Raw genomic sequence first — 144,179 nt, 5'->3', positions numbered from 1 at the left:
GGCAACTCACGCCAGTATTCTCACCTGGATAATCCCACGGACAGAGGAGCCTGGTGGGCCACAGTCCACAGGGTCACAGAGAGTCAGACACGACTGAAGCAACTTAGAAGCAACACAATATTACAAAATTAACTGTCCCGCAAAGAAAACTCGATTTCATTGTGGCTCTCATTCTCAGCTACATCTAATCAATAATCCATGCTTATCGATTTTTTCTTTAAAACTTCTTCTTGTGTAATCTCTGTCTTCTACAACCACCTAGTCAAAGCCTTTTTCAAGTTTTGCCTGAATTAGTGTTGGTGGGGGGTAGGGGGCTTCCCTGGTGACTCAGACAGTAAAGAATCCACCTGCAGTGCGGGAGACCTGGGTTCAGTCCCTGGGTTGAGAAGACTCTCTGAAGGAGGGCTTGACAACCCACTCCAGTATTCTCGCCTGGAGAATTCCCATGGACAGGGGAGTTTGGCAGGCTATAGTCCCCGGGGCCGGAAAAAATTGAACATGACTGAGCAACTAAGCACAGCACAGCACCTAGGAAAATCCTGAATTAGTATGATAGCTTTTAAGTCGTGAGTCTGCTTTCTTTCTTTCACAGTTAAATATGTTATTTAAGGCAGTTCTTTTATTCATGTGCTTAAAACAATTTCAGGATGCATCTTTGTCAATAGATGAGGTCTGAACTCTGTTGAGAGTCCATTTTCCTCAGGTCTACCACAGGTTCCTCCCATGAAACAAAGCACTGACTACCTTTCCATATTATCCCTTCAAAGATGTTTCTATAGAAGATGGAAATAACATTTCTTCCCCTGGAGCAAAGTGTAGGCATGCTATTTTCTAATGTAAAATATTCAGGTCCCTTAAACTTAGGAATCCTCTTCTGTAATGAAACATACTACGTGGAAAATGAGTTTGAAAAGGCAAACTTGAGTTAGAAGACATTGAATGCAAATTCTATCCTATAGACCACTGTAATGTGGCTGCACGCTGGAATTACTTTAGGAGTTTTAAACAAGACAAAATCTAGGGCTCATTTCCAGAGATTTTGAGTTTTGCCCTCATTTGGCCCTCTCTGCATCACCCTATGGGAACTAGCACCCAAAATACTGATATTTCTATGAGTAATAGCTGATATTTCTTTGAGTAATATACTAATATTTCTATGAATAATAACTTGTCCTTTATCTCTAACTAAGGAATTTCATGTCTTAGGCCAGCATCCTTGAAACTGTAGCAGACTGAGATTTCAGTTAGCAAATAGAGTAAAGTTTCAGATTCTTCACTGTTCTTGAGAATTAAAGTCATCTAGGGAGACATTTAAAAACACCATGTCTAGTTGCCATCAAATCAATTAACTCAAAATCTCTGGAAATGAGCCCTAGATTCTGTCTTGTTTAAAACTCCTAAAGTAATTCCAGCGTGCAGCCACATTACAGTGATCTATAGGACAGAATTTGCATTCAATGTCTTCTAACTCAAGTTTGCCTTTTCAAACTCATTTTCCAAGTAGAAAATAGGACACCAATAAAAGAGGAGACTAAGCTAGAGAAAGAGAGACATCTTCACAAGGGAAAACTGAAATATGGAAGAAGGGCTAAACAAATACAATGGAGAGATTCTGAGGGCAGAAAGAGAAACACATAAAAAAGAAAGAGATGCACCCAGTATTGTTTGCTGTTAAAGAAGTCATTAGAAAAGGAAGAGATATCTGATGATTACTAGAGCCCAACAACAACTGAAAGAGGAAAACAGAAGTGAAATCTCAGAAAAGAACAAAAGGAATGATTCCCCGAAGGAGGCCAGGATCCTGGAAACTATTAAGAAGTGGTTTCTTAAGCTACAAATACTGACTCCATTGTAAATGTAATTGGGAAACAAACTCTTGAGGACAACAATACTAAATTGTTAAAGAACATAAAAATCCACACAGATTTGAGAGGAGAACATAGGGATTTATCACAGTAAAATATTCCAAGCATTATTAGGTGAGCTTCAGAGTGGTACGGTGCCCTGAAAGCACATGCGAGAACTATGGGTGAAATTACAACTCCGGGGATGGCAAAGCCAAGAAGGAGCACATTAAAGTGGAGTCAGGCAGGACCAAAGCAGACAAAGTCTGAGTTAGATGTTGTTCTGATGAAGAGTAACTCCTGGGTAGGATTAATCAAGCCAAAACATATTGGGGAAGAAATATTTGGCAACCTAGGTTTTGGCAGTCCTGTAATCTCACTACACCGCTGTTAGCAGCTACAAATAATCTGGGTGAATAGGGTAGAAATAAAAAGAAAAAATTGAAAAGAAAAAAAGTGAACAGATCAAGCAAACAGTATTAGAAAAAAGGCAAATAAATGCTTAAGAAATTGATTAAAAATTCAGTTGAGATTCTCTGAAGATGCAACCAAACAGTAGAGATAAGTGAAACTAGAGACAAATATTCTACAACTACAGAAAAAGATTCATGGGAAAATAATGTTACGTGAGATCTGGAACATTTAAATACTAAGTACAGTGTCCTAAAGAATAGGCCCCAAGAGGTACAGGTTTCAGAATTATCAGCAGGGTCTTCAGTTGAGAAATCTATTAAAAGTGATTCTCAGGCAGGTACCAGGCAAATCTTCCCTAGCAACAAGTCTCTGGAATTAGGGAGTTCATATTAAAAGGGAAAAAAAGGTACAGGTCTGAAAATGCCTGCTGACAAGACATCAGATGACTGTAGCTCTGAACAGAGTCCACACTCATTAAGCTCCGGAGTACCAGAAGCATATGACTCAAAAAGAAAATGAAAATTGAAAGAGTTTAAATACTCAGAAGGTAAGGAAAAACACCTCAAATGAGAACTATGGGTCAATGTTGCCACCATAATAGCTTCTAAGCTTGGAGAAAAAAATACAGAGTACATGGATACATGTGTAGGCATGTGTGCTAAGCCGCTCTGTTATGTCCAGCTCTTTGCAACCCCACGGACTATATAGCCTGCCAGGCTCCTCTGTCCATGGGATTCTCCAGGCAAGAGTACAGGTGTGGGTCACCATGCCCTCCTCCAGGGGATCTTCCCAACCCAGGGATCAAACCCGTTTCTCTTAGGTCTCCTGCATTGGCAGATGGGTTCTCTACCACCAGCACCACCTGGGAAGCCCACATGTATACATTCCACTCCCCAATTCTGGCCACGGGACTGTGACAAAATTACAATATTGTCTCTTGCTAGAAGAGATCCTAGGCTTCCATGTTTCCCATTTGAGGATTTGAAAGAACTAAGGGTGGACAGGAACTGCAGGAAGTCCAAACAGAGTAAAATGTAACTTTCTTCTCTCAAATACTACTTAGACTTTGGCAACACTAAGTAAAAGGCCCTGGAGACACACTTTTGCGTGGGATCAAGCTCTAGGAGATGGGAGTTGGCCCATTTTCTAAACTGGGTGAATGAGGGCTTGGTGCTCAGATGATTTTTTATTGTTAACTATTTGAACACTATTTTTAAAGACAAGGATATGGAGACTTAACTCTTACAAACTCTTACATGTTTTTTGGTGAAGGAAATCTAGCCACAGATGCTAAAGAAAACCTGACTCAACCCAGGAACCAGAGAGAGAATAAAAAATTGGGGGAGACTTAAGGTCCTTTGATTTTACACTAACTTCAGCAATATAATTTGACCCAAAACGTTATGTCTCCAGAATCTCCCTGAAAATGTTATACAGAGAAGGCAATTATATTCAATTTGGGGACATCTGTGTTGATAACACTCATTGTAGTTGCCAGAGTATCTTTTATTTATTAATTTTTTTTTTTTTTTTTTACTTTTTAGCTATATTGCACAGCATCCAGAATCTTAGCTTCCCAATCAGAAATCAAACCCACACCCCTAGCAGTGGAAGCATGGAATCTTAACCACCAGGCTGCCAGCAAAATCTCGACCATAGTCTTAATGGTTAAGACATTAAAACTTAATGATTTTAACCCAATGGGTTAAAAACAGCAAAAACAGTAGCTCCATCAGTTCAGTTCAGTTCAGTTCAGTCGCTCAGTCATGTCCGACTCTTTGCGACCCCTTGAATTGCAGCATGCCAGGCCTCCCTGTCCATCATCAACTCCCGGAGTTTATTCAAACTCATGTGCATCGAGTCAGTGATGCCATCCAGCCATCTCATCCTCTGTCGTCCTCTTCTCTTCCTGCCCCCAATCCCTCCCAGCATCAGAGTCTTTTCCAGTGAGTCAACTCTTCGCATGAGGTGGCCAAAGTATGGGAGTTTCAGCCTCAGCATCATTCCTTCCAAAGAAATCCTAGGGCTGATCTCCTTCAGAATGGACTGGTTGGATCTCCTTGCAGTCCAAGGGACTCTCAAGAGTCTTCTCCAACACCACAGTTCAAAAGAATCGATTCTTCGGCGCTCAGCTTTCTTCACAGCCCAACTCTCACATCCATACATGACTACTGGAAAAACCATAGCCTTGACTAGACAGAACTTTGTTGGTAAACTAATGTCTCTGCTTTTGAATACGCTATCTAGGTTGGTCATAACTTTCCTTCCAAGGAGTAAGTGTCTTTTTAATTTCATGGCTGCAGTCATCATCTGCAGTGATTTTGGAGCCCCAAAAAATAAAGTCTGACATTGTTTCCACTGTTTCCCCATCTATTTCCCATGAAGTGATGGGACCAGATGTCATAATCTTCATTTTTTGAATGTTGAGCTTTAAGCCAACTTTTTCACTCTCCTCTTTCACTTTCATCAAGAGGCTTTTTAGTTCCTCTTCACTTTCTGCCATAAGGGTGGTGTCATCTGCATATCTGAGGTTATTGATATTTCTCCCAGCAATCTTCATGGAATGTGGCAAATAGAGAATGGGGAGAACTTAGTATACCCGACTGACACATTTGGGAACAAGAACCAGACAAAGAGAGCTGAGATCCTTCTCCTCCTCGCCTCCTTTTTGGGAACAATTTATTTACAAAGAGTACACATTATCCTCTCTCCTTAACACAACTGAACCATTGCATCTCTGCCCCAGGGGAGGAGGCCTGCCAGAGTCCAGACAGGCCTGTGGGTTGGAAAGTCTGGATATTTACAGGATTCAATATTTATGGGGTTCAGTATTTTTGCTACATACCCAAGATGAGTGTCCTAGCAGCTCTGGCAATAATAAAACATTTAGATTCTCCCTGGCTAGACTTCTTTGTCTGTCCCAACTGAATCAGAGTTAAGAGGAAAGACTCAGATGGAGGCTGCACACTGCTTCCCTCCAACCTCTAGATCTCTCTGATTCTAAATGTTGAACCAGCACCGTAATGCCTCACACCAGACAGGTCTGGTATTCATCTGACCCAAGTAGATATTTCAATGTGACCCTTGAAACAGCATAATCACAGCAGCAATAAGGAAAAGTTACTGTATAAGCATGGATAAGATTTAGTGATAGGTTGGCACCAGTTTATTATAATTATGATTGGATAAAATTGTATAAGCCTCCCAGGTGGTGCTTGGTAGTAAAGAATCCACCAGCAAATACAGGAGACGCAGGTTCAATTCCTGGATTCGGATGATCCCATGGAAGAGGGCATGGCAACCCACTACAGTATTCTTGCCTGGAGAATACCAAGGATAGAGGAGCCTGGCCAGCTGCAGTCTATGGGGTCACAAAGAGTCAGACAAGGCTAAGTAACTAAGCAGTAGCAGCAAAATTGTATAAAGGAGATATGTGATTGTGACCCCTAGAACAGCATAATCATAGCAGCAATAACGAAAAGTTTACTGTGTAAACATGGATGGGTTTAGTGATAGGTTGGTACCAGTTGGACCCAACCAAACTCCTGCCTGGCAACACCACTATCAGCATCAGTAGCACATGACTATGGACAGAGAATGTAAGCTTTCTGATTCAAACCCTTTACTTACATTCATCAAAGAACATAAAAAGGACATCTAAATGCATGGTCCACAAAAACAGAGTAGAATTTCTGTTTCCTGAATTCTCTCACTCCCCCCAAGGTTTCCAGAAACTCTCAGTCACTAAATTCCCAATGTTTTAACCCAGAGATTTTTTTTTTTCCTGCCTCCTCTTGTGTCTGGTTCTTCTTCTCTATCTGGATGCGGGGCTTCCCGCATGCATCAGTGGTAAGGAATCTGCCTGCAAATGCTAGAGACCCAGGTTCAATCCCTGGGTTGGGAAGATCCCCTGGAGGAGGAAATGGCAACCCTGTCCAGTATTCTTGCCTGGGAAATCTCATGGCTAGAGGAGCCTGTAGGGCTCTAGTCCATGGGATAGCAAGAGTCAGGCATGACTGAGTGACTAAACAACATCTGATGCTCCTGAAATTTTTCAACAGACTTTGACATCCTGAAGGATGTCATCTTAAATGTCCATGACTTTTCTCCTTAAGAATCAGCCCACCGATTTTATCCTTTCCATTTCTGCTCCTGTTCTCATTACTTGGCCTCACAAACAACCTAAAATCCTTACTGGAAATGCCAGGATCTCTTCGACAAGTGGTTGAGGGGAAGAGGCTAAGTGAACAAGGCAGAATCCTCTTCAGGGGAAATTAAAGAGGTATAACTGAAAACACAATTTTTCTGCTGCTGCTTAGTCACTCAGTCGTGTCCAGCTCTTTGCAACCCTATGGACTGTAGCCCACCAGGCTCCTCTGTCCATGGGAGACAGAAGTAAGAATACTGGAGTGGGTTGCTATGTCCTCCTCTAGGTGGTCTTCTCAACTCAGGGATCGAACCCATGTCTCTTGCATCTCCTGCATTAGCAAGCAGATTCTTTACTACTAGCACCACCTGGGAAACTTATACAATTTTATCCAATCATAATTGCAATAACAAACATAATTAAGATTTATTATAGGCAAGGGCCACTATTACATGGACTATTTCTCTTGATGTACCAGTTCTTTGAGACAGTTGCTAATACTATTTGTTTTTGAGAGAAGGGTACTCAGTCTTAAGGGTACTAAGGATATGAAGGTTTGGGCATTAAGCACCGCCCAGGGTCATGAAGCTAAAAACAAAAGAAGCCAAAACTGTAAGCTGGGTCTGCTGACCTGGGGACCCTTAACCTTCTCACATCTTGCATAATCCCTGACAGCTTTTCTCTTCTCTTCCCATTACCTTCCCCATGAATTCCAATTTTTTTTCAACATTTTCAGTGCAAAATAACAGGATTCTGAAAGTGTTTGGAGCAACACATGGTATATGAAAGCACGGACATGGTGCCAGCACGTTGTCTGCCCTGGAGTAATATTTGCTCATTAGATTTATAATGTGTGTGTCAGTTGCTCAGTCATGTCCAACTCTTTGTGACCCCATGGGCTATAACCTCCCAGGCTCCTCTGTCCATGGATTTCCCCAGGCAAGAATACTGGAGTGGAGCGCCATTCCCTTCTTCAGAGGATCTTCCAAACCCAGGGATGGAACTCTGATCTCCTGCATTGCAGGCAGACTTTAACATCTGAGCCACCAGGGAAGTCTTTGACTTAAAATATTTAAAGCAAAAGCAAATACCTCCATCCAGTTCTTAAACGCCAAACTCCAGTTTTCTTTCTACTATAAAGTACATCATTTCCCAATCCTTCTATCCCAAGGTCATGACATCAATCTGGAGTCCACTCTCACAGAATCTGTTGTTGGTGTTTCCTACTGATTTTTTTTTAAGAATGCGCCTCTTATCAATCTTTTCAGGACCCCCTAGTCATGCCTAGTCTAGACTCCCATCAGTTTAGATCAGGAAGCACCATGGTAGCACCTTAATTGGATTCCTGTTTCTAGTTTCTCAGTTACAATAGATTTGATACATTACATTATCAGCTTTACACCAACACTTCAATGGCTCACCATCGCCTTTAGACTAAATTTTTCATCATTTTGTCACAATCTGGCACCTACATCTCAAACTTAATATCCTACTGACTCCCAGATCAAAGACTCATCTACAAGCTGCCTTGCTTATATTTCCCTGAAGCTATGCTTATATTTCTTTCTCCTAAGTGAAATGCAAATTATTGTTAATAAACAAAAATGGGTATATCCTTACTCACAATTAGAGATACATTAGTTAAAACAATGAAATGCAATTTTAAGCCAGCAGATAGACAAAGACAAAAGTAAAAGGTTGATAACATTCAGTGTTAATAAGGAGGTGAGGAAAAAGGCACTCTAATTCACTGACAACACAAATTACTTCAGTGTTTGGAGGCTATTACTAGCCTCAAAACTTAGGGGCATTCACAAAATGCCCTTAAAGGGCACTCTCTCAAAAACTTAAAAGGCATCTGTTATAATTTTATGAACTTGTGCTATAAATCTAACACAATTAGATTATATGCATATATATATTATATATATATAGGCACACACAAACACACAAAAAGAGGGCATCAGAGGGCAGACACACTGAAACCATACTCACAGAAAACTAGTCAATCTAATCACACTAGAACCACAGCCTTGTCTAACTCAATGAAACTGAGCCATGCCCGCGGGGCAACCCAAGATGGGCGGGTCATGGTGGAGAGGTCTGACAGAATGTGGTCCACTGGAGAAGGGAATGGCAAACCACTTCAGTATTCTTGCCTTGAGAACTCCATGAACAGTAAGAAAAGGCAAAATAATAGGATACTGAAAGAGGAACTCCCCAGGTCAGTAGGTGCCCAACACGCTACTGGAGATCAGTGGAGAAATAACTCCAGAAAGAATGAAGGGATGGAACCAAAGCAAAAACAATACCCAGCTGTGGATGTGACTAGTGATAGAAGCAAGGTCCGATGCTGTAAAGAGCAATATTGCCTAGGAACCTGGAATGTCAGGTCCATGAATAAAGGCAAATTGGAAGTGGTCAAACAAGAGATGGCAAGAGTGACTGTCGACATTCTAGGAATCAGTGAACTAAAATGGACTGGAATGGGTGAATTTAACTCAGATGACCATTACATCTACTACTGTGGGCAGGAATCCCTCAGAAGAAATGGAGTAGCCATCATGGTCAACAAAAGAGTCTGAAATGTAGTACTTAGATGCCATCTCAAAAACGACAGAATGATTTCTGTTCATTTCCAAGGCAAACCATTCAATATCACAGTAATTCAAGTCTATGCCCCAACCAGTAACGCTGAAGAAGCTGAAATTGAATGGTTCTATGAAGACCTACAAGACCTTTTAGAACTAACACCCAAAAAAGATGTCCTTTTCATTATAGGGGACTGGAATGCAAAAGTAGGAAGTCAAGAAACACCTGGAGTAATAGGCAAATTTGGCCTTGTAATGAGGAATGAAGCAGGGCAAAGACTAATAGAGTTTTGCCAAGAAAATGCACTGGTCATAGCAAACACCCTCTTCCAACAACACAAGAAAAGACTCTACACATGGACATCACCAGATGGTCAACACCGAAATCAGATTGATTATATTCTTTGCAGCCAAAGATGGAGAAGCTCTATACAGTCAACAAAAACAGGAGCTGACTGTGGCTCCGATCAGAAATTCCTTATTACCAAATTCAGACTTAAATTGAAGAAAGTAGGGAAAACCGCTAGACCATTCAAGTATGACCTAAATCAAATCCCTTATGATTATACAGTGGAAGTGAGAAATAGATTTAAGGGCCTAGATCTGATAGATAGAGTGCCTGATGAACTATGGAATGAGGTTCATGACATTGTACAGGAGACAAGGATCAAGACCATCCCCATGGAAAAGAAATGCAAAAAAGCAAAATGGCTGTCTGGGGAGGCCTTACAAATAGCTGTGAAAAGAAGAGAGGTGAAAAACAAAAGAGAAAAGGAAAGATCTAAGCATCTGAATGCAGAGTTCCAAAGAATAGCAAGAAGAGATAAGAAAGCCTTTCTCAGCGATCAATGCAAAGAAATAGTGGAAAACAACAGAATGGGAAAAACTAGAGATCTCTTCAAGAAAATTAGAGATACCAAGGGAACATTTCATGCAAAGATGGGCTCAAAAAGGACAGAAATGGTATGGACCTAACAGAAGCAGAAGATATTAAGAAGAGGTGGCAAGAATACACAGAAGAACTGTACAAAAAAGATCTTCATGACCCGGATAATCACGATGGTGTGATCACTCATCTAGAGCCAGACATCCTGGAATGAGAAGTCAAGTGGGCCTTAGAAAGCATCATTACGAACAAAGCTAGTGGAGGTGATGGAATTCCAGTTGAGCTATTTCAAATCCTGAAAGATGATGCTGTGAAAGTGCTATACTACAATATGCCAGCAAATTTGGAAAACTCAGCAGTGGCCACAGGACTGGAAAAGGTCAGTTTTCATTCCAATCCCAAAGAAAGGCAATGCCAAAGAATGCTCAAACTACCGCACAATTGCACTCATCTCACACGCTAGTAAAGTAATGCTCAAAATTCTCCAAGCCAGACTTCAGCAATATGTGAATCTTCAACTTCCTGATGTTCAAGCTGGTTTTAGAAAAGGCAGAGGAACCAGAGATCAAATGCCAACATCTGCTGGATCATGGAAAAAGCAAGAGAGTTCCAGAAAAACATCTATTTCTGCTTTATTGACTATGCCAAAGCCTTTGACTGTGTGGATCACAATAAACTGTGGAAAATTCTGAAAGAGATGGGAATACCAGACCCCCGACCTGCCTCTTGAGAGATCTGTATGCAGGTCAGGAAGCAACAGTTAGAACTGGACATGGAACAACAGACTGGTTCCAAATAGGAAAAGGAGTACGTCAAGGCTGTATATTGTCACCCTGCTTATTTAACTTACATGCAGAGGACATCATGAGAAACGCTGGACTGGAAGAAGCACAAGCTGGAATCAAGATTGCTGGGAGAAATATCAATAACCTCAGATATGCAGATGACACCACCCTTATGGCAGAAAGTGAGGAGGAACTAAAAAGCCTCTTGATGAAAGTAAAAGTGGAGAGCGAAAAAGCTGGCTTAAAGCTCAACATTCAGAAAACGAAGATCATGCCATTTGGTCCCATCACTTCATAGGAAAGATAGGGAAACAGTGTCAGACTTTATTTTTGGGGGGCTCCAAAATCACTGCAGATGGTGATTGCAGCCATGAAATTAAAAGACGCTTACTCCTTGGAAGGAAAGTTATGACCAACCTAGATAGCATATTCAAAAGCAGAGACATTACTTTGCCGACTAAGTTCTGTCTAGTCAAGGCTATAGTTTTTCCTGTGGTCATGTATGGATGTGAGAGTTGGATTGTGAAGAAGGCTGAGTGCCGAAGAATTGATGCGTTTGAACTGTGGTGTTGGAGAAGACTCTTAAGAGTCCCTTGGACTGCAAGGAGATTCAACCAGTCCATTCTGAAGGAGATCAGCCCTGGGATTTCTTTGGAAGGAATGATGCTAAAGCTGAAACTCCAGTACTTTGACCTCCTCATGCGAAGAGTTGACTCATTGGAAAAGACCCTGATGCTGGGAGGGATTGGGGGCAGGAGGAGAAGGAGACGACAGAGGATGAGATGGCTGGATGGCATCACTGACTCTATGGACATGAGTCTGAGTGAACTCCGGGAGTTGGTGACGGACAGGGAGGCCTAGCGTGCTGCGATTCATGGGATCCCAAAGAGTCAGACACGACTGAGTGACTGAACTGAACACAAACACACGAAAGTGAACGTGAAGTCACTCAGTCGTGTCCAACTCTTTGTGACCCCATGGACTGGAGCCTACCAGGCTCCTCTGTCCATGGAATTTTCCAGGCAAGAGTACTGGAGTGGGTTGCCATTTCCTTCTCCAAGGGAATCTTCCTGACCCAGGGATCAAATCCAGGTCTCCTGCATTGCAGGCAGACACTTTACCATCTGAGCCACCTAGGAAGCCTGCACACATACATATATACAAATTTACTTACTATTAAAAATATTACCTAGGAAACAATCCAGAGGTCAAATAACAAATAAGTGACCAGTTAAATGGGGTTTCTCTAGTAGCTCAGCTGGTAAAAAATCTGTCTGCAATGCAGGAGACCCTGGTTCAATTCATGGATTGGAAAGATCCCCTGGAGAAGGGATAGGCTACCCAATGCAGTATTCTTGCCTGGAAAAGTCCATAGACAGAGGAGCCTGGCAGACTACAGTCCATGGGGTCAGAAAGAGTCGGACACAACTAAGCGACTTTCACTTCACTCACCAACTAAATAAACTGTGATGCATCTACACAATGGTACACTGCACTTTTGGAAACTAACAGATACATATAATTGACCTATGTGTGCTAATATGGGAAATTATTTATGATGCATGGTTAAATAAAAAGAAAAAGTTGCTGCAATACCATCAATGAATCCCAAGGGAATTATGCGACATTAAAAAAAAAAATCTCAAAAGTTTAAAACTATCAGTCAATTCAGTTCAGTTCAGTCGCTCAGTCGTGTCTGACTCTTTGCAATCCCATGAATTACAGCATGCCAGGCTTCCCTGTCCATCACCAACTCCCAGAGTTCACTCAGACTCATGTCCATCGAGTCAGTGATGCCATCCAGCCATCTCATCCTCTGTCGTCCCCTTCTCCTCCTGCCTCCAATCCCTCCCAGCATCAAAGTATTTTCCAATGAGTCAACTCTTTGCATGAGGTGGCCAAAGTATTGGAGTTTCAGCTTTAGCATCATTCCTTCCAAAGAAATCCCAGGGCTGATCTCCTTCAGAATGGACTGGTTGGATCTCCTTGCAGCCCACTATATACAACTCTATTTATAGAACATTTATGAAATAACAAAATTATAGAGATGAGCAGGTTAGTGATTGCCAAAGATGAGAGACTGAGGTTGCAAGTGTAACAGGACATGGGAGCCTTGTGGTGACAGAAAGTTCTGTACTATATTTCTGGTGGTAACTGCAGGTAGCTGCATTTGTGATTGAATTGCACTGAAGTACACATCCAAACACACTCACACGTAAATGGTTGCATATATAGCTAGTAAAGTCTGAATAAACTCTGCAGACGGTACCAATATCAATTTTCTGGTTTTGACACTGTACTCCAGATGATAACATCGAGGAGGAGTAAGTGAAGGGTGCATGGGACCTTCATGTACATATCTTTGCCATTTCTTGTGAATATATAATTATGCCAAAATATAAAAATTTTTAATAAATATGCAGGCACTCTTTCTGTGCTCCCAGCTGTGCAAGTCTTACTAGAATGGAAGGCTGAATATTGTTAGTACATTAAGAGAGAGATCATTTTTTGTGTAAAGACCGTTAGAATTGTAGAGCTTACTAATATAATCTTCTAATCTCTTAATAAATATTTTTGTAAACAAAAATAAAAAGAACAAGTTGCAAATAGATGAGTGGTTATATCTCATTGGTGTAAAATATATGAATATTTATGTATAAAAATATCAGGGAATACCCTCAGCTAGGTCTTAACACTGGCTACCTCTAGGCAATGTGTGAGGAAGAGCTGGGAATAAGAAGGGGGAATGTTTTTATGTTATCCACTTCTGTATTATTTAACTTTCTTTTGTATTACCATGTATTTCTTCTATGATCTGCATATCATGAATTTCTTCTATTGATCAGGAGGATAATGGTTAGGAAGAAACTTAAAGGGAAAAGTAAGGGGAAAGAAGGAATTTCTTCCTCTGAACCTTTGTTTATCCCATTTCTTCAAGGCTCAACAGAGGGCCTGAGGTCTCAACAGAACTCTGAACTCCAGAAGTGTTTTAGTTATTGTCTACACTATGGATTTGGGATTTAGAAAAGTCTTGCTGAAAATATTAGACCCTGGAATAGGTAGGTCTCAAGAAATGTTTATCATGGTAATAGTAATACTTCATATTTCCTAAAAATGGATTGCTCGCAAATTACCTGCACCACATTATCTACCATAGAGAGAAGAACAAAGAAGATACTAATTTGAAAAACATGGACCTTACTTAAGTAATGAGTTTTATATTAAGTTTTAGTCTTAAACTTCTGAGTCTATTAGTCATTCAAAAGAAAACAAAATGCAATCTTAAAGAATTATTCAGGTGTAAGACAGAAACATTTTAGGGTTATTTGAACACTGCTGCTTCTTTTAGAAAAACAATGCGGTTTTAAAAATTAAAACCCAGATTAACACCTAAAAAGGGACTCTTGTCTAGCCATACCAATCCACTTACCTTATCGTTTCTTACAAAAGCCTGCCCTGCACTCTTGTGGTAGCTTCTGTCCTATGCAACAAACAGAGGAAAATTAATCCAAACTGTGTAGATCAGGCATTCAGACCTCCTGTATCTTTCACTGATGTTAGGGAAGAGATGGGACTGGCTTAATGTCAGTAGCAGTACACACCTCCAAGAGCTAGTCTGAAGTACCTGAATCTACACCTAGTTTGCATTCTATGTCGATAGTTGTACGCTTAATGATGTCACGTGATAATATTTGGATACTTACCATTCACTTGGAAAAGCTGAAAGAAATGGATAAGATATATTAAATTTTTTTTCATTGAGGGCTAGAAATTAATTTTATAATAATACCAAGAAAAAATGTATATATACCTGCATTTTAGTATACTCCAAACAGTTATTATATACATGCCACTATCTCAAAGATATGACAAAATGTCATCTCAGTTATTAGAGTATATAGATAGAGAAGATTTGGTTTTATTCAGATGCAAGATAAAATCAAGAAAAGCTTTAGGGATTTTCTGTTGATTTTCCAACAACAAAAGAAGCTGTGTTTTGTGCACCATCTAGAGGAAATATGTAAAATTTATAATGAACATAGTATTGGTAATAGAAGCTGAGTGAACAATGTCATCATTGAAATTATACATAGATAATATTTTCATCTACCTGAGATGATTTTCAGGTATTCCTACGGAAATATGACTTCCAATCTTATCGAGATGAAGTAGATGCCAGTTGAAGTCTAGCATACTCATTTTTGCAGTTACTAAAAATGTTTTCTTGAACATAATTTAAACTAATTTCCCTTACATGTGTGTGTGCTCTGTTGCTCAGTCATGTCCAACTCTTTGCAACCCCCTGGACTATAGCTCGCTGGGCTCCTCCGTCCATGGGGTTATTCAGGCAAGAATACTGCAGTAGGTTGCCATTTCCTACTCCAAGGGATCTTCCCACCCCAGGAATCAAACCCACGTCTCTTGCATCTTGCGCACTGGCAGATTCTTTACCCCTGAACCACCTAGGCAAATTCCTAGTTTCCCTTAATAAATTGGAAAGCCGACAGCTAGATTTTCTTCGAACATTAAACCAAAGTCTATTATTTATTTAAAATTAAATGGGAGGGGGGTTCAGGATTGGGAACTCATGTACACCCGTGGCTGAGTCATGTCAATGTATGGCAAAACCAACACCAGTATTGTAAAGCAAACTAAAGTAAAAATAAAAATTAAAAAAAAAAACAAGAAAAAAAAAATTTTAATGTAACAGTTATGTTACCAACAAAAAGTTTAAAATACAAGGAAAAACCTTCCTCTCTTTTATTCTCCATACCAAAAAAGAGAAGGAAAAAGAATTTAATTTCATCACCAAACATTTTTATCAAATATCTTTCTGGGTCTCATAGCCTCTATATAGCAGAATTTGTTAAATTAAAAATTAAATAATAAACTAAACAATAAATTGTCTAATTATAATATTTATATAAATTAATTATATTATATTAATATATTTAATATATATTTAACTAATTAAATATATATTATATATTTTATAAAATAAATTGTTTAATTATAAATTACAATTTTATTATAAATTAAATAATAAATTAAAATTAATTAAAAATTAATGTTACATTACTTTCTATGGGTAAACATTTTAAATATTCAACTGTATCTTTCTGGCATATATTCAACTTATTTTTTAGGAAAAATTAATATTACTTATAAACACAATTTTTTAATGAGAAAATGCTCCTTACTCTTACTACGTTATACTGAAAATACTTTATCAAGACTAAAACTCTGTCTTCATCTCTTCTCACCATATACTCTCTCCCTAATTAGTCTCATTCAAAACTAAAAGTCTCAGTTAGTAGTTATATGCCACCCACTTCAGATTAATATCTGTAATATAGATCTTGGGCTTCCCTGGTGGTTCAGATAATAAAGAATCTCCTGCAATGTGGGAGATCCCAGTTCAATCTCTGGGTCAGGAAAATCCCCTGGAGAAGGAAATATTAACCATTTCAATATTCTTGCCTGGAGATTTCCATGGACAGAGGAGTCTGCAGAGTTGGACACGACTGAGCGACTAACACTTTCACCTTTCCTTTCAATACAGAGCTTATGTAATACATCTACATACTCAAAAACCAACTCGGCGATATTCCCTTGTATAAATGAACAGCATCTTCATCCATTCCACTGTGGATGGCTGCTCCCATGTCCTAGCTACTGAAAATAGTGCTGCGGGGAACACTAGGTGGCATTTGTCTTTTTGAACTATCATGTTCTTTGGATATATGCCTAGGAGTGGATTGTTGGATCACACTAGCTCTATTTTTAGTTCTGTAGGGAACCTCCATCCTGTTCTCCATAGTGACTGTGCAAGAGTTCCCTTTTCTCCACACCCTCCCCAGCATTTATGGTTTGCACATGGCCAGTAGGGACCTGTTGCATAGTGCAGGGAACTCAGCTCAGTGCTCTGTAGTGACCTAGATGGTGGGGAGTGGGCGAGGGGAGGGCCAGGAGGGAGGAGATACACGTACACATGTAGATGATTCACCTTGTTGTACAGCAGACAGTAACACAACACTGTAAAGCAACTATACCCCAATTTAAAAAAAAAAAAAAAAAAAGCCAGCTCAGCGTCTCTCTTTGCATATCTCAAGGACACATCAACTCAACATGTTCGGAACAGCCACATTCTTTCCCGCAAGTCTGCTTCTTTCGCAGCTCCCGTTTATTTAGGCTACGACAACGTGAAACTTGAAAGTCATCCTTAAAAACTGCCTCTTCCCTGCTCTTCACTGCATTGTCCAGACCACTAAATAACTCTCAACTGCTGTCCGTCTCCACTTCTGCAGTCCTAGCTCAGACAACCAACATTCCTGAACTGGGCGACTGTCCTAACATCCGAATTTATCTCCCTTTGTAAATACTTTTGCTTCTTCTAGAACATACTTCCTCCTCCTCCATTTTAATACAATCACCTCATTCTCAGCTATCCTCAGAATTTGACTCAAATTCACTTTCTCAGGGAACCTGCCCTTTAAGATTAGGCCACATCCTGGCTCTTATCTGCCCGCTTTGGCATCCCTACCAGCACAGAAAAACTCTCTGGTTCTGCTTATCATTATAATTTCAGTGCATGGAATAGAGTTAGTAAGCCCTCAATAATATTTCTTCAATGAACAAATAGACAAATGACAAAAGCCATTTTTGTCTTCAGTCAAAAAAAAAAAAGAAAAATCAAGATGAAAGATAAGAGTACCTACATCTATCTCCTCTTTTTCCCAAGACTCAGTAAAAATAACACAGAGGTATACTTAAAAATAACTATACATGAACAATGAAAAAGAGGGTCGAAAGCAGTGCACTCAACAAATGATTGCAACAAATTCTGGGGTGGGGGAGAGCAAATGGTGATGAACTAGTGAGTAACGAAGCAAATGAAGATGCTACAAGTATGCACACACAGTGGGCTGCAGTAGAAAGCTAATCTGCCCAGTGGAATCTAGATGCCTGAGTACACTGTATCAACTACAGTGGAAAGTAGAAGTGAGGCCTGGCCAAAAAAATGAAGCAATTCATTGAAAGTCTTTAGGGAAAACATGTTATGTCCCCACACACCCTCCTCTCTCATCGAATGTCTTTCTCAAAAGGTCCAATGACCTAGCATTCACACTCATCCCAAAGGTGGGTAAAAAAAGAGAGAGAGAAAGAAAGGAAGAAGAGAATAAAAGGAGGAGGGACGAAAGGAAAGGAGAGGGAGGGAGGAAGGGAGGAAAAGAGAAACAATGAACAGGAAGAAGGGAAGTAAGGAGGGTGAGGGAGGGTGAGCAGGCAAGAAAGGAGGGAGTAAAGTAACCACTCCTCTCCATAGAAATTGAATACAATGCTTGAGAAGAAGTAGGGCAGCTTGTGTGGGAGTTGCAACTCTGACATTTGAGTCCCAAATTATAACCTGCAGCTCCCCACCCACACACCTGAAAACAAAGCTTGTCAGGGCAGTAACCGCCTTTGACAAAAACTCACTCAGCTGCTATAAATGGACAAGCAAGAACCACCAAATATCTGAAGGAAAAAAAACCCTATACTATGAATGAGAAAGATCAAAATAAGCAAAAAATGACTCTAGGAAAAACAGAGGCAATTCATCAAGTGGATTTAAAAAAAAAACTTCTTATTACATCCTAAGAAATATTCGATAAGATATCATATCTATTGCATTTTTAACAAATAAAAAACAAGGACAGGATGCTATTAAAACTCCAATAAAAGAAAGCAAATGTATTACAATATATGTCAAGTTAAAATGCAAATACTAAAACTCTCCCAGTGTAGTAGAACTAAAAGACAAAAAATCAAAAAATGTAAAACAAAACATAATTATTCCCGAATGCCCAACATTAGAAAGAACAGAGATCATAGAAGAGATGTGATAATAATAAATACTAACAATCATCCTGGAAGAAATCTCCTACAGCTCAAGTATTTCAGTGAAAGTCTGCAGAATGAAACACCCCATAGTAGGACTTCCTTGGTGCCTCAAATGGTAAAGACTCTTCCTCCAATGCGGAAGACCTGGATTTGATCACTGGGTTGGGAAAATCCCCTGGAGGAGGGCATGGCAATTCACTTCAGTATTCTGATGGAAATCTCCAAGCAGGAGAATTTGGTGGGGGAAAAAAGCCCACAGCATCACAGAAAATATGACGGGCAGTCTCAACAGAATGTAAAATGTAATAAAGGCAAACGATTCAAGGGAAAAAAAATAATCAGCTAGAAACTCTACAAGAAAGAAACAACTGTAAAAGGCAAGCTAAATACAAGACACTTCTTGACTCTTCAGTCAACAATATTTATATTTACACAATCATTAATAACATTGTCTATTGACTTTTCTATTTCAGAATCAACTTATGGACAAAGTAGGAAAATACTGTGGTTATAGAGTACAATGTAAGGGGTGTGAACCTTGAAAAAAAATATAAGTTCAGTATCCAAAAGTGAAGGTGGAAGAGAAAGTAGAAAAACCTAGTGTCCATGTTTACTGAGAGGAGTCAAAAGATACTCAGGATATACCTTGTAGATACTCTATATAGTTAGACAAACAAAAACTCAAGGTAGTGAAAAATCAAACTACCTAAAAAACTAAGACCTTCCCAGGTGGCACTAGGGCGGAACCCGCCCGCCAATGCAGAAGACGTAAGAGATGCAGGTTCAGTCCCTGGGTTGGGAAGATCCCCTGGAGGAGGGCATGGCAACCCACTCCAGTATTCTTGCTTAGGGAATTCCATGGACAGAGGAGCCTGGCAGGCTACATACAGTCCATAGGGTCACAAAGAGTCAGACACAACTGAAGTGACTTAGAATGCATGCACGCAAACTAAACTAAATACAACACAGTAAATTGGGCTTTTTTGAGAAAAATATATTGAGAAGCAGGGGAATGCTGGAAAGCCTGCTAAAAACAAGCTAAATCCTAATGTATCATAGCAAGAAGTCAATAAAGAATAAGATGGATAAATCTAGCAATAGATACATAAGCAGATTTTAGACATATCTTAGAGAAGATGTATTAACTTTGTGAGAGCTAAAACAACCACAAGACCTATTTCCTCATCTGTAAAATAAGAACAATAATAGTACATACTATTGTGAGGTATTTATTGTGAAGATTAAATGAGTTAATACACATAAATCTCTTATCATCCCTTGGTGTCTTCAAGGTATTAGTTCTATAGCTTCCTCAGATACCAAAATCTGTGGATACCCAAGTCCCTTATGTAAAATAATGTGAATTTTGCATATAACCTACCTCATCCTCAAGTACACTTTAACTCAACTCTAGATTACTTAAAATATCTGATACAATGTGAAGGCCATGTGAATAGTTAAATGTGCATAACAAATTCAAATTTTGTTTTTGGAGATTTTTGGAATTTTCTCTGAATATTTTGGATGTAGGATTGACTGAATCCATGGATCTTAACACATGAGTACAGAAAGACAACTGTATTGCCTAATATATTGTAAGCACCACATACAAATGTGTGTATGTATATTTGAGGCCTCTTGATGAGTAATACTGATGAATATGTGGAAGAGAGTCACAGGGCTTTTAATTACTTACCCTTCACATTATTTTAATTCTTTAAAAAAGAATAAGTAGTGCTCTGATAACAGAAAAAGTATTTGTTTATAATAACTTTCAAAATCATGATTTACCATTGATTAAGGTTAATTCCAAAGTTTAAAGGTGCCAAATTTGGGTTTATATGATGAATTTTTAAGCTGTGCTGTAACAGTAGTAACTGCTGCTGCTGCTGCTGCTGCTGCTGCTAAGTCGCTTCAGTCGTGTCCAACTCTGTGCGACCCGATAGACGGCAGCCCAACAGTCTCCCCCATCCCTAGGATTTTCCAGGCCAGAACACTAGAGTGGGTTGCCATTTCCTTCTCCAGTGCATGCAATGAAAAGTGAAAGTGAAGTCTCTCAGTCGTGTCCGACTCTTAGCGACCCCATGCACTGTAGCCCACCAGGCTCCTCCATCCATGGGATTTTGCAGGCAAGAGTACTGGAGTGGGGTGCTAGTGCCTTCTCCATAACAGTAGTAAGGATCTCTATAAAGTCAAATCGAAGTAAGGATCAACGTGAGTGCAACTAACCCAAGTTCTCATCCTTCTATGTATGATCTCCATGTAAAAATGTTTAGTTGCTCTATTCCTGCTTGCTATGTACATGGACTGTTCCTTTCTTTTTCCCCTTCATTTCCTTTCATTCCTCCCCACCCCAAAGCCCACCCCCCGCCCCGCAACCTACCTACCCCTTTTTCTCTTTCATTGTCTTTGTCCTCTCTGTACTGGTGGCCCTGCCTCAGTTTTAGGATGTTAATGGCCTGTCTTATGGTGCTTACTTATTCCTCTTGGGATTATTTAATACTCAGTGGATTGGTGACTGTGGAAATAGTTATTTCAGAAATTAAAATGTATCCATCTCTATAATATAGTTATTGTAATACCTATTATAAATGCGATTTATTCTATATTATAACTCTGGAATGGTTTCTTGGCATCTCAGAAATGACCACACTTTTAAAATTTAAGAAAATAGCCTTTAAAAAGTGCTTAAATAAATTTGAACCACACTCTAAGAGTATTACAAAACTCTGTGAGTCACTGAAATATTCAGAGAAAGCATGTGACTTTAACATCATCTGCTGCAGCTGCTAAGTCACTTCAGTCGTGTCCGACTCTGTGCGACCCCATGGACGGCAGCCCACCAGGCTCCCCCGTCCCTGGGATTCTCCAGGCAAGAACACTGGAGTGGGTTGCCATTTCCTTCTCCAATGCATGAAAGTGAAAAGTGAAAGTGAAGTCGCTCAGTCGTGTCTGACTCTCAGCGACCCCATGGACTGCAGCCTACGAGGCTCCTCCACCCATGGGATTTTCCAGGCAAGAGTACTGGAGTGGGGTGCCATTGCCTTCTCCATTATCTAGACACTTAAAAAAATACCTACAAACAGAACCACTTGCTATGTATTCATGTTTTACCAATAGTTAATATAAAACTGATACTAACCAAGGGGAGAAAAATCTGATCCTAAGGAACACAACTCTCTGAAGCACTATATTCAAAGAGGTAGTTTTTTTTAAGAATGGGCAATTCTAGTGCTGTGATTGTGGAATTTAGGAAATTAATCATATTAAACACCATTTGGAGCTTTTGACAATGATATTCAGCTTTCTTTAACAGACAATTTTTTCTTACAAGAGAAAAACTAACAGGTGCATTTCCAGATCTCAGCAGTAACGCATTGTGAACAGCAGAGGGAGTCGAGGGCACAGGCGAGGCTGCGAGTGTCGGTGAGTGTAGTATCTCACCACCACAGCTGAACCACCCTGGAACTCTTGGCAGGCGTGCATAGGCAAAGCTTCTCACTGTGAGGGCGGATAAAGTATACTGACGGAAATAATCGAGAGATTTCCTTATTCTCAAAAACAGTATGAGAAATGCTAACTACTTTTAATGAAGTGCGTTTTTGCCAAATATTATTTCTTGGTAAAATATAATTAGGAAAATATTTTGTCAATTTTTTTTTTTTAATATTTTGGAAATACCACTTGCAAATTTCTCACCACCTCAATGACAGTCATCGTGTCATCAACCAGTGCAGAGTCTGGAATCCTCATATGAAGTCTTGCAACCCTTGGTGGGAAGTTCAGTTCAGTTCAGTCACAGCCGGGTCTGACTCTTTGCAACCCCATAGACTGCAGGACACGAGGCCTCCCTGTCCATCACCAACTCCCGAAGTTTATTCCAACTCATGACCATTGAGTCAGTGATGCCATCAAACCATCTCATCCTCTGCCTTCCCTTTCTCCTCCTGCCTTCAATCTTTCCCAGCATCAGGGTCTTTTCAAATGAGTCAGTTCTTCTCAGGTGGCCAAAGTATTGGAGATTCAGTTTCAGCATCAGTCCTTCCAATGAATATTCAGGACTGATGTCCTTTAGGATGGACTGGTTGGATCTCCTTGCAGTCCAAGGGACTCTCAAGAGTCTTCTCCAACACCGCAGTTCAAAAGCATCAGTTCTTCAGCTCTCAGCTCTCTTTATAGTCCAACTCTCACATCCATACATGACCACTGGAAAATCCATAGCTTTGACTATGTGGACCTTTGTGGGAAAAGTAATGGCTCTGCTTTTTAATATGCTATTTAAGTTGGTCATAATTTTTCTTTCAAGGAGCAAGCATCTTTTAATTTCATGGCTGCAATCACCATCTGCAGTGATTATGGAGCCCCAAAAAATAAAGTCTGACACTGTTTCCATTCCTTCCCCATCTATTTGCCATAAACTGATGGGACCAGATGCCATGATCTTAGTTTTCTGAATGTTGAGTTTTAAGCCAACATTTTCACTCTCCTCTTTCACTTTCATCAAGAGGCCCTTTAGTTCTTCTTCACTTTCTGCCATAAGGGTGGTGTCATCTGCATATCTGAGGTTATTGATATTTCTACTTGCAATCTTGATTCCAGCTTGTGCTTCATCCGGCCCAGCGTTTCTCATGATGTACTCTGCATAGAAGTTAAATAAGCAGGGTGACAATATACAGCCTTGACGTACTCCTTTCCCAATTTGGAACCAATCTCTTGTTCCATGTCCAGTTCTAACTGTTGCTTCTTGACCTACATAAAAATTTCTCGGGAGGCAGATCAGGCAGTCTGGTATTCCCATCTCTTTCAGAATTTTCCACAGTTTGTTGTGATCCACACAGTCCAAGGCTTTGGCATAGTCAACAAAGCAGAAGTAGATGTTTTTCTGGAACTCTCTTGCTTTTTTGATGATCCAATAGATGTTGGCAATTTGATCTCTGGTTCCTCTGCCTTTTCTAAAACCAGCTTCAACATCTGGAAGTTCACGGTTCACATATTGCTGAAACCTGGCTTGGAGAATTTTGAGCATTACTTTGCTAGCGTGTGAGATGAGTGCCATTGTGCGGTAGCTTGAGCATTCTTTCACATTGCCTTTCTTTGGGTTCGAAAACTGACCTTTTCCAGTCCTGTGGCCACTGCTGAGTTTTCCAAATTTGCTCACATATTGTAGTATAGCACTTTCACAGCATCATCTTTCAGGATTTGAAATAGCTCAACTGGAATTCCATCACCTCCACTAGCTTTGTTCATAGTGGTGCTTCCTAATGCCCACTTGACTTCTCATTCCAGGATGTCTGGCTCTAGATGAGTGATCACACCACTGTGATTATCTGGGTCATTTTTTTAATGTATTCTTACCACCTCTTCTTAATATCTTCTGCTTCTGTTAGGTCCATACCATTTCTGTCCTTTATTAAGCCCATCTTTGCATGAAATGGTCCCTTGGTATCTCTGATTTTCTTGAAGAGATCTCTAGTCTTTCCTATTCTATTGTTTTCTTCTATTTTTTTCCACTGATCGCTGAGGAAGTCTTTCTTATCTCTCCTTGCTTCTTTGGAACTCTGCATTCAAATGGGTATATCTTTCCTTTTCTCCTTTGACTTTCACTTCTCTTCTTTTCACAGCTATTTGTAAGGCCTCCTCTGACAACCATTTTGTCTTTTTGCCTTTCTTTTCCTTGGGGATGGTCTTGATCCCTGTCTCCTGTACAATGTCATAGTTCATCAGGTATTCTGTCTATCAGATCTAATCCCTTGAATCTGTTTCTCACTTCCACTGTATAATCATAAGGGATTTGATTTAGGTCACACCTGAATGGTCTAGTGGTTTTCCCTACTTTCTTCAATTTAAGTCTGAATTTGGCAATAAGGAGTTCATGATCTGAGCCACAGTCAGCTCCCGGTCTTGTTTTTGCTGACTGTATACAGCTTCTCCATCTTTGGCTGAAAAGAATATAATCAATCTGATTTCAGTATTGACCTTCTGGTGATGTCCTTGTGTAGAGTCTTCTCTTGTGCTGTTGGAAGAGGTTGTTTGCTATGATCGGTGTGTTCTCTTAGCAAAACTCTATTAGCCTTTGCCATCTCATTCTGTACTCCAGGCCAAATTTGCCTGTTACTCCAGGTATTTCTTGACTTCCTACTTTTGCATTCCAATCCCCTATAATGAAAAGGACATCTCTTCTGGGTGTTAGCTCTAGAAGGTCTTGTAGGTCTTCATAGAACCATTCAACTTCAGTTTCTTCAGCATTTCTGGTCAGGGCATAGACTTGGATTACCATAATATTGAATGGTTTGCCTTGCAAACAAACAGAGATCACTCATTTTTGAGACTGCATCCAAGTACTGCATTTTGGACTCTTATGTTGACTATGAGGGCTACTTCATTTCTTCTAAGGGATTCTTGCCCACAGTAGTAGATATAATGGTCATCTGAGTTAAATTCACCTATTTCAGTCCATTTTAGTTTACTGATTCTTAAAGTGTTGATGTTCACTCTTGCCATTTCCTGTTTGACCACTTCCAATTTGCCTTGATTCATGAGACCTACATTTCAGGTTCCTGTGCAATATTGCTCTTTACAGCCTCAGACTTTACTTCCATCACCAGTCACATGCACAACTGGGTGTTGTTGTTGCTTTGGCTCCTTCTCTTCATTCTGGAGTTATTTCTCCACTAATCTCCAATAGCATATTGGGCACCTACCAATCTGGGGAGTTCATCTTTCAGTGTCCTATCATTTTGCCTTTTCATCTTGTTCATGGGGTTCTCAAGGAAAGAGTACTGAAGTGGTTTGCCATTCCTTTCTCCAGTGGACCACGTTTTGTCAGAACTCTCCACCATGACCCGTCTGTCTTGGATGGCCCTAACAGGGCATGGCTCATAGTTTCACTGAGTTAATCAAGGCTATAGTCCATGTGATTAGATTGTTTTCTGTGATTGTGGTTTTCAATCTGTCTGCCCTCTGATGGAGAAGGATAAGAGGCTTATGGAAGCTTCCTGATGGGAGAGATTGACTGAGGGGAAAACTGGGTCTTGATCTAATGGGTGGGGCCATGCTCAGTTCAGTTCAGTTGCTCAGTCATGTCTGACTCTTTGTGACCCCATGAATCGCAGCACGCCAGGCCTCCCTGTCCATCACCATCTCCCAGAGTTCACTCAGACTCACATCCATCGAGTCAGTGATGCCATCCAGCCATCTCATCCTCTGTCATCCCCTTCTCCTCCTGCCCCCAATCCCTCCCAGCATCAAAGTTTTTTCCAAAGAGTCAACTCTTCACATGAGGTGGCCAAAGTACTGGAGTTTCAGCTTTAGCATCATTCCTTCCAAAGAAATCCCAGGGCTGATCTCCTTCAGAATGGACTGGTTGGATCTCCTTGCAGTCCAAGGGACTCGCAAGAGTCTTCTCCAACACCACAGTTCAAACGCATCAATTCTTCGGCGCTCAGTCTTCTTCACAATCCAACTCTCACATCCATACATGACCACAGGAAAAACCATAGCCTTGACTAGAAGGGCCTTAGTCGGCAAAGTAATGTCTCTGCTTTTGAATATGCTCTCTAGGTTGATCATAGCTTTCAGTAAATTTTTAATCCAACTTTCTGTTGAAGGGTGGGGCTGTGTTCCCTCCCTGTTATTTGACCTCAGGCCAAACTATGGCGGAGGTAATGAAGACAATGGAGACCTCCTTCAAAAGGTCCCATGCACGCACTGCTACATTCAGTGTCACCAACCCTGCAGCAGACCACCGCCGGCCCACGCCTCTGCCGGAGACTCCTGGACACTCACAGGCAAGTCTGGATCAGTCTCTTGTGGGGTCACTGCTCCTTTCTCCTGGATCCTGGTGCACACCTGGTGCACAGAAGGTTTTGTTTGTGCCCTCCAAGAGTCTGTTTCCCAGTCCTGCGTAAGTTCTGGCAGGTCTATGGTGGGTTAATGGCGACCTCCTCCAAGAGGGCTTATGCCACACCCAAGTCTGCTGCACCCAGAGCCCCTGCCCCTGTAGCAGGCCACTGCTGACCCAAAACTCCACAGGAGATGCTCAAACATAGTTCTGGCTCCGTCTCTGTGGGGTCTCTGGGTCCTGGTGTGCACAAGCTTTGTTTGAGCCCTCTGAGCATTTCTGGCAGGTATGGGGTTTGATTCTAAATGTTATTTGCCCTTCCTACCATCTTGCTGGTGGGAAGTGAAGCCAAATTAAATTATTTAACTCAGGACTTCTATTAAGAAAGACTTGTGAGGGTACAAACTTACTCCCACAATTGAGACATTTTAAAATTCCTGTCCACTTCTCTTTTCTCTACTGTCTCATGTTTTTCTCACATTCTTTTTATATATTTCTTTTCCTTTGTATTTTACTTTTAATTTTTCTTTCGTTTCCACAACTTTTCTCCAAATGAAGCCCATGTGCTCTTTTCTATTTTTATCTTTTCTTCCAGTCACATTTTATTTCAACCTCTGTTTCTTACTGCTCTTTAATTTCTTTTTTATAATTTATTCCTTTTTGCATTCATCATATTCTTCCATCTGTAAGTTTCTTCTTTTATAATTAGCGATCTTTTTTCATAATTAGCAATTATTTAGATTTTTTTTGTTCTTTTCACATTTATTTGACATGCTACCTCTTTCCCACTTTTGTGAAGTGGAAAGAACAAAATCAGCTGCTATAATCACTAATTTACTTTAATTTTTATAAATGCTTAAGGCATGCCTACAGTACGAAAAATAGGTACCAGGCAAGAGGGTTGGGGGTAGCAACAAGGGATGAATGAAGAAAAGAAAAAATAAAAAGACATTATTCATTTCCTCTGTTATTTATAATATAGTAAGAAATAGACACAAATAGGGCTTCCCTGGTGTGGCTCAGTGATTAAATACTCTCCTTTCCCACTGGTGAAGGCATGGGTTTGATGTTTGGTTGTGGAAGTTCCGCATGCCATGATGTGATAAAAAAAAATAGACATAAACAATTATGAAGGCAAAGAAACAGATGCAAATAAATACCAAGGTGGTTTAATATCAGTACTATCAGAAAAATGTAATATCTTTCTGCGGGATATTGAGGATTAACATGAAAACTCTTTCTAAAGACACAACCTTTGTGAAGAATCTTGAGGGATGGAGGAATATGGATGAATGTAAATAGAAAGCAAAGTGGACAATGCTGCTGCTGCTGCTGTCGCTTCAGTCAGGTCCGTCTCTGTGCGACCCCATAGACAGCAGCCCACCAGGCTCTGCCGTCCCTGGGATTCTCCAGGCAAGAACTCTGGAGTGGGTTGCCATTTCCTTCTCCAGTGCATGAAAGTGAAAAGTGAAAGTGAAGTCACTCAGTCTTGTCTGACTCTTCGAGACCCCATGGCTGTGAACAATATCATGAAGTAAAAGAGGGGAAAATGTAATCGTGTTAAAGTATGGGGTTCAGGTGGAAGAATACCAGGGAGGCTGTATGTTTTGTCACACAATGAGGATGGTCCATCTGCAATACTGACAGTAGACTCTGCCTTTCAGTTAACCTCTTCCACTTCTGTAGATTTGGTAGGAAAGACTGAGTATCACAACCACTAATTCTCATCCTTTCTTTGCCTCTTTACCTCTTTGTAAAATGGAATAAATAGTACTTAATTCATGAGGGTTTTTTGAGAATTAAGTGAGTTAATAAAAGTGCTATTCCCAGAGGGTTTCCCTTGTGGCTCAGGGGTAAAGAATACTCCTGCCAATGCTGAAGACTCAGGTACGATCCCTGGGTCAGGAAGATCCCGTGGAGAAGGAAATAGCAACCCACTCCAGTATTCTTGCCTAGAAAATTCCACTGACTAGAAGAACCTGGTGAGCTACAGTCCATGGGGTCACAAAGAAGTCAGATACAACTTAGCAACTAAGCAACAACGGTCCCCAAAACATATTAAGAGCTATCATACTATCTCTTATTGCTGGCGTTTTTGTTATATTAAGGGTTAATTGAGGCCAATTCAAATAGTGCTCTACACTCTTTCCATGAAATTTTTTCTAATCCAACTCATTCTGACTTTAATTTCACTGTGCTGCTAGACAGTGATACCTAGTTAATATTTATTCTCTTAATTATGTATTTTCATTTTGTATCTTCATTGGATCACATATTCTTTTTGGCACATCCCACAAAGTATTGTATACTTGACTGATTTGTCCATGAAACTAATATAATTGAGGATACTTGAGAAACACTGGAAGAAACATCAGCTAAACTGATCAATGTATTCCATGTCTTAGAAGTGAGTAAGTGACTAGTATGACATGTAAGTCTGCACACTTGTTAGTGGAAACTGAAAATTATAAATAAGCTCTGAAGAAATCTGAGAACTGCTCAAATAAATAAATAGCTGTCTCAGGGTTACTTGACAGTATCCGGGAACATTTGTCAGACATTTACTGTTATATATCTATCCACAATGAATTCATTACTTAATTGAAATTTTCACAACAACCTTACGAGATTTTGGGAGTTAGGCTCAGACAGTCACTCTGTCATTAATAATGACAAAGGTGGGGTTCAAATCCATGTCTACCAAAATTCTAATATGTGCTCTTCTATAGCATTTTCCATTAATAGAAGTAAGATGAATTGAAGACATAATTTTTTGGAATAAACATTTATATTACACAGGCAAAATGATTATGGAAATACAAAGGGGGAATAAAAATCAAAAGTCATATGTCTAGAATTATCCAATGAAATTTAGCAAGAATTATCAAATGTAAAAAATTAACTAATATAAAATATTAGAACTCTGTAGTTTTATTATAAAGTCTCAAATCATTACACTGAAATTTTTCAAAGGTGAAATAAATGATTTTTTTAATGGGTGGTGTGGAAAATCTTAGACACATGTTTATTGAGGGAACAAATAATAACAATAAAGTTCTTTGATTTTTAAAGGTCAACCTAAACTTTTTATTGACCCCTTAGTGGATCATTTCTTTGATAACTTGGAGTAGGGTTAATAAAGTGTTTTCTTTTTACACACCAAGTACTGCTTATTCATTAAATCTTTTCAAGCTAATGACAAATATCAGAGAGTAAATTTTAATTTTGTTATTAAGAAATAATTTTCTATTCACCCAGGCTTACAACAATGCCATAATATGTCACCATGAGCCTTTGGTTATTAAAATGAAAATATTAACAGCCATCGACCAGAACACCTGACCTGCCTATTGGGAAATCTGTATGCAGGTCAAGAAGCAACAGTTAGACTGGACATTGAACAACAGACTGGTTCCAAATTGGGAAAGGAGTACATAAAGGCTGTATATTGTCACCCTGGTTATTTCACTTATGTGCAGAGCACATCATGAGAAACGCTGGGCTGGAAGAAGCAAAAGCTGGATTCAAGATTGCCGGGAGAAATATCAATAACCTCAGATATGCAGATGACACCACCCTTATGGCAGAAAGCGAAGAAGAACTAAAGGGCCTCTTGATGAAAGTGAAACAGGAGAGTAAAAAAGTTGGCTTAAAACTCAACATTCAAAACACAAAGATCATGGTATCTGGTCTCATCACTTCATGGCAAATAGATGGGAAAACAGTGGAAACAGTGGCTGACTTTATTTTTTGGTCTCCAAAATCACTGCAGATGGTGACTGCAGCCATGAAATTAAAAGACACTTGCTCCTTGGAAGTTAACACCAACCTAGACAGCATATTAAAAAGCAGACACATTACTTTGCCAACAAAGGTCCACATAGTTAAGGCTATGGTTTTTCCAGTAGTCATGTATGGATGTGACAGTTGGACTATAAAGAAGGCTGAGTGCCAAAGAATTGATGCTTTGAACTGTGGTGTTGGAGAAGACTCTTGAGAGCCCCTTGGACTGCAAGGAGATCCAACCAGTCTATCCTAAAGGACATCAGTCCTGAATATTCACTGGAAAGACTGATGCTGAAGCTGAATCTCCAATACTTTGGCCACCTGAGGCAAAGAACTGACTCATCTGAAAAGACCCTGATGCTGGGAAAGATTGAAGGCAGGAGAAGGGGAAGACAGAGAATGAGATGGTCTGATGGCATCACTGACTCAATGGACATGAGTTGGAATAAACTCCGGGAGTTGATGATGGACAGGGAAGCCTGGCATGCTGCAGTCCATGAGGGGTCAAAGAATTGGACACGACTGAGCGACTGAACCGAACTGATAATGCGTTTATCAGTTTGTCCAATCATTATAAATCAACGAGGTTAGTAAACATTTTGATTAAAGTTGCCTTGATATGATAAGTGGTTGGACTTTTGGCGAGAGCTCAAGTTTTGGTATAGTTGAAGGTCACAGACTTTCTGCAGAAAATAGATTAGCACTCTCAGAAGCAGGGCTTCCAGCAATAACAGTACGCAGGGGAGGAAGAGTGAATAGAAAGAACCAAAGGAGCAGAGGGAGCTGGCTGCAGACCTGATGGGAGTGGATGGCCAGCAGATCCGTCGCAGTGTTCAGTGGGTGGAGGGAACTTCTTCCTTACTGGGGCCAGTACTGTTGCCCAAGAAAGGGAACCCAGGGAGTAGCTGGGCTGCTGTAATGCTCACCTAAGGTATAGCCTGCTAAAACTGCCATAATGAAATATTTATTAATAATAAGATTAATAAATAAAGGTTTAATAATAACCCAACTATCACAAAATAGTTATCTTCAACAATAGAAATTTTTTTCTCATTCTTCTGGAAGCTAGAAGTCCAAGATCAATGTGTTGGCTGTTTCGGTTTCTTCCAAGGCCTCTCTCCTTGGGTTGCAGATGGTCGCCTTCTCATCATGTCCTCGCATGCTTGGGCCTTGGTCAGTGTGTTGTGTGTGTCCTAATCTCCTCTTCTTATAAGGATACCAGTTATACTGGATCAGGGTCCATCCATCTGACCTCACTAATTAGCTCTTTAAGTGCTCTGCCTCCCAACAGTCACTTTCTGATGTCCTAATAATTAGAATTTCAACAGAGAAATCTGGGGAGGCGGGGGACACAATCCAGCCCCTAATACCTAGCAAGATCTGAATCATCTGTCTGGTTGAAGCAAAACTCAAAATGCAGCATCCAGTTTCCTAACTGAGCACTAGGCAAAACAGGAGAATCAAAACATGATTTCATTTGTGTTTGGGGTTTGTTTGTTTTTGCAGATTTTTATATTTTCAGAAAGCATCAAAGCAGTCATCACGGAAAAAGCAGAAATTTATTTTACTTATTATACTAGTCCCATTAATTATCCTCCGAGGGTCTAAGCTGGTCTGAGGCCATCCTAGCTAAGGACTGGAATGGGTAGCCAAGGCAGGGCTCTGGCCTAACATGGGAATTAGAATACAAGTCATAAGACTATCAGTGAATTTCAGTTATAGGGTCCAGAGGAGTAAAAACAGTTGAAAGAGAAGATTGCCACTGTGGACAGGGAAAACCACACACTCACTCCTGGCACAACAGATAGGAGACCTGGGATACCAGGCTTGGTTTGGATTCCTGTAGAGTTCTAGAAGGGTAGATCCTAAGCAAAGTGGTGGAAAGAGATCAGCTTTGAAGTGAAAAAGTTCTGAATCAAAACACTAAATAGGTGTCATACTGATTGTGAATCTGTCAGAATATGATCACACCTCTTTGGGTCTCAAATTCAATAAGTGAAAAAAATAAAAGTGTTAGTCATTCAGCGGTGTTCAACTATTTGTGATTTTGGACTGTAGCCTGCCAAGCTCGTTTGTCCATGGGGTTTTCCAGGCAAGAATACTGGAGTGGGTTGTCATGCCCTCCTCCATGGGCTCCTCCCCATCCGCGGATGAAACCCGGGTTTCCTGCATTGCAGGCAGATTCTTTACCATCTGAACCACCAGGAAAGCCCTCAAATTCAGTAAACATCTCTGTAAACATTAATTCTTTTTTTTTTACTCTTTTTGCATAGCTGAGTTGGACTGGAGGAGATAATTACCAATTTTAAATTTAATCTAGTGAAAAATAAACCAGAATTAAACAGGGCCAGTAGTAACATGGAATGTATCTTCAGCCACCTGTGCTCACAAAATCACATGTAATAAATCTACATTTTCCTGGCTTTGCATTAATATATTATGCAAATATCTAAGAACAAAGGTATCTCCTTTAATTTCTATCTAATAGTCAAAACTTCCCTGAACACCACATATTAGAGTATTCTCTGTCAAGCTTAAACATTTGCTTATTGCCATAGAAACGTGGTGTTGATATTTCTGGTTGCTAGGAGCGTCATAGCATTGCCTACGTATACAATAGCATTCTGTCAGCTTAGATGTGGGGCTTTTTAATCAGCAGGACTTTCTCTTTCTACGCCGGTACAATAATAGGACGTATAGATTTGCCATGCAAATTTTACATGGATATCTGAACTCACTAATCCAGAGAAATAAAAGCACGAGTATTTAATAACTTATGTTTAGGGTTTTGTTTTTTTTTTTGCAGCAGCAGCAGCAGCTTCCAGAGTGAATAAATAGATAAAAGCCTTGAAACAAAGCAGATGCCCACCAGTAACAGAATGGCTGAATATATTGTGCTGCACACATATCACAGATATCACGGAGTCATTAAAAGAAATAAATTACAGCTATGCCAGATGACGAAAGAATTTCCACCCTGTGTTGTCAAGTGAGAAAAGCAAAATGCATAAAACTATGTTTCTATAGCAATGTTCATAGCAACATTATTCACAATAGCCAAAAGGTAGAAGTGTTTAAAATTCGATTACATAACTCATAATATTTTGTAACTTAAAAACATTAATATAACCTTAATTTTAAATCTTTTACATTTACTTAAGAATACATTTTATAAAATATGTTCAAATTTGGATTTTAAATGCAATCATGCTTGGAATACAATTACATTTTTTAATTCTATCATCATTATCGTTAGAACACAGATTATGTAAAAACTTGATAACAACCTAATGATTTTTCTGAAATAAAGGCAAGAAAGAAAGTTCATAGAATAAACACATAATGATTTATGAATTATATATAATTTTATTAGTCATCTAAAACACTTCCTATTCAACAGTCACCAGACAGTAATAATTAAATTTGGTCTTTTGGGTATTTTGCCAACTTAGTGACTTTATAAAACTATAGTTTTACAGTTATCTTTCAAATGTCATTATGAAGCTATATTTTTCAGGGTAGGAAGAATTCTACCTTGGTTTTACAGTTTGTTAATTTGATTTGTGATCTTCAAAGGCTTTAAAATATGTATGTGAGCCTCTCCTTTTCCTTTTGATCTAGGCTACTGGAATATTCTGAACAAGTCTGAAAAGTACCCTGAATACAGGATTTAGAAGAGTCCTAAGGTTAGAGCCCCTACCCAAAGGCAGAGGCTGCTGGCTCACTATACCTTGTTGCCCAGTATAGTTCAAAGCAGAGAGCCTACTGGCTTTCTGTTTCTAATCGACACCTGAAGTTCAGTCATTTCACGAAGGAAAAATCATTTCCACATCCATTTTTCTAATTAACAAAACTTTTGGTGTTGGTTAATTTTTTTTTTTTAATAAAATTAGGATAAAGACTTTGGAGAATGAGCTTTGCTTTATCTTTCAAGTGCTAACTAACCACCCCTGAAGTCTGCATACCCAATTAGTGTAATTCAAATGTTAACTAAGTGCCCTTCAGTTCAGTTCAGTCACTCAGTTGCTTCTGACTCTGCAACTCCATGAATTGCAGCATGCCAAGCCTCCCTGTCCATCACCAACTCCTGGAGTTCACCCAAACTCATGTGCATCGAGTCAGTGATGCCATCCAGCCATCTCATCCTCTGTTGTCCCCTTCTCCTCCTGCCCCCAATCCCTCCCAGCATCAGAGTCTTTTCCAATGAGTCAATGCTTCGCATGAGGTGGCCAGAGTATTGGAGTTTCAGCTTTACCATCAGTCCTTCCAGTGAACATCCAGGACTGATCTCCTTCAGAATGGACTGGTTAGATCTCCTTGCAGTCCAAGGGACTCTCAAGAGTCTTCTCCAACACCATAGTTCAAACTGCCCTTAGGTTGTAAATTACACCAAACTATCATACTATGTTGGAGAAGGAAATGGCAACCCACTTCAGTGTTCTTCCCCGGAGAATCCCAGGGATGGCAGAGCCTGGTGGGCTGCCGTCTATGGGGTCGCACAGAGTCGGACACGACAGCAGTATTTTAAAGTATATTATAGCAAGTGTAACAATCACCAGATATAAGGGATTTCTAGTCATGAATTCTGCCACTAATTAGTAGCTCTTTAATGTGATTCTGCATTCAAACATTACAAAACTTTTCTCTGAAAGGTCAGAAGTCATTCAACTCTATCTTCCGTTCCGTTCTGTTCAGTCGCTCAGTTGTGTCCAACTCTTTGCAACTCCATGGACTGCAGCATGCCAGGCCTCCCTGTCCATCACCACTTCTCGGAGTTTACTCAAACTCCTGTCCATTGAGTAGGTGATGCCATCCAACCATCTCATCCTCTGTCATCCCCTTCTCCTCCTGCCTTCAATCTTTCCCAGCATCAGGGTCTTTTCAAATGAGTCAGTTCTTCGCATCAGCTGGCCAGAGTATTGGAGTTTCAGCTTCAGCATAGTCCTTCCAATGAATATTCAGGACTAATTTCCTTTACGATGGACTGGTTGGATCTCCTTGCTGTCCAAGGGACTCTCAAGAGTCTTCTCCAACACCACAGTTCGAAAGCATCAATTCTTCAGCACTCAGCTTTCTTTATAGTCCAATTCTCACATCCATACATGACCACTGGAAAAACCATAGCCTTGACTAGACAGACCTTTGTTGACAAAGTAATGTGTCTGCTTTTTAATATACTGTCTAGGTTGGTCATAACTTTTCTTCCAAGGAGCAAGTGTCTTTTAATTTCATGGCTGCAGTCACCATCTGCAGTGATTTTGGAGCCCAGAAAAATAAAGTCAGCCACTGTTTCCACCATTTCCCCATCTATTTGCCATGAAATGATGGGGCCAAATGTCATGATCTTAGTTTTCTGAATGTTGAGCTTTAAGCCAACTTTTTCACTCTCCTCTTTCATCAAGAGGCTCTTTAGTTCTTTGCTTTCTGCCATAAGGGTGGTGTCATCTACATATCTGAGATTCTTGATATTTCTCCTGGTAATCTTGATTCCAGTTTGATTCAACTCTATCCTAATTTGATATTTACTGTTCGGAACCTGCACTGTGAGCTCAGAGACTAGAAAGGACATTTCCCTTTCCAGTTCGTCCCTCGATGCTGCTCATAGTACTCAGCTTCAAATTAAACAGATAACAAACATTTGCTACCTCTTCCTACACACCCTTCAGATCACCACACACATCTCTGAGAGTGGCTACCTCCTCACTGAAAACAGATTTCTCCCATTCAGTCTTATGTTCAAGGTATGGGCACATTTCTGTACACAAGCCCTATGTTTGTGCTTAGTCGCTCAGTCGTGTCCAGCTCTTTGCAACCCCATGGACTGCAGCCCTCCAGGCTCCTCTGTCCATGGAGATTCTCCAGCCAAGAATACTGGAGTGGGTTGCCATGCCTTCCTCCAGGGGATCTTCCCAACCCAGGGATTGAAGCCAGAGATCCCACATTGCAGGCGGATTCTTGACCATCTGAGCTACCAGTGAAGCCCAAGGATACTGAAAAGGGTAGCTTATCCCTTCTCCAGGAGATTTTTCCAATCCAGGATTTGAACCAGGGTCTCCTGCATTGCAGGCAGATTCTTTACCAGATGAGCTACTAGGGAAGCCCCCACAAGCCATAAAACCCAACTCATTTAATCGTTGAGGGGGCTCAGATCCCCATCGTCAGATGATTTGAATAAAATGAATAAAACCCCACTGTCTAAAATGAATAAAGTCCCACTATTTATTTGAATAAAACCACACTATATATCTGCCTGCAATGCAGGAGACCTGGGTTCAATCCCTGGGTGGGGAAGATCCCTTGGAGAAGGAAATGGCAACCCACTCCAGGATTCTTGTCTGGAGAATTCCATGGACAGAGGAGCCTGGTGGGCCACAGTCCATGGGGTCACAAGGAGTAGGACATGACTGAGTAACTAACACACACAGTATCTAGAAAGATGAAGTCGAAACACCTTCTATCCTGGCTACCACTTTCACTGGGAGCAAAACCAGTCCCAGGTGAACAGAAACTAGAACATATTTTTTTCTACTGCTTGCAGTCCTTTTATATTCTCTTTCTTATCATCTTTCAGCATGGTTTTGGGCCTCCACCAGGATATTGGCTTGTGGGGTTCATATATTCCTTCTATTTATCAGCTGCCTATTGGGGTTCTGAGGAAAAGTAACTTGCATCCAGAAAGGCTAAGAAATGCATTAAAGTTGCAGATCTTTCATTTCTGCTAGCTGCTATATGGGCTTCCCAGGTAGCGCTACTGGTAAAAGAACCTGCCTGGCAATTCAGGAGATGTCAGAGATGCAGGTTCAATCCTTGGGTGGGGAAGATCCCTGGAGGAGGGCATGGCAACCCATTCCTGTACTCTTGCCTGGACAATTCCATAGACAGAAGAGCCTGGCAGGCTATGGTCCTTAGGATCGCACAGAGTCAGAGCCAACTGAAGTGACTTAGCACACAGCACACACCAGCTGCTATACAAGTCACCTGGTTTAGTTTGATGAGTTCCTGCTTCCTGTAAAACATCGGTAGCTTGAAGAGGCTGGAGTTAAGGTGACCCACCATCCAGGTTTGCCTAGGGGTGAAGTAGTATCTGGGGCATAGGATTTGCAGTACTTAAATGGTCAAGTCCTGGGCAAATCTGGACCAGTTTGTCACTGTTGTTGGTTGGTTAGATTCTATCATAGGTGGCACACAATGGAACTTTCACGTGGAGTGGCACCAGCACAAGGCTGGTACCTACACATCTCCGACTTAAAAAACTCCTCCAGCCAGTCCCTTTTACATTCAAGTTGCAGTTCTAGGAAAAAAAAAAAAAAAGAAGCCTCTTCTTTGACCTTCTTTAAAATTTTAAGAAATTAACTTTCATAATGTGCTGGCCCTGTACTTATTTGAAAACTTATTAAAGGGTCTTTAAGCACTCTTGAGAGTCCCTTGGACTGGAAGGAGATCTAACCAGTCCATTCTAAAGGAGATCAGTCTTGGTTGTACTTTGAAAGGACTGATGCTAAAGCTGAAACTCCAATACTTTGGCCACCTCATGTGAAGAGTTGACTCATTGGAAAAGACTCTGATGCTGGGAGGGATTGGGGGCAGGAGGAGAAGGGGATGACAGAGGATGAGATGGCTGGATGGCATCATGGACTCGATGGACGTGAATTTGAGTGAACTCCGGGAGTTGGTGGACAGGGAGGCTTGGCGTGCTGCGATTCATGGGGTCACAAAGAGTCAGACACGACTGAGCGACTGAACTAAACTGAACTGAAGCACTCTATGCCACTATCACCAAAGGTTTGCTTGTTTCAAAGGCAGATGACCTGAAGCCTGGGACTCTATGACATTCCATTTCGTTCTGACATTTCCAAGATTCTGATATTTACTCCACTAAGTGCTCCTCAATCACATGCCTTTCAGCTGAGCTATCCTTAAGTTCCTCTTCTCTTCATTCTCTTCTCCTAAAAACTGAAAATTTGTACAGACTGAGCCCTACTAATAGGGTGTTTCCTTATTATTGGGTAGAGTATATTTTATGCAAAAGGTATCAGAAACTAAAATTATTCATTAACAAATATTTATTGAGCTGTTCCTATATTACAGCACTGTGTTTACTACTAAGCATATAAGACTGAACATTGTAAGCACAATCTATCAACCTAGCAAGCATTGCTGGGAAAGATATACCATGAAGGTCAAGCTCCTCATGCTATGTGGGCACAGCAGAGGAACAAGTCATCCAAATTTAGGGGTCATGGAAGATTAAAAGGAGGGTTAGCACTCATCTGTTGATGCATTCACTGATTAATCCAACAAATACTTGCTGAGAGTCTTATGTGTACCAGCACTGTGATAGCCATTGTAGATGAGAATGAATGTAATCTTTTAGTCTTTATGTTGGAAATGTTCCTGGCTTAGTATGACAAAAGTACATATAAATAAATACTACAATATGATGTAATCAGGGAGAGTTTGACTGAGAAAGGCAACTTCTCTGTGGAATTGTACTTGACCTTGAAGGTTAGGAATAATAGGGAAGAAGAAGACTCTCCACACAGAGGCAACAGCTCATGGAAATATTGGGTTGGCTAAGAAGTTCATTCGGGTTTTTCCGTAAGATGTTACAGAAAAAATCGGATGAATTTCTTGACCAACCCAATATGTGGAGGCGTGAAAGCACATGATCAGTAAGGTAACTACAAGAACTGGGTGTGGTTAAGGGTAAGATGTTTGTGAAGACTGGTAGATAATGACTGGTATGGTAGGTGGCACCAGATCACAGAAGGTCATTTTATGCCTTCTCAAGGGATTTGGATTTATTCTGAAAATTATAAGAAGCCACGGAACAGTTTTAAGTCAGAAAGTGACCTTTTTAGATTTGTGTCTTAGAAAGAGGAAGGTGGACTAGAGGAAGAAGTAATTTATCTGATTCGCAAAACTACTCTGTGAAGTGAATATATCAGGTATTTTTACTCACATTTTATATATAAGAATCTAAGACTGAGAGGTGTCGAGTAATTTGTTTAGGGCCCATAAGCCATTTCAAAATTGATAAAAAATAATTTCAGACAGGAATGTAGATGGAAGCCTCTATGCAGTTTACCTTTGGCTCCTATCTTGCTTTTCTTGAAAATAATAATTGCAAGCTAGTTCTGGTTGCACTGCTGACTCAAACTAGTTTTCTATAATGAATTAGATATAATTTTTACAATTTGAATCAGACACTTTGAAGCATCAAAGCATATCACAATATGTTTTTCTAATTCCTAGGCAAAGGCCTGGGTCACTCATATTTTCTAATGTTATTCTGCATCTTCTAAATCTTACACTCCAGGTTGCAAGTGAACCACAGGAACTTTCCAACTTCTCTAATTTTTAGTCAACAGGAGGCAATTCACTTTAAGAAAGTGACATTTTAATCCTCTGATATTGTAAACATCTCAAAACTGTTGACACCGGTTGAAATATGTTTCTTCTGCTATCTGTGGGATGTTGTAGGTGTCAAATAATTGTGGTTTGGTTTTCTTCTCTTCTCAGTTTTATTATTTAAGTGAAATTAAGCCAATAATGATTTTCTTTTCCCCTAAATATCTCTAAAGTTTTCAGAGTTTATTAATTACAATAAATATTAAGGATTATGTTCATAGAAAAAGAAAACATATTACTTAAAACTATTCCTGGAAATTCTAGATTTCATTGAGGTGAAGGGTGAATAGCAATAAGTCTGTAATATTAGCAAGGGAAAGTCAGCTTCCTTATTTTTCCTCTATAACACTGGTTCTCAAACTGTGATCCCATGGCCAACACCATGTGCATTACCTGGGAACTTGTTAGAAATACAGATTCTTACCCTGAACCCCAGATCTACTGAGCCGAGCAAGGTGTGGAGTAGAGCAGGGGAACGGACTTTTTTTTCAGACGCCCTCAGTGATTTTGATGCAGGTTAAAGTACAAGGTACATTGGTATAAAAGAAAAAAAGCATGTATGTTTCAGACTATAAAATACATGGTTTCCATTCAAACTCCAGACATTTGATTTTAGACACATTATTTATTTCCTAGTGCTCTCATCACATTATCTGGTTAATAACTTAATCCCACAGCTGGCCTCATGAACATTATAAGTGATACTTGATTATTTGCTCTACTGACAATCTCCCACCTCCAAGTGATTTGGATACATGCTTAAATTTGAGAACCACTGGTCTATAAGTGTAATATATTGGAGGCAGACCAGTTAATGTAATTTGAGAGGCCTGATGTAACATGAAAATGCAGGGTCCTTTGTTCAAAATATAAGAATTTCAAGATGGTGACAGGAGGAGCATTAAATGAAGTATGAGGTCCTATTAAACATAGGCCTACAACTACACAGGTGGAACACCCAAAGAGGAGTCTTTGTGTCTAACCACACCATTTTGTTTTGTTTTCGAATGGAAATGTACAGTGCCATGAAAGAGGGCCTCCGACATTACCTCCTGCGCTGTCAATCTCCACAGACAGACCATGCTGTTTGGCTTCCCATCTTCGCTCAGTGTTGTCTTCTTTTTAGCAGGCCCACTGCATTTGTACTTCAAGACCCAATTTAAGGTCCCCATCCTCTGAGAAGTCTTCCTTTATTTAACTCACTCAACTCTGTCTTTCTAAACTTGTCATTAATGGTTTTATTACAAATATAGCTCTTTTTAAAATGTTAATGATGATCATTGTGTTCCTCTTGTTTCTTACATCAGAATATAAACATCTTGAGTTGTGAGATGGTGTCATCATCATACAATGGAAAGAACATGGGATTTTGAACTCTATAAAGCCTGGGTGTAAATACCCTCTCTTGTTCACTAGCTGTGATACAGGTAAATTTGCTTTTGAGTCTCAGAATCTTCATTGGAAAAATGGGCTAATAAGACCTACTGCACTGGGTTGTTGTGAGGACTAAATGATATATGTAAATCCCTGGGCATATATACGCTGTGCTAAGTTGCTTCAGTCGTGTGCGACTCTTTGCAACCTATGGACACAAGCCTGCCAGGCTCTTCTGTCCATGGGATTCTCCTAGCAAGGATTCTGGAGTGGGCTGCCATTCCCTCCTCGAGGGATCCTAACAACCCAGGGATCGAATCTGCGTCAGTTATGTCTCCTGCGTTGGCAGGCAGATTCTTTACCACTGATGCCACCTAGAAAGTTCTCTTATATAAATGATCATAAAATATTATTTCATTTATTGGATATCTCCCTCCACACATCTGATTTTGTTTTAGCAAACAGATAGTTGCTAAACACAAAAACAAATTTCAATAAATATATGCTTGTTGGAAATTATATGTATTTTTTCTTGTATTAAACTACATGTATCCAGGAAGTAAAACAATTCCACATTGAATTACTTATAAAATGTTATCTCCAACTTGTTTGTACATTCTTATATTCAAATTTTGACTTTTATAAAAAATTTTTAATACTCTGTACAATCCTTTATATTTTCAAAGTATTTTCACACCTATTATGTTATTGATGTTAACTTACAGGGGTGAAAAGAGAGTTTTATTCCCGATGAGAATAAGGGAAAGATTGGAACAGAGTAAGAGATTGCTTAAATTACACACACCATCAGTGTAATTAAATATCCACTGATGTGTCCTTGAAACTGGGTCTACACTCATATGCTGACTCCTTGCCTAATATTTTTTCCACCATACCAAATCTGTAAAGGACATACAGGAACAATTGTTTTAAGAACGTATCTGTAAAGTACCTACAGGAACAATTATTTTAAATGATTAAAAGAGAATAAATGAAGGGCATTTTCACTGGGCATTCTGTGTCTGTTGAATTAAACATGTAAGCTGCCTATTACAGTTCTTGGATCACTGCAGTACATGCGGAGTGTGTTATTTAAATTTCTATTTTTGATAAGCGTATTTTAAAGGAATGGTTTTTTTCCTTGATGAGAATTTAAGGAAAAGGGTCATTATTTTTAAGACAGTTTCAATTTGGGGCCTAGCAAGTCATGCTTGAAAGCTGTTTTTTTCCCCACGTGAATTATTACACTTCCTCCTGCCTGACTAGCGCAGCTTACAACCCTGCCTACCAAACTTATGACTCAAAGGCTCCTAACGACTTTTTGTAGCCTTCCAGCCATAGCCCAAACACCCAAAGATGCTTCCACGTGAAACAACCAAACACAATCTCCCAAGCCCAAGGTCCGCTAAGGCGAGAGCTCCCACATAAAAGGCGAATGAGAGGGCAGCGCCCCCCCTTTGCTCCCACCCCTCCCCGTCTACAGCATCCAATCGCTTTTCTCTGTTGTGCGGTCGGCTCCTGGCATTGGCCGAGAACGGGACCCGCGCGGGACCAGTGCGCACGGGCCGAACTGGAGACTTGTCCGTCACGTGCGGCTGCCCGGCCACCCCGCCTCACAGCGCGCCTGGCTGGGCCGGGGAGGGGGGCGGGGCCCGGGAGCTGCTGCGCCTGCGTTGTGGGCGTTCTCGGGCAGCAGCTGCCGCCGCCGCCGCCTCCGCCGCTACCGCCGCGTTTGGGTGTAGAATCTGGAATTCCTGCGCCTCGTTAACAATGAAGCAGAGTTCGAATGTGCCGGCTTTCCTCAGCAAGCTGTGGACGCTTGTGGAGGAAACGCACACCAACGAGTTTATCACCTGGAGTCAGGTAAGGGTGAGGGCACCGCGGCCTCCGAACCCCCTGACTAACGTCCTCCTCTCTCGCTCTCTCCCGCGGGGCTGTCTCTCGCGGCCTGCGGCTCGACGCCCTCTGCGAGGGCCCGCGGCGCGGGGGCGGCGGGGTGGCGCGGGCCTCGGCGTGCGGCCTCGCGGGGGACCCCGGTATTGTTCGCGCGGGGAGCCGCGGGGGTCCCGGCCGGCGCCGCGGGCTCAGGCCGCGGTGGGGGAGGGGCGGCCCGCGCGGGGCTCCGCGGCCCGGGAGACCCCGTAACGGGCCGACCCGGGCGGCGTTCGGAACCAGCCCGGCGGAGCCAGGGCGGCCCACGAGCCCAGGGCGCGGGAGCCACGTTACTGCACACTCATCCTCCGTCCTCCCGCCCGGCTCGCGGGCTGCGGCTCGCTGGGGGCCGGGCAGCCCGGCCGGGACCTTCGACGCGGGGTTTTTGCGAGGCAGTCTTCACCTCCGCGACCTGATTCTCGTCCCTGAAGACAGACACACAGCCCGCCTCGCATCTGAGATCATTGTGAGGACGGCATTGCTTATCAGTAGGTTTTAAAAATACCGTGTTATAGAAAATGACACATTATTCTTTGACGATTTTGAGCCATTTGTGTAAATGGATTTTTTAATGATTATTTTAATAAAAGTGCGAATGGACAGGTGCTGAGTAACATAGTGAAGAGCAAAAACGAATCACTAAATTTCCCTAAACACTTGCCGGCAGTGTAGTGTATAGATAGATGCCTTGATAATTGGTTTGATCCCAGTTCTGACACTAAACAGGCTTCTTATCTCATCTGGCCCAAGTGGCTGATGAATGGTTTACGTAGTTACTCGGAGACCCCCCTCTAGTTCCACATACTGATTTTGATTAGAATGATTATTACATAAACAGAGCGTTTGCGTTAGAATATTAAGCTATGGAATCATTTTGTGAAGGGGGGTGGAGTTCTCTTATCGTAGATACTCATCTGTTTTGGATATTATCTTGTTTTAGAGGTCTGGAAAAGAGTAAGTGAAAACTGCTTGCACAGTGCCTGACACCTGTTAGGTGTTGAGTAAATGTTGTCTTACCTCTTGCTCCCTTCTTTATTTCTTTCCTCTATTTTCAGTTTTATTATTTACTTTCATATTGACAGAGGGCAGTATATTGAGTTTTGGCTACTCAATATACCATATTCTGCCTTTCATGTTGTCATTTGTTCATTTTCTTTACCTCTCTATAGGACTTAATTTTCCTCAAGGTCAGTATCATGAACTGGATGTTGTATTTAAAACATTTGATGAATTCTGTGCAATTGTAAAAAGAAGGGGTGAAAATAAGGAAGCCAGCCGCCAGTATACACTTAAAAATAAACATATGTCTCATGCTTTTCATCAGTCATAAGGATTAAAAGTTGACAAGGATGGATCAACACGGACTGCTGTTACTCAGCCTTCTGCATGTAAGAGATTGAACTGAGAGTCTGTCCACTCTCGGCTGACTTTATCACACCTATTTGTCTTGGATGTGCCTTGTTTTTATTGCCAAGAAATGGTACCTAAATATATTGGTAATTGGTCTTAATTAAGCCGTATGTCAGTGGCAGGTCTAATAGATTTGCATTAGTCAGAATATTTTAATAATGTTTTTGGAGGGCAGTATCAAATATGTAGAGTTTAATGCTGCTGGTAATCAGTCGCTCAGTCATGTCCAACTGTTTGTGACACCATGGACTGCAGCCCTTCAGGCTCCTCTGTCCATTGGAATTTTCCAGGCAAGAATACTGAATCGGGTTGCCACTTCCTACTCCAGGGGATCTTCCTGATTTGACCCAGAGATCAAATCCATGTCTCCTACATTGGCAGGCAGATTCTTTACCACTACCCCACCTGGGAAGCCCCTGTAGAGTTTCATACTAATCCATAAAAGCATCATTTTGTGAATTCTAAGCCAAATAAACAAGCCACTTAAAAATCATTCTCAGTTTTTCCTTTAAGTTGAAGCTTCTTTTTTAGCTACTCATTTTTTAATACGTGGTGGGACAATTAAAACATAAGTTCAGTGAGGAAAGGGAACAGTATCTGTGCCAAGGGTCACAGTAGGTACTTAATGTTTGATGAAGCAGTGAAATCCATGGACTGTGTAGTGGAAGTGGTAGGAAAGAATAAGGTAGAATGATGCTTGAAGAGAATCTTAAAAGATATCTGATTTAGTCTCATTATATAGATGAGGATTGAGACTTAGGCAGGTTAGATTATTTATCTGTAAATACAAAGCCAACCATTATTGGAGGTAGGGTTCTAATACAGATTTCTGATCTGCCAGATCATTTTCCATCAATAGCACTGCACGTAATACAAGTTGTTAGAATATTTAGTCTTATATCAAAATGTTACTTCCACAAGTTAGTGAACAATTCTGGATTAATGCTGTCTAGGGCTAAGCTTAGGAAAGCTGTCTTACACTCCCACAGATTTTTCCAAAAACACTGTTAACAATGAGGTAAAACTTTAATTGAACAATGATGCTAGATGGAAAAACCAAAATAATTTACTCTCATCTTTCAAAAGTTGCTATTTATGGTTGTTTCTGGTTTCCTTCAAACTTGTTTTGCTGGACTTCTATTGAGGTAATTTAGCATTTATACTATCTGAGTGAAAATCATATTAGGACTTTTTAGAAATAGCAGATGTTTTGGAAACCAGGCTGTCTTTTATGCAATTGTTTTCACTTGTGGAAAATAATTTACTCCTGTAGCTTGAGTATAAGGCAAGAGGAGAAAACTCTTAGCAACTGCAGTTTGAAAAGTTTGGCTTAATATTCCTGAAGACTTACATAGCTTTAATTTTCCTTGACATTTGTAATATAACAAAAATGAAATATCCCCATTCATGTCATTAAAAAAATATAATATTCTCACCAATCAAAATTGTTACAGACTCAGTAGAAATTGTACATCCCCCAAAGTTCCTCATTGATATTTCTTTTTCCTTTCTTTTTTGTTTGTTTTTAAATTTCCTATAACTTCAAAGTTTTATGTAGCTGTTTTGGCTCTGATAGGAAGTCTTTTATTAGAATCAAGGACAGAGATAGTACTGTTGGACAAATTAAAGCTGTTTTAAATGTAACAGAGCCCTAAACAGAAAGCGCAGGTTTAGCTTGGTAGCAACTGGGGAAACTTGATATTCAGGGACAAGAGGTTGTGGAAGCTGAATGGAAGTTCTTGCCATTGATAGTGAGGAGCAGCCTTTACTGTTACTGATACATGATACTCAGTGTGCGTTGAAGTGAAGCAGTATTAGAAGGAAAGAACTGGAGGTAATTGTTTTACCAGGGTTGTTAGCTTTGTCTCAGTTCTTCAGGTTGCTTGACAATACCAAGAAGTGATTTCCGCCAAAGACTTCTTACTCATTTGTTTCCCCTTTTTGGGCCCTAAGGCAGTTTCTATTTCCCTATCCATCTCAAGTCAGCAGAAACAAATCAAGGAAATAGGAGGGAAATGAAGCAAAACTAAAATTTGTCCAGTGTCTCCTACTTGTTTCGGATGAATTTGAACAATAGATCCTTAGATTTACCAATGTTATGGTATTGTTCTGAACTTCCCAGCAAACATTGTATTATTACAGTATTCTCCAGTGAAAACAAGAAAGGCCACAAATATAGCAGAGTAGAGCTTAAATCCACTTTAGATGAGCCTACAGAAAAGTTGACCGATTCATTGGCAAGTGCTTTTTTATTGTGTATGTAAGAGAGAATGGGACTTCCCAGGTGATGCTAGTGGTGAAGAACCCACCTGCCAATGCAGGAGACAAAAGAGACATGGGTTCAATCGCTGGGGTTGGGGAGATCTCCTGGAGAAGGGCATGGCAACCCACTCCAGTATTCTTGCCTGGAGAATCCCATTGTCAGAGGAGCCTGGCAGGCTGAAGCCCATAGGATCACAGAGTCGGACACAACTGAAGCAACTTAGCATGCACGCACGCAAGAGAGAATGAGCTAGAGACTCACAAGGAATGATTGGTAAACATTAAGAAATTATAGACTGGTTGTTTAAAAAATAATACCAATTTCTGTTTTGAAAACTGTTTTAAAATAATGGGGCTGAAGTATTATTATTAAAAGTATTTTGGACATTTTTAACCAAGAGTACCAATCTTAGCTGAAACAGTTATTACTACTCTTTGGAAACTTTAGGTAAGGCCTAAAGAGAGGCTACCATCCTTCTCAGTCTTCTGAGATACTTGTAAAATGTATCGGGAGAGTTCTGTTTTACAGTACTTAAACTTCACAAGTTTAAATAGCCGTAAGGTGGAATTTTTGTGTTCAAAGAGCTTATTTACTAATTTTGAAGTAGAGACTGAAGGAATAACATAAACAGAGACACAGAACAATATGAGTGAGTTAGGGTTGTGTGTGTTTGAGAGAGCGGATATAAACAAGAGGCATTCATTTTTTTCATTTGTTATATATAATCCAAGAGTTGAAATTATAAAAATATAATTTGGTCCACTGTGACCAAAGACTCATCATTCAGTCACTCCCAAGTAGTAGTTGTGAATCTCTTATGACAAGACAGTGTGCCTAGGTAGTAGGAATTCATTCAGTAGTGAAAAAACTAGCAGTCTTTATGGAGCTTACATTTTAATGAAGGACACTGATAATTAAAAAGTAAGCAAATGCAAATAATATAATTTCAGTTAGTGATAAATAACAAAATAAAGCAGCATAAGGAGAGTGTATCAGTTTAATTAGGAGACAGAAGTCACAAGTATTTTGAACAGAGGAAAGTTTAATAGGATTAACTAACTATATCAGGAGAATTAGACTAAAGAAAACTCTAAAGAATATAAGAACAGTAGTTTTAAGAAGCAACCATCACTGGTAGGCTTAAGATCCATCACTGGTAGGCTTAAGATCCAGTGCCCAAGAAAGAGCCTTTCCCCCCAACTTCTGAGACCTTGTTGGAGAGAGACTATCTCCATATGATATCTCACTGAATGGCAGAGAAGTCACTGATACCACACTCGTGGAACTTACCAGAAATCCATCCTTCAGAACTTGTGGGAAATATGCCTTTTAGGGCAGGGGTTGGCAGATTATGGTCTGTGAGCCAACCATCTGTTTTATAAGTAAAGTTTATTTGGAATACAGCCAAGCTCCCTGGATTTACTTACTGACCGTAGTTGCTTTCTTGTTACAGGGGCAGAGTTCTGACTTTATGACCTGTAAGCCTAAAATATTTATTACCTGAACCTTTAAGAATATGCTTATCTGTCTGTGCTCTAGAGTACTGAGGAAAGCTGTTCATGGGGAGATGTCTGGCCAGAACTACTCCAATTTGAAGCTTCCCGAAGGAAAGGGAGTGTTGGGGGAAGCTGGCCTTAGGGTGCTTCTGCCGCCCATGCACTGCAAGAGCTATGTGCTGGAGAACCTACACAGCAGGAACATGCTAAGTTCACACTGGAACCAGGAGGGGAAGCCCCTTCCTCTTATAATATCTGTATAGTATCTTCTATGACAAAGTTTAACATCTTGACAAAAAATAAAGAGACTTAAGACTCAGCTCCATATTTGTAGAGCAGACACTAACGAATGAATTTGGAGCAGTAAGTTCATGACTAACCTGTAAAATGACTGGAATTTATTATATTTTAAATAGAGTGATGAGGAAAGCCTCTTTGGGGAGGTGACATTTGAGCAGAGATCTGAATGATTAGAAAAGATAGGTCAGATAGACAAAAGGGAATGGCAAATGTAAAGACCTTGGGCATGGCATGTTCGTACAATTGCAGAAGGCACATGTGGTTGGATTATCTTTAGATATCATGGAGAGAGAGGTAGGCAGAAGCAGATGTTAAAGGGCCTTAGGGCATGGTAAGGAGATTGGAAACGAGGGAACTAAATAGAAGACATAGTTTTCCTCTATGTATCAAAAATAGTGTGGCTGAGACTAGGATAATAGCAGTGGAGGTGGTGAGAAACTTTTGGATATAATATCTATGTTAAAAGCAAAGTCACAGAACTTACTGATAAATTTGTCTGGAGTTGAGGGATAGAAAAGAATTAGAATGACTCATATATATGGTCTGAGCAAAGGATAGATGATGGTACCATTTGCTGAGATGTGGAAAGATTCAGAGAAGTACAGGTGGGATTCTCTTTGGCCACGTTAACTTTGAGATTACAAATAGATAACTAGTATTACCTTAAGAGAGTTCTGTTTTGCTTGCATTTTACTGACCATACTCGGTCATATGGTCACACCTTATTTCAAAGTAGGTAGGGAACTGCGGTGTTGGAAAGGAGAACATGAATGACTTCTATACTCCAAGACCTTTGAGTGGCAGTGTTGAATAGGTTATTTAGATAATGTAAAACTCTGGCAATTCCAGGTGGAGTTTGGAGGATGCAGGTGGTAAAGCCATGGGACTGGATGAGATCATTTAGCAAGACAAATGAAGATTGAAGGACCTGAAAGATAGGGTATTCCAATATTTAGAGAGTATAAAGACAAAAAAAAAAAAAAACAGCAAAAGAGATGGAGAAGGAATGGTAAGAAAGGAGGAAACACAAGGGGGTGATGTCATATCAGTTAATGGAAGAAAATAGTTTCAAGAAAGAGGTGATCAATGATTTCAAATGCTGAAATGAATAGTGATGTCTCTCTTCTGGTGTATATAGGCAAACATTTCTCTAAGGTAGTTTGAAGAGTGGAATTTATGGAAAATAAGATATGAAATGTTCAACTTCAAGATCAAATTATTTTCCAAAGTTAGATCATCTTGTACTCCTATGAGCCATGCATGAGATTTTCCATTAATTTGTCTCTTCAAAACTTGATATTCTAAGTTTTCTGAATTTTTACCTATCTAGTGAGTATAAAATATTATTTCAGTAAGGTTATATTTCCCTGATAATTAATGTGTTCAAACATCTTTTCATATTTATTGGCATCTGTGTTTCCTGTTGTACGAAATGTTTGACCATTTTTCTATTTGGTGGTTTACCTATTATTATTTGTAGAAATTTCTTGTAATTCTTGTGTATTTTTTGAATGTATGTGTTGCCTGTGCCTTCTCCTGGGTGTGGCTTGTCTTTTTTTTTTCCTTTATTTTGATGAGTATAAGTTCTTAATTTTAGTATGATATATCTGCCTTTTTGTGGTTCACAGTTTTCATTTTTTCAGGATGTTTTTTCTTACCCCAAAGAGAGAGAGATACTTTTCCATCTCTTTTTTTTCCTTCTGAAAGTTTTAAAGGTTTGCATTTTGTACCTAAATCTTTAATTCACCTGGAATTGATTTTTGTTTGATCCATTTCATTGTTTTCCACATAAATATTTAGTAGTTCTAACCCCCTTATTGAATAGTTTCTTCTTCCTCTAGTGATTGTGTTGCTACCTGTCTTACAAGCAAAATTATATGTAGATAAATTGTGTTTTGGTGGTCTAAGTTCTCTATTTGGTTCCATTGGATAATTTATCCTTTTTCCCATGTCATATGTCTTATTTACTGTAGCTCTGTAAAAAGTCTTGCTTTTGGGAGGGCAACCTAGTCTTAGGAGTGTCTTGACTACTCTTGCTCTTCCATATATGTTTTAAAATCATGTTCTATTAAAAAAATCTATTAGGAGTTTTAATTGAAATTATACTGAGAAGTATAGATCAGATTAGGGAAAATAGATATATTTATGATATTGAGTATTCCCATGAACAGGGCGTGTTTCTAAATTCATTTATTGCTTAATAAAGTTTAATGTTTTTTTGCAGTTAGGTCTTGTACATCATAGTTAGACTTTAAAGATGTTTTATACTCAAAATATAGATATTTTATGATATAATATATAATTATATATACTAATAGGTATAGATAACATATAACATAATGAGTGAGTGAAGTCACTCAGTTGTGTCCGACTCTTTGCGGCCCCATGGACTGTAGCAGCCTACCACGCTCCTCTGTCCATAGGATTTTCCAGGCAAGAGTACTGGAGTGGGTTGGCATTTCCTTCTCAATATAACATAATAGATAATATATAATAGATATTTCATAATATCATTTATATATCTAAATAAAGCTAAAAATAAAATATAGGTATTTTATATTCAATTTATTTAAAATAAATTGAACTATCGCTGGTAATTAGAAATACAACTAACATTTATATATTGATAATAAAACTGAGCTAATTGTTTTACTGATTTGGATTCTGTAAGTGTACATCCATAGGCATCTGAATATTCTTTAATTTACCATATTGGTATTGATAACAAAATTAATTGAGTAATTTTGAGGGCACAGGGCATGCCAGGATGGAAAATACAGGAAAAAGTTGATGTTGGGGGAATGGGATGATAGGTTTGAAATAGACAATAGGTTGAGAACATTGTCTCAATTTTAAAGAATATTGAGTTCTGTAACTCAGTAAGTTGAAGAACATGATGTATAAATGTTGAACATGGTGTATAAATGTTAACGATTGATAATTCAAGGGGGAAATTTGATATGGTTCAGGGGCAGAGGCATGGATGTGATAATTATTATACGTAATAAGGTTAGTAATTAGATACACTGGTGTGGCTGAGATTGCCTAAGGAAAGAGCATAAAGGTATCATGATAAAAGATAGAAACCTAAAAAAAAAAAACTTCCTCTAGACAGGTGGAAGACAAACGAAATATGAGAGATAGGAAACCCAATGTATAGTTTCAAAGCCATAAGAGCAGAGCATTTAAGGAGGGGAGTGTCTATAGTGCCAAAAGAAATGCTACAGAGAGGTGTAGGAAGTTGAGAACTGAAAAGAGGGTATTGAACTTGATGTTTGACATTTTAGAAAAAAGTTTCAGTAAACTGAGAAAAACTGAAAGCAGTTTTTAGTGAGAGTAAGTATCTGGGCCTGAATTGGAGAAGGAAGTTTTAAGTAATGAATAAAAAGACAGATGGGGTGGTTAAGAAAAAGTCAAAGGTAGAGAAAAGTCCTTTTAAGACAGAGAAAGATGAATGCACTTTAAAATTTTAATAGCTACTTCCTAAAGAGACATTACTTTGCCAACTAAGGTCCATCTAGTAAGGCTATGGTTTTTCCTGTGGTCATGTATAGATTTGAGAGTTGGACTGTGAAGAAAGCTGAGCGCTGAAGAATTGATGGTTTTGAACTGTGGTATTGGAGAAGACTCTTGAGAGTCCCTTGGACTGCAAGGAGATCCAACCAGTCCATTCTGAAGATCAGTCCTGGGATTTCTTTGGAAAGAATGATGCTAAAGCTGAAACTCCAGTACTTTGGCCACCTCATATGAAGAGTTGACTCACTGGAAAAGACTCTGATGCTGGGAGGGATTGGGAGCAGGAGGAGAAGGGGACGACAGAGGACGAGATGGCTGGATGGCATCACTGACTCGATGGATGTGAGTCTGAGTGAACTCCGGGAGTTGGTGATGGACAGGGAGGCCTGGTGTGCTGCGATGCATGGGGTTGCAAAGAGTTGGACGCAACTGAGCGACTGAACTAAACTGAATAACAGAGCCACGCAAAGATGGGCTCAATAAAGGACAGAAATGGTATGGATCTAACAGAAGCAGAAGATATTAAGAAGAGGTGGCAAGAATACACAGAAGAACTGTACAAAAAAGATCTTCAAGACCAAGATAATCACGATGGTGTGATCACTCATCTAGAGCCAGACATCCTGGAATGTGAAGTCAAGTGGGCCTTAGAAAGCATCATTACGAACAAAGTGAGTGGAGATGATGGAATTCCAGTTGAGCTCTTTCAAATCCTGAATGATAATGCTGTGAAAGTGCTACACTCAATATGCCAGCCAATTTGGAAAACTCAGCAGTGGCCACAGGACTGGAAAAGGTCAGTTTTCATTCCAATCCCAAAGAAAAGCAATGCCAAAGAATGCTCAAACTACCGCACAATTGCACTCATCTCACACGCTAGTAGAGTAATGCTCAAAATTCTCCAAGCCAGGCTTCAGCAATACGTGAACCTTTAACTTCCAGATATTCAAGCTGGTTTTAGAAAAGGCAGAGGAACCAGAGATCAAATTGCCAGCATCTGCTAGATCATGGAAAAAGCAAGAGAGTTCCAGAAAAACATCTATTTCTGCTTTATTGACTATGCCAAAGCCTTTGACTGTGTGGATCACAAGAAACTGTGGAAAATTCTGAAAGAGATGGGAATACCAGAGCACCTGACCTGCCTCTTGAGGAACCTATATGCAGGTCAGGAAGCAACAGTTAGAACTGGACATGGAACAACAGACTGGTTCCAAATAGGGAAAGGAGTACATCAAGGCTGTATATTGTCACCCTGCTTATTTAACTTCTATGCAGAGTACATCATGAGAAACGGTGGGCTGGAAGAAGCACAAGCTGGAATTAAGATTGCTGGGAGAATCAATAACCTCAGATACGCAGATGATACCACCCTTATGGCAGAAAGTGAAAAGGAACTAAAAAGCTTCTTGATGAAAGTGGAGAGTGAGAAAGTTGGCTTAAAGCTCCACATTCAGAAAACGAAGATCATGGCATCTGGTCCCATCACTCATGGGAAATAGATGGGGAAACAGTGGAAACAGTGTCAGACTTTTATTTTGGGGGGGCTCCAAAATCACTGCAGATGGTGACTGCAGCCATGAAATTAAAAGACGCTTACTCCTTGGAAGAAAAGTTTTCACCAACCTAGATAGCATATTGAAAAGCAGAGACGTTACTTTGTCTACAAAGGTCCGTCTAGTCAAGGCTATGGTTTTTCCAGTGGTCATGTATGGATGTGGGAGTTGGACTGTGAAGAAAGCTGAGCGCTGAAGAATTGATACTTTTGAACTGTGGTGTTGCAGATATATATATATATATATCACAGTTTCTTTATCCATTCTTCCTTTGATGGACACTTAGGTTGTTTTGTGAGGTTATTGTGAGTAATGCTGCAGTGAACACAGGAGCACACATCTCTCTTAAACGTACTGATTTCATTTCCTTTTGGTGTATACTCAGAAAGGGCCCCTGGATCATATAGTACTTCTGGTACTACGAAATATATAGTACCATTTTCCATAATGACATTACCAATTTACATACCCACCAACAGTGCACAAGTGCTCTGTTTTCTCTACATTTCTCACCAACGCTTGTTTTTTTTTTTTAAATCTTTTTTTTAGTAGTAGCCATTCTGACAAGTGTATATCACAACAGACTGTGGAAAATTCTTAGAGATGGGACTACCAGACCACCTGACCTGCCTCCTGAGAACCTGTATGCAGGTCAAGAAAGAACAGTTATAACTGGACATGAAACAATGGACTGGCTCCAAATTTAGAAAGGAATACATCAAGGCTGTATGTTGTCACCTTGCTTATTTAACATATATGCACAGTACATCATGTGAAATGCTGGGCTGGATGAAGCACAAGTTAGAATCAAGATTGTGGAGAGAAATATCAGTAACCTCAGATATGCAGATACCACTTTTATGGCAGAAAGCAAAGAGGAACTAAGGATCCTGTTGATGAAGGTGAAAGAGGAGAGTGAAAAAGCTGGCTTAAAACTCTCAACATTCAAAAGACGAAGATCATGACATCTGGCAAATAGATGGGGAAACAATGGAAACAGTGACAGACTTTATTTTCTTGGACTCCAAAATTACTGTGGATAGTGTCTGCAGCCTTGAAATTAAAAGACTCTTGCTCCATGGAAGAAAAACAATGACAAACCTAGACAGCATATTTAAAAGCAGAGGTATTACTTTGCTTTCAAAGGTCTGTATAGTGAAAGCTATGGTTTTTCCGGTAGTCATGTATGGATGTGAGTGCTGGACAATGAAAAAGGCTAAGCGCTGAAGAATTGATGCCTTCAGACTGTGGTGCTGGAGAGGACTCTGGAGAGTCCCTTGGACTGCAAGGAGATCAAACCAGTTAGTCCTAAAGGAAATCAACCCTAAATATTCACTGGAAGGGCTGATGCTGAAGCTCCGCTAGTTTGATCGTCTGATGAAAATAGCCAGCTCATTGGAAAAGACCCTGCTGCTGAGAAAGATTGAGGGCGGGAGGATAAGGGGATGACAGAAGATGAGATGGTTGGATGGCGTCACCGACTCATTGGACATGAGTTGAGCAAACTCCGGGAGATGGTGATGTATAGGGAGGCCTGGCATGCTGCAGTCCACAGGGTTGCAAAGAGTTGAACATGACTGAGCGACTGAACAATAACAATCCTGAGAAGTATAGGGTAATACCTCATTGTGGTTTTGATTTGCATTTCCCTGATAATCAGTGTGTGCTAAGTTGCTTCAGTCATGTCTGACTCTTTGTGAGTCTGTGGACTGTAACCCATCAGACTTCTCTGTCCATGGGATTCTCTAGGCAAGAATACTGGAGTGGGTTGTGATACCATCCTTCAGGGGATTTTCCCGACCCAGGGATTAAATCCATGTTACTTACATCTCCTGCATTGGCAGATGGGTTCTTTACCACTAATCTGGGAAGCCTGCTCATCAGTGATTTTGAGTATCTTCCACATACTTGCTGCCCTTTTGTATGTCTTCTTTGGAAAAATGTATGATCAAAATCTTTGCCTGTTTTTTAATTGGGTGTTTCTTTTTAGTGTTGTGAGAGTTCTTTTTTATGTTTTGTATATTAACGTTTTATCAGATATGTATTTGTAAATATTTCCACTCATTCCATTAAGTTGCCATCTTATTCTGTTGATTATTCTTTGCTGTGCAGAAGCTTTTCAGGTTGGTGAATTAGCTTGGCTGTAATAGTTATTTCACCATGTGTGAGAATATATGTCAGATCATCATATACACCTTGCTAAATCATGCCTGACTCTTTTGCGATCCCATGGACTGTAGCCCACCAGGCTTCTCTGTCCATGAGATTCTCCAGACAAGAGTACTGGAGTTGGTTGCCATTTCCTACTTCAGGGGATTGAACCCATGTCTCCTGCATTGGCAGGTGGATTCTTTACCATTGAGCCACCAGGGAAGCCCACTCATGTACACCTTAAATATATACAATTTTAGTTTTAAAAATAAGAAAGTAGAGAAATCTGAAGGTAGGGTAGGCAGCTAGCAGTCTCCGTGAATAAATTTTTAAATTTTTACCTTTATGACTTCTGTTTTTTTGTTGTTGTTGTTGTTTTTTTGGTGCTTTCAGAAGCTTGGTTATAAAAAGTGAGGTTGCTTTTAGTTATCAGTGAGCTTCTGTTTTTTTTCCTTCCAAATGGAAAGTTTATTAACTAGTCCTTTTCCTCCTAATTTTTCCTCCTGGTTTGAATGCTACCCTAAATTATTACTTACCAAATTCTCAGATTTGTTGCTGCTTCTGTTCTCTCTAGTCTGTCTGCTCAGCTGTTCCAACTTTAGTATCCATCTTTGGTATCAAATTTTGTAAACACTATAATTCTATTATCTGTGTAGGATAGGATTAACATCTCTCTCTCCATTGTTTTCAGTATTTTCTTGCCTATTTGTTACATAATTGTCTTTATGAAATGAACTTTAGTGCCTAGTGTTTGGTCATGGTAGCACCTCTTCATCTTGTCTCCAAAACTTTTTTTAAAATTGAGACAGAATTTAATGTATTGGTTAACTTAAGGAGACTTGACATCTTTATAACACTATTTGAACCTCTGTAATTTTTTCTTAAAGGTCCTGTGGTGTTTTTTGTTTTGTTTTGTTTTGTTTTGAAGTATTTATTTATTTGGCTGTGTTGGGTGTTAGTTGCAGCCTTGGGATCTCTCTTTGTGGTACAAATTCTGTAGTTGTGGCATGAGGGCCCAGTAGTTGACACATGTGGGCTTAGTTGCTCCTTGGCATGGGGGATCTTAGTTCCCTGTCTTGGGATCCATCCCCTGAATCGCAAGGTGAATTCCTAACCACTGGACCACCACAGAAGTCCCAGTCTTGTGTATTTTTAAAATTTATTTTTAAATTCTTGAATTTTTATACTGTTGGAATCTTTATTCCATTTTAGTTTAAAATTAACCATTTTTACCATTTGTAACCATTTTAATCATTTTTAAATGTACAGTTCAGTGACATTAAGTATATTCACCGGTTATGTGATCATCACTGCCATCCATTTCCATAATGTTTTTCGTTTTCCCAGACTGAAACTTTGTACTCATTGGATAATAATTTCTAATACCCTCCTTCTTAGCCCCTGGTAACCATTCTTCTTTCTGTCTCTATGAAATTGAGTACTCCAGATACCTGAGGTAAGTGGAATGATACAGTATTTGTCCTCTTGTGACCGGTTTAACTCAGCATAGTGTCTTCAGGTTCATTCACACTGTGGCGTGTGCCCTTCCTTTCTAAAGATGAATGATAGTCCATTGTACAGTGTATGTGGGCACCACATTTTGTTAACCTGTTCGTCTGTCAGTGGACATTTGGGTTTCTTCTACCTTTTGACCATTGTGTATAATGCTACTATGAACATATGTGTACAAGTACCTTTTTTGAGTCCCTGCTTTTAATTCTTTGGGATATATTGGTCATTAATACCAACAAAAAATGTTTAATTTTTTTGAGGAACCACCATACTGTTTTCCACAGTGGCTGCACTATTTTATATTCCCACTAGAAGTACACAAGGGTTCCAGTTTCTCCACATTCTCACCAACAATTATTTTCTAGGTTTTTGTATTTTTTTTTAATAGCCATTCTAATGAGTGAAATGGTATTGCGTTGTGGCTTTGGTTTTTATTTCCCTGATGATGAGTGATGCTAGGCATCTTTTCTGTGTTTATTGGCCATTTGTATATATTTTTTGAAAACAGTGTCTATTCAAGTCGTTCGTTGTTGTTGTTTAGTGGCTAAGTCATGTCCAACTCGTCGTGTCCATGGACTGTAGCCCACCAGGCTCTTCTGGTTCATGGGATTTCCCAGGCAGAAATGTTGGAGTGGGTTGCCATTTCCTTCTCCAGGGGGTCTTCCTGACTCAAGGATTGAACCCAAGTGTCTTGCATTGGCAGGTGGATTTTTTACCTCTGAGCCACCAGGGAAGCCCATTCAAGTCCTTGCCCATTCCTAATCAGGTAGTTTATTTTTTGTTGTTGAGTTATAGGAGTTTTTTAAAAAAATAATTGTTACAGATATTAAACTCTTGTCAGATACATGATTTGCAAATCATTTTTCTGATTTTGTGGGTTGTCCTTTCACTCTCTCAATAGTGTTCTTTACATAGAAGTTTGTAAGTTTGAAATAGCCCCATTTGTCTGTTTTTGCTTTTGGTCCCTGTGCTTTTGGTGTTACCTAAGAAATTATTACCAGATACATTGTCATGAAGCTTTTCCCTCTTGTGTTCTCTTGTGTTTTTTCTTAAGATTTTGTAGCCTTTTAGCTGTCATGTTTAAGCCTTTAATCTGTTTTGAGTTGATTTTTATATGTGGTATAAGGTGAGGAGTCAGCTTTATTGTTTTGCATGTGAGGATCTAGTTTTACTGATGTTGTTTGTTGAGAAGGCTCTTTCTCTGTTGAATTATCTTGGCACCCTTGTCAGGAATTTTTGGGCTGTATGTATATATGAGGGTTTATTTCTAGGCTCTTTATTCTCTTTCATTGGTCAGTCTGTCTTTATGCCAGTACCATACTGTTTTTGGTTATTTAGGAGGAAGTTTCAAATTGTTTATTTTTGTATAGAAAAACACTAGTGATTTTATTTTATTTTTAATTTTTATTTTAAATTAGAACATAGTTGATTAACAATGTCCTGTTAGTTTCAGGTGTACAGAAAGTGATTCAGTCATACACGTATTTATTGTTCAGATTTTTCCCCATTTAGGTTGTTACATTGACTCAGATGGTAAAGATCTGCCTGCAGTGCATAAAGACCCGCATTTGATCCCTGGGTGGGGAAGATCCTCTGGAGAAGGGAATGGCAACCCACTCCAGGATTCTTGCCTGGAGAATGCCATGGACAGGGGAGCCTGGTGGGCTACAGTCCATGGGGTTTCAAAGAGTTGGACACTGAGCAACTTAGCACACACATGCATTCTTCAGATTCTTTTCCCATTTAGGTTGTTATGTAATACTGAGTATAGTTCCTTGCACTATACAGTAAGTTCTTGTTGGTTATCTATTTTTAATATAGTAGTGTGTACATGTCAATCCCCAAATCCCAATCTGTTCCTCCCTCTTACCCCATAACCGTAAATTCATTTTAAATCTGTGAGTTTGCTTCTGTTTTAAAAATAAGTTCATTGTACCGTTTTTGTTTTTTTTTTTTTAGATCCTGCATATAAGTGGTATCATATAGTATTTATCTTTCCTTGTCTGACTTACTTAGTATAGTAATCTCCAGGTCCATCCATGTTGCTGCAAATGGTGTTATTTCATTGTTTCAATGGCTAAGTAACAGCCATTTTATATAGGTACCACATCTTTATCCATTCATTTGTTACGGACATTTAGGTTGTTTCCATATCTTAGCTATTGTAAATAGTGCTGCAGTGAATATTACTTACTGTTTATTTTATGTTTATTTTAGGCTCTAGAAATGCTGTTAGACAAAAAGCAAATTTGAGCAATTTTTTAATTCAAATTCAGAATGTGTCATAAAGCAGCAGAGACAGCTCACAACATAAACAACACATTTGGCCTAGGAACTGCTACCAAAGGAAATGGCAACCCACTCCAGTACTCTTGCCTGCAAAATTCCATGGATGGGGGAGCCTGGTAGGCTACAGTCCATGGGGTCGTAAAGAGTCGGACACGACTGAGCGACTTCACTTTCTTTCTTTATATAATTCTTTTGGAGAAGAAAATGGCAACCCACTCCAGTGTTCTTGCCTGGAGAATCCCATGGATGGAGGGGACTGATGGGCTGCGGTCTTTGGAGTTGCAGAGTCGGACACGGCTAAGCAACTAACACACACACACATACAGTGCAGTGGTGGTTCAAAAACTTTTGTAAAGGAGACGAGCTTTGAAGGTGAGGAGCGTAGTGGCTGGCCATTGGAAGTTGACAGTGACCAATTGAGAGCCGTCATCAAAGTTGATCCTCTTCTAGCCGCACAAGAAATTGTCAAAGGACTCCACATCAGTCATCTTTGTGGTCATTCGGCATTTGAAACAAATTGGAATGGTGAGAAAGGCCAATAAATGGGTGCTTCATGAGCTGACCACAAATCAAAAAAATCATAAGTATTTTTGTCCTTCATCCTAAGCAGCAACAGTGAACCATTTCTTGATTGGATTATGAGGTGCAACAAAAGGTGGTTTTTATACAACAACCAGAAGAAGCTCCAAAATCCTTCTCATAGCCAAACTTGCACCTAAAAAAGGTCATGGTTACTGTTTGGTGGTCTACTGCCCATCTAATCCACTACAGCTTTTTGCATCCTGGCAAAACCATTACATCTGAGAAGTGTGCTCAGCAAATTGATGCAATTCACGGAACACTGCAATGCCTGCAGCTGGCATTGGTCAACAGAATGGGCCCAGTTCTTCTCCAGGATCACACCTGACCACACATCGCACAACCAGCACTTCAAAAGTTGAACAAATTGGGCTATGAAGTTTTGCCTCCTCATCCATATTTACCTGACCTCTTGCCAACTGACTACTACTTCTTCAAGCATCTCAACTTTTTGCTGGGAAAACGCTCCCACAGCCAGCAGGAGGCCGAAAATGCCAGTTGTGAAGCATAGTTTTTTATGCTGCAGGAATAAACTTATTTCTTGTTGGCAAAAATGTGTTGATTGTAATCTTGTAATGGTTAATATTTTGATTAAAGATGTGTTTGAGTCTAGTTACAATGATTTAAAATTCATAGTCTGAAACCACAGTTAGCTTTTTCATCAACTTAATATTTCCATTACTCTAGGAGAGGGCTCAAAAAATATATTGTTTTGATTTATGTCAAGTTTTATAGTATCCAGCCTTACATTTATGTCTCTAATCCATTTTGAATTTATTTTTGTGTATGAGATTAAAGAATGTTTGTTTCATTTTTTTACATGTAGCTGTCCGGTTTTTCCAGCACCATTGAAGAAACTGTCTTTTCTCTGCTGTATAATCCTGCTTCCTGTGTTGTAGATTAATTGACTATAGGTTCATTGTTTTATTTCTGGCGTTTTTATTTTGTCCATTGATCTATATTTCTGTTTTTGTGCCAGTACCATGCTGTTTTGATGACTATAGCTTTGTAATATGGCCTGAAATCAGGGAGCCTGATTTCCTCTAGCTCCGTTTTTCTTTCTCAATATTGCTTTGGCTGTTCAGAGTCTTCAATGTCTCCATATAAATTTTAAGATTTTGTTTTGTTTTAATTCTGTGACTAACACCATTGGTGATTAGATAGGGATTGCATTGAATCTGTAGATTGCCTTGGGTCCTGTGGTCATTTTGACAGTATTGATTCTTCGAATCCAAGAACGTGGTATATCTTTTCATCTGTGTAATCTTCGATTTCTTTCATCATTGTCTTACAGCTTTTGGAGTGCAGGCTTTTTGTTTCCTTAGATAGATTCATTCCTTGATGTTTCATTGTTTTTGATACAAAGGTGAATGAGATTGTTTCTGTAATTTCTCATCTGACCCTTTTGTTGTTACTGTATTAATTAGTAGCCAGATATCCTGCTGAATTCTCCTGTGGATTTTCCTTTGATTCTATAAAGATATAATTATGTTTAACCAATAAAATATGGCATCTATCTCATCTTTGTCTTAATTCCATTGACTTTAAAACAGTGTTAAGTAATTATACTGGCTACATAATGTATTTCTTTCTGTTTTTGTATAGATGAAGGAAGTCTTTTTAATATTTAGCTATAGAGTCTGATGCATTTTTTGATTTGAGATGTACTTCTAAACTTCTGAGATTGACATCAAATGCTCCGTTGCAGTTTGGAGCTTAATTGAAATTTAGAACGTCATTTCATTTTGTTTCTGTTGCTGTTAACAGGAACAGAATGATGGTCTGAGGTGTATGGAAGGGCTGCCGAATTGTGAGGCTGATGTGTGTCACCTACTTTTGGAGGATCTTAACACTGATATTTTCAAATTTTTTCAGAATGGCCAGAGTTTTCTGGTTTTGGATGAACAAAGATTTGCAAAAGAAATTCTTCCCAAATACTTCAAGCACAATAACATGGCAAGCTTTGTGAGGCAATTGAATATGTGTAAGTAAGAACAACAGTTTAATTGGAGTACTGTCATCAGTCACTGATTAAACCATTTTCCTCCCATTGGGATGATAAAGGAAAATTTATTCATAGAAGCACCATTAATTTTTAAGTTTTTTACTTTTGTCTGTTTAACTTACCTGAATTTTGAATGTATTTCAGATGGTTTTCGTAAAGTAGTACATATTGATTCTGGAATTGTGAAGCAGGAACGAGATGGTCCTGTTGAATTTCAACATCCTTACTTCAAACAAGGCCAGGATGATTTACTGGAGAACATTAAAAGGAAGGTGAGTTATTGTTAACATGATTTAGTTAGGGCATTAATGTGTATTATACTTGGTCAAGACATATTTCATTTGTTGAAAGTAAAAATGTACTGAAATAGACAGATTTTGTTGGGGACAATTTAGCCTAATAATGCTTTAAGTATGCCTTCTGTGTATTTTCTGATTTTTCCTCTGTGTTCAGCTGTACAGGGCTCAGTCTTTAAATCCTTTTTTAGAGGGAAGGAAATATTTACATTCTGACTTGAGTCAACTGTATTATGATGGCTCACTCCTTATAATTTAGCTTAAAAAACATACGTTCCTACTAGAAAGTCAGCTGCTTAGAGGGCCTTTTTCTGTAATTCACTGCTTAATATCCTGTGCCCAAGGTTAAGTCCCATATATATAGTAGGTATTTAATAATAACATTTTTGAATGTATGATATCTTTTGCTGAAATGAGATATTTTGACTAAATCCACAAAGGGAGGTGGGGATAAAAAAGTGTAGTGGACCATGAAAAAAACATGGCCTTAGTGTGCAGCTATTCTGTGTAAATTTAATTAAAAGTGGAATGTGATAATAAAGAGGCTTGGGGGAATTACAGGAAATTTGGCAGAAGGAAATTAAAAAAAAAAAAAAAGCCCTTAAGTTGCTTCTGTTCGTGGAAACTTTTCCACATTGAAAATAAATAAATAGATTATTCCTCATCCTCTCTTTGAGCCATGAATGCTGTTATTTTCCTGGGCTTTTGGAACTGGATCCTACCTTCTTGACAGGCTACAAAACCGTTTATAACAAGAAAACTTTGAGTTATAACCACAGTGTTTAGTATTTGTTTAATTTCCTACATTTACTTTTTGAAAGGTTTCATCTTCAAAACCAGAAGAAAATAAAATTCGTCAGGAAGATTTAACAAAAATTATAAGTAGTGCTCAAAAGGTTCAAATAAAACAAGAAACAATTGAGTCCAGGCTTTCTGAATTAAAAAGGTAAAGTATTTCCAAATATAATCATTATAACAGGGGTTGGTGTTTGAGTGTGTGTGTGTGTGTGTGTGTGTGTGTGTGTGTGTGTGTGTGTGTGTTGAGGTTTGGAGGTTGGTGCTTTAGGTAACTAGATTATGTTGTTGGAGCCAAGATCAGAAACCATTTTTTTAAAGTATTAATTCCCTCTTTTTATTGGTAGCCATAGACTTTACCCCAATATTATGTTTTCATAATGGTGGTGAAAAGAATATATATATAAACTTGGGCAATCAAAACAATTTGATGCACAGTCTTACTGATGAAATAATAGATCATTAAATTGGTGTAGGAAATTATGATTCTGTTTAGGTTGACTTTCATTTGTTCACGCACATGTGAGGACCACAAGCCATAAAAACTACATATGTCGCCTGTCCTTTCTTCTATAGAAATTTCTTAAGACATTTTCTGTGTGGCCTATCTTTTAGGAAAAAGTAGGACACAAAAAATAGGGGAGAAAGGTCACAAGAGACTTGCCCTACTTGATACTTTACATAGACTTGAGAAGGTCATAGTCATACTTTTTATCTACAGAAAAATGTTTGGTTTTTTTTAACTGGAATTTTTGGCACCATTATTCTAATGCCACATTAACAACTTGTATATAAAGTAGACCTATATTTCTGTTTTTAGTAAGTAGCTAGAATTCTTCTCAATGTAAATAGGCACCAAGGTCTTAAAGAGCAGTTATTTTATGTATTGCCTCTCCCATTTGTAACATGGGTCATTAGTTTAGCTGTTCTTAAGTATTTTCATTGAGAGTAACCTTGAACTTTGAGTCCCTTTGTGAATAAGCATTAATTTTAAGCTTACTCATTCTGCATGTTTTATTTAAACTCTTATGTTGGTTTACTGTGTGTATCTTGTGTCTACTAAAGTGTCCTTTGACTCAGTTCCTTGAATCTCAGGTTTAGCTTTTAAGGCTTGGGATCCCAAATTTATCCTGTAAATCTTCATGGTAACCATTCTCCTACTTATCTTTAGTAGGCAAATGACAGTATATTTATATTTCTGAGTCAGAGAAAGTACAGTTATTATTCAGTAAGTATTAAAATCTTATTTTCTATACTTCAGTATTTAAATTCAGTATCTTTTGTAGTAGTCTGGATTGAGGAAGATTGCTTTTGTGGAAGTTAATTAACAAAAGAGCAAAAATTAAAGCATTTAATAGATGAATTTTTCATGTCTTACTCAAAATTATCATTGCTATTAACATTTAATAACTGCAGTTTCCATAGAAGATGATGAGTGAGGGAAAAAATAAAGCTATTGCTACTGGACATGTAATTGGTTTGTAATGTATTTGTGTGTGTGTGTGCTTGCTTGTATCTGACACTTTGCAACCCCATGGGAGTAGCCCCACCAGGCTCCTCTGTCCATGGAATTTTCCAAGCAAGAATACTAGAGTGGGTTGCCATTTCCTTCTCCTGGGGATCTTCCCGACCCAGGGATTGAACCTCTGTCTCTTGCGTCTCCTGGATTGCAGGCAGATGCTTTACCACAGCACCACCTGGAAAGTCTCTGTCATTATTCGGGTATGCCTTAAAACAAACAAAACAACACATTTTTAGTATGCTTTAAAAACCCAAACATTTATATGATTGTATTTGAGACAGATCTTTAGACTGTTTTATAGTCTTGATAGTAATCACTGATCATTGATCTTGGTAATCAACACTTAGCAAATTGTCTGTATGATCTTGAGTAAGTCGTCTTAATTAGCTGAGTCTCAGTCTTCTCACCTGTAAAAAAGAGATGATTCTTTTCTTGACAGATTTTAGAAAAGTTTAAGTAATACACACAAAATGTTTAGAATAGTGCCTGGCATAACAAGTGTTGAGTAAATGTCACTGTTTTTTAAGAATTGTTTCCTAAGCACAAGTCCAGAATTCTCATGGTAACCGTATTTGAAAAGTTAATTTTTAAAACAAGAAATAATTTACCAGATTGTCAGAGGAGTAAATGGCCTACTATTTTATGGATGTAGGTGTGTGTCTTAGTTTTTGAATATATGTATTGCCACGAGTACAGGGTACTACTGTTAACAAAGTAAAGATTCTGCGTTGTGTCAAGGTTAGTTGCCATTCTGTGTAATTGAACCAAAATTTTCCTACTCTTAACGAAGATACATAGTAAAAACTAGTTCATTTTTCTGGTGTTCTTAATTAAAGATACTGAGATCTGGCTTTTCTGACTGAATTTTTAAAATTTTTATTTTTGATGAATGATAACAGTGAGAATGAGTCCCTTTGGAAGGAGGTGTCTGAATTACGAGCAAAACATGCACAACAGCAACAAGTTATTCGAAAGGTGAGTGTTTTTCTCTGATTATAATCTGAATTTAATGAGTATCATTTTTGACCCTCAAAAAACCCTCTGTTGAATAGTCAGTGATTGATCTTAGTTTCTTATATGTATTGAGTACACAGAAGTAAAACTATGAAATCAAGCCAAGTGTTACATGTTCTTTTGAATAAAAAAAATTTCTCATTAGCTAAATATAATCATACTATACTTCCAGCTAATGTTTCTTTAGCTTTTAGTAAGATCTTTTGCCTGATATGACAGCTTTAATATACTTCATTCTTAGGAACATAGTTAATACACTACTAATTTTTTAACATATAAAAGACTGAGTCAAATTTTTTGGTTTTGTTTTACTGTTTTTTACTCTAAAAGGCAAAGATACGGTCATGAAAGATAAATGACGAATATTTTCAAAGCAACCAAACAAAAAAATTAGTTATCGAAGTATGTCATTATTAGCCTGTGCAGAAAGGCAGTTAAGGTAGTGGTGTACTATAAATCCTAAATTTTAGTATCTGAGCTGAAAATTACTGGGGGAACTGAAAATCTCCTTGCTGCATTGTGTCCTTGTGATTTAATCTTCTCATATCAGCTTTCATATGTTAATAAGAGGTGAAACATAAAAGTAATTAAGGCAGCTATTTTTTGCTCATGAGTAAACTGTACTCTTAAGTTTAAGCAACAGGTTTTATGGGGGGAGGGAGGGTGGGAGAGCTTCAGTTTGTTCCTACTCAGAGGCCATTAGCTAAAAATAGGAGTATGACTGAAAGGGTCTGGATGTAGTGGAGAGGTTTAGAATACAGAGATGAATGGTAGCTGCACCCTTTGGCCTATAGTCAAAATAGATACACTGATTTTAAAAATAAGTTTCAGGGGAAGGTTGAATGTAAGATTCAGTTTTTATTGTTTAGTCCAAGTACATGTATTTTTAAAATTTCCATAGTTGATTCCAACCTGAAGTCCTATTTAGGAATACCTAATTTTAAATGATAGATGTATCTTAACCTATGCTTTATTTTTAAAAAATTTGTGTATCTTTTTCAGATGCACAATACAAAATAATGTTTTGGTTAAATGTTAACTCATATAATACTTCATAATTTGTTGTTGTTTTTTCCTTGAAAGCAAGAATAGTTGGTAAAATACTTAGTATTTCATTTTTTTCATGAAAGCAAACATTCTGTCTCCTCAAATTGGAGTTTGAACCTATGTGTTTTATTGGGGTTAGGAAGTTTCCATAATGCATGATAGATTGCTGATAATTTTTTCCCTATTCCTGGAATTTGTTTCTAACTCTGCCATTTCCTCTTTAGCCTTGGATTAACTGGAATAATATATTGGAGGTATCTGTTAGACAACTTGTCAGGTACAGAAGTCCAGTGATATAAATATTAAATGCCTCATCTTCTTCAGGAAACAGACTCTGTACAACATAGTGCCAAAGTGTCAAAAGAGAGCTGAAGCTTACAACAGATTTCAGGAGAAATTTAACCAGCATTTCATGTTCTTATAAATTCCGCTAACTAATGCTTTTGGAATTTTCCCTAACAGTTTTTTATAAATTAACGAAAATAATTAAACTGTTTCATACATGTCTTTAAGGTTAAATGTTGTCTTTTCATCAGCTGTCAGCATTTCCTTTTAAACAAGTAAATTTAGTGGCTAACCTTCTTTGCATAGACTCTGTTGTTAAGTCACTAAGTTGTGTCCCATTCTTTGTGACCCCCATGCCAAGGGGACATCATGCCAGGCTCCCCTGTGCCTCACTGTCTCCCGGAATTTGCTCAGGTTCGTGTCCATTGAATTGGTGATGCTGTCCAACCGCCTCATCCTCTGTCGCCCCCTTCTTCTCCTGCCTTCAATCTTTCCCAGCGTCAGAGGCTTTCCACTAAGTCTGCTCTTCACATCAGGTGGCTAAAGTATTGGAGCTTTAGCTTCAGCGTCAGTCCTTTCAATAAATATTCATTTTGACTTATCTGTAGACACCACAGTTCGAAAGCATCATAGACTAATGCTGTCTAACTCTTCAATTAAAATATTTGTATTTTCTCTGTGGAAAAGTTAATATTGATTGTAAGGCAAGCTATTTAGTAGCCTGATTTGGGGGAGAGTGTTCAATATTAAAGCTATACATTATGTGTTTTCAGTTGTCAGTTCTCTTTAATCATGTAATTATATTTTATAAGCTTGTGCAAGGAACTCTTCTGCAAAGATTCTAGATGTCACTTTTTTCATAGCATCTCAGTGATATACTGATTTTCATAGTTTACTTCTTTAACTCCTTTAGGCAGTACAATTCCAAGGCATACCCTGAACCAGTGATTCTCACATTCACATCAGTATCACCTGGAGCTCTTGCTAGTGAACAACACACATCGCTGGACCCTATCCTCAGAATTTTAGAGCATTTCTGGAGTAGGATAGATAATTTGAATGTCTAAAAAGCTCCTAGGCCAGTGCTGCTGGTCCATGGACCATATTTTAAGAAACACTGTCATAAAATATAAAAAATTGATTGTATGTCTGGATCTGTTTAATAGTTTTTTCTAAATTTAATGAGACTGAAGATCAGCTTCCTGTGATTGTCATCTGGAAGCTTTGACAGATGTTCAGTGTCTCAATAATTTTCTAGAATTAGCCAATAACTTTTATAATTTGAAAACATTATGATCTGAGAGAGTTGACAATCTCTTTTGTTGCTAATTGTGTTACCCGGTATAAGAAAAATATCTGTCAAACATCAGTTTTCTTTTTTGCATCATAATCTTCTTGAAAGAATTTTAAAAGTAAGGATCTATATCCAGGCTTGCTTAGTACTTATCACCAAGACAAATAATTGAACTGAATATCAGAGAGAGAGATAGGTGGATGGCAGGGGAGGAAGCTAGATATAGATACATATGGGAAGATGGATGTCCTGAAAGTGAAAGTGCAGTCGCTCAGTCGTGTCCGACTCTTTCCAACCCCATGGACTGTACTACCAGGCTCTTCCGTCCATGGGATTTTCCAGGCAAGAATACTGGAGTGGGTTGCCATTTCCTTCTCCAGGAGATCTTCCGACCCAGGGGTTGAACCCGGGTCTCCCGCATTGTAGGCAGACACTTTACCATCTGAGCCACCAGGGGTACCTCTATATCTTAAGTAGCAGCAACTTTATCGCAGGTTATTCTCCCTGGAAGCTGGTATGTTTTTTTTAAGTATCATTATAAGATGCATCCAAATTTAAAGTGTTATTAAATGTGAAAGCTTATGTGACTAAGAATAGAGGACATATAGTACCTGAATTAATTTTATAAGACTTGTAATGTAGATGGAAGAATTAGGAATCTATGATGGGATATTTCCTGTATTTTCCTTTTAGATTGTCCAGTTTATTGTTACATTGGTTCAGAATAACCAACTTGTGAGTTTAAAACGTAAAAGGTAAGTTTTTTTGATAATTCATTTTCACCTATCTGTAGACAACCAAACATGTTAGAGTTTAATCATGAATGGCCTTTATTTGCTTAATATGCCTGTTGTCCCAGATGAACCGTCCTCCCTTGTTTATTATCTTTAAACATTTCAAGAGTGGCGTTGTTTCTACCGTTGTCATCTTGCTGTTTTTGAGAGATCAGGATAGCCTGAATGGTCATTTTACGTACATATGGTTGATAAAGAATTCATTTTTCATTTACATTAGCAAATTATTGTAGTATTAGAAGACCTCATGAGAGAAACTGTTAAAAGAGGATACATGCCGAAGAAAACAAAAAATTTTTATTTGTTTAAATTTTTATCTCATGTTTAATCCATTCATAAGGGTCTTTAAAAACCTGTGTATTGACGATGGGTTGTAATACCCATAAATATGAATAACTACATTTGTCACAATTAAAACAAGAAAAACAGTGGACAAAGGAATAGGAGTAGGAGAAAAAGATTAAAAAGATTATCTTGTAAGGCTGAGGATTTTAGCAGACCTTGTTTATCCTTACAACTTATGCTGTGAAAATAACTGCTTCTACTAATTTTTTGTGATACTACCTTTTTTTTTTTAAACTGTAAGTACTGTAAAGAGTTATGTAGTTCAGTCACAATGAAGTGTATTTGGGGAGAGTAATTTATTATGTTTATTATAACAGATAGTACAGAAGAATGGAGAAATAAAAGTCCTAGACACACTCATCCCCCAGTTTCTATTCTTAAGATGTAATCTTTTTCAAGAATTTCTTTGACCCTTATTGAAATTTTTTATTCATTGTTAAAGTGAATGTGTTTATATGTGGGTAAATTATTAGAAGCAACCTAAACTCCTTGTATGTTTGCTTCACCAAACTTCATATATATCCTCTGATTTTCAGGCCTCTACTTCTGAACACTAATGGAGCCCAAAAGAAGAATTTGTTTCAGCACATAGTAAAAGAACCAGCTGATAATCATCATCATAAAGTAATTTTTCAAATTCTGTTTTCTATTTATTATCTCAAGCTAAATTTTATACGGCTGTATCTCATGCATTTAAAAAAGTTTACTGAATAATCTTAACTGCTCATCCTCCAGCTTTTAAAAATCGTGACTTTTTTTATTAGATTATTTTAAGAAATAAACTGTTATACATACAGTTATCTCTGCCTATTTTCAAGTTCGTTTTTCTTTCGCTCTCTTGCCTCTCATCCAGAGATGAATCACTATCTTGAATTAGTATTTATTATTCCCATGACTGCTTGATGTGTGAATCCATGAACAGTATTTGGTATTAGGTTGTATACCTCTGTTGTGAAAGTCTGCTTAGTCGTGTCCAACTCTTGTTACCCAATGGACTGTAGCTCTCTAGGCTTCTCTGTCCCAGACAAGAATACTGGAGTACGTTGTCCTTTCTTTCTCCAGGGGATCTTCCCGACCCAGGGACCAAACCCGAGTCTCCTGCATTGTAGTTGCAGGCATATTCTTCACCATCCGAGCCACCAAGGAAAGCCTGTATATGTCTAAACTTTATACAAATATTATTTTATACATATCCATTTGCAGTGTGGCTTTTTTCACTTGGTCTTTTGTGATTTATTAAACATAGAGATTTAGTTCATCTTAACTACTCTGTGGGATTAGTTGAATATTATGATAATGTAATTATGTACTTGTCCATTGGTTATTTTAAGTTTTTTCCAGCTTTTACTATAAATATACACAGACTAGACTCCTTTAGTATAGCAACTGCAAAATATATTTTTGTTTACTTTAATTTTTATTACAAACTCTCTGGATAAATTATCAAACTTATACCCAGTTGAAGATTAGTTGAATCCAGACTTATTAATATCTGATTATCATTGTAACTTTAAAGTCCTAGAATTCTGAATACTGTTTTAGATTTATTATTAGGGTGTTGAGATTTTTGTTCTCAGGCAAGTTAGAGTCACCCAGACATCTGGTTCCTCTTCCCAGTGTTTCTAAATAATCAGTGATACCTGTTTTTAGGATTTAAGATTAATGTAAATGAATGAAGATTTCATTATTTAATTTGATTTATATTTTATGCCTCCCTATGATCTAGTGCTGAAATTGATAGAATTTTGCATTATAGTAATTACTAAAGTTTGCTCTGAAGAAATGAATGCTTTTTTATTAGTGTACCTATGATCTGAATAAATCTGTAGCTGAATTTAAACAAAAAAATCATTGCTAAAAAGCCAAACTGACATCTAGCTGTAGGATAGTTGAAGTGGTTTTTTTTTTCCCTGTTAAAGAAACCATCTAATGAGTCAGAATAAAACGTGTCTAACGAGAGTAGCTGAAGATGATATAATTTCCATCAGCCCAGTGGCCGTCTGGTTATGCTTGAGATTTCTGAAGTCCTAAGCTTTTTAACTCTTTGGGTATAAGAAATACTTTAAAATTTGAAGATCTTTTCTTAGAAACATTCTGAGGTATGTCATCTTTACGGTCCCTTACAGTGAAAGAAATAGTTAAGTAGCATGCAGATAATACACTTTACACCTTTGTGAATTGGTACTTCTAATACCAATTTAGGGCATAAGTCCCATAAGGACAGAGAAAATATGTTTTGCTTACCATTGTATCTCAAAGCCCAGGTACCATTTTTTAAATGATATGTTGTTTGGTAGTCAAAATAATTTGTTTTCTGATATATTTTCTACCTGATTTTTTTAGGTTCCACACAGTAGGACTGAAGGTTTAAAGTCAAGGGAGCGGATTTCAGATGATATCATTATTTATGACGTTACTGATGATAATGCAGATGAAGAAAATATCCCAGTTATTCCAGAAACTAATGAGGATGTTATATCTGATCCCTCCAAGTAAGGAGATTGTGAAGTAACATTTATGAAAATAATACTTTTCTTAACAGATCTAAATTTAAAACTACATTATTCTTTGATGAACTAATATGTCACCCATATTTTAATTGTTGAACTGAAAAATTAAGCCAAATTATTCGACCAAGTACCTCCCTCCTTTCAGTGAAAAGACTCAGCAAAAAGTAATGAGAATTCTCATTTTTAAGGTTTGGAGTTTAAGACCTTTAATTGAGTCTTTGTTCTCTGACATTGTATGAAGTATCAATATTTGTCATTAAACTACACATTCAAGAAAATTAAACCTTTTGTCAGGTGCTTTGCGGGGGATAGGGGGAGAGTTTCCCTAGAGAATGATTGGATAGGGTGAATTTATTGAAATAGTCTGAAAATGCAATTGGTTATTTCTCACATTGCTAATCTAGCTGTAGCCAGTACCCTGATATTGTCATTGTTGAAGATGACAATGAGGATGAATATGCACCTGTCATCCAGAGTGGAGATCAAAGTGAGCCAGCCAGAGAACCCCTAAGTTCAGACAGTGATGGCTCCAGCCCTCTCATGTCTAGTGCCGTCCAGCTAAATGGCTCATCTAGTCTGACCACAGAAGATCCCGTGACCATGATGGATTCCATTTTAAATGATAACATCAATCTTTTAGGAAAGTGAGTACTCATCTGGATGCTGTTTAAATTTATTTGCGTTCTTTTTTACTTCACATGTTCTTTTTCTCTTTGAATGATTTTACTTTCAGGTTATGAACCCAGGTAGTCAACCTTCTATTTTGGTCTGGACTGAACTCTGCAAATGTTATTTTGAGAAAGCTTTAATTATTCCAAGAGCAGTCTTGGGATTTTCTTGTCATTTTATTAGATTTATTTAATGAAACACTTGTTTTTGAATGTCTTCAAAGTGTGTGTGTTTTTGTGTATTTATGTTTTTGTCAGGACTTTGGAATAACACAATCTCTATTAAGGAGCTTATTTATAGTATAAGAAAACAAGAAGTTAGTAGCAAAGACCAGTAATAAGAGGTGAAACATTTTATAATTTATAATACAGAGGAAAAAGATAAAGTCAGACTGTGTTATTGCAGAATTTTTTTCTTTAAAAACTAAAGTTTTATATAAAGGCTATAGGTTCTCAATTAACTGAATTTTTGAATCCTAAGTTCTGAATAGGATCTCTTAAGGTTAAGAATTGGTAAGGATTCAGCAGTTGCTAGGAATATTTTGCCTAGCAAGTTTTCAGTGTGATTATAAACATAAAAGCCAGGAAACCTATATTTGATTTTTTTTTTTTTTGGATATCTTTTCCTTAGGGTTGAGCTGTTGGATTATCTTGACAGTATTGATTGCAGTTTAGAGGACTTCCAAGCCATGCTGTCAGGAAGACAGTTCAGCATAGACCCAGATCTCCTGGTTGATGTAGGTACTTTGAATATTCTTTGTTGTACTGTCAGTTTGTGTATATGTGAATATTCTTTATAAATCAGTGCATCATTTTCTTGAATTCTACACTGTTTTTGCATTTCATTTATTTTAAATGAAATGGTTTTGTTAGAATGGACAGATGGTTTCAGGACAGTGAAGGAGGGTGATCACTATTTGTCTCTGAGTAGAAGTTCAGTTAATCCCTCTGTAACAACATGTCAGCTCTTTTCAAAAGTACTGTTAAATCCAGGTCTTGTCTGGACTTGTTGCTGTGTTACATTTTGCTCTGGAATAAATTGTCATTGAATAGAAATTAGTAGAAGTTTGTAGAAAAGATCATGGAGACACTTCTCAATATTTGGGAATTAATTTTTCAGTCAGATGTACTATATGTTGTCATATTTGCTGTTTTTAAACATTTTTTATATTTTGAGTCCCAAGATTCCCCCAGTCCAGTCCTCGCAAGCACGTGTATGAACTTAATTCCAGTGTTGTCTGGACTTTGAATCCTTGTCTATCATTTTTAGCACTAACCACCTTCCTTGCTTTCTTTTCTCTTGTTCCTACCATTCCTGTCTCCCTTAGCTAAAGCTTCCTATGTGGCCTGGTCTTATCCAGAAGAATCTTGCTCTTTCCTCTATTTCCATTTTCTGTTGTGTTTTTTTTCTTGAAAACTTTTTGTTCCTTTTTTTTGGTATGTTTTTCCCTTAAAATGCAGCTTCTCTCACATCAGAAGATTCTGTACCTCTGAGCCCCCTGGAAAGCCTTGTCAGTGTCAGATGACTGTTATTTTTCCTAAATGATTAGTGCCTCACTGGATGGATTTCACCTTTTTAGAAGATTCCCTTTCCATGTTACTCTCTAGTAAATTTAACATTCATACTAATGACCTACTTCGACTTGTTAACAATAACTTGATAGCCCTTCTTGATTCTACGGTCTTTGTTCCCAGTCTGAATTTAGAGGCCTTTTAGAGTATCTGTCCCTTACATCACGTAGAGGGAAATAAAATCCTGTAATTCTTACTCTCTACAAATCCTCTGTCTTCAACTAGGTCATTTAACTTTGGAAAAGTTGGCACATTCTTTTGTCCTCACGACCTTATCTAGCCAATTCTTCCCTATTCACAGAGCATAACTCACCATAATTCACCATGCCCTAGTCCTCTCATCAGCTGTACAGCCTCATATACTTAATTCTTAGAAAGTAAGTACCTGTTTCCTCTTTAAAGCCAGTTTGTACACCTGCCCTCTGCCACTCTATTTTTCTATCTCTAGCCTTGATCTTTCCCAACTGCCTTCAGTAGGTACAGGTAATCTCCATCTTATAAAACGTTTTGATGTGGTGTTCTGCTCGTTTACCATTCTGCTCCTCTAATCCTTATACTCCAAAATTGTACAAATGAGTGGTTGTGTTTGTTATTATTTTTTTTATTCCATATTTTCTTTTGAAGTTCTGGATTATCTTGACAGATATATATATATCTGTCAAGTGAATCTGACAGTAAATATCTTTATTTACTCAAATTCTATGCTGCCTTGGTTTACCTATTGTGAATAGGCTGCAACTTTTTGTTCACCCTAAATTAGGCCACTGGGCTAGTGGAAGAAGGTTTGTTTTGAATCAGACAGATTTGGATTCCATTTTTGGCTCATGTTAATTACTAGCTATGTTATTAATCTTGGAAAAATTAACCTCCCTTGCTCAGTTTCCCCATTTATTAAATATAGCTAATGCCTGACATGAAGGGCTTTTGTAAAGATTATAAATAATTGACACTTGTTATTTAACACTAATGATTTTCTTCCATAGAACTTTTTATGTTGATTTTAAAGGCACTGGACCTCTTTGTTCTCTTCCTGTGTCCCTAACCATTCTGTTTCTTCTAAGAGCTTTTCTTTTTCTTGCTATCTTATACTTGTGGTTATTCCTCAAAGTACCCAGTCTTTTATCCTGTTTTTTTCTGCCTCTTTTTTCTGTCTTGCCTCTCAAGGGATTTTGGCTTGTAGGATTGCTCTCAGAAGTGTATCTCCAGCTCTTAATATTTTTTAAAGTAAACTTCGCTTGAATTCCAATTCCATGCCTTTGGGATCATCAGTTACATCTTGCCTTAAATTATTTGTGTTTAACACCAAAATTTTGTTTATTCTCTAAAGTAGCTACCTTTTAGTTTTATTTTTTGTAGTGGTATCAGGCTTCTCTTTACTGACACAGGATAATAATCTCCCCATTTACCAAGTGGTGTGTATTTTCCAAAATAGCATTCACAGACCGCGCCTACTTTGTTTCCACTGTTGCCTTCCTCATCTAAGACCTTCGTTGTTTCATTCTTGAATTATGAGGTGTTGTTATAAATGAAAATTACTCATAAGTTGCATTGTTTTCTGAAATGGAAAAGATAAGTGTATGTGTGAATAAGTATACTGAGAAGTTCATGGGTTCTTGCTGCAGAGTTCAGTACTAAGTGACACAATGTGGAATCAGTAGGAGAGACTTGACCTTGGAATTGAATGGTGTCAGTTCCTCATACATGATCTACTTTTTCCTACTTAAGACCATGCGTCTGCTAGGAATACATGAAGGTGTCCCGAGTCAGTGTATAGGGGGGTTGGGGCAAAGGAGGAGAGAGCAGTTTATACTGCTGGTCCTCCTCAGGTGCTACTGTCAGTAGGGACAAAATCTGGTCAGGCCTCCAAGGCATGTGCAAGCTGAACTGGTAGAGATTGGCAGTAATGTGTATAGTTACCTACCTATAGTTAAGAAACTGAGTTTCTTCTTCCTGGATCAGTAGGTGGTATGAAAGTAGGAAAAGTAAAGGAAAGGAAGAGCTGAGGATATTTTTAGGGCTACAGTGAATGTGGAACTTGAAAGGAGAGGAATGAGTGTCTATAGAGGGTGAAGGAGCCTCTGCATTTCATTCTGTCCTGCAAACCATTTGGTGTGCTCATTGTCTTAAAATGCTTTAGTCAGTATATTTCATTACTCAGGCCACTCCCAAGACGCTTACTGTGGACAGAATGTCCTGTCCATTGGCCTTGCCTTATTTTTTAAAACCTTATGTATACAACTTAACTATTCAGGTCGGAACTTCTGTGTCATTTGGACTAGTCATTTCATTTGTAGAACTTACGTCCCAACCATTTCTTCTCTATTGTTGCTAATGCTGTGTGACATCCTCTCTTTTCTAGGTCCTAACCATTTTCCAGGAACTGATACATGTCACATAGTTTTATCAATACTTTTTGTTTCATCCTGTGTGTCTCTATTTTATTTTCTCTTTCTCTTAGCTCCTTAGTACCTTTGAGCCCCATCATCCATTAATTATTATAATACTGGATTGTATCTGATCATATGTTGCTATTTGATGTTGTTCTTATCTTGCCTTTTAGATTGTAAGCTCCTGGAGAGCAGATATAGTGTCATCTTGTATTCTTCATGATGTCAAATATTTCTTAGATGCTCAGTAAATCCCTGTGGAAAGGATGACTTTGAAGCTTTTGACATAAACAAAAATTATGTTTGTAAAGTGACTGGTCTCAGGAGTGCAGTAAGCAGTGGTCTTAGCATCTGTGGCTTCCCTTGCTATGTGGCTTCCCTTGCTATGTGAAATAATCAACGTGGAGTTATACCATTTGATTAGAGCACTCCACCTGAGGTGTAATTTAGGAACCATTCGCATAGAGCAGATTCTGTACAATTATCACATAATTAACAGGTAGTCAGTCAGTGAAGGATCATTGTAAGGGCAAGGAATTCAGCCCTGGTTGCCATTTAAGGCTAAAGGCATTTAGGGAGGAAAAAATAAATGAAGGAGAGGGGAGGTGGGAAAACCACCATTTGTCTCAAGTGATTTACCCTACTACTATTATAGGGTAGAAATTCTTAAAACATCTAATGCATGGGCTAGCTTGCTCTGCTTTTGTTTGTTTTTCTTTCTGCTTTCTTGCTTTTCTCTTCCAAACTTGTTTTACTATATGGAAACTTCCTAGTGCAGGAACTACATCTCTTCACCCTACATAGCTGTATTAAATTTTGAACACACAGTTAAATTTTTTTAAATACTTTTTAAACTTATCATCTTTCTTGTTTGGTCTTTCAGCTTTTCACTAGTTCTGTGCAGATGAATCCCACAGATTACATCAATAATACAAAAGTAAGTTTTAATTCATATTGCTCAGGACCCATAGCTGTAAGAATTTGAAGAAAAAAGTCCTAGTAAATAGAGAGCAGTGTCACTCCCAGTTACAAAAAGCATTTTATATTCTTACCTAATACATGTAATCGAGATAATAAAATTCTAGATAAAAAATTCGCTTTTGGTTATGGGGTGAATCATTGCCCAATTCTTCTGTGCCTTGTGCTGTTAAATGTGAATGTGAAATTAGCATTCAACATGCTGGAAGATAAACTGACTAAATTTGGCATACTTAGGTATATTGCCGAAAGAAATTATTAAAATACGATTTCATGTTTCGATGTCTTCATTTTACATTCTTATTCCATCTATAAATAACATCAGCATTTTTGTTGAAATTTAAGGGTATTCATATTGAAAACAAGTTCCTTCATTTTATTAGCATATAGTAAAAACATATGTATTATTTGTAGGGAAGGCGAGTTGAATCAGTGAAGTATGGATTTGGGACTTTCTTAAGGGGAGTTTTTATTTTCTTAAACATAGTAACTATAGTTGGAATTAGCACTAGTTAACAGATTCTTTAGAACTGGTTTTCAGTGAGTAATAAGGATAATATCAAGTTATTAGAGTGGACATTTAGAGTCTGTTACTTTGTATGACTTATTGTCTTGAGTAGGTGTATACTTCATTTATCTTGTGTTTATACCAAATCATTTCATAATTCCTGTTTTTCATTGAATAAAAAGGTAAATCAGTTCCCCTGAAATTTGTACAAATTTTTTAGATTAGTAGAATCAAAATTTAATTTTTATTTTTGTTTTTAATAAAAAATGAACATGTATCTAGTAAATACGAGGTATTAGAGTGAGGAGGTGGAATTTTTCTAACTATTGCCATGTGTGAGGATAGCCTCACCACATTTTCAGAGTTATAGCTTGGGTAACTTAAAAGTTGAAGGTACTTGTGAATTTTTGAACTAGGAAGTTGGTTATATATTCGGTATTTGGATGGTTTATATCAGGGGTTGGCATACTTTTTCTCTGAAGACTAAATATTTTTGGCTTTCCAGGAAGCCAGATATTCTCTTTCACAACTACTAAGGTCTGCAGAATCAACCATAGTAGACAACACGTAAAAGAATACGTGTGGCTGTGCTTCTGTAAAACTTTTTAAGAAACAGGTAGAATGCTGAATTTGGCATGTGGATTATAGTTTGTCTAGGTTTATATTATAAGACTCTATGGACCGCAATCCGATTGTGTTTTAGTAAGACAGTATTACTGAATGTTAGACCTTAGGTTGAGTGAACAAGGACCATGCATATGTTTAGTGAATGTACTGTACTGTTTGTTTATTGTTAGACATTAAGGCATTCTCTGTTCTTGGGTCGTCATCTTGTTCCCCAAAGCTTTCAGGAATAACAGTTAAATGGCAAGTTTGCATATTCTCTACAATACTGTTAGTTCAGTTGCTGAGTTATGTATGACTCTTTTTGCAACCCTATGGACTGTAGCCCACCAGACTCTTCTGTCCATGTGATTTTCCAGGCAGGAATACTGGAGAGGGTTGCCATTTCCTTCTCCAGGGGATCTTCCCAACCCAGGGATTGAACCATGTCTCCTGCACTGCAGGTGGATTCTTCACCACTGAGCCACTTGGGAAGCCCAAATTCTATAGTATTCTACAATACTATAGAAAAATTAAAATTGAGAGTGACTTTTTATCATGTTTTAGAATTCTGATTAATTTTAAATAATTGGCACATCAGCTTTCATTCCCTTGCCAGTGACAAGTATTATACGATGTGTATTAAAGCACTCTTTGCTAATGAATCAGTATGCTGTATAGCAATCTCAGTATAGCAGTCTCGGTGGCTGCTAGGAATAAGCAAAAATTTGCTTGGGAGATGAAACCCATTTGTTTTCCTGGTTCTCATATTAGAATAACAACAGTGGCATCCTTGAAAAATACATATTTAGGGCTTCCCAGGTGGTGCTAATGGTAAAGAACCCACCTGCCAATGCAGGAGACATAAGAGACCTGGGTGTGATCCCTGGGCAGGAAGATCCCCTGGTGGAGGAAATGGCAACCCACTCCAGTATTCTTGCCTGAAGAATCCCATTGACAGAGGAGCTTGGCAAGCTACAGTCTGTAGGGTTGCAAAGAGTCAGATACAACTGAAGCAACTTAGCACAGGAAGTAGAAACACAAAGGAAATATTACTGCATTAATGCTTTTTTAATTGTGAATGCTAAATGAGAAATAATTTGGGGGGAAGTTTTAAGTAGTTTTTATTATGTCATGAAGTTATTATCTGTAAATTTTGGAAATTTGTACTGCTTAATTTTATGTTGATATCAGGGAAATTATAGGAATTAGTATGTTTGTTACACCATATATAATTTACAAGCAGGCAGATATCTGGGACTTAACAGCTATTCAGGAGAAATTGTGAACGTCAGCACCTCAGTTTGAACATGATTGAAAAGAGCACTGAAGAACTTAACGTTAAAGATTTAATTCCCTTACAGTCAGGTGTAAGGAGAGAAGACAGTGTCAAAAGAAGTAATTTAAATGACAGAAAAGAACTGAAAGAGCCACAAAAAGGAAATGAAGAAATATCACCTCATATTTGAGGCTTCCAAATACAAATAGTTTTAAGGATGTCATCATGTCATCCTGGGCTACTATAAATATGTTTACTTATGCTAAATATTCTGTTTGTGAGCAAAAAGAAATGTGTAATACATATTAAGTCAAAACTGTTTAAAATTGTTTAAAGAATCAGCTCTTCATTCGCAATTTGAAACTAGCCATCTTTGATTCATTACCATCTTCCACTCTTGACAAATTCTGTCTATTCTACTGTTGAAATGCCCCTCCTTTTTTGTACTTACTGGCATCCTAGTTCAAGTTCTTTGTTTCATCCACTTGGTGACAGCAATAGTTTTCTTAGCCAATTTGATTACCTCTCTCTCTCTCTCTCTCTCTCTCTCTCTCTCTCTCTCTCTCTCTCTCTCTCTCTCTCATTCATCTCTCCTGATGCTCCCCTTTCCCATGTATTTAAGAGAACATACCAGTATTCATATACTGTACCAATTTTAAATGTTTTGCTGTTTTTCAGGAACATAAAAAATATGAGACAAGGATTTTTATACTATTTTTTCTCTTTTAGTCTGAGAATAAAGGATTAGAAACCAAGAACAATGTAGTTCAGCCAGTTTCAGAAGAGGGGAGAAAATCTAAACCCAAAACAGGTAGGTATAAATGTAGTATTCGTTTTTTAAAATTAAGGTTTCTATGTAGAGACTAACGTGAGCAGAGGAAGATTTTGCCATGCTTAATTATTGAACAAGGGTATGTATTAGTCTTTGTTTTATTCATAACAAATCAAGGTTCCAGCATATAAAGGAAATTGGTGTGGTGAGTTCTTAAAGGTTGTAATTTTCCGCCCTATTTAACTTCAGAAGAACTGAAAGAACCCTCATTTCTTAATTAGTGAAGACTACATTTTCTGACTTAAATATTTTCAAATTTACTGACAGAAAGTATCATGTTTGACTGTATATAAGAGTAATGATTGCACATATGCACATCTACTTCTGTTTTTTCCACCTTCAGCTTGAACTCTGTATAAGCTGGTCGTAAAAAAGCATTTTTCTTATCTTCATTATAGATAAGCAGCTTATCCAGTACACTGCTTTTCCACTTCTTGCATTCCTCGATGGGAACCCTGCTTCTTCTGTTGAACAGGGGAGTACCGCATCGTCAGAAGTTATGTCCTCTGTAGATAAACCCATAGAAGTTGATGAGCTTCTGGATAGCAGCTTGGACCCAGAACCAACCCAAAGTAAGCTTGTTCGCCTGGAGCCATTGACTGAAGCTGAAGCTAGTGAAGCCACACTGTTTTATTTATGTGAACTTGCTCCTGCACCTCTGGATAGTGACATGCCACTTTTAGATAGCTAAATCCCCAAGAAGTGGACTCTATGTGTATATATTCATCAAAATGATGAACTATTTATTTTAAAGTATCATTTGGTACTTTTTTTTGTAAATTTCTTTGTTTCATTTTATCAGATAACTGTGGAATCAAAAGCACCTTTTGCTTTTCTCACTAACCACCCACTCTTGCAAAGCTTTCAGGTGTTACTCAATTATGTAGGTACATAAAGATTTGATGTGTTAAATCACATTATTGGCATATCTTTAAGTTGGATTCAAATGGCCATTTTTCTCCAGTTACACTAAATTGGATTTCTTTTTTACGTATATGTTCATTAACCCCAGTTAAACTTTTCGTTTGTTTGTTTTACTTGTTTGATGCTGTCTTGTTTGCATTGAGTGTAAGTCACTATAACTAATGGTAGAACTCCTAAAGCTTTCTCTGTTCCAGTTGTTTTATTGAGTATTTTTCACATGGCTTCTTTATAAAACTGGGAACATAAAGTGCCTGTATCTTGTAAAACTTCATTTGTCTCTCTTGGTTCAGAGAAGTTCATTCATGTTCAAAAGGAAGGCAACATATACTTGAGTGCTTGCTGTCTGATACAGTTTCAGCTGCATATATTATAGACAGAAGGGGATGGGGTGGTGTCAACCCATCCAGCTCACTGGACTAGTTTTAAGTAAAAGTTTTCTGGTTTGTTTTGTGTTTTTTTGAAGCATACTATTTAGTAAAATAAATATTATGAATGTTGCGTATCTGGTGTCTGTTACGTGTCTTCTTTGGAGTGACATCCACATGTGAGTCTTTCCTTTTCATATGAAGTAGGTAGATGTAGACTGTGAGCTTTGTCTGTTGTCCATTATTCTAAACATGAAGCATAGGAAGTTCTTTGTGCCTCATCTCAGAGGATAGGTTGTCTTGCAACAAGGAGGAAAATATAATGACTCCAGATTTAATGTGTTTTAAGTTCTTTGTTTAAAAATTATACTGGCTTACTTTCTATGTTTCTAATAAAGAATTGAGAAAAGTATGCTTCCAGTTGTCCAAATTAGGTACGAACATTATCACTGGATGCAAAGTGCCTTTAATTTTCACCTTGAGAGAAAAGAGAAACAGTTAAATCACTTTTTTCCCTTTGAAACATTTGCTCAGAAGGATTAGAGAGACTTAATGCAAGGCCAGAGAACTATCACCTGAAGAATTCTACCTTCGAGCAGAGAACTGGAAGCAGTGAGCTAGTATCTGAATGCTTTTTTAAATAGGGCTGTTTGATGAGAAATTAGAGATGGCTTTCCAGAGATGGCTTTCCTTATTGGCTATAGACTCTCTCTTAGTATCTTGGAATTTCTCATACATGATACAAAAATTCAAATAAAGCCTAGCACAGAGGGGTAAGAAACCCTTCCTTAGCAGATCCTAAAATACTTGGCTCTGACTGTGGGACCTTGGTGAACAAATTCAAAAAGTCAAAACAGTGTTCTGCATAAAGTGCCAAGAGTTAGAGGAGAGATAGCTTCAGAGACTTTCTCTTTTTCCCTTCATCACTGGGGGATATGATTAAGTTTCTTCTCCTTTTTAGGATAACTCTAGAAGTATTTTAAAAATAATTTTGAAAACCTTGTATCTCCTAGTACTTTTTAAGGTGACATTTAAACTTTTTCATCTTAAGTATGGTAAAGCATCTGCCTACAATGCAGGAGACCCGGGTTTGATTCCTGGGCTGGGAACATCCCCTGGAGAAGGAAATGGTAACCCACTCCAGTATTCTTGCCTGGAAAATCCCATGGACGGAGGAGCCTGGTAGGCTACAGTCCATGGGGTCGCGAAGAGTTGAACACGACTGAGTGACTTCACTTTCACCTTAAGTAGCCAGGAGGAATTTAGGATACTGTTAATACTGCCATTTTAAAAAAGTTACATGCTTTTAAATGTATATCTAAATACCATAGTGATTTGGTGTTCATCATTATGCATTCTACTTCCTCCAAAGAATTTTATACTACTTTTATTATGCATGATAGTCATACATTGACAGTAACTGTTGCACTTCTCTGCAACTAAATTTGAAATTACTTCCTATAACCTTAAAATTCCAAGCATTAAAGTTTGTCTCCAATTATAAATACACAGTTGATCACAACAGTATATAGGTATGTGGCAGAGACTGTTAACTGATTGCTGAACCATTTCACATCATGCAGTTATGTTATCTCCATCTTTACAAACAGGGTAGCTATGTAACTGAATTCTGATAAATCAGGAAAAGCAGTGTTCAGAACTTACAGGTCTGGTCTGAAAATTTCCCCCATGCAACCCTCCTCACCTTTTACTCATCTGCTAGCTTGATGCAGAGGAGTATGTGGCTTCTGAGTATACACACGAGGAGGAGGAAACTTGGCTTCCTGGATCACCACTTAGAGGAGAGCCATCCATCAATCCTGGATATTCCTTTAGATTTCAGGTGAGGGGGGAGCAAACCTTTATTATGTTCTACCTCTGAATTTTGGGGGATTGATCTGTTAAAGAGATTTCACTGTTCACTAAGGTGGTTTAAATTTTGAGTTGTTAACATAAAAAGTAAAAATTTATCAGAAATACATCTTTTTGTGGGGTGAACAAATCTCAGGGATTTTTTTCCCCAAATGTTTTATTATCTGGCGGTAGGTTTATAATATTAATATATTAAGAGCATCAATTTGTTTTTATCAAGTCCTAAGAAACCTTTTTAACACACAAAAAAAGAGATGAAAATAGAAGGAATTTTGTTACAGCAATGTCACCAAATATGAAGTCCTTCAAATTTCATTCAAGTACTTTAAAAATTGTATTAGCTGGTAATTTAATTAGATCATCCTGATTATTTCAGTGAAAGAAAAGAAATATAAGTCACCTGAATTGCAAAGGATTTTTTAAAAAAGTGTCATTCTCTTACCAGTGTTTAAAATTGTCTCTATTTGGGTGTTTAGCAAGTTTATCTGAAGTGCCTTGGTATTAAGATTCAGGATGAATTAAGAGGAGTAATTATTTGATTTGTTTCAAGTGTGGAGAGAGTAATTGTTAAAAGGGATGATGCCTTGTCCTGAGACATCTTTTCAAGCACATCACTTTAGGAAAATACACACACGGAAATTGAAGACCTGGAAACTGCTTCCTTTAAAAATAACATAAACTTGTGTTTATTGCAAAAAGTCTCTGTGTGTTATATGGAAAACAGCACAGTACGGTTTACAGATATGTACCCCCTCATCTTCATAACCACCTCTAAGTTTCTTTTGCCTCAGTTGGGATACAAGTAAGCCTATAAGAGAGCTAGTGACTTAGAGATAAATGTTCTTTTAGGGTGTTTCACTATGTGCTTCCGGCTCCCCTGATAGTTCAGTTGGTAAAGAATCCCCCTGCAATGCTGGGTTCGATCCCTGGGTTGGGAAGATCCCCTGGAGAAGGGAATGGCTACCCACTCCAGTATTCTGGCCTGGAGAATTCCATGGACCATATAATCCATGGGGTCACAGAGGGTCAAACACGACTGAGTGACTTTCATTAAGTGCTTCATAGGGTTGGTATACTCAGTTTAGAAGCTGAAGTGTGAGAACAGAAGGTCCACAGGCTGGGAAGATGACCAGATGACACTCACGATAAACATACATAAAATGCTACATTTGAGAATTAGCACCTACATGAAACAACAAGCGTAGGTAAAAATACTTTGAGAATCAATTGCAGATTAGGTCATAAAGTAAATTTCAAGAAATTGGTTTCAGACAAACTACAATACACATAAACTAGACCTTGACAGTTGTGAGGAGTACTGGCTTGATACTTTGTAATGTCCCTCAATTTGGGGTCACTCTGTTTCTTGCCATAACTAGATGGGATTATGAGTTTTGGGGAAGATCAGGTTAAGTGCCATTTTCAGTGTATGAACCTGATTTTTCATTGTTGATACTAACTACGACTTAGACTGAGTCCCAAACTTCTGGAATATCTACCACAACAGTCTCAAAATCAACCCAAGCAGCCCAATTTTGGATTCGTCAGCCTCTAATTGGTGAGCCAGTTCCACATAAATGTGTATTATAAATACACATTTCCATATGTACAAGCTAGATTTAGAAAAGTCAGAGGAACCAGAGATGAAATTGCCAACATCCACTGGATCACAGAAAAAGCCAGAGAATTCCAGAAAAACTAAAGCCTTTGGCTGTGTGGATCACAACAAACTGGAAGATTCTTAGAAGATGGGAATACCAGATTAATTTACCTGCCTCCTGAGAAACCTGTATGCAGGTCAGGAAGCAACAGTTCGAACTGGACATGGAAACAACAGACTGGTTCAAAATCGGGAAAAGGAACGTTAAGGCTGTGTATTGCCACCCTGCTTATTTAACTTATATGCAGAGTACATCACAAGAAAGGCTGGGCTGGATGAAACAAACTGGAATCAAAGATTGCTGGGAGAAATATCAACATCAGATAAGCAGATGACACCACCCTTACGGCAAGCAAAGAGGCACTAAAGAGCCTCTTGAGAGGAGAATGAAGCTGGCTTAACACTCAACATTCAAAAAACTTAAGATCATGGCATCTGGTCCCATCACATACTCCATGGCAAACAGATGGGGAAACAATGGAAACAGTGACAGACTTTATTCAGTGCAGATAGCGACTACAGCTATGAAATTAAGATGCTCCTTGGAAGAAAAGCAATGACAAACCTAAACAGTGTATTAAAAAGCAGAGACATCACTTTGCTGATAAATGTACACGTCACATAGCTACGGTTTTTGCAGTAGTCAAGGTATGGATTTCAGAGTTGGACCGTAAAGGCTGAGCGCTGAAGAATTGATGCTTTTGAACTGTGGTGCTGGAGAAGACTCAAGAGTCCCTTGGACTACAAGATCGAACCAGTCAATCCTAAAGGAAATCAACCCTGTAGATTCACTGGGGATGAATGAGCATCTTCACTGAAGATGCTGGGGAAGACTGAGGGTAGGAGAAGGGGGTGAAGGAGGACAAGATGGTTGAATGGCATCACTGGTGAACAAGTTCCAGGAGATGGGGAAGGACAGGGAATCCTGGCATGCATATATATATGTATATATAGTCCATGGGACTGCAGTTGGACATGACTGAGTGAACAATTACTGTCACAGGACAGAACTAAAAAGGGTGTAACACTGGCCACAGTGACAAGATGTCTTAAAAAATATTAGGCTGCATGAGCTGTATTACTTGGAAATTAAATTCATTGGTAGCATCATTTGCAAGTATCTTCTCCCATTTTGTAGTTTGTCTTGCTTATGGTTTCCTTTGCTGTGCAAAAACTTTAATTAGGTCACAACAGTTTACTTTTATTTCCATTATTCTGGGAGACTGATCTTTTCCCCAGAATCACTTACTGAAGAGACTGTGTATTCCATTGTGTATTCTTGCATCCTTTGTAGTAGATTGTCCATCAGAAGCATTTGGGTTTATTTTTGGCATTTCTAACCTGGTCCTTTGATGTGTTTTTGTGTCAGTCCTGTACTGCTTTGATTACTGTAGCTTTGTAGTAGTTTGAAATCAGGGAACGTGATTCCTCCAGCTTCACTTTTCTTTCTCAAAACTGTTTTGGCTATTTGGGGTCTGTTGTGTTTCCATACAAATTAAAAACATTTTTGTTACAGTTCTTTGAAAAATGCCATTGATAATTTCACAGGGATTGCACTGAATCTGTAAACTGCCATGGGTAGTATAATGATTCTACAATGTTGATTTTATCTGTCTTAAAACATGGTATATCTTTCCATCTGTTTTTGTCTCCATTTCCTGCATCAGTGTCATAAGGTTTCAGAGTACAGGTCTTTTGCCTCCTTAGGTGTTTTATTCTTTCTGATACGAACGTAAGTGGGATTATTTCTCTAATTTTTCTTTCTGGTATTTTGCTGCTATGGGATAGAACATTTTTTTAATTTTTTTTTTTTTTTTAATACTGAAGTGTCAGAAAAAAGCAGCATCAATTGGCATCGCAGGAAAAAAGGCCTGGAGAACACAGAAGTCTAGAATATCTATCAAATGAATTAAAATTATTCTCCAGACTTAACTGGTCTAGTTCTTCTAGGAGAATAACACTTACATTACCTTTGAGATCCACTTCAGGGGTTATTAACAGAGAACCAAAAGGGTGGCTCAGAGGTTAAAGCGTCTGCCTCCAGTGCGGGAGACCGGGGTTCGATCCCTGGGTCAGGAAGATCCCCTGGAGAAGGAAAAGGCAACCCACTCCAGTATTCTTGCCTGGAGAATCCCATGGATTGAGGAGCCTGGTGGGCTGTAGTCCACAGGGTCACAAAGAGTCGGACACGACTGAGTGACTTTACTTACTAAAAGGGTAAAGACCACCTTAAAAACAATTCAGTTTTTTCAAGACAGAAAATGGTCACTAAACCCTCCAATGTCAGTTTTTGTTTTTTTTTTTAATATACACAGGAAGAAAGTAGTTTGGAGTATTACACCACCTAAATTTGCTAAAATTATATTCTCCAGAATTTAAAAGAATATATACCACACATTTTCTCTGAATTCATTTATTTAAAGATAAAACAGCCATTTGAGATCATGGAATACAATACCAACACAATAAAAGGTGAGGAATTGTTATATTTTGCTTACATTAATAAGTATCTTAAAAGAAGCAAATGTAGATTTTAAGATTTAAGACACTAATGACACAACTGAGAGTTTCTATCTAAGTTAACAGTGATACTGCTTGATTTTCAAGTTGAAAGATTTTTAATAACCTATATATTTCAATTAGGTGGCAGCAAATAGAAAAGCATCTTTTGAGCCGAATAGTATACTGTTAAGCAGGAGTTTATTTTACAGCAGTCCATCATTCTCCTGGCCTCAGTTTGTGTAGAAGGCATACTAGACATCAGCAATTCACATCACATAAATGATCTACCACTCACAATGGTGCAAAATCTATTATGCATGTATTTGAATCGAAATTATTTTTGAATTCCAGAAAAAATGCCATTTGTGTTTGACAGATGTGGGATTTCCCAGTTTTGCCACTGATTAGCTATCTGAGCTTCAGTTTCTTCACTGTTAAACTTTTGACAGAACAGGAAGAAACTGAAAAATAGGCTTTAATAGCCTTCAGTTTATCAGCTCTGATTTTCAAAACTTTCAAAGTGATTTTCAACCTCCTTCTAACCTATGATTATCCTTTTCAAAATGTTTGTCCAAATCCTTCTCAGAGTTCCTAACTTCTCCACTGAACACATTTTAACACATCTGCATGTGTTTATAATGACCAAAACAAAGTTCATTATGTTAGTATGAAAGACTACCTATACTCAGGGTACATTACAACCTACCTGGGTATTCAATTTAGTACCCACCACTAGCAAATCTCTGAAATTTCTGTGTCTCCGTCTCCACCATAACCTACACTGTTGTCAATCAAATACTCCATACCTGTATATGTTCCTTAGCTTCATATCAAGGGAAAAATCTGAAAAGTTTTTAGAAAATTGGCATTTGTGACTTGTTTATACAATTTTTACAATTTTAGGACAGCCATGTTCTTTGCAGTATCCTGTAGGACAAGGCATCAAATATTTCAAAAGGCAGCCATACATTTTTTGTATTTTTCTATAACAGCTTATGTTCTAACACAATTTAAAAAATCAAACTGCCAAGCAGTTTTGTTTTTACTCTTTTCACAGGTACAGAGCAGAGAATAAACCTAACAATGTCCACTTCTCCTAACTTACCCCAACATACTCATACAACTCTTGATTCATTCTAAAACGCATATTGATGCACTTGGCAAGACTATAATGAATAAAATGGCAAGCGGTAAATCTAATTCATGCCAGAAGACTGGAGAAGTTACATGGGAAGCACACACATACACAACTTCACAAAAGTTGGGAATACTGCTGATTTCAAATAAATGATGATCAAAGTGAGACTTTCATGCCTCAAGTCCCATTCAGTCAAAATCACGATTTGTAAGAACAAGTGGTGCCACCAGTGTCCAAACATACAGCACAATGCCAATCCAACTAGAAGAGATTTTCACCCAGACAGCTGTCCACTGACTTTTCATCTCACGAGAAGGCTCATACCTAATATTTAAGGAAAACAGAAAGCAGAGAGAAGTTGGATTACTGGTCATCAAGCCAGCAGGTTTCCTTATTTTAGAAGTATTCTTTGTATATAATCTGTGATAACAGATATGTAGTTGCTGGATTATCTCTGTTGCCTTGTTTTCCATACCACTTTGACAGCTAATACGAAGGTTAAAAAAAAAAAAATCTCCTTTAAGGGAGCAGAAGACATAGGCCTGTGAAGTAGTTCCTTTACATAATGCTCAGAGGATCTGTATGTATCTCTGGCTCACTAATTAATGGAATAGCAGAGAAAGGGAGTCTGACCTCTGGATAAATGAAACATTATTTAACAAAGACTTATCAATTCTAAACTGTACAAAGAACATAATTTGTTCAAAGTATATACACGAGCGCCCTCCAGTATATACAGGAGCTCCCTCTACCTTCTCAGATTTAAGAAACTGGGAAGGAAATATATCCCAAATTTAGCTGATTTTTATGTTGATGAAACATAACAAAAATACTTTTTATCTTTAAAATTTACTATTATTACCTGACAGCCAAAGCTGTGAATTACTGAGAATTATTTGGAATAGTTCTTGTACCTTAATATGCTGCAGTGTAGGAATTTTTAAGTATATATATATATTTTTTCAATAATAAATGCCAGCAGAGGCTGATCTCAAACAAATGAATTTTTTTTTTAACATCTTTTGCTGGTATTCAAAGTTTTCTTACAAATTGTTAAGGATATTATGCATTAAAGAGTATTAAAAATAGAACTACCCTAACTATACAGTTCAACTTGCATCTTCAATCTTTCAACAATCCTTTGAACTAAATCAGAATTTTTAAAGACAAAATATAAACCACTACCTTCCTCTTAACAAAAAGAGGTTTATCAGTTTTGAAGTGATATAAAAGCAAAAATTAGTTTTAAAGGATTCTAAGAATCCATCTGTGTTAATGTATTCACACTTCAATTTTGAAATCCTCAAAGCTTTTAATGACAAAGTTTGAACAAAAACAGTTAAAAAAGGTATCTCTTTCTACACTATGTTGGGAACTAGTTAGTCCGTATTAGAAATCACTGTGTTTGATCCCTGTCAACATGTACTTCCCTAAGCAATGTGGTAGGTTTGTGAAACTTTATTTCAATCTTTTAAGATCTGGAACTATTTTAATGATTGTTATTGCTAAAGCAAGGAAATAAAGTCTGCATTTCTCATACTGATCTCACTATTCATTTAAATTCTGAAATATACTGGAGGATAAAAAGTACTCAATACCACATTTTTACAATGGAATCACAAAAAAAGCCACCCAAATTTCCACATGGAAAGTTTTCATAAAACATGAGTACCTGTACCAGTTGGTAAGGGTCATCATGATATAAAGCGAAGCCAGGAAAAGCATGAAGTGAAAGAAGGAGTAACTGTAAGTGACACCATCCCTTTCATTATCTACGGCTCGGTGAACATCATCACCATCCTCAAGTGATCCCTCATTTCTGGCTCCACCATCTTCTATTAGTGTTGATTCATCACTTGTTAGAGTCAGTTTATTAACCTGACTGTTGTTTGAAGTACGGATGCTACATGAAAGACAGTTTAAAAAGAAAGGAAAAAAAAAAAAAAGGAATTTAAACACAACATTCATATATGAATAATAGCTGGACTTCGCTTCAAAAAAATAAAACCCATAATTTTTCCTACCTTGAATAAAATACACACAGTAAAAAGAGGATTAGTCCAATAATTCCTTGAGTATGCCACCACTGTACAGACTGCCCCTCCTTTGGGATAGTGCTTGTTGTATTATATCCAATTATGTTCAGTAGACTTGGGTTACATTCTGTTTCTATAATGTAAATTAGGGTCAAATTAACATGTTAGAAAAGTACAAAAAATTTTTCAGAGGACAGTGTAGTTCCTTTTAACTCTTTATACACTGGCAAACTCAAAAAACTGTTAGAAAAAGGCACAAACAAAATAAGACAACTTGTATTTATTCATAATGAGACCTTTTACATTATATAATGCTAGTTTTATCGAACTGGTTGAAAAGCAATTTCATTTTCAACCTCATGCAGGAATTGAGACATTTAAGCTTTTTACTGATCAGGAAATTGGTGAAATTAGTAAATTTTTTACTTTATAGTAAAGCTCAAGCAGAGTTAAGAATAAAATTCAGATATCCTAAACTAAGATGCACTGCATTTTCTGTTATATACTATGAAATAACAATAGTGATTTTATGAAGTGTATCAACTTGTCAAACTACATTGTTATATAAGCAAGATAGTTTACACATAAAATCAGTTACTAGAGTTTTAGCAAATAGTTTGTGGAAATGAGTACATAAATCATAGTGACCTAATGCTTCTTCAGCCTCTCAACTCTTGTAAGAAAGAATTAAAATGGGGTTGGTATTCACTTAAGTGTCCCAAATATGTTTTTTACCTCCCACAATGCCAGATATGTCAATTGCCACCTTATCACTGAAAAATGATTTTTATCTTGAAGCCACTTGTATAAGGATAATCCCTAAAGCAAATTCCTATTACTTTATTTCTAGACACTTACTGGACAAAAATAAGCAATCTTTCTCTAGTACACTAAAAAAACTTTTTCTCCAACTAGTGATAAAGCACCTATGAAATTTATAAATGGGATGAAATCTAAGAGTCAGAAAACTTTTTTCTGTCAAAAATTCTGTAATTTTTCTGAGGAAACGAGACCATTTTTTCCCTTTTCAAAAAATAGTATAGCTGACCCTTGAACAAGCAGATTAGCAGTGGCAACCCACAACACAACTGAAAATCTGCGTGTTACTTTATGGCTGGCCTCTATATTCCAACCTTTCATACTAGCAATTTTTATCTATGGATTCAACCAAATGCAGACTGTACTGCAGTACATTTATTTTCCAATTTGTTTCACCCCAAATAACATAGATGGGCTTATACTTCCACAAAATGCACTAAAACTGGCCTATAAAAAGATTACAAAGACCAATTACATTCACCTGTAAGGTAATCACAGACAAAAAGAACTTAAAAAAATCTATACTAATTAAAACAGACTCAACAAACATTTTAATAGTTTTTAATTTTACATATACTATCACATGCACCATACAAATCAGGTATATTTCTTATAATTTTCCTATAATTTCTTATAGATTTGTTAGTGAAGGAAGAAACTAAGGGAAAAAATATAGCAGTACATCAAAGATGAAAATGGTATTATATGAGAATGAAACATGAGAATGGAAATAGTATTTCCATTCTCTTCATTCCTCTATGAGCTTAATTTTACAAACCGACAATCTCTGAAAACAAAGCTTGCGGGATTCATGAAAAGAAGCAAATCCAAGCAAACAAAACATACCCGGTTCATTGGTCATAGCAGACCATGTCAAATACATTGTGTAGACTGTAATCACTGAAGACTGTAACAAACCAGATCTTGGTTGTGATTCCTACAAAAAAATAATTAAGCAAAACAGAAAAACATTGCAATCATTCAAGATTTAGGAAACCTTAGAAAAACAGAAGCTTCATAAAGAATGAACTAATCCAAGCTTACTTGGATTTTTGGCAGTATGGACATTATAGAAGCACCAAGGCAGAGGAGCATGTTGACACTGATGAATGCTTTATTTTCTGCACAACTGGCTGGATGAGTATAGTAAACAAAAAACAGGACGATAGCAACTAAAGACAGCAGATAATTCAGGGCTGTAGCTGATAACAAAGCTGTGAAAGAAAGACATTTTGACAGTTAGATTTTCTCACTAATGTTAGGAATGAGGCATATGGCTTGCTTTAAAAACAATCTTATTTTATTCAAAAATATTATTTTAAGCAACATTTTATCAGCATTACACAGCCTATAAAAGCAGTTAAAGATTTAATTCTGGCCTCTACCACATTAAGACTTTTGTAGCCTTTACACGTGTGCGTGCAAGCTCCGTCATGTCTGCCTCTCTGCAACGCCATGGACTATAGCCCATCAGGCTCCTCTGTCCATGGAATTTTCCAGGCAAGAATACTGGAATGGGTTGCCATTTCCTACTCCAGCCTTTACACACAGCTCACTATTATGATGCATTTTAAGGGTAATAAAATAATATGATCTTCATTTAAAGTAATATTTACATAGAGTGTCTAATACACATTCAGATACATTAGCCATTATTTTCAAAATACAGAAAATTAACTAGGAGACTATTACTCAAGGTTTTTAAGTTATATCATTCAATTGTAAACAGCCATTAAGAAAATTATTTTGTTAATGCTAAGCCCACAGAACAATGCTTTGCTTTATCAACTAAAATCTTAAAAAAAAAAAACTATTCAAGTTGTCATTATTTAATAAGACAACCTAAGTTTCTTCTATCACACACACACTTTTAATTTTCACGTCAATGTATGCTTAATATGAATGTATTCATGTAGATGTGACTCACTAACAAATACTCTATCAGACAAATATTTACTGAATACCTACAAAGGCCCTGGAGATACAGCAGGCAAGAGCCAGAGACTCTTATATTAGATTTAACATTAAAAAATGAAACATTCTGTGTAAGTAAATTTTCCAAATGATTAAAGCTTATTTTTTTGAATATCAAATTCTTTAACCACTGAGATCAAATATCACAAACTAGTTGTATGAAAGAAAATATGAATATAGCAGATATGCTTAGTTTTCACTCTGATTTAAAAATATTTTTTAAATATTTTTTAAATATTTACAGTATTTTTTAGCTGACGCTCAGACTACTTCACATAAAAATCCAGATCTATGGGTTCTTTTGAAAAACTTCAGAAAAATTAAGCAACACTGGGCTCACATTTCCACAAGGCAATTACTGGATGGAGCTAAGCAGTGTAACGGCCTTCACACTCTTAATTCACCACAGTCCCTTTCATTTGCAAAAGGACTGAAAATGCAGTTTCTCCTCCCTCATTTGTGTCACCGGTTGTAAGCACCCGGATTTTGATTCTTGTTTTAGAGTAAACCATAGAACTCAACCTCATCATTATCAATACACATTACATACACTACGATAATAAACTCCCTAAGGTGTCACACATAAAGGCAGTCTTTGCACTTATATAAAATGCTTCAGAGTTGTTTCTTTTTCCGGCTTGCTGATGCTTCAGAATTCTACCACTGTTTGTTAGATCATCTATTCTAGTAGTCCTCATCTCTTTAATATTTTACTTTTTACCCTTTTACTTAGAAGCCTCCCAGGAAATCAGGCTATAAAATATACATATACTCAGCAGTATGCTTTGGAAATTCTATTTTAGCCATTCCCAGTCTTTTGGATGATTGCCTCGTTCTTGGGTATGTTCCTAGTTGACATGCAACATACGGTGTGACAGGATGCCACTCACAAACTTAAACTAAAAAACCTCTCCACAGTAAACTCTACCATAAAAATCGTGACTTCCCCACAGCCTACTACCTGCTCTCACTTTCAAAGTTCAACTCTCTGGAAGATGTTCTGTGAGACAAAAACTTACCCGCATACCAGCATCTGGAGTTCCCCTCTTCCATTTTTTCAACCCATGATTCATTCCACGAATGGGCAAAATCAATGAGTAAGACTAGCTGTATGAGAATGAAGCAAAAGGCACCTGCCATGCCTACATAAAACCACACTGAAAGGAGAAAAAAATTTTAAAAAAAATCACAAGTGAGTGACTGCTTCACTTTTTATTGTTTCCACAATCAATACACTGAAAGAAAAATAAAATATTACATAGATGTCTTGACTGAGGAAGGAAAACACAAAACAAATAGTTACAGTTCCAGGCAACAATTATTTTTAATTTCCTTATAAAATATCAACATCACACAAAGAAAAAAAAGATTTCTTACCAGTTGTAAAAGTTCCTTCTGGAATGAAGAAGGCCCCAATAATAATTGCAATTGCTGCAGCAAATTTAAAGAACCAGAATCTAAAACAAATTATTTTTATTAGTAAATAATTCATTACAAGTGGTTTCGTATATGAAATCTTTTGAGAGCTGCTCTTAAAAAATAGCTACACTTTATTGTGACTACTCTATTCCACCTGAGGATATCCTGAAAACGAGAAGACACCACATGTCAATTATTTTGTTGTGTTGTTGTCTGGTCACTCAGTGTCCAGCTCTTTCTACAACCCTATGGACTGCAGCCTACCAGACACCTCTGTTCATGGCATTTTCCAGGCAAGAATATGCAAGGGGTTGCCATTTCCTTCCCCAGGGGATCCTCCTCATCCAGGGATCAAACCCACATCTCCTACACTGGCAGGCAGATTCTTCACCACTGAGCCACCAGGGAGGCATGGCTATTTTAATTCATTCTAATAAATGAGAATATTAGATGCATCTCACAGGTTTACTTAAATGAGTGAGATAATATATGGAAGTGTAAATAAGGTACACTGTACAAAGGAATAGCTTTTGAAAACACAAAAGTCTGGAAAACAGATTTCCAGTAGCAAGTCAGATGAACTGAAACAACCAGAAAAGACATAATATCTGAAGAATTCTAACACAGAAAGAGTAGGAAGTGCAAAGGAGGTGTCCAGAATCCAAAAAAAAAAAAAACCCAAAGTAACAGATTAATAACTCCAGCTGAAGACAACTAGCAAAAATTTGAGGTGTCTGCTACTTCATATATGAAAGCAGCAATGCAAAACTATAAGGAATATGAACATTTCACCACCAGAAGATAACGATAATCCTACAATGACTGATCATAAAGGCATAAAAATCTTGCAATCTAGCAGATAAAGAATTCAAGATAGTTGTTCTGAGGAAACTCAATGAGCTACAAGAAAATACAAAAATAATTCAATGAAAACAAGCAAAAACCACTAAATTTAACCAAGAGATAGAAATCATAGAAAAGAACCAAATATATTCTGAAGCTTAAGAATTCAAGAAAAGAAATGGAAAAAAAAAAAAAAAGTAATAGAGATCTTTAGAAGTGAAAGTAAAAGTCGCTCAGTCGTGTCCGACTCCATGCGACCACATGGACTGTATAGTCCATGGAATTCTCTGAGCCAGAATACTAGAGTGAGTAGCCTTCCCCTTCTCCAGGGGATCTTCCCAACCCAGAGATCGAACCCAGGTCTCCCACATTGCAGGCGGATTCTTTACCAGCTGAGCCACAACGGAAGCCCAGAGATCTCCAGAAGGGTAGATCAAATGGAAGACAGAAAAACTGGACAGGCATTTTGATATAACCCAATCAGGGGTGAACTGAGAAAAAAATGAAAAAGAGGGAAGAAAGCCTCAGTAATATATGGAATTTAAATATTAGAATGATCAGGGTTTCAGAAGAAGAGAAGGGGGCAGAAAGTTAATTTAAAGAAATAATATCTGAGAACTTCCTAAATCTGGACATGAACATCAAAGTTCACAAAGCTAGTAAGATCACAGGATCATCATCTCAATGCAAAAAAAACCTTTAGGATAAAACTGTCAAAAATCAAATACAAGAAAATGCTAAAAGTAGCCAGAGGGGTCCAAAGCAAGAGATTCTGATCTACAAAGTAATTTCCATTAGGCTCTCAGTGGATTTCTTAGAAAATCTATAGGCCAAGAGAGAGCAGAGTGACTTTGAGTGACATACTCAAAGTGTTGAAAGGAAAAAACCACCAGCCAAGATTACTCTGTCCAGCAAAGTTATCCTTCAGATATGAAAGAGAAATAAGGCTTTTCCCTAAATCCAAAGAATTCACCACCACTAACCTGTCTTGTAAAAAATGGTAAAAGGAATTCTTCAGACTGAAATGAAAAGACATTAATTAATAACATGAAAGCCTACAAAAGCATACAACACACTGGTAAAAGTAAATACACAGATTCATAAAAGTCTAATTCTTTAACAGGGTGGTGTGTTAAGTGAACTGTAGTAAAAAGATTTTAAAAAGTATTAAAACACAATGAGTATTATAAAAGGTAAATTGTGACATCAAAAAAATAAAAGGAATAAATATGTAGGGCTATTTTATGCATTTAAAGTTGCTATCAGCTTAAAATTAACTTTTATCTATAACATGTTTTATGTAACCCTCATGGTAACCACAAAGCAAAAAGCTAGAGTAGATAAGATAGAGAAGCAGAATATACCACTAGTTTACAAAGAAAATCACCAATTTACATAGGTGTTAACAGAGAAAAAAGAAACGATGAAAATATAACCAACCAGACAACAATGACTAACATACGGCATTAACAAGTCCTTACAAATCAATAATTATGCTAATGGAGTGAATTTGCTAACCAAAAGCCAGTGGCTGGATGAATAAAACAAACTGAAAAAGACAAATGGAATCACATTTGTGGATGTGAAAAATAGTTAAAATGTCCATAACAGTCAAAGCCACCTTTCAATTCAAAGTACTCCCTATAAAAATTTCAATGTCATTTACAAAAACTCAGGAAAAAAATATCCTAAAGTTTGTATGTAACTTCGAAAGACCCCAAATAGCCAAATCAGTCATGAGAAGGAAGAATAAAACTGGAAATATCACACTTACTCCTTTCAAACTATACTACAAAGCTATACTAATTAAAACAGTAATAACATAAAAAATAGACACACAGATCAATGGAACAGCAGAGAAGGCAATGGCAACCCACTCCAGTCCTCTTGCCTGGAAAATCCCATGGACGGACCTGGTGGGCTGCAGTCCATGGGGTCTCAAAGAGTTGGACATGACTGAACAACTTCACTTTCATGCACTGGAGAAGGAAATGGCAACCCACTCCAGTGTTCTCGCCTGGAGAATCCCAGGGACGGGGGAGCCTGGTGGGCTGCTGTCTATGTGGTTGCACAGAGTTGGACATGACTGAAGCGACTTAGCAGCAGCAATGGAACAGAAGAGTAATAAACCCTTGCATTTCGGATCAACTAATATTTGACAAGGGAGTCAAGAATATTCAGTAGGAAACGACAGTTTCTCCAACAGTTTCGGGAAAGCCATTAATAACCACATACAGAAAAATGAAACCAGACTCCTTTCTTACACCATTCACAGAATCAACTCAAACTGAATGGAAGACACTTAACACATTATTGGAGAAGGCAACGGCACCCCACTCCAGTACTCTTGCCTGGAAAATCCCATGGATGGAGGAGCCTGGAAGGCTGCAGTCCATGGGGTCTCTAAGGGCTGGACACAACTGAGCGACTTCACTTTCACTTTCATTCACTGGAGAAGGAAATGGCAACCCACTCCGGTGTTCCTGCCTGGAGAATCCCAGGGACGGGGGAGCCTGGTGGGCTGCTGTCTATGGGGTCACACAGAGTTGGACACAACTGAAGTGACTTAGCAGCATCAGCAACACATTATTGACTGGACATGTATTAACATGTCTTTTGTTACCCGAGTGTTATTGACTAGGAGATGAATCATATGCTTTTAGAGAGCCATACAATTAACATCACAGTGTTTAGTTAGAGCTTAAAACTGATAAAGGCTCATTACAGACTTATGATTGTTGTTTTCATTCACATTTCCCTGTTAGGGTTCTGCTCCAATTTTGTCTATGTTATAAACACAAGCTTATATCCAAAAAATTTTCAAAAATGATGCATAACGAAATTTTGAACAAAGAAGAATTTTTTGGTGACTTTTATGCAGATACTTTCTCTGACTGTCCAAGCAACATAAATACTAGTATCTCAGAAGATGACAGTTCTTCAGAATATAGTTCTGACTCAGACAATATGAATATTAGACCAACAAAAAGACAAAATAAACCTTAGTGATTGATTCTGACATGCAAAGTGAAAATGAAATGCATGATGCTTTTTTACACGTCAGGTGTAACTACTGAATGTAATAATCTGCAAAGTGTTAATTAAATATCAGGTCAACAAAAATAAAAATTGCCAGGCACAGGCCTATGTTTCCAGCAAAAATCCCCTAGTCAGTGAGTTAAGATCTGATACCATAAAAGTTACTTGGAAGATACTGATACTGGGAAGAAGGAAATAAGGAAGAAACTCCCTGACATTAGTCTAGGCAATGAGTTTCTGGGGGAGACAACAAAAGTACAAACAACAAGGGTAAAAATCAAACCAGTGGGAATACTTCAGACAAAAGACCTTCCACAGAAAAAACAGAACAATCAACAAAATGAAGAGACAACCTATAGGAGAAAATATTTGCAAACCAAGTATCAAAATGTGGTTAATATCAAATTAACTATATAAAGAACCCATACAACTCAATAATTTACAAAAAACAATTAAAAATGGACAAAACTAAATATTTTTCCAAAGAAGGCATACAAATGGCAAACATGCATATGAAAAGGTGCTAAACATCATTAATCATCAGAGAAATGTAAATCAAAACCATAGAATGGCCACCAAGATGGTAAGAAACAACAAACGTTGGTCACAGCGTGGTGAAATAGGAATTCTTAGGCACTGCTAATGGGCATGTACACTAATTCAGCCACTATGGAAAACAATATGAAGGTTCCTGAAAAAATACAAAAATGGAACCGCCATACAGTCTGGCAATCCTACTTCTAGGTATATATCCAAAGAAAGGGAAAACAGGGCACTGAAAAGGTATCTGCTCATCCATGTTTACGGCAGAATATTCCTAACCTGCAGATACAGAAACAACCTAAGTGTGCATCAACAGACGAATAGAGAGACCATAGTACAGAGACACAATGGAATATTATTCAGCCACGAAAAATAAGGAAATCCTATCATTTGCAACAACATGATCCTGATGGACCTTCAGGGAATTTGCTAAAAAGAGATAATCCAAATTTAAAAAAATATTATATTACCAAAATGTGGAATCTGAAAAAAAAAATGTACTTTAAAGTTGCTAAGAGATCTTAATTGTTCTCATCACAACTAAGAAATATATGTGACGTGACAGAAGTGTTAGCTAATATATGATGGTAATCATATTGTAATATATAATACATATGAAATTAACATTTTGTACACTTTAAACCTAACACAATATCATCAATTATATTGCAAAAAAAAAAAAAAACCATTAGCATGATGTAAGAGTGCTTAGTACATACTTTGAGAAGAATGTTATCACAGGAAATGACTGTGATAGTCATCCTGTAATGTATTTTGAGAGTTGTTTAAAAATACATTTAATAAAGATGTTTTAACAGTGCAAAAAAATTAAAATTAATAATCAAAACAACCTATGACTAAGAGAATTAAAAAAAAAAAAAATCAACCTGGCACAAAACATCATTTTTCATTAATATTTTATTTGATTCTTCCCATCTTTGATAGTGTATGTTAATAGATAAGCAATATCAGATACTTAAAGCTATTTTTATTTATGGGGTGGAACAGTGATAAAATTCAAAACATTCAATACTGAGTATGAGATGCATTGCTCTGTATTAAAGGCGACTGACAAAAAGGAACCTTGAAGTGTCTAGGTTGTCCATTATAACGTTTAGAAAATCAACCACCTTGTTTCAAAGCAATAAAGTTTTTCACTTTGGCTGCACTGCACATGTAAAGAACTGAGTTCAGTTTTATGTAGTGAGATTGGCCTACAGAAGGCTAAGAGGAGGAAAAATAAGCTCATTAGTCACAAATGTGATAAATCTTTTCAGGATGAAAACATGGTTGAACCTTGAACAATGCTAGGGTTAGGGACTCCAGCTCTCTGCATGGCTGAAAATCCACCTCTAACTTACAGTCAGCCCTCTGTATCAGAGGTTCCTCATTTGTGAATTCAGTGAATCAGAGATCATGGAGTGTGTTAATACCATAGTTATTAACTGTTGGGAAAAAATCTCTAAGTGGACCTGCACAGTTTACACCTGTTTGTTCACAAGGGTAAACTTTACTAAATATTATGCACAGCAGTAAGTGACTCAAATCTACTATTTAGTATTTATATTTCTAAATTCTGACATTCTCTGGTAGAGACAAGAGGATTTTCTTACTTTGTCATTCATGAACAAAATAATTCTGCAGATTGTTCAAGTTTATTTTAAACTTTCTTTAGACAGACTCAAAATTACTGAGAAGAGACTACCCAGACTTTAAAATGAAGGTTATTAAAATACTTACCCATTGTGTACTGCAGCTCTAGGATCACTGCTGCTCTTCACTTTGATCATTAAGAGAGAGAGAAGAAGATAGAACATAGCCAAGCCAAAGCACAAACGGTATACAGCTTTATAGCCAACCAGAATACTACAAGGGACCATTCCTTTCTCATTCTCACAAAATCCAGGAATCTGAAAAAAACAAGAATTTCTAATCTAGAATTTTTTCAAGGAAAAATGACAATTCTGTGCAATTAAATAGCTTAAGGTTCAGAAAATTGACGTTCACTTTTTACAGTTTATGCTGAAATGTAATCATGGTAAGTCTACACGCTTTCATAAACAGAAGTTTAACCCTTTTTTCACTTTATATGCACACAGGATAAACTACAAATGCCAATCCTAAAGTGAATGCTTATTTTAACTTGCAGACTTATTCAAGTTTATTCTAAGTTTTTTTTAGAACTTACATTTCACTGTGATATGCTGAATCACATGTATAAAAGAAAAACACAATCAATAAAACTTTAAAGAATTACAGAGTAATTCAATCAGTTTCTAAATACTAAAGAGAACAATGATGGCTTTTCAAAGCCAATGCTATTAAATTCATTCTGAGATCTGGTCCCTGATTCTACAAATATTATTTTTGATAATGGATAGATCTGAAAGTAAAGTGAAAGTGAAAGTCGCTCAGTTGCGTCTGACTCTTCGTGACCCCACGGACTGTCCATGGAATTCTCTAGACCAGCATACTGGAGTGGGTAGCCTTTCCCTTCTCCAGGGGATCTTCCCAACCCAGGGCTAGAACCCAGGTCTCCCACACTACAGATGGATTCTTTACCAGCTGAGCCACAGGGAAGCCTAAGAATACTGGAGTGGGTAGCCTATCCCTTCTCCAGTGAATCTTCCAGACCCAGGAATTGAACCAGGGTCTCCTGCACTGCAGGTGGATTCTTTACCAACTGAGCTATCAGAGAGAATTGGAGTAACAGCAAAAGGGTTGGCTGTATTTTTATTTTTCTAACTTAAAATCTTGATAAAGACTGAAGACCATTTCAGAAAATCACACTGAAAACAGAGTACAAGCAAGTATTTTCAAATTATTTTTAAGTGAAATAAATGAGTGAAACAAACTAATAGTTTCAACTAAAACCATTCATAAGAAGTCAACTGGTTCCATGACAAAACCATTTTGCTTATACCCAGGACTTAAGTAAAATTAACTGAGCATCTATTTATGGCATGTACAATGCTACGTTCACAACTGTGATAAAGCTCATTTTCCAAACTTGCATGATTTTTCTTTACCCCAAAGTCAAAAGCAGATAATCATGGTTTAAAATGCAAGTTATCTAACATAAATACTTTCTCAATCTCAAATTTTCTACTGTCATTCATCTTTCCTTGGAGGAAAACTAACTTTTATATGCTGTCTCTGGATCACATTCTCTCTCATCTCTTACGAGTTAGATCCCTTATGACTTCTCAAAAAGCAAATGATTAAATCTCTCCATTCTAAAAATGTTTTAAACTCAGCCTCCCTCTAACACTTGCCATCTTCATCACAAAGATCCTCAAATTAGCAGTTTATACTCACTGGATATGTTTCCTCATAGCCATATAACTTTCCCTCCCAAACCTCCTAGGTCCAGCATTCTTAAAACTACAGCTTTTTTCAGACACTAGACATATACTGGTTGTCAAATCCAATGGCTACTACTTAATCCTCACACTCCTTTACACCATTTTTACAGACATTATTATCCTGTCATTCTCAAAGCTCTGCTCCTAAGATCTACAAAACATGTTTTTGGTTCGCTTCTTTCACTGTTCCTTTAGAGCTTCCCTTTCTCCACCAACCCCCTTCTGTCAAAGTTCTAGCTCTGCTCACTCCAAATCGTCCTCCTCTTCAGCATATGCTGCCACAGTTTGAACTTCATCTCTATCCCTGGTTTGACTGACACACTCGAATTTTTCACTTCCTGTTGGACACATACAGAGATACAAACGTAGTGACGTACCGCCAAGACAACATGCTATGAACTGAACTAGATTATATTCTCCCCATCTTCTTTCACAACCTGACTCCCTGGTGCGGGGGCACAGGAGGAGGGCGGAGGGCAGGGCAGGTGATAAGTTTAATAAAATACCTTTTTTTCCTTTTTCTTAGTTAACAGCAACAGTTTCCTCTCAGTTATCTAGGATCAGAACCTCGTTTATTATTCTATCACTGCCTATATTTAAATCCAGATCCAGTCAATTCTATGTTCAAGGAATCTATTTCAGGCGCTCGATGTCCTTCTTGATTACATCATTTTAACAGCCTCCACACTTAACTGCTTGCCTTTTTTCCTAATTATCAAATAAATCTTCCTAAGGCATACATACTTGGCTCAAAAAGCTTTTATCCTCATTCTGCTTCCTGTTTTTCAATTTCTGTATATAAAAATTTCTTGATTCTTAGAATGCCACTTTTTCCACGAGACCCACAGCAATTCTGACATTTCCCTGGCTGGAAATTATCCATTTCCACTTATTATCACAGCACACTTTTCTGCACCACCATCACAATCTCATAAACCACTTTTAGTGTTTGTCTTTCCTAAATAATTATGAACTACTAAAACTGGGATTAAGTATCATCTTCCTTTTTACAGTATTCTGTTTCCAACACACTGGAAGCAATTTTATGCATAAACATACTAAAGGTTCAAGCTTCCCAGGTGGCACTAGCAGTAAAGAATCTGCCTGCCAATGCAGGAGACCTAAGAGAGGCAGGTCGGCAAGATCCCCTGGAGGAGGGCAGGCCGCCCACTCCAGTATTCTTGCCCAGAGAATCCCCTGGGCAGAAGGCCTGACAGATCACGGTCCATAGCATCACACAACTGAAGTGACTTAGTAGGCACACACACTAAAGGTTCAGTTAATCATTAAAAAAAAAAAAAAAGGACTTACCTTATTCAGCTGTTCTTCCATTCCAGGTATCAGCATTACACAAGCTACACACACTCCAACAAGCAGGAAAAGCGCATAGATCAACCTGGTTACAGTGGAGTTATTTCCACTAGGACAGCATCGGCACAGCAAACACGGGGCACTGCCACACAAACACGGTATCTGGAAAAAGAAGGTTACAAATCAGTACAGTTTAAAAGATACAGTGAACATTTACATTCTATCTACTCAAAAAAGGATGAAGTTAAATTGATTAAAAAGTGATCTGGTTCGTAAGTTATCTATAAACTATAAACCATGGTAACTTCTGGGTAAAAATGAAGCAAAATAAAGCAAAAAAAAAGTGCCCTTCATATCAAGCAAAATGAGTAAATTCAGTTAAAAAGGGAAAAAAAGTAGCAACAAGACCCAAAGTTTAGCTGAGAAAAGAAATGGAATATTCATTAATTATAAGTGGATCTCCAACTCCTACCTTTTAACCCCCAGAAATCAGGCTGAATTCACAAAAGTCTGAGGTTTCTCAGATAATTCAGAGAAGGGAAAGAAGTAAATTGGTATTTTCACCTTTTCCCTCTTCTGACTTGGTGGTGGTGATAACCACCAAGTAAAAGTTCCTATTAGAATTAGGCAAAATAGGATTAAAAGAACAAGTGGGGTGAGCTAGCGTTCTCTAACAGAATTCCACACTAAACTAGTAGTAGATCCCAGGGGAAAAGGTATCTTCCCGAACACGTGAGGCAAATACCGGTAATGGAATTTAACAATATCTCAGAAAGGCAAAGTCAAAGTATTCTAGTAACAATTGACCTTAATCTAGGGTGAGCTCCACCATCCACCAGATAACACAGGAAGGGAGTATTGTAGAAGTCAGACACACTACAGTAACCCATATAAGGTAGGATCAGTATTTATACAAAACTTCAAAAATAAATGGCATAGCAACAACACAAACACACTTTAGCAAAAAATAAAAAAACATGCCCCAACCAAAAAAAAATAAAAAGCATTTGAAAAATCCAATCTGAAATAAAACATAAGTCAGTAAGAAAAGGAAATTCCCGAAAATTGGTTCACCTGAAGCAAAAAGGAGAGTTCAAACAGAAAAGAACAGAACAAGCTGAAAAAGAGGACTGCAGGGCTGAGGAGAAATGAGAAGGGGAAAAGCCTGCTTAAAAAAATAATTAACAAAACAAAACGGGAACAAAACAAAAATGCTGAAAATAAAAATCAGTTCAGTTCATTTGCTCAGTCATTTCCAACTCTTTGCGACTCTATGAACCACAGCATGCCAGGCCTCCCTGCCCATCACCAACTCCCAGAGTCCATCCAAAATATGTCCATTGAGTTGGTGATGCCGTCCAACCATCTCATCCTGTCGTCCCCTTTTCCTCCCGCCTTCAATCTTTCCCAGCATCAGGGTCTTTTCAAATGAGTCAGCTCTTCCTATCAGGTGGCCAAAGTACTGGAGTTTCAGCTTTAGCATCAGTCCTTCCAATGAACACCCAGGACTGATCTCCTTTAGGATGGACTGGCTGGATCTCCTTGCAGTCCAAGGGACTCTCACACAGTCTTCTCCAACACCACAGTTCAAGAGCATCAATTCTTTGGCACTCAGCTTTCTTTACAGTCCAACTCTCACATCCATACATGACTACTGGAAAAAGCATAGCCTTGATTAGACAGACCTTTGTTGGCAAAGTAATGTCTCTGCTGAAAATAAAAATACTGATAGATAAATTTTGGATTAAGTACCATAAACTCAGGCCAAGACACAGTAACAGTGACCAGACTTACCCTACTGCCTTAATCCCTGGGGAAAAATAAGATGAAACAATGGTTTTCCAGACAGTTAACAACAGGCAATTTAGGATACTTAATTTCTAAGAGAGATGAAACAATGTGAAGTCTAGGACTGGCCCAGTTTTTCTGCCTGGGAAGAGTTTCCAGTGTAGGCCAGCAGAGGCCAGCAGTCTACTGAACTGGAGACACAGCTGGGGCAGAGTTGAGAGTTTAGGGAAGTGAAGGCACATAAGAGTTCACAGGACATAAAAAAATAAAGGAGAAAGCTATACTGAGATTGAACTCTGGAGATCTGCAGAGGTTTGCTTCCATTTCTGTCTTCAGCAGAGCACTGATCAGCACATGTATTTGATTAAATTCCTCTAGGGGGCAGGGTGGGGTGGTATTACTACCAATCGTGTGGAAAAAACATTATAATCCTTGACTAAAATTATAAGATTTTTACTACACAGTATGGGGGGGGGGGGGGGGCGGGGGGCGGAAGCTGGCCATAAGGCTAAAAAAGCCATTCTAATCTCAATAAAGCCTAAAAGCAAACTTTGAAAAGCTTCTCTTCAAATAACTCACCTATGTCTAAGAATAGCAAGAATTACAAAAAAAAATACAACATATCCAGCTCCCATCAAGGTAAAATTTACAATATCTAACAGCTAGTAAGAAATTGGCAGGCATACCAGTATGGAAAATACAGCTTGTAATGAAGAGCAAAGTCAACAAATAAAAACCAGCCTGAAAATTACACAGATAACTAAATTTAATTATAAAAATGGCATTCCAAAATCACTGAGGACGGTGACTGCAGCCACAAAATTAAAAGACACTTGCCCCTTGGAAGAAAAGCTATGACAAACGTAGACAGCATATTAAAAAGCTGAAACATCACTTTGCCAACAAAGGTCCATATGGTCAAACTATGGTTTTTCTAGTAGTCATGTATGGATGCGAGAGTTGGACCATAAAAAAAGACTGGAGTGTCAAAAAATGGTTGCTTTCGAATGTGGTGCTGGAGCAGACTCTCGAGAGTCCCTTGGATTGTAAGGAGATCAAACCAGCCAATCTTAAAGGAAATCAACCCTGAACATTCACTGAAAGGAATGTTGATGAAGCTGAAGCTCTAATACTTTGACCATGTGATATGAAGAGCTGTCTCACTGGAAAAGACTGACGCTAGGAAAGATGGAGGGCAGGAGGAGAGAAGGGGGCGGCAGAGGATGTGATGGTTAGATGGCATCACTGATTCAGCGGACATGAATGTGGGCAAACTCTGAGAGACAGTGAAGGAGAGGGAAGCCTGGTGTGCTGTAGTCCATGGGGTTGCAAAGAGCTGAACACGACTTGGTGACTATGTTACTGTAATGATACTTCATTTGCTCAAGTAGAGTGGAACACAGCATGTCAAAGAGAGACATGGAAGGTTACGTCCATATCAAACTTCTGAAAATGAAAAAGTAAAGTATCTGAACCAAAAAGTACACTGCAGAAACGGCAAATGAACTTGAAGATATAGCAAAAGAAACAATCCAAAATGATAAAATGATAAAAAGACCAGAACAAAAGCAACAGAGAATCAGTGCTGTCAGACAACTTCAAATAGCCTAATACACGTCAAACCGGGGCTTCTGAAAAATAGAGACATGAGAGTCCTTTTGAGGAAGTAATTGCCGAAATGTTCTTAATGAAAACTATAAACTCACAGATCCAAGAAACGCAATGAAAACTACACACCAAGTTACATCATAAACTGTTTAGGGCTTCCTCTGTTGCTCAGTGGTAAAGAATTCACCTGCCAATTCAGGAGACACAGGTTTGATCCCTGGGCAGGGAAGATCCCAGGTGCTGCGGAGCAACTAAGCCCATGCACGACCACAACTTCTAAGCCTGAGCTTCAGAGCCTGGAAACTGCCACTACTGAGCCTGCGTGCTGCACCTACCGAGGCCCGGGCGTCCCAGAGCCCCGTCACTACAAGAGAAGCCGCCACAACGAGAAGCTAGTGCACTCCAGTGAAGAGCAGCCCCGCTCTCCCAACTGGAGACAAGCCTGTGCAGCAACAAAGACCAGCACAGCCAAACAGAAATAAATGGAATTAAAAGAAGAAAATGGTTTAAAAAAATAAATTGCTTAAAAACAATGATAAACAGAAAAAAATCTTAAAAGCAGTCAGAAAATGAAGGAACCTTATATAAAGAAGAAGAAAGATATCAGACTTCCAGTAAGAAATATTGCAATGCAAAAATCAGTACTGAATGAAGAAAACTATAAGTACAGAAGTTCATACTCAGCAAAGATATCTTTGTAAAGACATTTTTAGGCACAGAAAAAAACCCCAAAATAACAAATCTAAACTATCAGAAATGTGAAAAGAAAGTTACACCAGAAACGTGGATCTACATAAAAGAAATGAACAACAACAAAAAAGAAATGGTCAACTGTGTATTTTTTTTTTACATATAAAAGGTTACTTAGAAAAGATTATTACCTTTTTAAAGCAAAATAGCAAAGTATTCTGGGTGGTAATAACCAAGATGGCAGTACAGTTACTGGATGTGACAGTTACAAACAGGCTATAAAAGGAGACATTCAACTCCACTACTGTATAAATTAGAAACAGAATGGATATGACACAAAGGCAGTGTAATAAGTTAAAGATAACTACTATAAACCCTACAGTGACCCTACAGTCTAAAAATGCAAAACAGAGCATTACAGCTAGTAAGCCAAAAGGAAAAAAAAAAAAAAACTAAGATATTGCCAATTAATCCAAAATAAGGCAAAAACTAGGGAAAAGAGACCATGAACAGGTAGGATAAACAAAAAACAAATAGAAAGATGGTTGATTTAAGCCCAAACAGAATCAATACTCACATTAAGTATGAAGAAACTAAACACTACTAAATAAAAAGCATACTGTCAGATTAAAGAGTTAAGATCCAACCCTATCTTTTCTACAAGAAACCCACTTAAACAAAAAGACAGAACTGGTGGAAAATTATATATATACACGTATGGGTATATATGTGTGTCTGTGTATGTATGTATATACACACATATACACATAAACACACATACCAGTATCAGACAAAGTAGATTTCAGAGCAGAGAATTTCATCAGGAACAAAGAGGGCCATTTTATAATAAAAGACATACATGGAGATATAGGATATTCATTAAGCAGACATACAACATACAATCCTAAATATTTCTGCATGTAAAAAAGAACTTCAAAATGCATCAAAGAAAAATTATTAAAACTGAAAGAGTAATAACAAGTCCACATCTATGCTCTTTCATTAACTGAAGTAGGGAAAAACCTCAATATCCATATAGAAAACCTTAAATAATATCATTAATTGTCTCTGACATTCAGGGAATATTCCATCTAACCAAAGCAGAATAAAAATTATTTTCAAAAACACAGAGAACACTTAACCAAAAAAGAGCATATTCTGGGCCATAAAACAAATCTCAAATCTCAATAAATATAATCATACATGTTTTCTTGGCCCACAATGGAATTAAATACTGTTCAGTAACCAAAGGATTTATTTCTCCAGAAACTAAATAACACAGTCGAACTCACAAGCAGAAGAGGTCAAAAAAGAAACAGAATGAAAATAAGGTATCAGATTTTTGGAATGTACCAAAAGCAATGTTTAAAAGAAACCTACAGTTTTAAGTGGCTATGTTAGACAAAAAAAAATAAATCAATGACCAGAGCTTTCATCTTAAGTTATTAAATGAGCAAATTATAGCCAAAATAGACAGAAGATAAATCCATGAGGTAAAAAACAGAAAAGAAGAAAGACAGTGAAGCTAGTTTTAGAAGACCATTACAATTTAGAAACCTATAGTCAGACTGATCAGGTTAAAAAATAGCAAGAAAGTGAACATACAAATCCTCAGAACCAGAAATGAGAGAGAAGGTATTATTATCGATCCTGTGAGCATCAAAGGATTGATTATAAGAGAAAACTATGAGCGATTTTACTGAATAATTCAACAGCTTAGATAAAACAGATAAACTCCATGAAAAATCCAAACTACCAAAAATCATTCAATGAGAAATATATAAGATGAATGGTCCTGTTTCTAGTCAAGAAACTGAATTTGTAGTTAAAAACCTTCACAGGCAAAGATAGCCTCACTAGTGAATTCCATTGAACATTTAAAGAATAAACCAAACCAACTCTACCCAGATTCTTCCGGAAAACTAAAGAGGCAAAAAACTGATATAAAACCAAGGAAACAACATACTGATATCCTTTATGAACATTACAAAAAATAATGATAATAATAATCCCTAATATCCTGTCAAGTCAATAATACAAAAAGCATACCAAGATCTGTTCCATTTTCACAAATAAGGAGACTAGAATCCATGACTCCATCCTAAAGAAAAGAAAAAAGCAAAGAGATTCAAGAAATCAACAATTCTTCTAAGATCCATAAGTTATGTGAGAACACAGGGTAAGTCTCTGCCCCCTAGACTGAAAGACAGACAGGGAATCACCGCTTATTAGTGTCCACAAGTGGAAACTGACTTGGGAACCAGTGTGCAGGAAGGAAATCCTGAAAGATAACTGAAGATCTGCTGGAGCCTCATAGTGGACAAGTCTGAGTTAAAAAAACCAGGAAAACCCAGTTAAAGGGCCCTACAGATTTGTGAATTTTACTACTAGTTCAATCAGGTTCTCATAGTAAACATGAGAGAAAAATTCCTTCCAGCTTCTTGTAGGAAAGGAGAGATCCATTTTAAAATATATTAGAACACTTTTTTTCTGAACACCTGACCTTAAGAGAAACTAGTTAAATAGAGTCTAACTTATTTAGAGGATAAATAACCTAGGGGAAGAGAAGTACTCAACTCTAGCTATTCAAGCCATCCTCTCCCATTTATAGGGGGACGGAGGGGAGACTAAGAAACATTAGGAAGTAAACAATCCAGAGGCATAAGCTTGCTAAAAGACCAAAATCTAATCAGAGAATAATGGAATGTTTCTCTTTCACCCACACCCCACCCGGACACAATCAAGTTCCTTTTACCTGGGTACATAGTGTCTGGCTATCAGGAAAATTACTGACATTACAAAAGGCAAAAAACACAATCTGAAGAGACACAGCAAGCGTCAAAACCAGACGCAGCAGAGATGTTAGTTTATCAAACCAAAAATATAAAACAACATAATATGTTAAGGGTTCTACTGAATAAAGTAGACAGCATACAAGAAGCAAAAATGAAATCCTTCAAAAAAAAATAGGCTAGAAACAAAAAACAGTAGCAGAAATGAAAAATGCAGACATGGTTGAGGAAATAATTTCTGAGCGTAAGGCTGTATCAATAGAAATTTTCCAAACTGAAAAGCCAAGAGAGTAAAGACTGACATTATGTTCAACAAAATATCCAAGAACTGTCAGATAACTGCAAATGGTAAAACAATGTGAATATCACAAGGAAAAGAAATATTTTTTTAAATGACAGACTTCCCCCAAATTAACATCAGACATACACACCCCACCCTCCACAAAAAAAAAAAAACCACACACACACAAAAACACTACCACCAACAAAAACCCCTACACCTAGATAAATCGCTTTGAAGCCAACAGAAAATACAATATCCTGGAAGAAGCCAGAGGAAAAACAACTTACCTACAGAGAAACAAAGATGAATTATCAATATATTCAAGTTTTCCTCAGACACCATGCAAACAAGAGTAAAGTGAAATATTTTAGTGTTGAGAGAAAACAACCTGCCAACCTATAGTTCTATACTCTGCCAATTATCCTTCAAAAGAAGAAGAAATACGTTCTCAAATAAAATGGAAATCTGTTGCCAAACTCTAGACTTGCTTGCAAGAAATGTTCAAAATTCTCTAGAGGAGGAAAATAATATAATTCAGAAACTCTACATATAAAATTACTTTTATAAATAAATGTAAAATTAAAACTTACTTTTCTTATTCTTAGTTGAGCTAACCTGTTTGCTCAAAGTAAGAGCAACAATGTATTGTTACATATGCACATGCATGTTATGCCTATACACATACTTCTGCATACATGTGTGTAGACACATAGGCGTGTGTGTGTGTTTCATGAATGACAGTAATGCAGAAGGGACAGGAGACAGGAATTAGGATTGTTTTCCTATCATAAGGTATTAACACTAGCTGTAAAGTGGTATAGCATTATACTGAAGTGTGTAGTGTCGTAGTATGCTGTTACTTCAAAGTGGATAAGCTGTAAACGTATATTTCAAATTCTGGAGTGCTACGGACCGAAAATCGTATGATGAAAATCTAATGCACAAGGTGATGCTGTTATGAGATGGGGCCTTTGGGAAGAATTAGGTCCAAAGGGCAGAGCCCTCATGAATGAGGTTAGTGCTCTCATAAAGGAGGCAGGGAGAGCGCCTCACCTCTTCAACTATATGTGGACACATCAGCAAGCTGACATCTGTAACCCTGAAGAGGCCTTCACCAGGTACAAAAGATAGGCATGCAGGCGCCCTAATCTTGGACTGCCAGCCTCCAGCACTGTGAGAAACAAATTTCTGTTGTTCACATGCCACCCAGCCTGTGGTATTGTTACAAGAGCCCAAATGGACTAATAAATTGGGCAACAACCGAAAAAGAAGTAACACTTCATAAAAGTTAAAAGATGTTTAACTGATATGCTAAAAAGGGAGAGAAAATGGAATCATATACAATGCTTAATTTAAACACCCTTCTCCCTCAACACACAACAGGAAAAACAAGAGCAACAAATAGAAAACAGTAACAAATACGGTAAATACCAGTCCAAATCTATCAGTAATCACCTTGGAGTTCAGAAGCCTAAATTTATTCAATTAAGACAGACTGTCAGAGTGTTCAAAAAACAAGACCCAGTTATACTGTCTACAAGAAGGTCACTTTAAATATAAAGACACACAGAATAAAAGCAAAGGGAAGGGGGAAAAATGTAACATGTGAACACTAAATGAAAGGAAGTGTAGCTGCACTAGATCCAGGTAGAGCAGACTTCAAAACAAGGAAAGTTACCTGGAATAAAGAAAGACACTACGTAACGATAAAGGGACCCAATTCTCCAGGAAGATGTTATCAATTCTAAATATGTATGCACCTAATGACAGAGCATCAAACTGTGAATGCAAAAACCGCTAAAACTGCAAGCAGAAACAGATGACTCCACTGTCACAGCTTAAAGAGACTCCAGTATTTCTCAGAGATGGACAGGCTGAGCTAGCCGAAAATCAGTAAGGACAGCTGCGCTCACCACCAATCAAATGGGTGCCTGACGTCTACAGACCACTCTACCCTACAACCAGAGAACACACGTTCTTCTCCAAGATGACACGGAGTATTAACCGAAACCACACTGTTGACAATAAAACACACTATCAAACTTGGAAGAGCACTGACTGCTCTCAGACTACAAATCAACTAGGAATCAACAGCAAAATGGTAACTGGAAAATCCCCCAAATTCTTAAAGCAATGTACGGTATCTAAAATAAACACAGAAGCCAAAGAAGTCTCAAGAGAAATTTTTAAAAATCTGAATTAAAATAATAACACAGTTTTTAGAAACTTATGGGATGTAGTGAAGGCAGTGCTTTTAGGCAAATTTACAGCACTGAATGCATTTACCAGAAAAGAAAATCTAAAATCAATCATCTAAGCTTCCATCTTAGGAAACTAGAAAAAGAAATGCAAACTAAACTGAAAGAAAATAGAAAAAAAGAACTAGACTAGACACCAATGCAATCAAAGACAGAAAACAGAGAAAAACCAGTGAAAACAAAACGTGGTTCTTTCACCAATAAAAATAAGCCCCCAGCCAGGCTAACTAACAAAAAAGGTAACACAGATCACAAACGTTAGAAATGAAAGAGAGGTCACTGTAGGGCCTGTGGACATGAAAAGGATAATGAAAGAATACTATGAACAATTCTATGCCCACAAATTTGAGAACCTACATAAATGGAAAAAACTCTTGAAAGATACAAGCTGCTAAAACTCACACACAAGAAACAATCTGAACAGACATCTATTAAAGAAATGTAATCAATAATTAACAGCCTTCCAAAACAGCACTAGGCACAGGCAGGTTCACTGGTGAATTTACATCAATTCTCTACAATCTCAGAGAACACAAGTAGAGGGAATACTTTCTAACTTATTCTATAAAATAAGCATCATTCTAATAACAAAACCTGACAAACATATTATAATAAAAGATTAGCCTTTCTCATGAATAAAGGCATAAATTCTCAATAAAATATTAGCAAATTAAAGCCCAACAATGTAGGAAAAAGAATTACACACCACAACCAAGTGGGATTTGTCCCAAAAGGCAAGACTGGCTCACATTCAAATAGTTAGGACTCATGTAAATTACAGACTTTGGGAGATGATGATGAGTTAGTGTAGGCTTAGCAACTAACAAATGCACCTCTCTGGTGGGGAATGTCTGCAACAAGGGAGGCTATGCATATCGGGACACAGGGCATATATGGGGAATCTCTATCTTCCTCTCAATTTTTCTGTAAAGCTAAACCCGATTTTTAAAAATAGTTTTAAAAAAGCATACAAAAGGTTAATACACTGTAATCAGGTGGGGTTGAGCTCGGAGAAAGCAAATTTGGTTAAGCTTTTGAAATTCAATCAAATTAGTTTACCACATTAACAGACTGAAGAAGAAAATTACCACCAGGGCCATCTCACACAATGCAAAAAAGTAATTTGAAAAATTCAATACCCATTCATTATAAAACAAATTTAAAAACTCACCTAGAACCAGACATCCGGGAGTGTGAGGTCAACTGGGCCTTAGGAAGCATTACTAAGGACAAAGTGGAGGTGATGGAATTCCAGCTAAGCTATTTCAAATCCTAAAAGATGATGCTGTGAAAGTGCTGCACTTAATATGCTGGCATATTTGGAAAATTGAGCAGTGGCCACAGGACTGGAAAAGGTCAGTTTTCATTTCAATCCCCAAAAAGGGCAATGCCAAAGAATGTTCACTACCCCACAACTGCACTCATTTCACATGCTAGCAAGGGCATACTCAAAATCTTCCAAGCTAGGCTTCAACAGTACGTGAACTGAGAACTCCAGATGGACAAGCTAGATTTAGAAAAGGCAGAGGGACCAGAGATCAAATGGCCAACATCTGCTGATCACAGGAAAAGCAAGAAAATTCCAGAAAAACATTTCCTGCTCCACTGACTATACTAAAGTTTTTGACTGTGTGGATCACTACAAACTGTGGACAATTCTTAAAGAGAAGGGAATACCAGACCACCCGACCTGCCTCCTGAGAAATCTGTATGCAGGTCAAGAAGCAACAATTACAACCAGACTGGAACAACAGACTGGATCCAAATTGGGAAGAAGTGTGTCAAGGCTATATATTGTCACCCTGCTTACTTAACTTATATGCAGACTACATCACGTGAAATGCCGGGCTAGATGAAACACAAGCTGGAATCAAGACTGCAGGGAGAAATATCAATAACCTCAGATAGGCAGATGACTCCACTCTTAGCGTAGGAAGCAAAGAGGAACTAAAGAGCCTCTTGATGAAGATGAAAGAGGAGAGTGAAAAAGCAGGCTTAAAACTTAACATTCAAAAAGCAAAGATCATGGCATCCAATCCCATCACTTCATGGCAAATAGGTGGGGAAACAGTGGAAACAGTGACAGACTTAATTTTCTTGGGCTCCAAAATCACTGTGGACAATGACTGCAGCCATGAAATTAAAAGATGCTTGGTCTCTGACATCACTTTGCTGACAAAGGTCCATATAGTCAAAGCTATGGTTTTTCCAGTAGTCATGTATGGATGTGAGAGTTGGACCATAAAGAAGGCTGAGTGCCCAAGATTTGATGTTTTCGAACTGAGTTGTTAGAGAAGTCTCTTGAGAGTGCAAGGCGACCAAACCAGTCAATCCTAAAGGAAATCAGTCCTGGATATTCATTGGAAGGATTGATGCTGAAGCTGAAGCTCCAATACTTTGGCCACCTGATTTGAAGAGCCACCTCATCGGAACAGACCCTGACACTGGGAAAGGCTGAAGGCAGGAGAAGGGAATGACAGAGGATGAGATGGCATTACTGACTCAATGGACATGAGTTTGAGCAAGGTCCAGGAAATGGTGAAGGACAGGAAAGCCTGGCGTGCTGCAGTCCATAAGGTCACAAAGCATCAGACATGACTGAGCAACTGAAGAACAGAAAAAACTTTCAGCAAACAGAATATGCTCGACTTGAGGATACCTTTAATTATCTTGTAGATGCTATGATAAAAAGCATTTACAAAACAAAAAATAAAGTAAGACAAGAAAAATAAAGAAAAGTACATACTTTGGAAAGGAAGAGATAAAGCTGCTTTCCTTCACACATAATTGTCAACATGAAAAATCCCAAAGAACTTACAAAATACTACCAGAACTACAAGGAAGTTTAATAAGGTCACAGGACACAAGGTCAGTATATACGTATCAATTATACTTCTGCACACTAACAACAAACAATTGGAAAGTGAAACTAAACAAAAATACTTATAAACCTAGTAAAATATACACCAGCTTTCAAATGATGAAAATTAAAAAAAAAAAACTGATGAAAGAAGTCAAATATTTACGTTAATGGCATGATAAACTGAGTTCATGGATTGGAAGACTTCTCATTTAGGTAACAATTCTTTCCAAACTGATCTATAAATTTAACCCAAGCCCAATCATAATTCCAGCAGGTGTTTGGTAGCAACAAACTAGCTGCTTCTAAAACTTTTAGAGAAAGGCAAAAGAACTAGAATAGTTGAAACCAAAGAATGTTGAAAGAGTAGGAAGAATCACACTACCTGATTTCAAGATTAACTTGAAAGCAACACTAATCAAACTAGGGTAATTTACGCAAAACTATGGATACAAATAACAGAACAACAGAGTTAAGAAAAACAAATATGGTAAAGAGGCTTTTGCTAAAAGTGCCAAAGCAGATCAATACAGAAAGAACAATCACTTCTACTCTTTGAAAGCCATCACTATGAGAATGAAAAGACAAGCCACAGACTTGAAGGACATATCTGCTGGTGGGAATACAACCTGGTATGACCATCTTGGAGATAAACTTGAAAATTTCTTATAAGTCAAATGTACATTTACCGTATGATTTAGCAATCCCACTGCAAGATAGCTAGGTAAATAAAATAAGAAGTTAAAGACACACAAGAAAACTTTATAGGAACGCTAACAGCTACTTCATTTCCAAAATCTGGAAATGACCCTCAGCTGTTGGAGACAAGCTGTGGAGCAATGGAATCCAAGCAATGGAATACTATGTAACGATAAAAAGGAGACAAGCTGTGGAGCAATGGAATCCAAGCAATGGAATACTATGTAACGATAAAAAGGAAGAAATTACCAACAGACACCATAATATGAATGAATCTTAAATGAATTATACTAATTCACTGAGTAAAAGCAGCCACACTCTGAAGGCGATATGCTGTATGATTCCATTTACAGGACATTCTGGAAAGGCAAAACTGTGAAAAAAACCCAGGGGTTGTCCAGAATGCAGACGGCGTAACTTTTTAAGGTGACAAATGTTCTTTAGTGGCTACACAACTACATGATTTGTCAAAGCTCACAGAACCACACACTACAAAGTATGAATTTTATGTAAATTAAATCAACTAAAGAAAAATGACAAAAATATAGGAAAAATAATATGGAAGAAAAAAGACAATGTAACAAAATTAACTCATGTCTTTAAAATGGAGAATCCTCTAAATAAATGTAACAAAAAGGACAATCAAAGATACAATAAGAATTTCCTTAAAGAAATAAATCTGTATCTTCAGAAAAATCCACTATTTTCTAGAAAAATAAAAAGTGATAAAAAATTTAAAGTCAGACATATTTGGTTAATTTTAAAGATAAATAAAACTCTTCAGACACCCAGGCAGAAGCTGCTGATGATGTGTATATGAGACATGTTAAAAGGAAATGGCTACCAGGGCAGGGTAAGACAGAACATAATCCATAGAAATATCTCAAGTCCCGAAAGAACAGGTATACTATTATACCAGTCCACAATGTTTCTCAAGAAAGCAAGAGGCATTTTCAAATATGAAAAAATTCAGGGATTTCAACATTCATGAATTCTTTTTGAAAAAAATCTATTAGATGACCCAATTTGGTCAATTATGAGATGACACATAAAAAAAAACAAAACTGAGAGAAGCTATGCTTAAAAAAATAAAGAAAGAATGCTCTGAACTATGAATCCACTTAAGAGTAGAACAGTCGTTTTCCATCAGAATCACTGGAGAGAATATTAAACCACAATGCTGGGACCCAGTCAGCATTTCCAGTAAGTTTGTCCAGGATATTCTTTAGAAATGACTGGTTTAGTTCTAAGATTAAACAACTGAGGGAATTATGGTTATAAAACAGAACAGTCATATAAAAAATAATACAAAGAAATTCTAGTTAAAGTTGGCAAAATGAATATATGAATTACTTTAGAAACACCAATAAAATGAAAAATAAAAGATTTTTAACAGAAGGAATAAAATTAAAAGGTAAACAAATAAAAACAAAACAGAATAATACTGAGTTAACAGGTCAGAAAGTTAAATTCTAAATCATCAAAGGAAAAAAGTTAAGAAATAAAATTTGTACAGGATCATCAAACAGATCAGGGATAGGTGGTACCGCGTAACTCCGTAAGAGAGGCTGAAGGTAGAGGTGAAAATAAAATGATTGGTTGAATTCATTTTTTAAAGTGCAGTTAAGACCCTTATATTTCATTTCATTTCTTATACTGGCCAACTGAAGAGGATAAGGCAGGATTTTTCAACTATGGCACTACTGACATCTGGGGCCAAATAAGTCTTTGCTGTTGAGGGCTACCCTGTGTATGGTAAAACATTTCGCAGTATTCCTGCCTTCTATCCACCTGACACTCTTAGCACCTTATCCCAAGTTGTGACAATGAAAAGTATCTTCAGGCATTGTCCAATGTTCCCCCGGGGACAGCTGAGAACCACTGCTCTAGAAACATCTCTTGAGAGAACTCTTTCATAACCTCTCCTGATGAAGTATTTAACACTCAGCAATTCCTTTACTTTTCCATTCTTCTGTTAAATTCAGAAAAAAATATGTTCAGCAGCTACCACTCCTTAAAAAAATATTTATTTATTCATCCATGTGTATGCATGCATTGAGAGAGAAGAAACGTGGTGGGATTTTGTTGATGACATTTACATTTTGTACTCCGCACTGCTTGGCTATTTATAGCAACTATGAATCATTTCTACAAAATCAAGTCATTGCACTAAAAAATAAAAATCTAGCAAGAGACTGCACAAAATAAGCAGGCAGGAATCACAAGCTTCTTCTCAATTACTTAACATCTTGGGCAAAAAATGACAGTTATTGTATACAAAATACAGTGATTCAAAAAGTCAACGCTACTCACTGTTGCTGCTGCTGCTAAGTCGCTTCAGTCGTGTCCGACTCTGTGCGACCCCATAGACGGCATCCCACCAGGCTCCCCCGTCCCTGGGATTCTCCAGGTAAGAACACTGGAGTGGGTTGCCGTGTCCTTCTCCAATGCATGAAAGTGAAAAGTGAAACTGACGTCGCTCAGTCATGTCTGACTCTTAGCGACCACGTGGACTGCAGCCCACCAGGCTCCTCCGCCCGTGGGATTCCCCAGGCAAGGGTACTGGAGTGGGTTGCCACTGCCTTCTCCGACGCTACTCACTAGCATCATTTTAAGACTGGGGTGGGGAAAGCACTTAAGTAAGCATCAATTGCTGGTGATGCTGTAGCTACAGGATTAGGTGGCAGGTCCATTTGTGTTTATAAAAATGCTTAATCACCAATCAGATAGATAGCCATGCCTGAACCAAGGATTACGATCAATCTAATTCTAGACCACTCAACAGCAAAAACACAAAACAAAAAACCCCACAAAATGAAATTTAAAATATTAAACACTCCAATCTCTGTGATACACAATAGTATCACAAGTAATTTTTTACACTTTTTTCCATAGTTCAGACATTTTCTACCATTTTCCGAAACAAACAAAAAAATCTTTGTAAAAACTGATTAAATCTAAAGAAACTTGAGCAAAGAAAGAATGAGGTTCATTTTCACTCTGGCTTAACTGATCTAAGTTAATGATCTGAACACTTGAATATTTGACTAAATTTCAATATGTTAAAACCTCTAAGTAAATGAGCATATTGACTATTAAGATCATGGAAGGGATTTGTAAAATACAAGGCATATTCTCTTTTAATTGCTACTGAACTGCACTAAAATTGAACAATTCAGAAATAAAGAGACAGAGACACCAGGAAAGAAAGGGGAAAAAATAACCAGAATTGCCTAGAACCATGATGAGCAGCCTTAGCCACCTAGCCTCTCTAACCACCAGAGACCTAATTACTGGAAGGTAAGAAAGTGTTTCCTTGCTACCATCTTTCCAATGCACCTTCATGTTAACAGTAACTAAAAGGCTGTGTCTGTAGAACTGTGACTAAGTGGAGAACTAAGTTGTAAAAATTTTAATAGGAATGTAATTTTCCCCACATTGTTCAGTAAAACGATTTAAAACACACGTTTTTATTAATCCCCCAAATCTTTTTTTAACCATAATCGTCCTCAAGGCAAAAAAGACTGCTCATCACAGGTCTAGAAATTGAAAACAAAATGGAAAACGTGTATCCCTACTATATAAAGAACATGCCCATTTGCTAACTGGACAAAATCTGACTTTACAAATAGAATTACACAACATCTCACCCCCCTCAATTAAAACAATTCTATAATCATTTTGCAATACATTATTACCCTAAATATGCCTCTTATAAGATACTCAATGGTTTCAAGTAGATTCTCTACTTTCATACTGAGATAAAAATATACCAGCTTTGAAAGAAAGAAAAATATACCAGTTTTCTACGCCCAGCTACAAGGAAAAAGTGTGTGTGTGTAAAATCAAGACAATGACCTGGGTTGGAGTAACCTCTATGTAGCATTTTACTAAATTTAACATTTATAGTTCAAGCCACATTGAAAACTTTTTAAAAAGAGATATGCAAAAACAACAGAAATGCTACCTAATGTATATAATGGAGTCATCTGGGAAGTCAGACAAGCAATTATTAGAAATAGAATTTAGAAACCATGGGTTAAAGAACTAAGATTTGAACCCTAATATCTCGCCCCATATTACAAATACCTTTATTAACTGTAAAGTCAATTTTTGTCTATTGGGGGATGGGGGAGTGTTTATATCAAACTCAAATTTATTTGTACCACCCGAATCAAACAAATCCTGCCACTATAATGAAGAATGGTTTTTCACTCTAACAACGCTATCTAATCAAAATGCAACGTACACCAAATTAAAAGTGAGATATCGAATTACACAAGCATCTTTCTGTCAAAAAACAGGTATCTGATAACCACAGAACTGACCAGCTTTTTCAAACACATATTTGAGAAATACATAATTTTCTCATATCATTAAGCTCGAGGACTCACTTGCAGAGCTGGGACTATTTAAAAAGGCTGTAACTATATCAGTATTACTGCTGGGCTGCCCCACATATCCGTCATTTAACTGCAGTCTGCGCGACAGAACAAAGAGGCCTCCGGGGATGACAGTGCTGCAGTCTGAGGTCGCTGGGAGGAGATGACGAGAAGAGATGGGGTACTCCACCAAACGAAGCGGCCTAAGGCCTTTGCAGAAAGGGCCCAGGCAGACAGAAGACATAAAGGACAAAAAGGGGCCTGGAAGAATAGGGAATCGCCTTCACGAAAAGCGGGTGGGGGAGGAAAAACTACCAGCTCTCAGCTCGGAACCTCCCCTCCGGGTCACTCACTCATGGCCACTGCTCCTCGTGGCTACCCGCCTCGGCTCTTCCAAAGACTCAGGGCCGCGAAGATGTGGCGGAGTGGCCAAGGGAGACAGGGAGAAAACGGGGAAGAAAGGCCTCCCTGTTGGGTGGGGTAACACGGTCCCGCCGGGTCTCACCCAGGCCTGCTCGGGGGCTTTTCTCTTTCATCTCTCACGCTAGCACCCCTCAGGCCGCTACCAGCCAACTTACCCAGCTCGCCATGGAGCACAGCCCCAACACGCTCCCCATCTCCACAACGTCGCAGGAGCAGCGTATGGCAACAAGATGGAGACAGCACCTTCTCTCGCCTTTCCCAGCTTATTTACTAACTACAACCCACTTCCGGCGCAGAGCCCGCCCCGCCCCTCAGCCTGCGTCACTTCCTTCGCGGCCTGGGCCGGCAGGGGGAGGGCATCGTGCTGGGTTCCGCACGCGCCGCCCTGGATTCCTGGCCTCTGTCGTTCCGCGATAACTCTTCTAATTCAGCTGGCAAAAAGCGTCTTGTTTTCCCACTTTCGCACTTATGTTCTCGATTTATTCCTGAAGCCCACTTATTTCTATTCATTTGGGTGCTTCCAATTCTATCACTGTTAGCGGTTGTAACATGTTAATACCTTGTCCTGTTAGGATGTTACAAGAAGTTTGCACATTTAAAATGTGTAAATTAGTTAGATAAGACTTACAAATAACAACGCAAACATGTTATTGATTTTATTGACTGTCACGAGCTGTCGAGGAGACATTTTATCACCCAATAAGCTATAAACATCTTTAAAATTATTTTGACCTACAAAAAAGGTAAAGTGAAAAACGTTATAATCGTGAACTTTCCTGTCTTCAAGAAATAACATTTCAAACCATTGCTCCCGATTGCATCGCTCCTTATCCTCCACCAAAAGATGGTCATAATGAATGAATGTCAGAGTCGAACCAGCAATCTGTGCTAGGATGTCTTCAATTTACTGATTTGCAAATTGCTCTTCAAAGTGGTTTTAACCAATGTAAACTTTCTCCAGCAGTGAGAATTGTGTGTCACATTTTTATCAGCCTGGGGTTTCTCACACTCTAACTAATAAAGAGAAGTGAAATGTCTCATTATATTATCAATCGGCATTTCCCTGATAACTAGTAAGGTTAAGAACTTGTAATTTACCATTGGGGCATCCTCTTCTGAATAAAATGCCTTTTCAAGTATTTTGCCCATTCATCAATTGGGTTATCTATCTATTCTTTACTGATTTGTAGATGGTTTTAATGTATTTTTGGATACAAATTATTTGTTATGTGTGGACCAATATACATCCCCCAATCTAGACTTCCTTTTTCTTTTTGTGGTATGCTTTGAAGATTTGGCAACCCACTCCAGTATTCCTGCCTGGAAAATGCTGTGGACAGAGGAGCTTGGCAGGCTACAGTCCATGGAGTTTCAAAGAGTCGAACAGAACTGAGCGACTTAACACTTTTTGAGGACACCTTAACATGTTTTAAAATTTCTTATAGTCAAATGTAACAAACTTGATCCTAAAGTTACATGATTTTGTTGTTTAGAACTCCTCACTAGTATCAAGATTTTAAAGACATTTTCCTCCATATATTTTCTTCTAGTTTTAAAGTTTTGCTCTTAAATGCTTAGGTTTTTAATCCACTTAAAGAACTGATTTTGGGGTATGGTAGGTGAAATCCAATCAATGATGTGATGGTAAACTGGCTCTCTGGGGGAAAAATAGCCCTGATGCATAGCATTTGCAGATTTCTAGTATAAATACTCCCACTATGGCAATTCCCATCTATCAGTGTTTTAAGAAGACACTTGTGAAATTCCTGACCATTTAGGAATGGTTTTATCTAGTGCCAACATACCACCAAGTCCGACTGTATTCTAGTTTTTTTTATAGACAACCAGTTGTCCTAGTATAAATAAGAGAAGAATAATCCTTTCTCTCTCATCTGTAATACCATTGCTGTCATACATCAATTCCCATACCCATATTTCTGAACTTTATGGATTGGGTTGTCTTATACATAGTTTACTAACACATAGATTCAATTATAGTTGTCTCCCTAATAAATAGTTTTAATTATGGTTGCTTTAAAACAAATCTTGATAATCAGTCCTGAATATTCATTGGAGGGACTGATGTTGAAGCTGAAACCCCAATACTTTGGCCACCTCATGCAAAGAGTTGACTCATTGGAAAAGACCTTGATGCTGGGAGGGATTGGGGGCAGGAGGAGAAGGGGACGACAGAGGATGAGATGGCTGGATGGCATCACCAACTCGATGGACATGAGTTTGGGTGAACTCCGGGAGTTGGTGATGGACAGGGAGGCCTGGCGTGCTGCGATTCATGGGGTTACAAAGAGTCAGACACGACTGAGCGACTGAACTGAACTAAATTGAAGGAACAATATATCCATTCGTTGTAAATCAATAGTAAAGTAAATAATTATTAGCCATAAAATAATTATTATAATTATTATTATAAGGTAAATAATTAACAAATTGTCTACTTGCCGACTGTATGCTATGCTATATATATGCTAAGTCGCTTCAGTCGTGTCCAACTCTGTGTGACCCCATCGACAGCAGCCCACCAGGCTCCCCCATCCCTGGGATTCTCCAGGCAAGAACACTGGAGTGGGTTGCCATTTCCTTCTCCAGTGCATGCAAGTGAAAAGTGAAAGGGAAGTCAGTTGCTCAGTCGTGTTCGACTCTTAGCGACCCCATGGACTGAAGCCTACCAGGCTCCGCCATCCTTGGGATTTTCCACTTGCCGACTGTGAAAAAAGATGGCTTTTTGAGATTTGTATTCAAACACAATCCAATACATGTTTTCAGTACAAACCAGCAATTCAGGAGGAGCAGTTTCCCCGGGCTACTTTTTATAGCATGTCAAAGTCATAATGCCAAAGCACAAATTACTAAAGGTAAGTAAATTAGGAGTTTTAAAACATGCTAATTGCTTAGTTCTCTTATGGTGTGACCTGATTCAGGAGTCGAATTTAAAATATCTCAAATGGGCAGTTTTCAAAAATATTAGAATAATAATTTTTTGAGATGGTATTAGGTAGCCACCCTCAGAAAGATTTCAAGTAAGTTTGGGTAAGTTTCAAGTAAGTTTTCCAATGCCTGGAAAATCCCATGGACGGAGGAGCCCTGTAGGCTGCAGTCCATGGTGTTGCTAAGAGTCAGACACGACTGAGCAACTTCACTTTCACTTTTCACTTGCATGCATTGGAGAAGGAAATGGCAACCCACTCCAGTGTTCTTGCCTGGAGAATCCCAGGGATGGGGGAGCCTGGTGGGCTGCCGTCTATGGGGTCGCACAGAGTCGGACACGACTGAAGAGACTTACCAGCAGCAGCACACTATATTCTTGTGATTAATGTTGCACATTAACATTGGAAACTTATTTTACTTTTAGAAACCTTTTTTTTCCTCCATGAAATATGTGTTAATATCTCTCATGAAGGAAGGACTGCCTAGACTCCTGGCCATCCTCCTAAAATATAATTTTCCATAATTGAGCTTTTTGATCATTAGATCAAAAGACTAGATCTTACTGAGCACTAGAGAGCTCAAGGTTATATTCTTTGCCAAGAATGTGAGCAGGCTCTATGTTGCCAGTTAAGGACAAGATAGAAATTTTGGCATTAAAACAAATGAAATTGAAAATTAATAGTCTCCTGGGGAAATTCAGGAGTAAGAACAAGACACAGGTCAGAAAAGACATGGACAAGAAGTGGGCTGAGAAAATTCTGGAATACGACAGTCAGGGTTAAGGTTTTCCTCAGGAAACATTCTGGGTTCATTGTCATAAATGGATGAACAAAGAATCAAAGCTCCCAAGTAGAGGATGATTGTGATAATTGTAACCTGAGAAAAATGGAGAGCAGGGTTACCAAGGTTATCCTGGTAATAGTAAAAGTTTCAATAATACATTAATAAAAGTCAACTTAGGCCAATGTAATACCCAGGATGAACTGGGCACAAAATTTACTCTAATGTAACCAAATAAGTAAGTTACTCTGAAATGCAGACCTACTGACTATCAGTCATTAAGTATTATGAGAGTATCTACCCAAGTAATAATTTTGCTTTCAGAATGTACCTTCATGGGAGTAAAACCATATCTTCAGTGTAAAGGAAAATACTTAGTTTTATGTTTTCTATGGCAATCTATGCCTAGTTTCAAGTCAGAATAAGATCAAAATACATCTTTGCTCTTTAATATTCTGGACATTTACTATCTGATATGTAAGGGGACCAATTTTATTATCCCTAATTCTCAGATTATATTAAAATACAAGTTTAAGAAAAACAAGAGTAAGCCATGCTTCAGATTAAATTCATACAGCATAGTCCATGACTGATTTTTTCCTCCAGAATAAGTGTAAATAATGATGTGCATGCGTGCTAAATAGCTTCAGTGATGTCCAACTCTTTACAACCCTGTGGATTGTAGCCTGCCAGACTCCTCTGTCCATGGATTTCCCAGGCAAGAATACTGGGGTGGGTTACCATGCCCTCCTCCAGGGGATCTTCCCAACTCAGGGATCAAACCCATATCTCTTAAGTTTCCTGGATTGGCAGGTGGGTTCTTTACCACTAGTACCACCTGGTGAATAATGACAGATCTTTTTAAAAATTAGTTATGGATGCCTTATAGTCACACACTACTCCTTCTTGAGGGTTCATTATTACAGTGATATGGAACTGACATTCTGGGTTTCCTGACATTGTACCTTTTGGAACTACCCTGCACCAACTCCTGGGCTGCTGCAGTTTTTGATCCCTGAAAATTAGCACTGCTGAAACTCTTAAGAGGTTGAGATTTTCCCTTTCTTACTATCTCTGCAAAACATAGACTGTGAAGAAATTGGCTTAGTATCTCATTCAGGGACTGGCAATTTTTGGAAGCATATGGAATGTACAGAGTTCCAGGTGCAGATTATCAGTAATGACCTAAAGGACAATTTCCACTGTTATCTTAGCTGGCTGCTGCTGCTACGGTCCACTCTATGTTTTTTAGTGGTCATCCACAGACAATTCTTCCCCCACTACTTGTTGCTGGAGATGCCCATGTCCAGAAACCAGCAGTCTATAGCCTTCTACCCTCTCCTGTAATTCCTCATCTATACCCATAAGGAAATAGTATGGTATCTTGCACATCACTTTAAAAGTTCCCAGTTTAACCTGGAATTAGTGTCCCTCTGCCAAGGTTAACTGAAGTCAGACTTACCTTTGGTCCCAAGGTTTTCCTGCCTTTGTACAAATCTCTGCATAAACTTTAAAGATAATTTCTTAATGGGCTATAGATATGGAACACTGTGAAAATAGAACAGATTTTTAAAGGAAAATAATCAGGTTATATTTCACTGTAAATTATGGATTATGCTGTTGAGTTCCCCTGTCCTCAGCAGACCAACACTGAAACTATTGATGGCTAAAACACCTTGGGCACTTGAAATAAATTGTCTTAAAGGATGAGTAAAATTTTACATCTAGAAGGAGAGAAAAGGCTTATAAAGTATTTTATGGTTGTAATTCTAAATGTAAACAAGTTTAAATATTTTACCATATGTTCTATAAGAATAAGCCAGAAACAGATTAGGACATAATAACCAATAGGGGTCAGCATAAACTTAAAATTGTAAGAGACTATATCCTGATTAAAGATATGGTTTTATTAGTGATTTTGATATTTAAATGATAATAGTAATAATAATATTAAAGGCACACTCCCCTAAATTATTAACTTAATACTAAAAATATAAATGACCAATTTTCTTTCTACACAGATTTTCTTTTTTTTTCTTCCCCAAATCTAAGCCAGTAATTTTCACAGAAAGTCAGATATATTTAAACCAGTGAAGCAGATGACTACAAAAATATAATGTTTATTTCAAGTAGAACATATGTATATTTAAAGACAAAGAGCAAATATTCCCCATCAAAATAATGAAATAGAGAATTAAATGTTTCTAATGTTTAAAATGTTATTTTATAAACATTGGGAATGATTACTTGATGAAATGCTAATTGCACTTCTAAAACATTCACCATCTCAAGAACCCTTAGCCGAAATACGTTTAAGATTTACTGATCTCACATAGAAGTTGATCAAATATAATGTTATATGTAATGAAGATATATTAAAATATTAAAATCAAGCATTCATGTACCAAAAATATAACTTGCTATGCTATACAAAAAAGCTAACTATTTCTGTTTAAGCATTCATCAGATTTTTGAATTTTTATTAAATATATTATTAAGGTAATGTCTAAGTCAGTGCTTTGCAACAGGAATATAAGGCACAGCTAACGCATATATATGGAATTTAGAAAGATGGTAACGATAAACCTGTATGCGAGACAGCAAAAGAGACACAGATGTATAGAACAGTCTTTTGGACTCTGTGGCAGAGGGAGAGGGTGGGAGGATTTGGGAGAATGGCATTGAAACATGTATAATATCATATATGAAACGAATTGCCAGTCCAGTTTCAATGCATGATACAGGATGCTTGGGGCTGGTGCACTGGGATGACCCAGAGGGATGGTACAGGGAGGGAGGTGGGAGGGGGGTTCAGGATGGGGAATACGTGTATACCTGTGGTGGATTCATGTTGATGTATGGCAAAACCAATACAATATCGTAAAGTAATTAACCTCCAATTAAATAAATTTATATTAAAAATAAATAAATAAAATTTTCTAATAGCCACATTAAAAAGAAAAAGCACAGATAAAATTAATTTAGTTCAACCCAATATACTGGGCTTCTCTGGTGGCTCAGAGGGTAAAAGAATCCACCTGCAATGCAGGAGACTCAAGTTCAATTCTGAGGTTGGGAAGATCACCTGGAGAAGGAACTGGCCAGCCACTCAAGTATCCTTGCCAGGAGAATTCCATGGACAGAGGAGCCTGGTGGGCTACAGTCCATGTGGTCACAAAGAGTCGGACACGACTGAGCGACTAACCATGGACAAGGCAATGGCAGCCCACTCCAGTGCTCTTGCCTGGAGAATCCCATGGACAGAGGAGCCTGGTGGGCTGCAGTCCATGGGGTCGCGAAGAGTCGGACACGACTGGGCGACTTCACTTTCACTTTTCACTTTCATGCATTAGAGAAGGAAATGGCAACCCACTCCAGTGTCCTTGCGTGGAGAATCCCAGGGATGGCGGAGCCTGGTGGGCTGCCGTCTATGGGGTCGCACAGAGTCGGACACGACTGAAGCGACTTAGCAGCAGCAGCAGTAGCAGCAGCAGAGAAACTAACACTTTCACTTTCAATATATCCAAAATATTATCATTTCTACATGACATTAAAAGAAAAACTATTAATAATATGTTTTACATTATTTTTCATAAGCCTTCTAAATCTGATTTATAACATAACCGTTACAGCACATCTCAATTCAGATAAGTCACATAATGAGTTCACTAGCTCCTCTACTGGACACATATCTAAAGCTGAGAGAGAAAACTCAGTTATTCAGGTGATCCAGTCCAAGCTAAACAAACAAGCCAACATACTTTTCTTTGCATAAATTATTTAGATTTTTCAAGATAAAGTGGTTTTAAGCTTGTGTATTTACTTCAGGTGTTGAATCTGTTTCATCTAACTGATATTTTGTATAAAAATCAAATCTGTTAGAAAGAAGGGTAAATGTTAAATTCTTTCAAGTATTTTGGCTATCATACTGCCATTTTTTTTTTAATTGTTTTGCACGGAGTGTTTCCTTGTGCTGTGTGTGCTAAGTCACTTCAGTTGTGTCTGACTCTTTGCAACCCAGTGGACTATAGCCAGCCAAGCTCCTCTGTCCATGGAATTTTCCAAGCAAGAATACCAGAGTGGGTTGCCATTTCCTCCTCCAAGGAGAATGTTTCCTTAGCAATTCTCTTTTTGCTATAATTTTATTTATCTATTTATTTTTGATGGTGTGGGGTCTTCGTTGCTGCGAGAGCTTTTCTCTAGTTGTGGAGAGCGGGGGCAACCCTCTAGTAACCTGTGGTGCACAAGCTTCTCACTGTGGTGGCTTCTGTGTGCAAAGACTCTAAGTCACTCAGGCTTTAGTATCTGTGGCTCGAGGCTCTAGGGTGCAAGCTCAATAGTTGTGACTCATGAGCTTAGTTGCTACAAGGCGTATGGGATCTTCCTGGACCACGGATCAAAACCAAGTCTCCTGCATTGACAGGGGGATTCTTTACCACTGAGCCACTGGAAAGACCTAATATTGCTATTTTCAGTTCAGTCACTCAGTCGTGTCTGACTCTTCGTAACCCCATGGACTGCAGCACACCAGACCTCCTTGTCCATCACCAACTCCTGGAGCTTACTCAAACTCATGTCCATCGAGTTGGTGATGCCATTCAACCTTCTCATCCTCTGTTGTCCCCTTCTCCTCCTGCCTTCAATCTTTCCCAGCATCAGGGTCTTTTCCGGTGAGTCAGCTCTTCGCATCAGGTGGCCAAAGTATTGGAGTTTCAGCTTCAACATGAGTTCTTCCAATTAATATTCAGGACTGATTTCCTTTAGGATGAACTGGTTGGATCTCCTTACAGTCCAAGGGACTCTCAAGAGTCTTCTCCAACACCACAGTTCAAAAACATCAATTCTTCGGCACTCAGCTTTCCTTATAGTCCAACTCACATCCATAGATGACTACTGGAAAAACCATAGCTTTGACTAGACTGACCTTTCTTGGCAAAGTAATGTCTCTGCTTTTTAATATGCTGTCTAGGTTGGTCATAACTTTTCTTCCAAGAAGCAAGCGTTTTTGAATTTCATGGCTGCAGTCACCATCTGCAGTGATTTTGGAGCCCCCCAAAATAAAGTCTGTCACTGTTTCCACTGTTTCCTCATCTATTTGACACGAAGTGATGGGACCAGATGCTAGTTTTCTGAATGTTGTGCTTTAAGCCAACTTTTTCACTCTCCTCTTTCATCAAGAGGCTCTTTAGTTCTTTGCTTTCTGTCATAAGGGTGGTATCATCTACATATCTGAGGTTATAATATTTCTCCCAGCAATCTTGACTTCAGCTTGTGCTTCATCCAGCCCGACATTTTACATGATGTACTCTGCATATTAGTTAAATAAGCAAGGTGACAATATACAGCTTTGATGTTACTCCTTTACTGATTTGGAACCAGTCCATTGTTCCAAATCCAGTTCTAACTGTTGCTTCTTGACCTGCATACAGATTTCTCAGTAGGCAGGTCAGGTGGTCTGGTATTCCCATCTCTTTAAGAATTTTCCACAGTTTGTTTTGATCCACACAGTCAAAGGCTTTTAGTCAATAAAGCAGAAGTAGATGTTTCTCTGAAACTCTCTTGCTTTTTCTATAATCCAACAGATGTTGGCAATTTGATCTCTGGTTCCTCTGCCTTTTCTAAATCCAGATTGAACATCTGGAAGAGTGCTACTTTATTTGTATGAAATTCACCATATTTGATTTTCAAGTATTCCAAATATTCCACAATTCTGTTTTGACCAACTTAACATCTGAGTTTCTACGGCCTTAGCTTTCTCCCCTCCAGAGTTAATTGTAACAATAGGGTGCTCCCAGAAGGTTCTTGACATTTTAAGCAGCTTGATTTCAAGTTATCCCAGACAGTGCTTGTTGATTGTCACTCAGCTCTCCACACCTCATTCCACTACCTGTATTCTCCGTTACCCCATGTAACACTTTGGCAAATTCTTATATAAAGCTGACCTTTTTCTTAACTTTCTATTTTATACTGGAGCACAGTTGATTAAAAAGCTGATCTCTTCTTGTTCTCTTTATGCTGAATGCTCAAGAGCTTTGGGTACGTTATTTCCTCACAGTCTTTACCCTCTCGAAGATTCACTTTAACTTCAGAAATGGTTAGAAGTGTGAACACCCTTCAGCACTTTCCTGACAAGTTGTGCCCAAGCCGGTAACTCACTGGTAAGGTCTTAATTTCTTCATAAAGCATCCTCACATTTCCTAGTATCAAGGTCTTCGTATATGGAACCCATCCTGCATTACCTGCAAAAATCCAAGGTTTAGCTATTGGTAGCATCGAGCTGTGTCATTTGTGCTACTGGTTCCTTCAAACTTTCCCAAACTTGTTTCTGGTAAAGCTTGACCTCGCTTCCACTAGCTCTGCCATATTGCTCATAGATCTTTCTTTCTCCAGAAACAGTCCTATCTACTTTAAAGATCCGGTGTCAGAGGAAGCTACGTATATGAGTCAACCAGAAGCCATCTTCCATTGACATCTCTCAAAAGGAATTTCCTGCCTCAATTGGCCTGTCTTATTTATACCATGTAGTAGAGTTCAGTCTTTCCTGGGATCATCTAAGTGGCTGATCTAAAGGGAAATCCTTTAAGGGGCCATTGGGTTGAGATCAGAGCTCCCTCCACCTAGTTTCTCTGCCAGTACCCTTACTATAAATGCTGTGTGCTTTTACCTTTCCCAGCAGTACTCATCCAGCTATATATTAAAGGGTACTTACTCCTCTATCTATGGTATGCTGTCATCCAGGCATGATTAGATAGCAGTTTCAAATGGCAGTCTTTGGTAAGAGAGACAGAGAGAAAAAAAAATAACAGAATCAGTTAACACAGTATTAATAAAACATGAAAATTATACTCTAAGTGCCTCTTACAAATGGAGTCTAAAAGATTGGATCTTCATACAGAAAAACCTTAGATTGAATGACAGTTGAGGAAAATGTTTTAAAGACATGCTTAAACCTGAAGTAAGGCTGCTAGAGCTTAAATGCTAGCTTCACCTCCAAATTAGCTGCCAATTTTACCTATTTCGAGTCCAGTAACTCTACTAGGATGTATCTTTGTATTGAACACTCTGAGTCAAGTTTCCCTGAAGTATAGGGAACACTTTCTTGAATAAATTTAAGGCTGTTTTAAAAAGGAAAATTGTCTTGAATTGTATCTTTAATTATTTTAATTCTTTTTTTACTGAAACATCAATTATTTACATATTGGCTCTCTTTTTCCTATCTTTCATACGTATTATCTTCTTTTGTATCCTTTTAAACTCTTTTCAGTTGACCCTTGAACAATGCAAGGGTTAATTTGTGCAAAACTTTGTAGCTGGTCTTCCATTTGCGCTGTCCCTCCACATTCATAGACTCTTCTATTGATGGACTATGTAGTATCTCTATTTACTGTTGAAAAGTGTCTGCATATAATGCAACCTGCACAGTTCAAACCTGTGTTGTCCAAGGGTCAACTGTATTTCTATTTTATTTTGTTCAGTTTCTTTCACTTAGCGTCTGAACTCTGCTAATTTGCAGTTCTTCTTTTCCTACTCTTTCCTTATCTCTTCACTAAGTTCTTGTTTATTTTCACTGATTCTAATGCTTCATAGAAGTTGATTTGCTTGTTTAAGGTCATGACTATTTTTATTTGCTCCACCACATTGTTTTTGCTGGTCCATGATCATCATCTGACACTTGCTTTTCTTACTTCTTTTCTCATTAGTCCCTATAATATCTTCCATAGACCCTATTCTCATACTATTTAAATTTCTCACCTTTAAATGATGAGTTTTGTCTTAGACGTGGTAATTAAAGGAGATTCATGCGGAGAAATATCCAGGACCATGTTCTATCTATCTGAAAGTTTTCTTTTGACCTAGGATTTTTTTTTTTTTTTTTTTTTTTTTTTGGGCAGGTAGGGGGAGATGTCATTTTCGTTTCATTTCTCCTTAGCTAGGGAAATTGTTCCCCTTTTTTGCCACTCCACCAAAGTTTCTATTTTCTTCTATTTTCTATTTCTTCAGCTACCATAGATTTCTTCCTTCCTAAATGAATACTTTAGTTAGTCCTACCTCTGCTTTTTGGACCCAATTTAGGTCAAAAGAAGCATTGTAGCCTACTAATTGTAGTTGCCTACCAGTAGTTTTAACAATTGTAAAGAATTTAGGTGAAAACATAAATTCTCCAAGTGTGCTCTCTCTCATTGAGAAGTAGATTTTGCTGGTTCTTTTGGGAACCTACAACCAAGGCAAACCCTCTTGCTTTCCTCATAAATATACTCTGGTTGTGTTGTTCAGCTGCTAAGTTCTGTCTGATCTATGTGACCCCATGGCCTGCAGCACGCCAGGTTCCCGGTCTTCCACTGTCTCCCAGAGTTTGCTCAAACTCAAATCCGTTGTGTCGATGATGCCATCCCACCATCTCATTCTCTGTCACTCCCTTCTCCTGCCCTCAATCTTTCCCAGCATTAGGGTCTTTTCCAGTGAATCGGCTCTTTGTATCAGGTGGCCAAAATACTGGAGTTTCACCTTCAGCATCAATCCTTCCAATGAATATTCAAGGTTGATTTTCTTTATGATTGATTGATCTCCTTGCAGTCCAAGGAACTCTCAAGAGTTTTCTCCAGCACCACAATTAAGTAGCATCTGTTCCTCAGTGTTCAGCCTTCTTTATGGCTCAACTCTCACATCCATACATGACTACTAGAAAAATCACAGATTTGACCGTATGGATCTTTGTTAGCAAAGTGATGTGTCTGCTCTTTATTGTGCTTTCTAGGCTTGTCATAGCTTTTCTTCCAAGGAGCAAGCTTCTTTTAATTTCATTACTGCAGTCACTGTCCACAGTGATTCCAGAGTCCAAGAAAATGAAATCTGTCACTGTTTCCAGTTTTTCCCCATCTATTTGTCATGAAGTGAGGGATCTGGATGCCATGATCTTAGTTTTTTGAAAGTTGACTTTTAAGCCTGCTTTTTTACTCTCTTCTTTCTTCCTCATCAAGAGGTTCTGTAGTTCCTTTTCACTTTCTGCCACTAGGGTGGTATCATCTACATATCTGAGGTTATTGATATTTCTCCCTGCAGTCTTGACTCCACCTTGTAACTCATCCAGCCTGGCATTTTGCATGATGTACTCTGTGTATAAGTTAAATAAACAGGGTGACAATATACAGCCTTGACAAACTGGTTTCTCAATTTTGAACCAGACCATTGTTCCATGTCCAGTTCTAATGTTGCTTCTTGTCCTGCATACAGATATCTCAAGAGACAGATAAGGTGCTCTGGTATTCCCATCTCTTTAAGAATTGTCCACAGTTTGTTGTGATTCACACAGTCAAAGGCATTGCCATAGAAAAAGCAAGGGAAATGCACTCTTATTTCATTTCTAATAATTTATGTCAACCTTTCCTCCAGTTTCATCTAGGATTTAACTCTTCCTTGATTGGCTAAAAATGAGATTATATAATTTTTTCTTTCTACTCATTCTGTTTGGATGACTTACAGGAATAAAATAGGGAAAATGTCAACTTCTATTTCCATCCTGCAACTGGAAGCCCAACACTGTAACTTGCACTTCATTTTATATTTCAGTCACTCTATGCTGTTTGGAGTTGACCTGACATGCATGAACTTCCTTATCGTCTTGTCTTTGTTCATGTATATGTTCCCAGCACCATTCCCCATAAATGCCTGTATTTAGCTAGTACCAATTCATCCTCTAAAACTCAGTTTAGGTGTATCTCCTCAATGAAATTTCCCTGACAGCCCTCTTATCTTTGCTTGACTGATTCCTAACATTCAGTATGATGAGTGCCTTTACCTCATTGCATTGTTTGTTTGTGGTATTTATTAACCTCCCAAACCATTCTAAGCTTCTTGAAGACAGTGACTATGTCTCAGAATTTTTGTATCATCAGGCTAGAAACACTTTAGACCTTTGATAGGCAACCAAATAAAGGTAATTGAATAAATAAGTAAATGCATTATTTACAAGACCTTTTAGAACTAACACCCAAAAAAGATGTCCTTTTCATTATAGGGACTAGAATGTAAAAGTAGGAAGTCAAGAAACATCTGGAAAAATAGGCAAATTTGGCCTTGGAATACAGAATGAAGCAGGGCAAAGGATAATAGAGTTTTGCCAAGAGAATGCACTGGTCATAGCAAACACCCTCTTCCAACAACACAAGAGAAGACTCTACACATGGACATCACCAGATGGCCAACACTGAAATCAGACCAATTATATTCTTTGCAGTCAAAAATGGAGAAGCTCTATCCAGTCAGCAAAAACAAGACTGGGAGCTGACTGTGGCTCAGATCATGAACTTCTTATTGCCAAATTCAGACTTAAATTGAAGAAAGTAGGGAAAACCACTAGACCATTCAGGTACAAACTAAATCAAATCCCTTACAACTATACAGTGGAAGTGAGAATAGATTTAAGGGACTAGATCTGATAGAAAAAGTGCCTGATGAACTATGGACAGAGGTTTGTGACATTGTACAGGAGACAGAGATCAAGATCATGCCCAAGAAAAAGAAATGCAAAAAAGCAAAATGGCTGTCTGGGGAGGCCTTACAAATAGCTGTGAAAAGGAGAGAGGCGAAAAGCAAAGGAGGAAAGGAAAGCTATACCCATTTGAATGCAGAGTTCCAGAGGATAGCAAGGAGAGATAAGAAAGCCTTCCTCAGTTATCAGTGCAAAGAAATAGAAGAAAACAATAGAATGGGAAAGACTAGAGATCTCTTCAAGAAAATTAGAGATACCAAGGGAACATTTCATGCAAAGATGGACTCAATAAAGACAGAAATGCTATGGACCTAACAGAAGCAGAAGATATTAAGAAGAGGTGGCAAGAATACACAGAAGAACTGTACAAGAAAGATCTTCACAACCTACATAATCACGATGGTGTGATCACTCACCTAGAGCCAGACATCCTGGAATGTGAAGTCAAGTGGGCCTTAGGAAGCATCACTACGAACAAAGCTAGTGGAGGTGATGGAATTCCAGTGGAGCTGTTTCAAATCCTGAAAGATGATGCTGTGAAAGTGCTGCACTCAATATGCCAGCAAATTTGGAAAACTCAGCAGTGGCCGCAGGACTAGAAAAGGTCAGTTTTCATTCCAATCCCAAAGAAAGGCAATGCCAAAGAATGCTCAAACTACTGCACCATTACACTCATCTCACACACTAGTAAAGTAATGCTCAAAATTCTCCAAGCCAGGCTTCAGCAATACGTGAACCGTGAACTCCCTGATGTTCAAGCTGGTTTTAGAAAAGGCAGAGGAACCAGAGATCAAATTGCCAACATCCACTGGATCATCGAAAAAGCAAGAGAGTTCCAAAAGAAATCTACTTCTGCTTTACTGACTATGCCAAAGCCTTTGACTGTGTGGATCACAATAAACTGTGGAAAATTCTGAAAGAGATGGGCATACCAGACCAGCTAACCTGCCTCTTGAGAAATCTGTATGCAGGTCAGGAAGCAATAGTTAGAACTAGACATGGAACAACAGACGGGTTCCAGATCGGGAAAGGAGTACATCAAGGCTGTATATTGTCACCCTGCTTATTTAACGTCTATGCAGAATACATCATGAGAAACGCTGGGCTGGAAGAAGCACAAGCTGGAATCAAGATTGCTGGGAGAAATATCAATAACCTCAGATATTCAGATGACACCACCCTTATGGCAGAAAGTGAAGAAGAACTAAAAAGCCTCTTGATGAAAGTGAAGGGGGAGAGTGAAAAAGTTGGCTTAAAGCTCAACATTCAGAAAATGGAGATCATGGCATCTGGTCCCATCACTTCATGGGAAATAGATGGGGAAACAGTGGAAAATAAACAGACTTTATTTGGGGGGGCTCCACAATCACTGCAAATGATGATTGCAGCCATGAAATTAAAAGACGTTTACTCCTTGGAAGGAAAGTTATGACCAACCTAGATAGCATATTAAAAAGCAGAGATATTACTTTGCCAACAAAGGTCCATCTAGTCAAGGCTATGGTTTTTCCAGTGATCATGTATGGATGTGAGAGTTGGACTATGAAGAAAGCTGAGCGCCGAAGAATTGATGCTTTCAAACTGTCGTGTTGGAGAAGACTCTTGAGAGTCCCTTGGACTGCAAGGAGATCCAACCAGTCCATTCTGAAGGAGATCAATCCTGGGTGTTCATTGGAAGGTCTGATGCTGAGGCTGAAACTCCAATACTTTGGCCACCTCATGTGAAGAGTTGACTCATTGGAAAAGACCCTGATGCTGGGAGGGATTGGGGGCAGGAGGAGAAGGGGACAACAGAGGGTGAGATGATTAGATGGCAACACCGACTCAATGGACATGAGTTCGGGTAGACTCTGGGAGTTGGTAATGGACAGGGAGTCCTGGCGTGCTGCGGTCCATGGGGTTGCAGAGTTGGACACAACTGACCAACTGAACTGAACTGAAATGAGTGCTATATCTGTGTTTTGCATCCTCATCAGTGACAATTATTGCAATGAATCTTAGTTGACAAGTCTCATTCTGTAGTATAAGAAAGACATTCTATTATTCTTTCTTGAATAAATACCTGGAAAAGTCAGCTTTTTAGTAAAACCATAAAGGCAAGTATACTTTCATATAATCCAGAATCATGTATCTTAATGTTAGTGTTTCACTTTTAACCCCTTGCGAAATGTATCTCTGATATTCAGCAATATAAATTTGACATATATTTTCCTCAGTTGTGCATGAACAACAGTTATATTGAATTTGGTTGTCCAACTGTTCCATAAACCTTTTGAAAACAAAAACTGGCACATATGAAAGAGTATCATATTATATTTCTTTAAAATAATTTTTTTGCTTTGTTTTGAGAAAGAGATAGTACTACATAGACTGCAGACTGCACTTTATTTACTGTAAAAAGTAAATATAAAAGAACACATTTTATTGTTCAAGGAAATAAAAGATATAATAAAACTAATTACATTATACTTACTGATAGAAATAATCAAAATTATGTTGCATTATAATTACTTATAAAATAAGTTCTAATATGTTTAAAGTTGCCATTTTTTAATCTTCATCCATGTGTGAAAATAGAAGATAAATGTGTTTTATGCAATATCTGAATAAGTATTGTTGTTGTTGCTGTTCAATCACTAAGACATATCTGACTCTTTGTGTCCCCATGGATGCAGCATGCCAGGCTCCTCTGTCCTCCATATCTCTTACAGAGTTTGCTCAAATTCATGTCCATTGAGTCGGTGATGCTATCTAACCATCTCATTCTCTGCTGCCATCTTCTCCTTTTGCCTGCAATCTTTCCCAGCACCAGGGTGTTTTCCAATGAATTGGCTCCTTGCATCAGGTTGCCAAAGTATTGGAGCTTCAGCTTCAGCAACAGTCCTTCCATCGAATATACAGGGTTGATTTCCTTTAGAATCGACTAGTTTGATCTCCTTGCAGCCCAAGGAACTCTCAAGAGTCTTCTCCAGCCCCATAATTTGAAAGCATCAATTCCTTGGTGCTCAACCTTCTTTATGGACCAACTCTCACAGGAGTTTACCAATATATATGTACAGAATATTTTTCTATTTTACTCATAGAGGAAGATTGAGTTTTTAACAAAGAAATAGTTAAGGTTTCTGTGACAGTTAAGGTTTCTGTTACTTCTCCAATAACTTCTATGTTATTTTTAAATAATACATGCTCTACTGTCCCTCAAGTAGCCTTGTTTAAGTAAACCACTGTACCTTAAGCTGTTCAACTATCATTTCATTATGGTGGTAGTTGGAGGTCTCAGTCCATTTCTGAGAGAGACAGAGACAATAGCAGATATTTCATCAAATTCCTACAGTGAAATAAATGAAAAATGTTAGAAATGGAAAATAGCCATCAAGAATATACAGAAACCACTATGTTTATCATAAAATTCAAGCAATCACTCAAATCTAAAGTAGTGTACACTTCCAGAATTCTCATCAAGGTAAAAGTAAAATCCAAGGAAACTATGAGCATTTGGCAAAACACTTCAGTAATAAAACTGCTAATAGGTTGGTATCCGGCTTCCTGTATATACATTACTTTGCTTGATCATGAGGAAATCTAATTATGATTAAGAGGGTGTAGAGAAAAGGGAACCCTCTTGTACTGCTGGTGGGAATGTAAACTGATACAGCCACTATGAAGGAAAGTACAGAGATTCCTTAAACCAGGAATAAAACTACCATATGACCTAACAATCCCACTGGTGGGCATATATCCTGAGAAAACCATAATTGAAAAAGGTACATGTGCCCCAGTGTTCACTGCAGCACTACTTACAAGAGCTACCACCTACATATCCATCAGCAGATGAATGGATAAAGACGCTGTGGTACATATACAAAGGAATACTACTCAGCCATAAAAAGGAATGCATTTGAGTCCGTTCTAATGAGGCGGATGAACATAGAACCTACTATACGGAGTGAAGTAAGTCAGAAAGAGAAAAACAAATATCATATACTAACGCCTACACATGGAATTTAGAAAGATGGTACTGAGGAGTCTATTTGCAGGGCAGCAATGGAGATGTAGACTCAGAGGGCAGACTTGTGGACACAGAGGGGAAGAAGAGGGCGGGACACATGCAGAGAGACATGGAGACATGTACATTGCCATATGCAAAATAGGTCGCTGGTGGGAATTTGCTGTGTGACTCAGGGAGTTCAAACCAGGCCTTTGAAAACCTAGAGGGGTGGGATGGGCTTCCCTGGTGGCTCAGCTGGTAAAGAATCTGCCTGCAGTGCGGGAGACCTGGGTTCAATCCCTGGGTTGGAAAGATCCCCTGGAGAACTAAACAGCTACCCACTCCAGTATTCTGGCCTGGAGAATTCCATGGACTGTAGAGTCCATGGGATTGCAAAGAGTCGGACATGACTGAACAATTTTCACACACACAGAGGGGCGGGATGGGGTGGGAGGTTGCAGGGAGGTTCAAAAGGGAGGGGAAATATGTATACCTTTGGCTGATTCATGTTGATGTAGGGCAGAAACCAACACAATATTGTAAAGCAATTATCCTTCAATTAAAAATAAATAAAATGTCAAAAAAAAGAATTCAGCCTCTTGAGCAAACTGCTTAAACAATTTTGCCTTGGTTCCCTTATTTGTGAGAGACAGAAAATTATAGTATTAATATTTACTTTATAGGGCTTTTACGGAGATTAAATAATATAATACATCTAACATATGTAGTGGCACACCGTAAATGCTCGAGAAGGTTCTGTATTATTTTCGCATGGCTGCTGTGACAAATTACCACAAACTTATTGGTATAAAGGCACACAAATTTGTTATCTTATATTTTGAATATCAGAAGTTCAAAATAGTTCAAAATCAAGATGGTGGTAGGGCTGTATTCTTTCTGGAATGAATCTATTCCCTTGCCTTTTCTAACCTCTGGAGGTTGTCCATATCCCTTGACGTACAGCCTCTCAGCACTTCTAATGCTGCTGTGTTGCCATAATTATGTCTCTGACTCTTTTGCCACTTACTTTATTTTGTAAATTTCTTGTGACTACATTGCGCCCAGCTGCATAATGTAGGCTAATTTCCTATTTCCAGATTATAAACTTAATCATACCTAGAAAATTCCCTTTGCCTTGTTAGGTAACATACTCATAGCTTCTGGAAATTAGAATGTGACCTTCTTTGGAGGGTGCATTATTCAACCTATTTAAGTAATGAGTAGTCTTCACCATGTTTAAAACATTATGCGTGTGCATACTAAGTCGCTTCAGTTGCATCCAACTCTTTGCAACCCTGTGGACTGTAGCCTGCCAGGCTCCTCTGTTCATGGGATTCTCCAGGCAAGAATACTGGAGTGGGTTGCCATGCCCTCCTCCAGGGGATTTTCTCCATCCAGGGATGGAATCCATGTCTCTGGCACCTCCTGCATTGGCAGGCGGGTTCTTTAACACTAGTGCCAGCTGGGAAGCCAGTGGCGCTAGTGGAAAAGAAGCCCAAACATTATACCCAGCATTTAATCACACAATACCAATGCAGTTTACTGTATTTGCAAAATGAAAACATGCCCTTTACATAGTAGGTATGCTTAAGTAAATGTTTGTTGAACTAATTATTGAATTACAAAGCTAGCGAAATTAACTTGACTCTTCCTTTTAGTTCTGTTTCCCCGCTTGAATGTTCTACTATAGTATAAACTACATAAAGTTATACATTACTTCTTATATGCTCTCATATTATTCGTCATGCCTCTACATACAATATACATTCAAGAAATACTTACAAATGAGTGAATTTAAGAGTGAATTTGAAGACAAGGGGAAATAAGGTGGATTTGATGACACTAAGTACTTAATTAGGGTCCCCTTTTGAAGCAGATTTCATCTATAAAAGATCTCAACTGACATCCTTTTGAAACTTACTACTACTCTTCTGTGTTTTTGATGGACTTCCCGGGTGGCTCAGACAGTAAAGCGTCTGCCTACAATGTGGGAGACTGGGTTCAATCCCTGGGTCGGGAAGATCCCCTGGAGAAGGAAACGGCAACCCAATCCAGTATTCATGACTGGAAAATCCCATGGACCGAGGAGCCTGGTGGGCTACAATCCATGGGGTCGCAAAGAGTCGGACACGACTGAGCGACTTCTGTGTGTGTGTGTTTGACTTTTCTTAATCCTGAGATGAGAATGTTTCTTTAGGAGTCTAAACATTACTGATGTTTTTCAAAATTATTTTCTTGGAAATAATCTAAGATATCAATATCTGGAAGTCATGTTTATTTTTTCCCTGGATTATTATTTTCTGTGAAAAAAATCAAGCAAGTATGTTGACAGTGCTAAATAAAGAGCTATTATTAAATCTTATAATGTTAACAAATGTAAAGAAAAGCAATCATGACATTATCTATTTGAGAAAATGTAGTAAGAGTTTTCTTCCCACTTCCTATCCCATCCCTCCAAATTCCAGTAAAAATAGAAGGGCTTTAATGTTCTTGAGAAGGAAGAAATTTTTTTCTATCCTCCAAGGTTCTTGGGGCTGGTCTAATAATTAAATTAACATGAGATAGATTAACTGGAGAAAATCAAACAAAATTTTAATAACATGTACAAGTGGGAGAAACCTAGAAAAACTGGGTGACTTGCCAAATGATTCCCACCTCTCACCTTAAATACCATCTTCAGTGAAAGACAAAAGAGGATGTTAGGGGAGGTGGTTTGGGACTTCAAAGGGGAGGAAGGCAATTCACTTGGAGACGACAAAGCAAATATTTGGTAAACAAATGTTTGCTGTTCCACCCAGAAACAGTGGGACCTAGAGTCACCTCTGGTCTCGATGTTTCCCCCCACCACTCCTAGTCCATATTCATTGCAGACATCTCAGGTGATAACTCTATTCACCTAACTGGCTCTCTACCTAAATTCTTTAGACAGTTAGGGGGAAAGTCAAAGTTTCTTCCTGAGTCTTTGGGACCCTGATTATTTTCAGCTAGAAATACTCTGAATGCCCAAGAGATATCTGAGGGTGGCAAGTTTTGCTCCCCTACAATGAAAAAACAAGTATTAAATTCAATTCCAGCTCACAAATCAAAATTTCATTTTCTATTTTGTTTATCCTCAGTGATATAAAGAGTAGTAAGTGTTGGCACATCATAATAAAATATCTCAACAAAACTTGTCTAATGAATGGGGCCTGAAAACATATGACCTCTCTGTACATAAATGAGTAGAACAAGTGACTGTCTTGGAAACAAAACTTGAAGCTATCATTTATTTTAAAATTTATTTGAGAAAGCCAGAAATTTGAGTTGCTACAAATTGTAACATTTAGAAAGCTGGGGATGTGAGATCCCATGAATTTTAACTAAGAAAATCCTTGTAGCCGTGAAGAATTTAAAACCTTTTCCTCTCAGCTTTTAGAAATATTAAGCCAATTTAAAGGTTCGCAGCATTCAAACCATCCTCTATTTCAGAAGGTATCAGTTTTGACTTAGGAAATTGGGACTAAAGAGATGTGGTGAAGGAAGCAAGTCTTGCAGAAAGTATGGTTGCTTAATCATACTTTCATGAGATGATTGAAATCATGAGATGCTTTCAAGTCGTTGAAGAGAGAGGAAAGAAGAAAAAACCAAAACTGAACTGAATAGATAAAGCATAATTGTGAATGTTTTATAAGTAAATAAAAAGTAAA

At 38.0% G+C, this 144,179-nt stretch overlaps 2 protein-coding genes across 3 annotated transcripts; one reads left to right on the top strand and one right to left on the bottom strand.

Annotated features, from left to right (window-relative positions):
• Positions 1-42,630: 42,630 nt before the first annotated feature.
• Positions 42,631-82,123, top strand: HSF2 (heat shock transcription factor 2). 2 transcript variants are annotated; one of them, XM_052645647.1, is made up of 13 exons: positions 42,631-42,825; positions 61,839-61,947; positions 62,113-62,240; positions 63,086-63,210; positions 65,481-65,556; positions 68,915-68,976; positions 69,897-69,984; positions 71,704-71,852; positions 72,275-72,514; positions 73,170-73,275; positions 77,381-77,434; positions 80,595-80,676; positions 81,096-82,123. In XM_052645647.1, the coding sequence occupies exons 1-13, from the start codon at positions 42,733-42,735 to the stop codon at positions 81,386-81,388; spliced, it is 1,605 nt and encodes a 534-aa protein (XP_052501607.1). In that variant the 5' UTR covers positions 42,631-42,732; the 3' UTR covers positions 81,389-82,123. The 2 variants fall into 2 exon arrangements, with proteins under 2 accessions (XP_052501607.1, XP_052501608.1); XM_052645648.1 differs by lacking the exon at positions 77,381-77,434.
• A 5,802-nt stretch (positions 82,124-87,925) lies between these two features.
• SERINC1 (serine incorporator 1) lies at positions 87,926-122,568 on the bottom strand. Its single transcript, XM_052645499.1, has 10 exons — positions 122,446-122,568; positions 104,508-104,669; positions 101,572-101,741; positions 95,365-95,444; positions 95,007-95,144; positions 93,058-93,227; positions 92,860-92,950; positions 91,183-91,327; positions 90,831-91,061; positions 87,926-89,482 (listed from the first exon to the last, which is right to left on the bottom strand). The coding sequence occupies exons 1-10, from the start codon at positions 122,482-122,484 to the stop codon at positions 89,347-89,349; spliced, it is 1,362 nt and encodes a 453-aa protein (XP_052501459.1). The 5' UTR covers positions 122,485-122,568; the 3' UTR covers positions 87,926-89,346.
• Between the last annotated feature and the right edge of the window lie 21,611 nt (positions 122,569-144,179).

Source organism: Budorcas taxicolor, chromosome 9, assembly GCF_023091745.1.
Source record: "Budorcas taxicolor isolate Tak-1 chromosome 9, Takin1.1, whole genome shotgun sequence".
Classification (NCBI taxonomy): Eukaryota; Metazoa; Chordata; class Mammalia; order Artiodactyla; family Bovidae; genus Budorcas; species Budorcas taxicolor.
This window is presented reverse-complemented; position numbering and strand designations above follow the sequence as displayed.

Bases quoted from the DNA above. Each gene is read 5' to 3' on its own strand.
- HSF2 (XM_052645647.1), top strand. From the start codon at position 42,733: ATGAAGCAGAGTTCGAATGTGCCGGCTTTCCTCAGCAAGCTGTGGACG. The intron at 68,977-69,896 runs GTAAGTTTTTTT...TCTGATTTTCAG, and splicing joins GTGAGTTTAAAACGTAAAAG to GCCTCTACTTCTGAACACTA. The intron at 77,435-80,594 runs GTAAGTTTTAAT...TTTCTCTTTTAG, and splicing joins ATTACATCAATAATACAAAA to TCTGAGAATAAAGGATTAGA.
- SERINC1 (XM_052645499.1), bottom strand. From the start codon at position 122,484: ATGGGGAGCGTGTTGGGGCTGTGCTCCATGGCGAGCTGG. The intron at 93,228-95,006 runs GTAAGTTTTTGT...TTTCTTTCACAG, and splicing joins CTCCAGATGCTGGTATGCGG to CTTTGTTATCAGCTACAGCC. The intron at 92,951-93,057 runs GTAAGCTTGGAT...ATTTTTTTGTAG, and splicing joins CCATACTGCCAAAAATCCAA to GAATCACAACCAAGATCTGG.